Source organism: Malus domestica, chromosome 06 (assembly GCF_042453785.1).
Source record: "Malus domestica chromosome 06, GDT2T_hap1".
Taxonomy (NCBI): Eukaryota; Viridiplantae; Streptophyta; class Magnoliopsida; order Rosales; family Rosaceae; genus Malus; species Malus domestica.
The window spans coordinates 23,220,530-23,364,708 of NC_091666.1; the positions used below are offsets into that span (position 1 = coordinate 23,220,530).

Here is a 144,179-nt window from a genome sequence, read left to right on the forward strand (position 1 = left end):
TCTACAGCACCCGCCACACTGTAAGCATGCTGGAACTGACAAGTACGAAGCAATGGAAAGATGAGCCAGTCATGGACTACATTAACCGATGACGCACACTAAGTCTCGACTGCAAAGATAGACTTTCAGATACCTCCTCGATCGATATGTGTGTTCAAGGCATGCAGTGGGGATTACATTACATCTTTTAAGGCATCAAACCACGGACCTTTGATGAGTTAGCCACCCACGCCCATGACATGGAGTTGAGCATCGCCCATCATGGGAAGAAAGAACTGATCGACTTCAAGAACGACAAAGTTCTTGGGACAAAGGTGGAGAAGGCTGCGTGGAAATCCACCAAGGAAGCAATGACGGTCAACACAGCTTTCGTCAAAATCTCTACACGAGGCAAGACGATTCAAGCCAAAGCTTTTCGTGATCAAGAGATGCATAGACGTACTTTGAAGGAGCTTGAGGAGAAGACTTATCCATTCCCCGACTCTGATGTGGTTGCCATGTTAAAAGACTTGCTTGACAAAAAGGTGATCGACTTACCTGAGTGCAGACGGCCGGAAGAGATGAATCGTACTGACAGTCCAAGGTACTATAAATTCCACTGTTTCATAAGTCATCCGACAGAAAAGTGTTTCATGCTGAAAGATCTCATCATGAAGCTGGCTCAGAAAGGAATCATCGAGCTAGATCTTGACAATATAGTGAAGTCAAACTATACCACCATCACTTCTGGCTCTTCCGACTCAAAGTTTTCACCTCAACCGTTGGGGGCATGCTCCGAGTCAAGCGAAGTTGAAGGATGGATTCATGTCACTCCGAAGAAATTACACATGAAGCCTATATCTCCTCCACAAGTTCACCAACTGAAAAGGGGGCAAAGCAGCTTTTGTCAACCTCAAAAGCAACGGGAAATTGTTAAAAATGATGAAATTTCAACACAAAGATCATCTGTCCCCATCATGATGCGCGATTTCTTCCCCGAAGACTTCTTCAAACACTCAATCAAGACACCTTGTTATGAAGATTGCAAGGAATGCCTCTCTAAGATCGTTTGATAAATTCACAACGCTCCTTGTCTGCATGAGCATAAAAGGCGACAACCAAAAGCTCATTGCCTGCATGAGCCTAAACTGTACATGGCACCAAAGCTCCTTGCCTGCATGAGCCTAAACTGTACATGGCACCAAAGCTTCTCACTTGCATGAGTCTAAACTGTACATGGCACCAAAGCTCCTTGTTCGCACGAGCCTAAACTGCACGAACCAACGCTCCTGGTCCGCACGAGCATAAAAGGCGACACCAAAGCTCATTGTCCGCACGAGCACAAAAGGCGACAACCAAATGCTCCTTGCCTGCACGAGTTGAAACTGCAAATGGCACCAAGAAGCTCCTGGCCCGCAAGAGCATAAACTGCGTAAGGCAAAAAATATATATATATATGTATTTGAACTACGTTTTGACTTGATCTCTTTCTTAATAAGGGTACGTAGGCAGCTCGAGCATTCAATTTCGAGTTCAGTCACATCAAAAAAAAAATTGGGGTTTGATTAAAGTTTCATTGATGAAGGTCAATTTTATTAAAATTTTATTTTTCTTTAAAAAAAATTTGCAATTTTCTTTGTACAAAATTAAATTACAGTTTCTTCAAAAAAAAATTGAATACATATGTTATTATGTATTTACAAAAAAATAAAATAAAATAAAATTCAATAAAGTTCTGCCATCTGCTACATTGGTTTGGTACAATTTCAGAGAAAGAGAAAGACTAAAACTGTCTCTTCTTTTCCTTCAAGTTCTTCACCCTAAAGAACAAGGATGGCATCGAGAATCGTTTTGGAGAGGATGGATCAGATGGTGCCCACGACCCTGCCTTCTGTGACGCTCAGCAAGCCGGCGAACTCGCCAAAGCCCAACACCGTCACTCGCACGACCTCGTCTTCAGACCACCAGGTTTCATCCACGCCCTTCAGGGAACAAAATCTCTGACGAGATGAGCGTTGTCTCCACTTGCAGACACTGGAACACTTTGACTTGTCCTCCAGCAACTTTTCTATTACTCGGCTTTGGACCATCTTGAAATCTCCGGTGCATTACCTCCATGCCCCTCTCTCGGATTCTCTCCCACTTACTCACTGGCCACGCTGAGATCCAACCTCACAACACACTGCACCCGCAATATCTCCTTCTGCACCGTCATTATCTGCAAGGCGATCTCATGGGTTTTGCTCCTGCCTGGTTTCGGTGCTAGTTAACATCTACGGCAGAGAAAGCATAGGGATTGTAATTAACCATCTCATCATCCACATCGGTCTCATTCTTGAGCTCTTGGAAAATCAGTTCTGAAGTCATCAGAGGCCACTGCTGCTTTGTGTGTGAAAGCTCTGCTTTTCTTGTCCTCGCCCAATGTTGCATCTCCTGCGTCCGAGCCCGCTACTTCGGGTATCCACTAAGATAGGTACTTGGGGCTATCTCCAATCGTTGTAAATGAGCAATTTATATGCCTTATTTGGGAGCTGATTGCAATTCTGCATACTGGGATCGATTGTTGAAAGCCGTAATGTGAAAAAGCTGAAAAGTCACGGTGCTAGCGGAGATCATAGAGGTAGGGTCGCAACGGCAGAAAGAGATATTGGTGGCAATTTTGTTGCGGATGGAGTTGCAGATTCAGGATCGTCTGATGAAGATGGAGATCGTCAAGAACTGCTTCGCCGGGAGCGAAATGGTGGAGGTCCTCATCCAACCTTCGGACTGCCATCTTGGAGCCCAGACCACCACAGCTTCATAAACTTTATGGAAACCACGAACCTCACTCATTCGTCTGCATGGAAACCACCACAGCTTCATAAACTTCATAAACTTTATGGAAACCACGGCAGGGACAAATCAGTGCACCACCGTCAACGACCCGTCGATCACCACCATGGAAGTGAAGGACCCCATGAATGTTTCAGCACCCACCTTTCTTCTCTGCAAGCTTTTCTCTTCTGCCCATCAATTTCGCTTTTATACAGCGAGCGTAGTAAACAGCAACTGCAGTGCAACAACACCTCTTCGCCACAACGGCCTCTAGACCAACTTCACCCATAACGGCAGCTTCATGGTGCAAGCGGTGGTGCTGTAGTGCATCATCTGAGCACCCTCTCCATTGTGCAATACCTAAGCCCAGCGAGGAACCCAGCTCCTAAGCGTTGGCACCGTCTATCCATATCTTCTCCATCTCTTGCCTACTACAACTCCCCGCCCGTCTTTTCCTCCGCAAGGCAGCAAAAAAATGTAGTGGATGTGCAATGGCGGCGGTGCAAGGCAACAAGAATGCAGTGGCGGTGCAATAGTTGTGTAGTGGCAGTGGCAAACAGCAACGGCGAAGAACTTCAATAACCGCCGTTAAACGACTAGCCGGTCATGAAGCCTTGACTGTAGCTCTTCGTCTATGGCAAACAGCAATGGTGAAGAACTTCGATAACCGCCGTTAAACGACTAGCCGGTCATGAAGCCTCGACTATAGCTCTCCGTTCGTGGCAAACAGCAATGGCAAAGAACTTCAATAACCGCCGTCAAACGATTAGCCGGTTATGAAGCCTCGACTGCAGCTCTCCGTCCGTCTTCGTCCTTCCCTGCAAATTCCTCACCCATCATCAAAATTTATACAAAAAATAATAATAAAAAATGGGATAGTGGAGCAAAGTGGTGCTGGCACCACGTGAAAAAAAAAGGGTGCATCTGGCACCGAAAGCAGATGGAAAAGAAAAAAAAATTAAAAAAAAAAAAATATATATATATATATATATAGGAGAAAGTGGATTCTTGGTGGCTAGCACCATGCAAAAAAAAAGGGAAAGGGTTTTGGAATGGTGGATCAGTCCACGTGAAAAATAATAATAATAATAATAATAATAATTAAAAAAATGTATGTATACAGAAAAAAAAAAACAAATGCATTAAGAGAAATAAAGTCCATTTTATTTATTTTTTCTGGAAATTTTACATAAATTTGCATTATACATACCTAAAAAAAAAAAAAAAAAACAAACAAATAGGAGGGAACCTTCGCGATGGTTGCTCGTGTGAAACCTCACCACTCGACGGAGCTCCAGGAAGAAGAGGTGTCGGAGGTTGACTGTTTGAAGCCTCACCACTCGGCGAAGCTCTAGGAAGAAAAAGCACCGGAGGTTGACTGTTTGGAGCCTTAACACTCGGTAAAACTCTAGAGAACGAAGGCAATAGGTGCCTCTGGAGTAAAGCCACAAACATCTGATGGTCACTCTGAATCCGACCTTCGGATTCTTGTAGCTGGTCGAGCTTTCTCTTCATGCTCGTCGAGTAACTATTGGCAAGCATGTGCAACTCTTTGTTTTCATGCTTAAGCCCTCTAATCTCTTGCGTAAGACTCGCCACCTCAGCCATCAGTGACTCGACTTGACGGGTTCGAGCAAATAGGCGTTAGGCCATATTAGACACAGAACCTGCACGCTGCACACTAAGAGCCAGAGAATCCTTAACAGCTAACTCATCAGACCGTTTGGAAAGCAGTCTGTTATCTTTGGGAGTGACAAGGTTCTGGGCCACCACCGCAGCGGTCATATCATTATTCATCACCGAATCCCCAACGGTAAGAGGACCAGTAGAGGATATGAAAGATGGGCGCCATATGTTGTCTGGAGAAGGCATAGCTACATCTTCACCAAGGTTCAAGTCAAAACGATGGTCGGAAGGGCCAGACATTTTCAAAGGTGTTGAAGAAAGAAGAGGTCGGACAAGTCAAGATCGTAGAAGTGCAAGAAGGGAGTTTCTACAGGCAGAAATTCAAGTGTGCTTTGAAACGTGCTACGTGCCTCTATAAAAATCAGCACTCGACGGGATTTCAGATATCGAAGAGGTGAGCTCAAAAATCGAAGAGGCCAATTCAAGAATCTAAGAGGCACTAGCTTTCTCAAAAGCTGGGCTTGCTCAGAAACCATGGGCCAATCTTCTTTTCCAGATTTGTCCGTACTTGTCACATGCAACCTTTGCACTCGACGGAGCTCAAAACTTGAAGAGGTGAGCTCAAAACTCGAAGAGGCAAGATCAGAAATCGGAGAGGCATCTGCTTTTCCAGAAGTGTCAGCATCTATCACATGCACACTCAGCTTTGCGGAAATCACGGGCAGTTTGTCGAAGCGTCGATTCCAGATATCGAAGAGGCACTTGCTTTTCCAAACGTGTCAGCGCCTGTCACATGCACACTCAGCCTTGCGAAAATTACGGGTAATCTGTCGAAGATTTCTGTTGAAGTAGAAAGCACGTGAAGTTTACTGTTAAATCATCCAACGGTTGCCGATAAGAGTAAAGGAATAGCGTCGCTACTGGCTGTTGAAAAAAAGTCCTATATATGTCGACCTTCATCCTCCATAGCAAGGCAGACCTGCAAAAATGCCCAACCATTCCTCATCTCCAAGAGTGCACTCGCAGCAGAGCCTCTTGAAATACTCAGTTTTCTTCCTCTTCGGGAATACCTCTGCAAACAAATGACACCAAAAGCGAAAATATCTCATATCATCAGGGTAGAAAGCAAGAGTATCTCATATCATGCAATCTCCCTGTCCTTTTCTTTTTCCTTGTTCTTACCTGCAAAGACAAGGATAAAGAAAGCAATATGTCGGAACCTCCACTCAAACTCCCAGTCAGGAACCGACTGCTTAGAACCCTTCCCTGATTGCTTACCTAGCACTGCTCTTGAAACATCCATTGTTTCAACATCTTATGCTTCCAGAGAAGATACCACATCTGCCCGAAGAACATATAAGGCAAGGGAAAATGATACATTGAAACATGTAGAGACAAGCACAACAAAGCACGTGCCGATTCATCCGCTACTTCTTCAAAATCAAAGGTATCTCATATCATCAGGATTGCGATCACTCTAGGTAGTGGACTCGTTTTGACCCTCAAATTCTTGGGTCAACCGGCTAGGCGTTGTGGGCTGCACGTGCCGATTCACCACCCTTGAATCAAATCTTTAAAGATCAAGTCACCAACTGGAAGAATAGCCCATCAATCTTGAAGATCATACCGTGTTCGAGTCAACCTTCAAGAATTAAGCCTCAACGGCCCTTGAGGTAATCACAAGTCCGATTCAAGATCAAGTGTCTACCATCCTTGAATCAAATCCAGTTCGAGAATAAGCTGTAGAAAGTCAACAATCGGAGGAAGCCAAAAGGTCTTCTAACCCAGTTCAAGAATAGGCTGTGGAAAGTCAACAATTGGAGGAAACCAGAAAATCCTCCAACCCAGTTCAAGAATAAGCTGTGGAAAGTAAACAATTGGAGGAATCCAAAAAATCCTCCAACCCAGTTCAAGATCAAAGTTATGGAAAGACAACAAGCGCAACAAAATACGCGCCGATTCATCCATGACCAAAGCCAAAGATCATCTACCACCTGAAGCTCCTTATGGTCCAATTTCAACCTTCAAGATCAAGCCTCGACGGCCCTTGAAGAAATTTCAAACAAAGTTCAAGAACAAGCCTCAACGGCCCTTGAAGAAACTTTCAGCCCAATTCAAGATCAAGCCTCAACGGCCCTTGAAGAAATCTCAAGCCCAATTCAAGATCAAGCCTCAATGGCCCTTGGATCGACATCTACATTAAGGGACTTCAAAACGCATCTCCTACACGTGATAAGCACATGTATACGACGCGCCTTGAAGTGGGGGCATTTGTAGACATCAAAATTTCGGTAAAATAAATGTTGACCAATAGTTACAATTTCAATGTTCACGTGTCATATAAATTTTACACGTAGCGTGTGACTAAACGAAAAATCAAAATAAATCAGAAAAGTCATCAAGCAAGACATGTGTCAACACCTGGCATAAACGATTTATTTCATCTGAATAATATATTCAAAATTAAGCTTTGGAAAATTCTATAAATAGAAGCCATTTCATTCATTTTGGGGGGGGGGGACCAATTCATAACCAATTCACCTCACACCAAAACCTTGAAGCTTTGAAACTCCAAAGCTCCCAAGCAAATCTCGAAGGATCAAGAAAGCTCTCTTCGTTCTTTGTCAACCCAACCTTCAAGATCAAGCCCCAATGGCCCTTTGAAGGAACTTCCACAAATTCAAGATCAAGCCCTGACGGCCCTTAAAGAAAGTGTTCATCATTCATCATTAGTTCATCCTAAGATCAAGCCCTAACGGCCCTTTGGATCAACAACATCAATAAATCCACATATCCAACCATTCTTCAAGATAAAGCCCAAAAGCCCTTGAAGATCCATTCATCAATTGTTCATCAAGATCAAGCCCCAAAGGCCCTTGAAGATCCGTTCATCAACAGTTCTTCAAGATCAAGCCCAAAAGCCTTGAAGATCCGTTCATCCATCAACCTTTAAGATCAACCTCAAAGGCCCTTGAAGAAACTTCCCTCAACCTTCAAGATTAAGCCCCAACGGCCCTTGAAGAAAACTTTCAACCGTTCATCCAAGATCAAGCCTCGACAGCCCTTGGATAAATCGCACATCCACAAATCAACACCTTACGGAGATCGAATCAAAGGATCAATTTTCAGAGAGATTGTAACCCCAAAATCATCAATACAAAATATTATTTTGTACACGTGTTCTTGTTTCGTTTGTTTCAGGAATTTCCGTGTTTACACATACACCCTACATTTTCTATACACCCCACATTTCTCAAATCTTATAACACTCAATTTTAATTTTCAAGGACTGAATCTAACCATTTGAATGTTTAGTTTACTGAAAGATTTCAAATCATCTAAAGTGGTAAGGCCAAGAGTTGTGGAGCAACGTATGCAGGGTATCCCTGTACTAAATTTCGACTAATTACAGGAATACCATTTGATGATGTTCTTGACCGGAGCAAGTTGTCAATACAAATTCCACCCAAGACAAAGCCCGAAATCAAGACAATACTGAAAACAATGAACGAGATCATATACATTTAGGAAAACCCAACAACAACAGGCGTTGCTGTTAGCTTATAGTAATAGTTATTTCCAAACAAGCAGTACAAGCAAACCAAATCCCTATTAAACATGAGAAAATAACAACTGAACAAAGTATCTATCCATCCATCCATCCGACATCCATGAATGACGACGGCGGAGCTTATTCCAAGACAGACATGACATATGAACACAATGTCGAAACTCAAGGAAATAAAGAATAGACATGACATACGAATGAGCTTAAAAATCATGCAACAGCTACATGCAATGCAATCTTCCCAATTCTTCAACAATTCAAGATGATGATATTGTCTCGTGGGAAGGGTTTCATTTTATATCCGCACTAGGCACTCAAAGTACATGTGTTGACCTTCCACTCCACAATATCTACATGACACGTTAAAAGCATGCAACCTATCATGCCCGCAAGAGTTATTATACTAACCACAAAAAGAACAAACCTCATGTATGGGCAAAGTCCACGAGGGTGGCGACCCTTACAGCAGACTAGACAAACATTATAATCATGGCGCATTTCTCAATCCCACAAAAAAATGCAATTGTACTTGTAGACGAAAGTCAGAGAGTCTTCAACGGCCTTTTTTTCTTCTTCAAGTTGGAGTTGACTTAGAGTGTCTTTAACAGCCCTTGTTTTTTCTTTTTCTTTTTCTTCTTCTTCTTCTTCTTTATGTCGAGATCGACTCAGAGAGTCTTCAAGCCTTTTCTTCTCAATCAACATGTTTGTAATTTCATTGGTTAGAGTTTTGTTCAACAATGGAGGGTGGAAAAGGTTTTGATACTTAAGAAGATAAATAATACGCTAAAAGTGATTTGGGGTGTATTTAGATTTTTTTTAACCTAATAAGGTCAAAATTGTCATTGTATAGTGGGGTAAATAAGTCATTTAATATTAAATTTTAATATGGAGTGCATTCAACATTTTATAGGGTGCTAATATAAAAAGCCTTTTGTTTTGTTTTGTTTTGTTTTTTTTTTTTTTTTTGAACAATGTTCTATTTGTTGTGAAATCGACAGTGGGTGCAGTGGAATAAATGAAACAAAACACAAAATTTACGAGGTTCCTCTACAGTCAGTGTGACTGGAGTACGTCCTCAAGGCAGCAGTGGTGCTTTCATTATAATCTGAAATAATAAAAGTACAAAGGTAACTCTCTCTATTATTTCCTCTCCTCTTCCTCTCTTTTCTCTCTTCCTCTTCCTTCCTCTCTTTTCTTTCTTTCTTTTCCTTCTTTCTTTTCCTTCCTTTCTCTCCCGTGACCCTCCTCACTTCATCTCCTCTTCTTCCTTTATATAAACAAAAGAAAGCACTATTCACTTTACAAATTTTCCACAAATGAATAGTGAAAATACTGTGCATAAATAGTAACAAACTATTTATGTGGGCCATCCACATATTATTCATAACACTCCCCCTTGGATGGCCATAAGTCTTTGATTAACTCTTTAAAATCTTGATCTGTTTTTGAATGCTCCCCCTAATGAGTATCTCCCCCTGATTTCAAATCATTTAGGCTGATCGTTGATCATTTTGCTTCAGTCTCTTAGTAAGAAGAGTTGTCAAAAGAGGTGTTTTAGTAAGAAGAGTTGTCAAAAGAGGTGTTTTACTTGTTGTTAACTTTCCACAAGCTTTTTCTTGAACTGGACTGGAGGGCCTTCTGCTAGACTTGCTTCAAAAGTCTGAATTTACTTCTTTTATCTGGAGGGGAATTTGATTCAAGGGTGGTGGACAGTTGATCTTGAATCGGACTTGTGATTTCTTCAAGGACCTTCGAGGCTTGATCTTGAATGAAGTTGTATCATGAAGAGCTTCGCGTGGCAAGTGATGGCTTTGTCAGGGATAAATCAGCACGTGTTTGTTGTGCTTGTCTCCACATGCTTCAATGTATCATTTTCACTTGCCTTACTTGCTCCCATTGCTTAAGTAGTATTTTCTCTGCTTTTCCCCCATGCATGTGTGGCATCTTCTCCTGCAGTATTTACCCTTTGATGTAGGAGTGGAATGCAACCCTTGCATTTGGATGGTTCATCACTTCTTGGTGACTGGAGACCCAGCTCCAACAACAGTTGAAGATGACTACTCGAGAGCTAGGTAAGCAATCAGGAAAGGTTCCAGGCAGTCGGTTCCTTACTGGGAGTTTAAGTAGAGGTTCTGACATATTGCTTTCTTTATCCTTGTCTTTGCAAGTAAGAACAAAGACAAAGGAAATGACAGGAAGATTGCATGATATGAGATACTCTCGCTCTCATCCCTGAAGATATGAGATAATCTTGATCTAGTGTGACTTGTTTTGAAGAGGTATTCTCGGAGAGGAAGAAAACTGAGTATTTCGAGATGCTTTGTTGAAATGCATTCTTGGAGATGAAAAAGAGTTAGATAATTTTGCAGGTCTGCCTTGTTATGAAGAACGAAGGTCGACATATATAGAGATTTCCCAATAGCAAGTGGTGGTGTTGTGCTTTTACTCTTGTCAGCAACTGTGGTATAAATAGAACAGTAAGATTTACGCATCTTCAACTTTGTCAGAGATCTTTGAAAAAGTTGCACGCGATATCCGAAAAAGCTGAGATTGCATCTGAAAAATGCCAACAAACTTTATTAAAAAAAATCTGGCTTTTGAAATTAGGAGAGCGGTGCCTCTTCGATCTCTGAATGAGTGGCTCAGTTGCCTCTTCTTTTATAGAGACATCAATTGTGTTCAAGAGTATGCTCTGAAAGTTGCTGCATGTAGAAATTTCCCCCTTCTTACACTTCTGAAATTTTATTTGACCTCTTTTTTTCCTTCATCATTTCTGAAAATGACTTGCCCATCTAACATTTGCTTAAATTTGAGTCTTATGAGTGATACATACGAGCAGCGTCAGGATAACATATGGCGCCCGTCCTTCTTATCTTTCAATGGTCCTCTTACGGTTGGGAACTCTGTGATGAAGAATAACATAACCGCTACTGTGGTAGCTAGGAATCTTCTTACTCCAAAGGATAACAGAATCCTTTCAAAACGGTCTGATGAGTCGGTCGTTCAAGACTCATTGGCTCTCAGTGTTCAGTGTACTGGCCCTGTTTCTAATATGGGCCAACGCATACTTTCTCAAACTCGCCAAGTTGAATCATTGATGGCTAAGGTGGCAAGTCTTAAACAAGAGATCAAAGGGCTCAAGCACGAGAATAGAAAGTTACACGTGCTTGCAAATAATTACTCGACGAGCATGAAAAGAAAGCTCAACCAACTACAGAAATCTGAAAGTCGGATTCAAAGTGATCACCAAAGGTTCGTTGCTAGATTCTGAAAGCAACTGATAGCTTCCCCTTCTGGTGTTTTGCCAAGTACTGGGGTGCCACATGATCAATCTCCAGTGCCTCCCCCTTCTGGGGTACTTCTGAGTACTGAGGCTTCACATGAGCAACCTTTGTGAAGGCTTTATCCTGTTTGTTTGTTTTAACTCATGTGTATGTACATATCTGTAATTTCTTGGATATATTTATAGATAAGCTTTATTTCATTCAATGTATTGTGCCAAATACAATAAAGCATATACTTCACTAAGATGTGGTACTTATGAACCAAATATTAATTTATCTTTACCCTCACAAAGATAAATGTTTATTCTTAGCGTCTACATCATTTGAGTATTCAACTCATAATCTTCAATCCATATGGTTCTTTTAATATCATAAACATCATGGATAAGATTCATGTTGGTAGATTGTTCGATCTGCAGTTCGAGACAATATTTCTCTCAACACTTTATAATCTTTCTTGACTCTTCAGGAGTTCCAATTTAATATCATCAACTCTTCAGGAGCTTTAATTTAAAGTCATTGACTCTTGCAAGAGATTTTAATATGTTGCAACAATATCATAATGATAGTACTCACTAAGGCAATTTATACCATCCATTGGTATTGAGTACATAATTTATGCTTTACCCTTCGGGGGCTTACTTTAAGCAATTTGAATCCTTCAAAGATTTTCTACACTTCATGACACATTTTCCTTTGGAATTTATACAGAGCAATTTGCTCCCATGTATACTTGAGGGATTTACTTATGGAGATATAATGTGGGCGACTTACATCCCTTCGTATATAATTCTCCACTCATATGAACTTGTTTACAAGAATATAATTTCAGGTTTCAATATCTTGTGTCATATCATGTGAGTGTATTTCACTGTATTATAAATGCCCAATGTAACCTCCTTGGTTTAACATCTTTAGGCTATTTATATTATATTCAAATATATAGGTCCATTTTTCCACGTTCTTACAAAATTGTAATGGAATTGCCTTTCTCTATTTTTGGCCAATAATTTGTTGACAAAAAAGAACAAGACTCAATATCAACACAGCTCATTGATGAATTTAGTAGCTACTTTTAAAAACCAAAATTACCATTGGTTATCATCAATCCGTGATCCCATATTCTCATGTACATGCGCATGCATAAAAACTTTTCATTTCTTTTGGATATCCATTGCCTGTTCAAGGGCATTACACTATCTCTTCCAAGATAGTCATAAATTAAAGAATGCGGATCATAACCTCTTCTTGAGTCATTTAGAACCTATACGTCAATCATGTTTCATGCATGAGACATCAATATTCCCATGTTTGCGAATTGTCTTTTCTGGGACGTGTATTTATGTGGTGACTGTCATGCTTCTGGCATGTAATAGTTATGCTTCGAGAATGCAATAGTTCAGTAGTGCCATATTCTTCTTCTTTCAAATAACTAAACCTTTTGAGTCTAAAAGTCTGCCACGCTTCAGGCGTGCAATAGATAAATCATTTACTGTTCCATTATTTTGTCCAACAGGGACATCAATTCTTGTAGGCACATTTGCAGCAAGTATATATGATTTCATCACTTTCGTTGCATCATTCAATTATTCCTATTTCATTTTCTCATTGATTGCTTCGTGAATCAAAATAAGACAAATTCTCTTCGTACTTCTGGAACGGTCTTTTCTTATCATTCTTATGGAATGATATTTTCTCATCGTTCTTCTGGAACAATGTTATTTTCTCCCTCTAATGGCAGGAAAACTGTCTTATCAAAATCAAGTCCGCAAACCACGCGGTAAACATATCCCCAGTCAAGGATTCCAAATATTGAATGATAGATGGTGTTCAACATCAATGCCTAATCTGCGATGATGCCTCATTTCAGTACGTTGTGGCAGTCTTACAGGCACATAGACAACACAGCCAAAAACCCGTAAAAGTATAATGCTTGGTTGGTTCCCAAACACAAGTTGTGCTGAGAAGTATTGATGGTTGGTAACATGTCTCAACCGAATTAATAATGCATCATGTAAAGTTTACATGTCCCCATGTAGAAAACTGGCAATTTTGTTTTCATGAGCAGAGCGCAGGAAATCAATTTCATCTGCTTAATAAAGGCTTCTGCTAAACCATTTTGAGTATGGACATAAGGAACTTCTGGTCCTTATTTAATAGTCTGTAAACTAAGGCTCTTATGGCTTTTATTACAATTAAGTTAAGCCACTGCGGCACTTCAAACTTACGGTACTCATCTAGGAACTTCATGTCCTGATCTTCAGGATCAAGAGACTTCATACCTAATCTTTTTGCATGATGGAACTTCAGGTCCAATCATTTTTATATGATGAGGATCAATAAACTGCAGGTCCTAATCTGATCAATGAACTTTAGGTCCTATATATACTCATTGTAACAAAAGTTAAGTACAATAAATAACGTAAAGCAATAGGTGGTAATTCCAACCATAATGAATAAATTGCATTTAAATAAATAAAGTTTATGACAAGGGCTTTAATTCAGCACCACCAAAACTTAAAGCAATAGGCGGTAAAACCGTTCATGGTAAATAAATTGCTTTAAATAAATAGAACTTGTGACATAGGCTTTAAACCAACACCATACACATAAATAAATACATATTTTTGTTTCTTATTCATTCACATGGTGCCGTGCACCATCCAATGATCTTTGTTCTTTTCTCCTTTTGTGTCAACATCATGAACCAAAAATCCACCTTTCCAATTTTTTTTTTTTTTTCTTTTCAGAATGGTGCAACACACCATTCCAAAATCCTTTTGTTTTCTTTAAATAGTCCAACCGACATACCATCCATTTGCTCCCTTTTTCAATTTATATATATATATATATATTTCTTTCTTTCCAACTACCCAAAATATAACACTTTTCTTTGTCTGTCACTTATAAGAAGATTAAACCGTTAGATTTTACTCAACATTTAGTATGATATGGATAAGAAGATACCAAACAAATTTCGTGAAGAAACAGTTTCGAGCTTAGCTTCTAAAAATGAAGGTTTGGTACTCATAAGATGGCTGTCCAGTTTTCTGTGGAAATGGAAGCTGAGTTGAAGTTTCAGTCATCTGCGACGATCAAACCGTTAACAAACAACTTTCAAGAAGAAAGTATTTCAATCGGATGTCAGGAAGTTGGAGTTTAGAGGCTATTTACATGTCTACCAGATTTTCTGCGGATTTGAGTCTGTAGTATTATGTCTAAGATCTGGAATGATTTAACCGTTGGATGGTTCTGTAGTTTTGGTATGTTATGGGAGAGAGGATAAGGAACAACGTTTATGAAGGAATGGTTTCTGTATGAGCACTAGAAGTTGAGGTTTCAAAGCTCATATGACTGTCGGATTTTCTGCCAATAATAATGATAATAGTTATATAACCACATGTATATGTACTTTAAGAAAATTAGTCATTTAGAGGTATGAGAATGAAATGAAAAGATTTTCTTATCTGTGAGATTCCAGTCGATAAAGGTGAGAAGTAGGTAGTGCTTCACCAGATTTATGGCGTTGCGCTTTCCACCGACATGAGAACTTCTCGTGTTGATAACGTGTTATGAAATCAACGGTGGGTGCAGTGGAATAAATGAAACAAAACACAAAATTTACGAGGTTCCTCTACAGTCAGTGTGACTGGAGTACGTCCACGGGGCAGCAGTGGTGCTTTCATTATAATCTGAAATAATAAGAGTACAAAGATAACTCTCTCTATTATCTCCTCTCATCTTCCTCTCTTTTCTCTCTTCCTCTTCCTTCCTCTCTTTTCTTTCTTTCTTTTCCTTCCTTTGTCTCCCGTGAACCTCCTCACTTCATCTCCTCTTCTTCCTTTATATAAACAAAATAAAGCACTATTCACTTTACAAATTTTCCACAAATGAATAGTGAAAATACTGTGCATAAATAGTAACAAACTATTTATGTGGGCCATCCACATATTATTCATAACACTATTTTGTTTTATGTATCTATGTATTTATTTGGAGTTCACCAATAATTGAGAACTCAAATTTCAAATTAGAGATCGGAATATAAATGAAATCAGTAATTATATAGTTGATCACATTATGATTCCTTTTTTTCCCTTTCTAATTCTTGGATTCCTCTATTACGAGTAAATATTCAAAAGGAATTTATTGTGACTCGTATTATTTTCTGAAGGCTTAAATGTCAAAATGATTCATGTGTTATAGTTATATAGCCAATTCAGTCCCAGTGTTTTCGATTTGACTAATTTAGTCCTTGTATTTGTCTTTTTTAGCCAATTAAGAACATTTCATTCAATCTCTTTTAAAAAATTCGTAAGAAAAAATATACGAGATATAATTACCCTTTCTCTTTACATAAAAATGCAAATAAATGAGAAATAACACATATAAGAGATAAAACTTCCGATCTAAAAAATGTTTAAGGTTGTGACCAATGTTTTAAAAGGCGAAAGCGTGAGCGAGGCGTTACATGAATAGCCCCGTCTAGACGAAAGCCTTGAGGCATGAGTCAAAGCCTCATGAGACCTAAAATTATATATTATATAAAATATAATACTTTGCAAAAACTTTTAACTAAAAAGTGAATAGAAAGGAGGATGGTTAGGTAATAATTATCAGTAAAGTAGGATAAGAAATGTCAGGAAAGTGGGGTCATAAAGAGTATAGAAAAACGAAAAGTGAAGATAAAAGAAGATGGCGAGCGTAATAAATATCAGCAAAGTGAGTAATAAGAAGTTTAGAAAAATGAAAAGTCAGGTAAAAACCCTAGCTGTCTTCATCTTCTTCACTGGGCGAACTCTGTAATTCAAAGAATTCCATATTTCTGAACATAAAAATAAAAAAGTGACGCCTCAGGTGCGCCTCATTGGGTGAATCCGTAATTGGACAAGCAGGCCGAGAAGTCGATGTTCACCATGACATTGCATGGCCTAATGCTCCCATGCACGTTCATCTGCATCTTCTTGTTATATGGAGGGTACTGTTCGTGGATGAAAGCAATTGGTTCCATTCCAATGTTGTGTGGCCGTGCTGCCTCGCACCTTGATTTGTGGTCAAATCAAAATAATTAAGTCAGACATCAATAAGTACAAACAGATGTGACTTTGTATGTCCTAGCGTCACAATGACAAGTTTTAGGTTGACAACGCACCTCTTTTTCCTTTTTTTGCACACCATTTTCGTTCATAAATAAACATGGTTGTACTTGAAGAGAAAATGTGTATGCAGAAATAATTTTCCAAAAGATTTAGGTCTGAACATATTTGTAAAAAAATTATTCAATTTCAAGATCGTTTAGTTATTCATATGCATAAAACAAATGGACATTTCATCATAAGGATTCTACTTGTTACCAAAATCTTTGATTAGTTTAACACGTATGAATGACTAAACGATCTCTAAAATTGCATGATTTTTGTAGATATGATATTTAATTGATAATAAAGAGAATAAATAGTTCCGATTATGATGTACGGACAGTAAATGTTCGTTAATCATAACTAGGAGGACAAGTAAGTCCCCTCATGAGGAGGAGACAAGCATTATCCAAAGATTTATGTATGTGCAAAATTGAATATGAACCTTTTGTTTTTGTGAAACGTTTTGGAAGGGGTGAAAAATACTTTCAAACGTCATCACTTGTAGTTTAAGGGTAAAACGGGTTAGATTTAGACGTTAACATTTAGGATTTGTTTTATAACGACGATGAAGAAAGACTGTAGTTTTAAATCTCAACACACCGATCGTCACAATCAACAGAGAATCAAGCTAGACCCATGCTAATTAAAGACGCTCCTTATGGTTATAAGTATGAGAAATAGGTTAAAATGATCAGAAACCTTATCACAATTGGTAAATTGATCAAATCATATCAACGACGTAGTTATCAAATAATGGTAGATTTAGCAATCAAATATTAAAAAACGAGTTTAAATTTGTTGCACTCATTTTGTGTGTTCTCTGTGGCTTCTATCATTAATTGGCACATATTAATAAACTTAACTCTTCTTAACTTTGTTGTCATAAACTTAACACATATCAATCAATTATAGAGGTCACACACAAGATTAAATTTGCAGAAGGTTTAATCTCACTAAAAACTGATCAATTTTGACATTTGAAATATGATATTTTGGTCAATTTATCAACAAAAGTATTGTTTTGCATAGTTGAAAATATGAGTTTACCCCTTGAAATTCAATTTTCATTAACTAAAACCCCCAATTGTAAAATTTTCTAATAAAAACCCAATGACTAGGCTCCAACTAAGCAATATCCATAATTAAGTATGACTTGGCAAAATTGGTATTTTTGGATGTCTAAATTACCCATAATATTATTGACTTTGGGTTTATTACTTATTATCTACATTTATTTTATATTATTTCATTCAATTAAACGTTTTGAAATGTTTATGCAGATGTGGAAAAGAAAATTTTGAGTGTCATGATTTCAATGCATATTAATAACAAAAATTACATGACATTAGAGTTTTGTTTCCTTATATAGTTGTTTTCACATTTATGTAAAAATGAGCATTTTTTTCCTTTTCAAATAATTGTAACAAGTAAATTAGCACTTTTTCACAAATATACAAATGTTATTTTATTCAAAATTACCAATATTTTACATATATATAATAACAATATAAGTTCCAAGTAAAATAATACATGCAAAATAATTTACCTACGTAATAAATAAATAAATATTGTTTGATTCAAAAGTTATTTAAGCTATTTGCATACACATATATATAATAATATCAAAACGTGCCTAACATATGTAATAATACATGCAAAATAATTTACCTACAAAATAAATGAATGTTGATTGATTGCAAACAACACAAAATAATAACAAATGTGCCTAGTATATGTAATAATACATGCAAAATAATTTACCTACAAAATAAAAGGATGTTTTTAGCCAATTGATTCAAAATTAATTAATTACTTATATTCTACTTAAAAATATAGGTAATTTATTTCACACAGATATAATAATAACAAAATGTGTCTAATGTATACATGCAAAATAATTTACCTACAATGATTGTCAAACAAATATAAGAAATGGAACAGATGATGGTGAGACAAGTATAAAATGGATACTTTTGTAATTTACCTATTGAATAAATGAATGTTGATTGATTGCAAACAACACATAATAATAACAAATGTGCCTAGTATATGTAATAATACATGCAAAATTATTTACCTACAAAATCAAAGGATGTTTTTAGCCAATTGATTCAAAGTTAATTAATTACCTTCATTCTACTTAAAAATATAGGTTATTTATTTCACACAGATATAATAACAACAAAATGTGCCTAACGTATACATGCAAAATAATTTACCTACAATGACTGTCAAACAAATAAAAGAAATGGAACAGATGATGGTAAGACAAGTATAAAGTAGATACTTTTGTACTAATAAAGCATTTATTTGCTATAATTATGGTGGTGTTGTAGACCTATTTAATTGAGCGATCTAAGGTTTAGAGAGAGAGAGGGGGAGGCCGGCCACTTTAGAGAGAAGAGAGATTGATTTAATTGTGATGTGTGTTTGATTCACCCCATTGTGTCTTTATTTATAGTAGTTGGAAGGGTAAATACCTTTCCCTTTATGATTACAACATTTAATAGGTAATCTAATCCTAATGGGAATATATAATACTTTCCCATATTCTCTAGGATTTACACAATCACATTCCTATTCTAAATAGAACTGCAACACTCCCCCTTGAGTGTGTAAATACTCAACAAACCATCGCATCATATCTTCAGCAGAGAAGGTAAAATAGTTGATGAAGTCATCGGCACAACGAGTCATCGCGAGTCTCAAATTTAATTTGAAGTATGCATTTGTAAAAACTCACAAAACCTCACTATGGTAAAACCCAAGGAATGGGGAAAACCCATAAACTAAGGAGAAAAGTAAGAAAATATGCATAATGTCTAAAACAATCGTTACACTGGACGAATGTAGTGAACTCAACGGAGTATGATCATCCCAGAATGGGTGCCTCGTTAAAATCTAGTTAGGTAGCAAAAACCCAGTGGGAAAAATGCTCCTAATCGTAGGGAAAAAGAGTACATTAAGATCATGTGAGTATGCTTCTAGATACTCCCCCTGAGTTAGACATAACTTCTTAAATAAGAGAACTACAAGCGATTTAATTTTGATAATTTACGCATACCGATTCCTTGGACGAGCTTCTGAAATGTAGACTTGGGCAATGACTTGGTGAAAAGATCGGCCAGGTTGTCTTGGGAACGGATTTGCTTGACTTCAATGTTCCGATGCTGCTGCAGCTGGTGTGAGTAAAAGAACTTTGGCGCTATGTGCTTGGTGTTGTCTCCCTTGATGTATCCCTTCTTTAACTGCTCGATACATGCTGCATTGTCTTCAAAGATCGTCGTAGGAAGGTCAACGACTGATGTAAGACCACTAGTGCTTCGAATGTGTACCATCACTTCTCTCAGCCAAAAGCATTCACACGATGCTTCATGTAGAGCGAGAATCTCAGCATGGTTAGACGAAGTCGCAACTAGCGTTTGCTTGGTAGACCTCCAAGAAATAGCGGTGTTTCCAACGGTAAATACATAACCCATTTAAGAACATGCTCTATGTAGGTCAGACAGATATCCAGCATCTGCGTAACTGATGCAAAAATTAACTTAACACACAAATTTAACCCTCTTTTGATAACTGTAGTATAAGTATAAGTATGGATCGTTTTGGACCAGGGATTATGAAGGCTTGCTAATAACCTCTAAACTGACTCAAACACATAAAACTAAACTTAAAAATACTTAACAAGACTCACAAGACTCAAAGCAAACTTAAAATACTCAAAACAGCTTAAAACAACTAAATAAACTTAAACTAGACACTAGGAATGACTTTGGACGAAAATTGACTTTTACTTGAATCAAAACATTTAAAAACACAAATTAAAACAGATTCTAACTAATTAGACACACTAAAGTAAAGGGGGATTGAGTTTTGGACGAAGTTGAAACAAACAAACAAGTATGAAAAACTAGACAGATTGTAAAACAAATATGAGAAATAAGATGATGGATGGGATAGCTAGAGGCTTTTTCTCCACACATGACATGTATGCAAATAACTTGATTTCCAGTTACTACTTCATTGAATTATGAATGACAATGCTCCAAATTAACCGTGACATCACTAGTTAACTCTCAGATTTTCCTTGTTTTATTGGATTGGATGACATCATTCGACAACCCAAAACATTCTTCTAAAGTTCCCTACATAACATCATAATAGAGATACAATCAAAGATCATTACGTTTAATGAAAATCATAAGTATTGACAAAGCACTTGCAACTATGACATCATGTCACTCATGCTAGGAATTGAACTTAACACGATCGTTTATAAGCGACCTTCACTACATGTGAATATAAGTTTGTAACGATTATGTGAAACTTCCTTATATTCTAGCAACGGATTTATGCATGCCAATTAAGTGTCGACCCTTAATTAACAAATACAAATAAGTTATCAATCAAATAGTTAAGCCAATTGCATTCACGATTCAAGAGTTCATAACTGGAATTTATCAAATTATATTGCACACATAATCATGGCTTTGAAATCACTCATAGCCAAGAGGGGTTTAGCCACTCATATTTACAACAAAACGAAAGGAAATGAATTTAAACATTAGAAACAAAAGAAAGAAAACACCTAAACGCTCCAACGATCCAAGTTGGACAGCAAGCACGTCCAAGCACTTTCCTTCCCTTCCTTTGCTACAGCACAAGGTGTTGGTGAATGTTTGAAGGTTTGTTTGTATGGAGGAATGGATGTGTTTGGATGAAGGTTGTGTTGAAATGGGAGTGAATGATCTAACCAAGTATGAACTCCATTTATGTTACACACACTTCCTTTTATAGAGGAAGTGCATGGCAATGGAGGGGAACATGGAGTGGTGTAGCAATTGAGTGCAATGATTCAATTTAATGATGCATGAATCTGAAATGATGGAGGGAACAAGGAATGGTGTAGCAATTGAGTGCAATGATTCAATGTAATGATGCATGAAATCTAAAATGATGGAGGGAACAAGGAATGGTGTAGCAATTGAGTGCAATGGAGGGAACAAGGAATGGTGTAGCAATTGAGTGCAATGATTCAATGTAATGATGCATGAATCTGAAATGATGGAGGGAACAAGGAATGGTGTAGCAATTGAGTGCAATGATTCACTGTAATGATGGAGGGAACAAGGAATGGTGTAGCAATTGAGTGCAATGATTCACTGTAATGATGCATGAAATCTAAAATGATGGAGGGAACAAGGAATGGTGTAGCAATTGAGTGCAATGATTCAATGTAATGATGCATGAAATCTGAAATAAAGAAGGGGACAAGGGTGATTATGCATGGCATGGGTGGAAAGGTGAGTAAGTGGTGAATCAATGAGTGCAAGGAGGTGAAAGGATATTGTGCACATGGTAGACAAAGGAAAAGAAGTGGAATGATGCAACAAATGAGTCAATGGAGGGAATATGGATGATGATGCACGGCATAGGAATCCAAAGGGAGTGCAATGGTGGTGCACGGCAATGATGGAAAGGTGAACGGTGGAGTGACACCCCTTTGTGGCTGAGCTCTTTATCATTTTTACATTAATTCTTCTTTCTCTTTAACACATTCTTAGCCTCTTTAGTCTTCAATTTCGTCCATCCACCTTGCTCCATGCATGTGCTATTCATTTCAAGCCCAAAACTGCTCCAAAATGCACCAAAATGCATTTTATTGCTTTATAAGGCCTATGGACCTACAAACACACGAAAATAGCTTAAAATACATAATTAACTAAGAAATAACAACATAAATGCATGACAACAAGCTAACTCATTCGCATAAATATGCTCCTATCAAATTTGCCCATACTTAGCTTTTGCTAGTCCTCGAGCAAAACAAAACAAACGAAACAAACAAAACACAACCTAGATCTTCCAACATTTGCCTCAGGGATTTTTAATGAAACATGACATGTTAAAAATCATCATTCCCACAGATTTTGGTCATCTTTACACTTGAGCACATAATTAATCACAGTCACCACTTGCTAGTTCACAATTAACCAATTAAAACAATGTTTTGAATGTAGTAACATGCCTTACAGAATTTGCTCAATTTCTTACAAGATACTCTCTATTTTCACACACATTTTCTGATTACACACCCTACACTAGTATATGTGAGAAGATTGATGTAAACACGAAAGACTAGGACTCACATATGTTATAACAAAGAATGCAATTTTCTGGAGTTATTAAGCATGTTTAGATATGATCTCATGAATGGAATGCTACTACTTAGATGCGAAAACCAGTGACATCATATGCTCATACCAATTTCGAACTCCACAAATTGAAACACACAACACTCAAGATTGAAGTCAAGGGTTGTAACAGGGCTTGGGGGTAATGGCTAATAAAGAAAGGATAGGAATAACAAACGTTCTTAAAGCGATAGCAGCAAAGCAATGAAATAGACACTTGGAATTCACTTTAGAATGCAGAATCAACTTTTAAATACAAAGGGAAGATTCATGCAACACTTAGGGCTCTTTTTCATACTCTTTTCAATTCTTTTTTTCTTTTCACTCTTTCTTTTTTCTTTTCTACCCGTGCCTTATTAAGGACTTTGGCACATACACACACACAAGAATCACTTCCCCCACACTTGCTTTCTGCAATACATTGATAAAAAAGGAGTTCATTTTAAGTCATGCTTTACTATGCTTCAAGAATAAGGGTATGGATGGTCCTAAAACTAGGCTAGGTAAGGATAGTGTGGGTTAACAAAGAACATAGGCTTAATAAGGGAACGGGGTTAAATTTAAACACAAAATGAAAAAGGGGCACGGCAATTTGGCTTTGGTGGTCACTACACAACTTCATCTTGAATATGTGTTATGCAAATCAATATCATGCTTTGAATGAAATAGGCATGAGTTCTAGCATTTGGAACTAAATGATGAAACGCCTTCTAAGTAGCAACCAAGCAAAGAATAATGAGATCATGCAACGACTTTAGAAAACAATGGTGCACAGATTATTAACTCTCCAAATAAACGTTTAGGCTCAAGTTTCACAAGGTTGTAGCGTTCATTTGAGTTCCTTCCTTCAAGCATGTTACAAAAACTGATTTTTCATTTATGATTGCATGTGAATTCATAAATTATAACCACAACCAAGCATACACCAAAGAGTAAATCAAATTTTCATCCATGTTTATAACTCTCTTTAACAATCATGTAATTAAAAACCAAATCCTCATCATTGTGTTGGAAGGTACCCTAAGACACAAATAAACACACAAAAACAACTCTTTTTGGGTTTTTCAAAACAATTTTTTAAATTTTTATGAGAATTTCGGATTTTTATGTCAAAACACACTAAAACGCTCCAAAACAGCTTAAAAACAGCAAGGAACAACATTAGAAGTAATGGGTGATAAACTCCTACAAATTTCATGCAAAACAACTTGGTTACCCCCCCCACACCTAAATCAAACATTGTCCTCAATGTTTTAAGCATAAACTCACACAAAAACAAGCAAACAAACAAACAACGAATAAACATGACAAGTATGGTAAAGTAAAAACCAGACAGAGAAGAGTTTAAGAACGTAAATCTGGTTTTGTAGATACATGATCTTGGCGACTTTCCACAGCTTTGATCTCGAACTGGTTTGGAATTCTAAGCGAGGAATATCAAAGTTCCTTAGTTTCAAATCAGACTCCTTCTGCTGGGTTGATTTGATTGTGCAGTCTGCATTCTTCTCTGCTTGTTTCTTCTACACGGCAGGCAGGCACGAGGTAGAGGTAATGGTCTGTTTCTTTTTTCAATCTTTCCAAGTGCCCACCATTTGCTTTCTTTCTCCTTGTCCCTAGCTGAAGATGAATTAGCACATTGTCTCCACATGCTTCGAGGTATCATTTTCACTTCCCTTATCTGTTCCCCAGGCAAATGCGGTAGACGAAGAGGAAGCATAAGATGTTGAAGATGAGTACTCGAGAGCAAGGCTAGGTAAGCAATCAGGAAGGGGTTCCAAGCAGTCGGTTCCAGATCAGAAGATTGATACCAAGTGCTGGCTGATTGCTCTCTTTCTCCTTGTCCCGCAGATGAAAACAACGACAAGGAGAAGGACAGGGAGAAAGCATGATATGAGATACTCTTGCTTTCAACCTTCATGATATGAAATACTTTGCTTTGGATGAGTTGTTTGCAGAAGTACCCCAAGGAATAAGGAACATTGAGTGACTCGAGAGGCTTCGTTGGGAAGGCATTCTAGGAGATGAAGAAAGGTTATGTATGTCTACCTTGCAATGGAGGGTGAAGGTTGACATTTATAGGAATTAATAATCGGTACCATTCTTTCACTCTTGTCGGCAACCGTTGGGTGATTTAACAGTAAACTTCACGTGCCTTCTACTTCACAAGAAATCTTCGACAGATTGCTCGTTATTTCTGCAAGGCTGAGTGTGCATGTGACAGGTGCTGACACGTCTGGAAAAGCATATGCCTCTTCAATATCTGGAATCGGTGCTTCGACAAACTACCCGTGATTTCCGCAAAGCTGAGTATGCATGTGACAGGTGCTGACACGTCTGGAAAAGCAAGTGCCTTTTCGATATCTGGAATCAGCGCTTCGACAAGCTGCCCGTGATTTTCGCAAAGCTGAGTGTGCATGTGACAGATGTTGACACGTCTGGAAAAGCAGATGCCTCTCCGATTTCTGAGCTTGCCTCTTCGAATTCTGAGCTCACTTCTTCGAGTTTTGAGCTCAGTCGAGTGCAGAGGTTGCATGTGACAAGTGCGGACAAATCTAGAAAAGAATATTGGCCCGTGGTTTCTAAGTAAGCCCAGTTTTTGAAAAAGCTAGCACCTCTTCGATTTTTGAATTGGCCTCTTCGATTTCTGAGCTCACCTCTTCGATTTCTGAAATCTCGTCAAATGCTGGTTTTTATAGAGGCGCGCAATACGTTTCAAAGCACACTTGAATTTCTACCTGTAGAAACTCCCTTCTTGCACTTCTACGATCTTAACTTGTCTGACCTCTTCTTTCTTCAACACCTTTGAAAATGTCTGGCCACTCCGACCGTCGTTTTGACTTGAACCTTGGTGAAGAGGCAGCCATGCCTTCTCCAGACAACATATGGCGCCCATCCTTCATATCCTCTACTGGTCCTCTTACCGTTGGGGATTCGGTGATGAAGAATGATATGACCGCTGCGGTGGTGGCCCGGAACCTTGTCACTCCAAAAGATAACAGACTGCTTTCCAAACGGTCTAATGAGTTGGCTTTTAAGGATTCTCTGGCTCTCAGTGTGCAGTGTGTAGGTTCTGTGTCTAATATGGCCCAACGTTTATTTGCTCGAACCCGTCAAGTTGAATCATTGGCGGCTGAAGTGATGAGTCTCAAACAGGAGATTAGAAGGCTCAAGCATGAGAATAAACAGTTGCACAGGCTTGCACACAACTATGCTACAAACATGAAGAGGAAGATTGACCAGATGCAGGAATCTGATGATCAGATTTTACTTGATCATCAGAGATTTATAGGTTTGTTCCAACAGCATTTGCCTTCGTCTTCTAGGGCTGTATCGCGTAGTGAAGCTCCAAATGATCAACCTCTGATGCCTCCTCTTTCTGTGGCTTCGCCAACTGCTGAGCCTCTGCCGACTATTGAGACTTCTCCTAAGCAGCCTTTGTGAAGGCTCCTTCTTGTATTTTCTGCTTAATGTTCCTCTTTTTTTCATGAAAATGAATGTAAAAATACCTTGCATAACTATCAATGTCTCAAAAATAAACCCACACCCAAAAATAATTAAATAAGCAACAAATAAAAATGACAATCATGGCGAAATAAAATGCAGAAAAGGGAAGGTTTTTAGAAACGCAAAACTGATTGTGGAGCGATTCAAAAATCTTCCTCATTTGAATACATGGGTTGCCTCCCAAGAAGCGTTTGCTTTAACGTCTTGCAGCCGGACAAAACTTCCTTCTAAGCTTGGATAGGGCCCATAGCATGGAATTGATCCTTGAATGGAAGGTGATACTTGACGTGATCCGGCAATGGTTTAAATTCTAGTGTAGGTGCCTGAATCATCAAAATCAACAAGTTAGTATAAAATAAAATCGAAGTTGGAAAAGATGGCTTACTTGCTTGCTCCGATACAAACTTAATTACGAACACCACATCTTTGAAGGTTGCAGGGATATGGGACTTGGCCAGATTTAGTGTTTTGAGAGTTATGACTTGTCCCATGTCATAAAATCCAACTTCTTTGGGAATTTTCGTCTCAAGTGTATCTTCTTTGATGAATTCTAGACATTCCCCATCCACTTCTTGCTCTTGATTCTTTGGAAAGGTTTCGAATATGCCTTTCTCACCTCTTCTTCCTTGGATTGCATGATCCTGCAAGGAATAAGGACATTTGGTGAAACTAGGTCAGGATGAATTGAATTTAGGCTTACCTTGGTTGTAGTGGACGGCATAGAAGGCATATGAGGCTGCGGCAAGGGTGGTTCTTCCCTTGTCGTGGCCTTGTTATTCTCCTCTTCTTCGAGCAGCAGCTGTTCATCCATGTTTTGGCTTGGTTTGGACGTCTTGGGTTCACCTTCAACCTCCATATCACTTCCCAAAGTGATAGCATCATGGTTTTCAAAATCTTCCTTCAAATTTTCAATAGTTGAGTTGGAGAGTTCACTTTGCCCTTGAATTTTTTCCGTGAACTCCATAATCTCTCCAAGTTGATTTTTCAATTCGCTCATCTCCTTAGCTTGATTGAGCATTGTTTCATTTTGATTTTGTTGCCCCTGCACCAAAGAGGTTAGTAATTGGAAAATTTGATCACTATCCGTGGGCATACTTGAATTTGATTGGAATTGTTGTAGGGGAAGCTGTGGTGGCTGCATAGGTGTTAAATAAAACTCCTCAGATTGCTGCCAATATCCATCTTACTAAGCCTCATTGGCTTGATTTTGTGAGCCCTGCACCAAAGAATTTATTTCATCAAAAATTCGATCATAATCTATTGATGAACCTGAGTTTGATTGAGCATATTGTATATGAGGTTGTGATGGCTGCATAGGTCTTGAATAGAACTCCTTTTCTTGCTGCCAATATCCATCTTGTTGGAATTGTTGAGGTTCTATGTAATCTGAATAATCTCTCCAATCCGAATTGTAAGCATTGGAAAACATATTGTCCCATGATTGGCCATGGCCTTGATAACCCCAAGCATCTTCATTCGTAGTGAATTGAGAATATTGCTGAGTTGGATATCCTTGCCTATAAGACACACCACATGTAGGGACACTTTGTATTGTGGTCCTTTCGGCATATTGTGACAATTGAGAAGTAAGTTCCGCCAATTAAGCTTGAATGGTAGCAAAATCCATGTCTTGCTTCTTTAGTACCTGAAATCAACAAAACTAAATCAACTATCAAAAGTAAAAATAAAAGACACAAACAGAAACAAAGTCAGTAACTAAAAACAAAAGACACGAAAATAAACAAAAAGAAATAACAAGGGATTAGCAAAGTTGCTAATCCCCGGCAACGGCGCAAAAAACTTGGTGCGAAAATTAACTTAACACACAAATTTAACCCTTTTTTTACAACTGTAGTATAAGTATAAGTAGGGATCGTTCTGGACCGGGGATTATGAAGGCTTGCTAATAACCTCTAAACTGACTCAAACACATAAAACTAAACTTAAAAATACTTAACAAGACTCACAAGAATCAAAGCAAACTTAAAATACTCAAAACAGCTTAAAATAACTAAATAAACTTAAACTAGACACTAGGAATGACTTTGGACGAAAATTGACTTTTACTTGAATCAAAACATTTAAAAACACAAATTAAAACAGATTCTAACTAATTAGACACACTAAAGTAAAGGGGGATTGAGTTTTGGACGAAGTTGAAACAAACAAACAAGTATGAAAAACTAGACAGATTGTAAAACAAATTTGAGAAATAAGATGATGGATGGGATAGCTAGAGGCTTTTTCTCCACACATGACATGTATGCAAATAACTCGATTTCCAGTTACTACTTCATTGAATTATGAATGACAATGCTCCAAATTAACCGTGACATCACTAGTTAACTCTCAGATTTTCCTTGTTTTATTGGATTGGATGACATCATTCGACAACCCAAAACATTCTTCTAAAGTTCCCTACATGACATCATAATAGAGATACAATCAAAGATCATTACGTTTAATGAAAATCATAAGCATTGACAAAGCACTTGCAACTATGACATCATGTCACTCATGCTAGGAATTGAACTTAACGCGATCGTTTATAAGCGACCTTCACTACATGTGAATATAAGTTTGTAACGATTATGTAAAACTTCCTTATATTCTAGCAACGGATTTATGCATGCCAATTAAGTGTCGACCCTTAATTAACAAATACAAATAAGTTATCAATCAAATAGTTAAGCCAATTGCATTCAGGATTCAAGAGTTCATAACTGGAGTTTATCAAATTATATTGCACACATAATCATGGCTTTGAAATCACCCATATCCAAGAGGAGTTTAGCCACTCATATTTACAACAAAACGAAAGGAAATGAATTTAAACATTAGAAACAAAAGAAAGAAAACACCTAAACGCTCCAACGATCCAAGTTGGACAACAAGCACGTCCAAGCATTTTCCTTCCCTTCCTTTGCTACGGCACAAGGTGTTGGTGAGTGTTTGAAGGTTTGTTTGTATGGATGAATGGATGTGTTTGGATGAAGGTTGTGTTGAAATGGGAGTGACTGATCTAACCAAGTATGAACTCCATTTATGTTACACACACTTCCTTTTATAGAGGAAATGCATGGCAATGGAGGGGAACATGAGTGGTGTAGCAATTGAGTGCAATGATTCAATTTAATGATGCATGAATCTGAAATGATGGAGGGAACAAGGAATTGTGTAGCAATTGAGTGCAATGATTCAATGTAATGATGCATGAAATCTGAAATGATTGAGGGAACAAGGAATGGTGTAGCAATTGAGTGCAATGATTCAATGTAATGATGCATGAATTTGAAATGATGGAGGGAACAAGGAATGGTGTAGCAATTGAGTGCAATGATTCACTGTAATGATGCATGAAATCTGAAATGATGGAGGGAACAAGGAATGGTGTAGCAATTGAGTGCAATGATTCAATGTAATGATGCATGAAATCTGAAATAATGAAGGGGACAAGGGTGATTATGCATGGCATGGGTGGAAAAGTGAGTAAGTGGTGAATCAATGAGTGCAAGGAGGTAAAAGGATATTGTGCACATGGTAGACAAAGGAAAGGAAGTGGAATGATGCAACAAATGAGTCAATGGAAGGAACATGGATGATGATGCATGGCATAGGAATCCAAAAGGAGTGCAATGGTGGTGCACGACAATGATGGAAAGCTGAACGGTGGAGTGACACCCCTTTGTGGCTGAGCTCTTTGTCATTTTTACATTAATTCTTCTTTCTCTTTAACACATTCCTAGCCTCTTTAGTCTTCAATTTCATCCATCCACCTTGCTCCATGTATGTGTTATTCATTCCAAGCCCAAAACTGCTCCAAAATGCATTTTATTGCTTTATAAGGCCTATGGACCTACAAACACACGAAAATAGCTTAAAATACATAACTAACTAAGAAATAACAATATAAATGCATGACAACAAGATAACTCAGTCGCATAAATATGCTTCTATCAGTAACCAACAAGGCGAAAATCAATCCTAGATCCATAGGGAGTGGCAACACTAGGAGATTTGTGGGTATAGAACAAGCCCAAATCTGTAGTACCCTTGAGGTAGCGGAAAATGTCTTTGACACCATTCCAGTGCCTGCGTGTAGGCGCATTGCTGTATCTAGCCAATAGATTCACAGCGAATGAGATGTCGGGTCTAGTGCACTGAGCCAAGTACAATAAAGCACCAATTGCACTTAGGTAAGGAACTTCGGGTTCCAAAATCTCTTCCTCATCCTCCTTTGGACGGAAGGGATCTCGCTTAGCATCTAGAGTCCGAACGATCATGGGTGTGCTCGAAGGCTTAGCTTTATCCTCATTAAAGCAACGTAACACCTTTTGGGTGTAGTTCGATTGATGTACTAAGATTTCATCTGAACAATGCTCGATCTCCAGGCCGAGGCAATATCGATTTTTCCCAAGATCCTTCATCTCAAATTCTGATTTCTAGTGTGCAGCAATTTCCTCAAGCTCTTCGGGAGTACTAATGAGGTTCATGTCATCGACATAGACTGCAACAATTGCAAATCCGGAATGTGACTTCTTTATGAACACGCATGGGCATAGTTCATTGTTCACATAGACTTGTCAAATATTCACTTAAACGGTTATACCACATCCGCCCAGATTGTTTCAATCCGTAGAGTGACCTCCTCAACCTAATTGAGAGAGTGTTCCATGGTCTAGAACTATTTGAGCCAGTCAATGGATGTCCTTCTAGAACTTTCATGTATATTTCCGTATCTAGATCCCCATAGAGATACGCGGTTACCACGTCCATAAGCTGCATATTCAGTTTTTCAGAAACTACCAAACTAATAAGGTAGCGAAACGTTATAACGTCCATTACGGGGGAATATGTCTCCTCGTAATCAATTTCAGGGCGTTGAGAGAAACCTTGCGCTACGAGGCGTGCTTTGTATCGCACTATTTCATGCTTCTCATTACGCTTCCTCACGAAAACCCACTTATAGCCAACATGCTTCACGCGTGGTGGTGTAGGGACGACAGGTCCAAACACTTTACGTTTCGCGAGCGAATCAAGTTTAACCTAGATTGCTTGTTTCCAGTTTGACCAATCGGCTCTACGTCAGCATTCATCGACAGAATGTGGTTCAATGTCATCGCTAAGCATGATGTCAGTAGCTACTGAGTACGAGAATGAGTCGTCGACCATCATCTCATTCCTATTCCAAACCTCATCCAATATTGTGTAATGGACCAAAATCTCACGATTCTCGGGAGGCCGGCATGTTTCATCTGAAGCATCACCGTAATCTAGAATAACCTCATGCATTGGAACGGATGAGTCAACGATGGTCGGATTCAAACTAGGGTCACTAGTTTGTGCCATTTTCCTCTTCCGGGGTTGTGAATCCTTTGAACCAAGGGGTCTACCACGCTTCAGGGTCGGAGCAGATGATTGGCTAGCCACCAATGTACCATGCCGTGTGGAGGGTGAGGCCTCCCCACCTTCAGGGACGGCTCAGCCTTCCCAGACGGGCTGTTCATGTACACGGGGTACATCTATCCTTGCAGATGTGTTTGCAGCGGGTATATGTGATCTTGTCACCTTTGCTAGATCATTAAAAGCATCTGGTATGCTTTGAGCAATGTCTGAAGATCTATAATTCGTCGCACCTCAGTTTCAGACTGAGCAGTGCGGGGATCTAAATGAGACATAGTGGGAGCATACCACGACAATTCGCGGCGTTCTACAGGAACGTTAGCATGCTTATCTCCCCCTAACGACGGGAAGACTGTCTCATCAAAGTGACAATCCGTAAAACGTGCGGTAAAGAGATCTCATGTCAAGGGTTCTAAGTATCGAACAATTGATGGCGAGTCATAACCGACATAGATTCCCATTTTTCTCTGAGGACCCATTTTGGTACGTAGCGGTGACGCTATTGGCACATAAATGGCGCACCTAAACACCCGTAAATGCGAGACGTCAAGCTCGTATCCAGTGACCAATTGTAACGGTGAATGTGGTTGGGTAGCGATGGGCCTCAGGCAGACCAACATAACTGCGTGCAATATTGCACAGCCCCAGGCAAATACAGGCAGTTTGGTTCTCATAACCAAAAGCCGAGCTATCAATTGAAGGTGCATTATGAAAGCTTCTGCCAGGCTGTTTTGGGTGTGAACATGGGGCACGGGATGTTTTACATTAATCCCTACTGACATGCAATAATCGTCAAAAGTCTGTGACGTAAACTCTCCAGCATTATCCAGTCGAATCGACTTAATCGGATAATCAGGGTGGTGACCCCTTAGCTTAATGATTTGAGCTAGGAGTTTAGCAAACGCGGCATTGCGTGTGGACAACAAGCAAACATGTGACCATCTTGTCGATGCATCAACCAACACCATAAAGTATCTAAATGGTCCACAGGTTGGTTGGATAGGTCCACAAATGTCCCCTTGAATCCTTTGAAAAAATTTAGGAGGGTCTTGATTAATCTTTGTATGGGAGGGTTGAGTATTCAACTTCTCTAAAGAACACGCTATGCATGGCGGGACTCCAACGTGTGGATGTAACTTATGCCCGTGTGAAGATTTGAGGATACAGCACATCATGTCACGTCCAGGATGTCCCAAACGGTCATGCCAAAGCAACATAGTGTCCTGGAACTCAGGCATAGAGCCAGCCACACTGTGGGCCTCTATGCTGTGAATGGTTGTGATGTACAACCCACTTGGCAAACGTTCCAACTTCTTGTGAATATGCTTCTAGCCATATTCGTATGAAGTGATACAAAGAAATTCAGAACCATGATCTTCAGTGGTTTCAAGATGATATTTATTATCTCGAATATCTCTAAAACTCAGCAACGTTCTTCCGGAACGTGGAGAATAGAGTGCCTCCTTAATGGTCAAGATTGTACCATTAGACAACATGATACGTGTCTTTCCGTATCCTTCAATCAGGTTGGATGAACCTGAGAGAGTTGTCAAATGAGCTTTCTTGGGTATGAAGTTAGTAAAATAGTGTCGTTCACGCAAAATGGTGTGCGTAGTTGCACTATCTGCCAGACAACTAACTTCCCCACTAAACATACCTAGAAATAAATTGATAGAATTGGTCACATGCATAAATATAAGTCCATTCATTCAATTAAGCAATTCGAGAAAATAATATCCATTCCAATAACAATCCATAATTCAAAACAAACCAAAACCAAACAAAAGATTCCAAATACATAGAAAATTTGTTCAAAATTAAACCATAAACCTAGCAAAATAGGGGCTAATGCCCTAAAACATGTCTAATTTAGTCTTCCATAGGTGATGATGCCTCCTGGAAGTCTAATATCTCCATTAATGTGGTTGCATCGTCCGAATGATCCACATGTGCAAAGTTAGACTCACGACGGGAATGATACTTGGCAATAGCCTCAGGGGAAACTGGGCATACGCGTGACCAATGATCATTTGATCCACAGCGATAGCACATATCCAGTTCAGTAGAAGCAGCCTGAATGGGAGCTTTGCCCTTGTTCTTGAAGTTTGGGACCTTAAGTGCGAGTGGTGGACGTTGCTGGGTCGCAATTCTTCCCTTAAGTGTGGCACTCTGTTGACCTTGGGCCCGTGGTTGGGCTTGCCGCCCATTTCCACGGCCACGACGATTCTTTCGTCATTTATGGCTGCTAAAATTGGTCGCATAAGCTTCAGGCACAGCGTTTGAGCCAGTGGGTCGAGCTTGATGATTCCTCATCAAAAGCTGGTTCTGCTTTTCAGTAAGAAGTAAAATAGAGATCAAATCCAAAAACTTGGTGAATTTATGTGCCCTATATTGTTCCTGCAGGACAATATTGGTGGCATGGAAAGTCGAATAGGTCTTCTCCAGGAGATCTGATTCGGTTAGTTCCACTTTGCAGAATTTCAACACAGAACGGATTCTAAAAACTTCAGAGTTGTATTCATTCACGGACTTAAAATCTTGGAAGAGAAGATGCTGCCAGTCGTGTCTTGCTTCAGGCAAGTATATGTCTTTCTGGTGATCGAAACAGTCAGCCAAAGTAAGCCAGAGGGTGCGTGGGTCTTCCTCAGCGAGATACTCAGTCTGCAATGCATCATGGATGTGTCTTCGAATGAAGATCATTGCAGTAGCCTTCTGAGCTTCGTCGACAGGTTTGTCGGCACTAGGTGTCTCAATGGTAACTCTAATACCCTTTGCAGTGAGATGGAGCTTCACGTCTTGAACCCACTTTAGATAGTTTCTTCTAGAGACTTTGAAAGCGGAGAAATCGAGCTTGTTCAAGTTTGACATGTCCCTAAAACAGAGGGGAAAACGTGATTAGTCATATGGTAAGCCATAGACATATATCGTAGAACATACAGGTTCTATAGACATGTATTAGTTTAATTTATGCATGAAAACTTCAGGTTTCATGTGGTATGTTTTGAATGAAAACTTCAGGTTTCAAAGGCACTAATTTTGAAACTACAGGTTCAAATTAGTTTTATGAACGATTAGTTCATAATGAGAGGTTCCTGCAAGAAACACAGAATGCAATATACTAACTAAGTGTAGTGGATTTGAGTTGGCTTGGGGAACTCAAGTGTGAGAGCTTCGGTACTACGAAAGTATGTGACGGTTCAAAGTATAAAAATAAATTATTGAATCGTTAATGTCCAAAAGTGATCTTCAGGTCAATAATTTTGGATTCATTATCAGATTAGTGGACTGCAGGTCACTTTTAATTAATTCAATAAATCGGGCCATGCAAGGTCGGTTGTAGAGGCAAATAATATTAACATACTGGTTAAATTATTTAAAATGCTAAAATAATAGCTTGTGGGTGGAAAAATGCCCCAAAATAATTTGGGCATGGGTGATGTGGGTAAGGGAAGGCACGGGGTGCCTTGAGTAAAAATGGCAGGGCCTAGGGTATGGCTGCAGGCCACGGGAGGGACAAAACCCCCAGCCGTAGCTGGTTTAGGTGTTTTGGTCCAAGGGGTCACGGGGGCAAGCCCAAGGCTTGCGGGTTGGTCACGCAGGGAGCCCAGCAAAGCTGGGGCCTTGATTTAGTGGCGCAAAAGGCCCAGCCCGAAGGCTGGCTTTGTGTGTCTTATGTGCATAAGGCACCCAGCCGAGAGCTAGCAGGTTTTTTATGTAGGCCGAGAAAGGCCATGGGCTGCAGGCTCAGCAAAGAAACCAAAATCAGGCCAAAGCCTATTTTCCTTTTGGGCACAAGGATGGTGCGATGCACCAAATCCCATTCCCCCTTTTTTTTTTTTTTAAATTCTCTTTAGGTTTTAGGAAAAACCTAATATGCTTGTAATTTAATTTTATACATTGACTCACAAATTCCACAGAACAATTTAATTGTGTGATGCATGAAACAAATATATATAGTGACAAATATATGAACATATACAATATATATATATATATATATATATATATATATCGGAAGGAAAATATAAACATAGGGGGTTCATGCATCATGGGGAATGTTTTCATGCTTCATGGGTCGTTTCAAATATCTTCCTTTATTTTAAGCGTACCTGAGCAGCAGAAAACGAATAAGCCTTTGAATGTGGTGGATGATAGCCTCCTCCTACGATGCTTCAGTTTCTCAGCTTTTGGCAAGAGCGTGCTGATAACGTGTTGTAGGCCTATTTAATTGAGCGATCTAAGGTTTAGAGAGAGATAGGGAGGCCGGCCATTATAGAGAGAATGGAGATTGATTTAATTGTGAGGTGTGTTTGATTCACCCCATTGTGCCTTTATTTATAGTAGTTGGAAGGGTAAATACATTTCCCTTTATGATTACAACATTTAATAGGTAATCTAATCCTAATAGGAATATATAATACTTTCCCATATTCTCTAGGATTTACACAATCACATTCCTATTCTAAATAGAACTGCAACAGGTGGTAATTAAATTCATCAACATAATTAGGGTGTTGTGGCACAATTGTAAATATTTTGAAAATAATAAGTATTTATTTGTTTACATGGCAATTTATTTCAAATTTGGATTTTATTTGAATGTTTAAAACGAGATGGGTTTTTGTCAAGAAAATTAGTGTTGCATGGGCTTATATCTAAAGAACCCTATTGTTTAGTATAAATAAACTAGAAGTGTTTTCTACTTCCTTATGATAGGAAGTACTTCCAGGTGAATACGAATTACAGGCAAGCAAGTCGGCGAGGCTTCCCATAGGTTTGTAATCAGAGAGAACAAACTTGATCCGCTTAGCGTACAAATAAGCAATGACAGGCAGAAGATACTCACACTTCTCTGACTCACTTTAGCCAAGTGCTCTATTCTCTTCCCAAACTCACGCTTCTCAGAGCTCACTTTCCTAAACCTTTTCACGGCACAAACCCTACCTCCCAACAACACCACCTTCACAGTCATCCCCAGCCTGCTCTCCCCTATCACACCCACCGAACTTCTCAGCACAATTCTCAGTGTTAGGTGGGCTACCTCTTCCCGGCACCCCAAACACTTCTTGTCGTGGCCGCAGTGGACAAGTGGCAGATCTTCCATGAAGCTGACGATGCAGTCTTCATAGTCAGCAAAAGAGCTGGCGTAGCTTTTGATTATGTCTTCATGTTTGGGGCTCTTATTTCTGGGTTTTGCTGTTAGTGTTAACATAGTTTTTTCAGAGAGGAAGTAAGGAAGTTTGAATGTGAAAAGTGTTTGTTTGGTGAGAGTACGGTTTTGTTTTTCTAGTTTAGGTGATTTTGATTATTTATTGTGACGTTTCTTGGGTATATCAATCCAGCTAGCTTGTAATTGCTTCGTTATTGGTCCGTTGGAGTACAGAAAAATCCAAATACGGAATCATATTTCCTTTCAAACTCTGGCTAGCGATTCAAACCATCGCGGTCTATTTTATGCCATTACCATTAAAAAAAAGAATGTTGCTATTCAGGACACAAAGTTTTGGACAAGATTGTTTGCCCTCCCCTGCCCTTCTATTTTGTGTGGTCACGGTTAAGTCACGTCAACATTTTATATTAATATTCATTTTTGTCTTATTATCTCTATAAAAAAAACAATATAAAATGTTGACGTGGCTTAACCGTGACCACACAAAACAGGAGGGCACGGGAGGGCATCGGAAGTGGGAGGGCAGACAATCCTTGTCCCAAAGTTTTACCGCTCACAGTGTGCAGTGTGTGGAGGGAACATTACTGGTTCTCAGAAAACCAGAGCACCCGCCGAGAAATTTCTGGATGGCTGTCAGTCAGCAAGAACCATGTTGTTACGTAATTTTTCCCCACAATCCAATTTCATAATTTTCATTTATCATTTTTTTTTCAAAGAGTAGGTATCATTAAATTTGAATTAAAATGTTTACATCAGATGCCAAAACATTAAACAACTATTCTGGCTCAAAACAATCTCATACATGTACACTCTTCACACGCGTAACAAAAGCTGCCACCTAATGCGCGGCCCCATTATAGGCACGAGAAGTGAAAAGAAATTTAACCGAATATAGTTGTTGCTTTAACTGTAGAATATCCCACACAATACCGTCAATGATGGTCTCATTTTGTAATGCACCATTCAATATATCCACCAAGTTTTTTGAATCAGATTCCACTTGGACCATTTCAAACCCCCTCTCCACACATGCCAACAACGCCTCCCTCATTGCCTCAGCCTCTGCCATTAAACTCGACTGGCACGGTACACTACCCACCCCTCTAGCAACTTTAAAAATCCCAGCAAAATCTCTTGCTACCCATCCAAAACCCCCATTTCCCGTTCGAGAACACCAGGCACCATCACAATTAACTTTGATCATCCCAAATGGTGGTTTAGACCAGCTACCCCCAACACCTCTAACTTGGAGATCATGTCGACATGCCTTTTGTCCTCCCTCCCCCGCAGCCAATTCAATATCACTCCAATGTTGTCTAAAAAGTTCCACCGCCTCCCTCGGATCCACTGCAATCTTATCAAAAACCACCCTATTTCCACACTTCCAAATTCGCCAAAGGCCACACACCACCCATCTTAAAAATCTCTCCTGCTCCATAAAATCACTAGATTTTTTTACAAAGCCATTTCCAACAATCCAAAAAATCCCTCCCCTCCACACGAGCAACATCCAGTTGAATGGGTGATCCAAACCAAAACATACGAGCAAAAGGACATTGAAAAAATAAATGTACCAGGGTTTTGAAAGCATCATCACAATGTGGGCATTTTGTCTCCAATTGAACACCACGCCGCAATAGATTCATACGAACTGCCAGAATATTTTTACATCCCTTCCATATGAAATGTTGCAACTTTGGGGGAACCTCTAATTGCCAAATAGCGAACCAGACCGGATCCTTCATCTAATCACTAGTAGATTGCCCCACTCCCTTACGACTAAGCTCACCATTTCAATTCATCTCCTGAGCCACTAAGTATCCCGTTTTGACTGTATATAGCCCATTCCTCGTGTAATGCCAAATAAGCTTATCACCACATCCAAACTTACTAAATGGCATACCCAGTATACTACCAGCTTCCTTCACATCAAAGCACCTTTCAATAACATTTTTTTCCACTTACCTCCAGGCGCAATTAGATCTTCTACCCTTCCTGGCATCTCATCATGCCGAGATATAGGGAGAAAAGTACGAGGAGTTGGTAGCCAAGGATCCTTCATAACTCTAATACTCCGCCCATCCCCCACCCTCCACCTAATGCCCAGTTTCAACACTTTCCTCCCCTGCACGATTCCTTTCCATCCCCATGAAGTACCTCGCCCTACCAGAGCGTCGATGAATGACGAAGTAGGAAAATACTTAGCACGTAGGACTCGAGCAAGATGGGAGTTCGGATTACAAATAAGACGCCAACCAACCTTTGCCAACATAGCTAAGTTAAAGGAGATGGTTTCCTTAAAACCAAGCCCACCAATTGACTTCCTTTTTGACACTTTGTTCCAGGCTAACCAATGCACCCCTTTCTTTGTCTTTTGGTCTCGCCACCAAAACCTCACAATTACCTGTTCAATCTCTTTTGCTAACTAAACATGCAATTGAAAGCATGACGGAGAGCCGAAGCCAAACTCTTAATTAATACCTCCTTCCCAGCCATCGATAAAAACTGTTCTGCCCACCCATTAATTCGTTCATCCAATTTGTTCCTGACTGCCTCAAAAACTCTCTTTTTAGACCCTCCAAAATCTGCTTGAATGCCTAGATATCTCCTAAACCCTTCCATATGCTTGATCCCCAAAAGCTTCGATATTTGGGTTTTTAAAGATTGTGGACAACCCGAACTAAAGTGGACCAAACTCTTCTCCAAATTGATAAACTGCCTCGAACCCTCCATATACCGCCGAAGCATATTATTATTACATTCCGCCTCAAGCCGTAGCTTGGCAAAATAGGACCGAATCATCCGCAAAGAAAACATGGGATAGAAAATCCGCATGTGGGTTCACCTTTATCCCCTGAAACCGTCCTAGTCTCTCCTTATTATGTATCAGCGATGAGAACCCCTCAGCACAAAGTAAGAATAAGAAGGGCGATAACAGGTCGCCTTGCCGAAGGCCCCTATGTGGTGTAATATAACTTGTGGTCTCCCCATTAACTACCACACTATAAGAGACAGTTTGCACACATGCCATCACCCATTGGAAAAATAAGTCATCAAATCCCAATTTAGGCAACATAGCATTAAGAAAAGACCATTCAACACAATCATAGGCTTTCGCCATGTCCAACTTCATGGCCATATAGTTAATACCTTCATCACTCCCGTGATTCATGGAATGAAGCAACTCATGAACCACCAAAATATTGTCCGATATTTGTCGCCCTACCACAAAAGCTCACTGATTGGGATTAATCACCTTTGAAGAACTTTCTTCAACCAATTCGTTAGCACCTTTGATATCACCTTATACACTACATTGCATAATAATAGGTCGATACTGGGACATCTTCGTTGGGGTATCCACCTTAGGAATTAGCACGATATTGGTATGGTTCAATTCCTTAAGCATCCGTTTCGACTGGAAAAAAATTTTAACCGTACCCATCACCACTCCACCAACCGTTTCCCAATGGTGCTGAACGAATCTCACAGTAAAACCATCCGGACCAAGTGATTTTGTGGGATGCATTTGATAAAGAGCTTGCTCAATTTCAACATCATGCACCAAAGCAATCAATAAACTATTATCTGTCTCTCCTACCTTACACGGCACAGAAGGAAGTATATCCTCAAAATAAATCTGTTGTTCCCTAGAGAAGAGATTCATAAAATATTGAACATCAATACTATGTATACGGCTCAAATCAGTGGCCAGGTACCATCCTCCTCCTCTATCCCCTGAATACAATTCTAACATCTTCATTTCATAGTATGAGAATGGAAGAAACGTGTATTCTTATCTCTTTCATTTAACCATTGCACTCTAGACTTTGTACGCCAATAAACTTCTTCCCTTCTGATTGCACTCTGTAATTCTGATTTCATCCCTTGAATCCGTTGACCATAAAAAACCGGTTGCTGATACGCCAACTGGAGTTCTTCCTTCAATCTACTTATTTCTTTTTTATCATTGCAACCCTATTTTTTTCTCCACAAAAGCAAACCCTTACGAACACACTTTAACTTAGAAACTAAGTTAAAAGCAACAGAGCCACCATGACCTCTCTCCCAACAAGTTTGGACCACCTCCTCACACTTCACCTCTTGATTCCAACACGGATCATACATAAATCTCTTCCTTCTCCGGTGTTGTTCCACTTCAGTCGAAAGAACAAGCATCACATGGTCAGACCCCTTAAGAACAACATGTTGCACCACTGCTTGCTGATAATACCATACCCACTCATTTATAGCAAGGGCATGATCAATTCGCTCCTGAAATAAACTTTCTTCTCGTCTGTTACGCTAGGTGTAGGGATAACCTTCAAATCCCAAATCTAGCAAACCAGAAGTCGTCACAAAATTCTGAAACCCCCTCATACTTGCAGCTGTACAGTAGTTCCCCCATTCCTTCTCAAAGTCCGATAATAAATTGTTAAAATCCCCCATCAACAGGCACGGTTCCGTATAGCTAGCAATGCGCTCGAATAAAACTGCCAACTGTTGAAACCTTTTTCTCTCATTAGTACTCACATATACCACAACGATCCTCCATTTTGCATTTTAGGACCACGTTATCAATCACCATCTCAATAAAGAAATCCCCATATTTGATTAAAACAACTTCCTTAGCATCTTTCCAAAACAAACACATTTGTCCAGCAATTCCCCTAGGCTCAATAGCATGCATACACTCCATATTAAGTCGTCGTTTCAAATACCGATACCTCCTACTATGGTTCTTTGTTTCAAGTAACGCCACAATCCCAGGGGAGTGGAGCTTGTTTTGCTCTAACAAATTGTCAACTGTCAGGTCTCCCCCGATCCCCTAACAGTTCCAACATATGATTTTCATAGCGAGCGCAGAGACCCCTCATAGGTAGTCTCCGCTAGGTCAATACATGATCTATGCATTTTAAATTGCCGACACTCCACCCCATCAGTCACCTCTAACTTATCATCAGTCTAACGACTTCGTTTCACACCCCTTTTCAAAACCGCCTCAATTATAGGCAAGAGATTAAAAAGATTGGAGTCTTGAGACAACCGCCCCCCATCTCCATCTGAGTCACTAACAATCCCTGCTCACCAGCATCTTCAGGAGAGTCTTGGTTCTTCACCAACACCAGAACATTCAAATCAATCAGGTAAGACGGATGCCACACTTCAATACTATCCGTAATACCCGTCTTCTCTTCAGGATGATTCACTAAAGCTATCATTCCTGCCTCCGGTCTCCCAGACCAATGAGGCCTGCGTCAAAAGCCCTTTCCCGTTCCACACGTTAACGCTCTATCTCATCGGCTTCCCTTACACGACGTTCAGATTATTCCATATCACCTACATTCGAGTTACATCGCCAATTCGAGGACGAAGCATGACCCCTTATTCCTCTATGCATAGTCTCCCCCTATGACCAACCAAAAAATTTCGCCCACCTAACTAGTTCCCCTGCAGATCATGTTCTGCATCAACTCCTTTGAAAGCAAATAATGCCTTCGTATCATCCTTCGACGCCTCCTCCCCCAGAATTTCTGACCTACAACATTTCATCACATGTCACATCTTACCACATATCAAACAATAATTGGGTAACCCTTCATAACGAAAGTCATTCCATAACTCTCAATCATCTGGAAACTCAATATTCGCTTCACGCATAAGAAATGACCAATACAGTCCCGACCATCATCTTTATCCACCTTGAGCACTTGGCCGATCAACCCACCAATCGTAGATGTCACCGCTTCCATCATACTCAGTGGAGGAACATTATGCAGTTGAACCCACATAGAGACTAGATGAAAGGGTTTACCCCATCGACCATGATGTGCCCCATCAACCACCAGCACCAAGTCATCTTGAAACAGCCAAGGTTTATCTGCTTCCAATACTCGGCACATATCTCTCCGACCAACAAACCGAGCCATGAATCGAGCCCCACCTAGGGCTCTAATAGACACCCCTTCCCTCCCTCTCCACAGACTAGTAAACTGATCAATAAACCCATTATCATTGACAACTTTGTTGGTAAACACTTCCGCCACAATACTATAATGCAACCCCAACAAAGCCCCTTCAACAGCCTTCTTTTCAATCTTTATTCCCCCTTTCTCCTTCTCCGTCAGAAAGAGACTCGTCCCAAACTTATGTGTCAAAGACTCCAAGTTTGTTATTCTAAACCTTGCTATTGTTGGAACTCGTACTGCTACTAATCCCAAACAGCTAACCTCAACCAATGCAAACCCTAATTTTGCCTCACCCACAAACTTCCACCACACTGAGAAAACCCGATCTCAGTCTTAACTTCAATGCTAATTGTATGCCCTCACGCCAGGACCCCACCACGAAAATTGGATCGAGAAAACCAAACCCTAGAGCCGTCACAGTTAAGAAACCAAACCCTAGCCTTACCGCCTACGCAAAACCCCCCTTATGAGTACTGACGGCAAAGATTTCTAACCTTACGAATTTCCATAGGTTTTTGTTGTTGGCTTTGTGCATGTTTGTGTCTCATATTTTTTTTATTTTTAAGAAACATGTAGTCAAGGTAACAGAGTAATTTGTGCATCTGAGGTAGTTACTTGAGTCTCAAATGGTGTTACATATATAATGCTTCAACTAAAATTATTTAAGTCTGTTTCATGTTTAGTGAACTTAGAGCATCTTCAATCATCCTATGAGTCTGTATTTTATAGCAAAATTTTAACTAAATTTATCAAAAAGTTATTTTAGCAGCTTTCTAAAAATGTCATACTCCAACCATTATTCTTTAAAAACAACATACTAAACGCATTTTACACTCCTTTTTATATGGGAATTGTTATTAGCACTCCAAAAATCTTATTTGCCACTCCAAACTTTCTATAATTAGAAAGAAAAATACACTTATGAGGAGTGTAGAATGAATTTTTTTGAGTGTTAATAACAGTTCCCTTTTATATATACAAAAGCAAAAATAATTCTGTATCAAATAGACCTTACAATTGAAAAAAAAAATATGGATGTGAAATGAAAGGGAAAATACAGTTTTTGAGTGTCGAAAACAAGACTGCAAGGTAATATTCATGAGAAATTAGATATGTTATTTAAGCCCAAAATGTCTTCATCAAAGGGACAAGACCACCCAAAATTTGTAGAGTTGGGTTCAAGACAAAGCTGCCAAAAACTAGAGAATCATTGAGTTTCAAATGGCCCATATCTTGCATAAATTCTTAAGGGGGCAGTTTGATCCAAGTCCAAAATATTCAGTTGTTTTTTAATTGGGTGTAATTTTATTTGATTTTCTATTAGACCTATTTTTCCCCTTGAAAATAAACTTTTTTTTTATATATAAATTCTTTAAATTTGAATTTTTAAATTTTGAATCTTCAAATACCTTTATCTACCCGTTTTCTAATTAAAAACATTTTAAAATCACATTATTGTTGTAGACTATTTTATCTGACAAGGTTAAAGGGGGCCAGCGGCAAGGATAGAGAGATTGAGGGAGATGTGCTTGTAGAATTATAGGGAAATGTATGTGTTATCCCTCATACATAGTACCTTTATTTATACTAGTAAAGGATAGAAGAAATTCATTCATCCCCAAGGAATACAAGTTGTAATAGGAAATGATAACTAGAATCAAATCTAATCTAGGATTTACACAATCACATATAAACTAGGAAAGTTTACAACACTCCCCCTTGAGTGTGTAAATACTCAAGGTAGATTCAGCATCATGCAGAAGTTGAGAAAGTCGACTTGTCGACCCTAACTCCAAGGAACAACGCTTATTCTCAATAAGGTAGGAACTTGCATAAGTAAGTGAGTATCACTAAAAAAAAAAACCTAAGGCTAAGGCAAAAACTCGAGTAAGGACAAAATCCATAGTCTAAGGAAAAATGTTTGAGGAATGCAAAACCAAAAGAAACGTCTCTGGGATGTCATTAGGGATATGACCAACCCATGGTGGGTGCCTCGTTAAAACCTAGTTAGGTAGCAAAAACACAATGGGAAAAATGCTCTTAATCGTAGGGAAAAAGAGTACATTAAGATCAAGCAAGTATCTTCAAGATACTCACCCTAACTTTGACACAATTCCAAAGACAAATAGCAATGTTACAACTCAGAAAGTTTACACATACCAATTCCATGAACAAGCTTCTGAAACGTCGTCTTCGACAGTAATTTGGTGAAGAGGTCGGCCAGATTGTCTTGTGAATGGATTTACGTGACTTCAATCTTCTGATGCTCTTGTTGTTGATGTGAAAAGAAGAACTTCGGCGCAATGTGCTTGGTGTTGTCTCCTTTGATATAACCCTTATTGAGTTGTTCGATGCATGTTGTGTTGTCTTCAAATATCCTCGCAGGGACATCTATAACAGGGTAAAGATCGCAGGAGGTTCGAATATGGTCCACTACTACTCTCAACCAAAAGCATTCCCGAGTTGCTTCATGTAAAGCGAGAATTTCAGCATGGTTAGACGAAGTGGCAACTAAGGTCTATTTAGTTGACCTCCAAGAGATTGCGGTGCCTCCAACGGTAAAGACATAACTCGTTTGAGAACGCGCATGTGCGAATTAGACAAGTATCTTGCATCGGCATAACCAACAAAGCGAGAATCAACTCGAGAAGCAAAAAGTGCGACATCACTTGAGGATCCATAGGGATAAAACAAGCCCAAATCCGTAGTACCCTTAAGGTAACGAAAGATGTTTTTCACACCAATCCAATGTCTGCGTGTAGGTGCATTACTGTATCTTGCCAAAACATTAACAACGAATGAGATGTCGGGTATAGTGCATTGAGCTAAGTACAATAAAGCACCTATTACACTTAGATAAGGAACTTCAGGTTCCAAAATCTCTTCATCATCCTCATTTGAACAGAAGGGATCTCATTTCGCACCTAGCTATTGAACGACCATAGGAGTACTCGAAGGCTTCGCTTTATCCTCATTAAAGCGGCGCAACACCTTTTGGGTGTAGTTCGATTGATGTACTAGGATTCCATCCGAACAATGCTCTATCTCGAGACCGAGACAGTATCGAGTCTTACCTATATCTTTCATCTCAAATTCTGACTTCAGGTGCACGGCAATTCTCGCGAGCTCTTCAGGAGTTCCTCTAAGATTCATGTCATCGACATATACTCCAACAATCGCAAATCCAGAATGTGACTTCTTAATGAACACACAAGGGCATAGTTCTTTGTTCACACATCCTTGACTAGTGAAATACTCACTCAGACGGTTATACCACATTCTTCCGGATTGTTTCAAACCGTAGAGTGAACGCCTCAGAGGAATTGAAAGCGTGTTCCGGGGTTTGGAAATATTTGAACCAGTCAATGTAAGTCATTCGATAACTTTCATGTAAATTTTCGTATCAAGATCCTTATAAAGATATGCGGTTACTACGTCCATCAGCTGCATACTCGGTTTTTCGGAAACTACCAAACTGATAAGGTAGCAAAAAGTAATCACATCTATAACAGGTGAATAAGTTTCATCATAGTCAATCCTGGGGCGTTGTGAGAAGCCTTATGCAACAAGATGAGCTTTGTAACGCACAATTTTGTTCTTCTCATTACGCTTCCGAACGAAAACCCATTTGTAGCCAACGGGCTTCACATGTGGAGGAGTATGAGCTACAGGCACAAACACCTTACATTTCGCAAGCGAATCGAGTTCGACTTGGATTGCTTGTTTCTAGTTGTTGGAAATGTGCCCTAAAGCCAATCATATGATGATAGTTTACGGACGTTTCACATGTTAAACTAATCTAGTTTAATATAAAGGGCAAAGATTATTGTTTAAAGTCGTCTCATATAAATGTTATATGCTTAAACGATAAGGGAATATGTAATTGGGAGAATGTGATCTAAAGAAGTTAGATTCATGAGACCATTCTCTTTTGTATACATATCCTAAACGTTCCTGATCATAAGATTGCCAACTAGGCATTGACAGTCTGTTAAGATTAGTACGTGTTATGTCTTCTCTTAAGGAGAGTGACTGGTCTTGAGTCATTAGTGTGACCGACACCAAGACAAGCATGTAGGTGCTCAATAAAGAATGAGTCCATTGAACATGATCAACGAGGAGTTCTTATACTCATGTCACATGAGAACTCATGGTTGTAGTCCTTTGACCTGAGGCATCATAGTTGTCTTGTGGTTAGGTCTTTGATCTTTGACTATGTCAAAGTCACTCCATCAAAGGGTGTCCACGACATAGTTGGGGTTAAGCCACTTAGCCACAGAGGCAAATGAATGCGCAACAAGGGATCTTCATCCTTCAAATCGTTTGAGGGAGAATACTCTATGATATGATTAAGAATCTTTGGCCAGAGTATGAATGAGATTTAGGAAGTCGTTCCAAATTAGATTCAAGGTAATCATATAAGTAAGAGAATCACATTGGATAGTAGACCTGAATAAACTATCTAACCTCACAATGTGGTCAAGAGTATTATATTAGAGAAATATCGTATTGCATTGTAATCCTAAACTAAATAGGTTCTCCACCTCTTCTGATTAGCTTGGGTAGCCATGACATACTGCTAGGTCTCACTCATGGTTTGTGGAAGCCCTAAAGGTGAGTAATCACTAAAGGGAGAATTGAAAGTAAGTTTCAATTCACAATCGATTTGAAGAGTTCTAATCGCCCACTGCCTCGCTAAAATGAACCTAATGGATCGTACACCGAGTAAGGTAGAGATTGAAGAAACAATGGAGATGAGTAATGATTATTTATGGCTAGGATTAATTAATATGTTAATTAATCAAATGAATATGTTCGTTATAGACCTCGGGTTAGTTTTGGGTCACAAGGCCCAATCGGATTTGAATGTCAAGCCCATTAACTCAAGTTGTATGACAACTTGAAAACACAAAGGGCTTGAAAGCCCAATGAACCCTTAATGGCCAGCCATATAGAGAGGGATAGTGAACTTGCCTTAATTGCAAGTTTGCCACTCCATTGTGAGGTGGTATAAAGGCAACTTTATAGCCATTTCATCCTTAGGGTTTTCTAAGGGAAGAAAAGAGAACACAAAGCACTCTCTTCTCTAATGAAGGCCGGCCACCCTAGAGGAACTTAGCTAGCAATCTTCCTTCCTTTAGGTCACTCATCTCTTTATCAATGCTCTCCTTGGTGTAGAGACTTAGAGGTTCTCTATTTTGGGAACTTGGAGAATCCATTCTATTATCTCTTGGGTGATTAACATTTGCTTATGCTAAGAGGAATCAACAAAGGTATAATATTTCTCAACTCACTTTGTTCTTGAGTTGAGTCTTGGTTCACCACACTCACTAGGCCTTAAATTTCATGGATAAAGTTTTATTTTTGAGTGCATACAAGCATGATTCTGACTTTAATTGTTAATTGCATGTTGTAGATGTTGCTTAGATGTTGCTCAAATAAACTTGTTTTCACAAATATTTCCTTCACCAGTTTGACCAATCAGTTATACGTCGACATTCATCAATGGAACGCGTTTCAATGCCATCGCTCAACATGATCTCAGTGGTTACTGCATATGCTAATGCATTGTCAACAATCATCTCATTTCTACGCCACACATCATCTAAGCTAGCATAATAGACCGAAATCTCATGATTCTTATGAGGGGGATTTGTCTCTTCAAAGACGCTTCCATAATCTAGAATTTCCTCATGAGTTTGATAGAATGAGTAAGCGATAGTCGGATTCAAAGTAGGCTCTTCGAAACCTTGTGTTGTGGAATTCCTCTTCCTGGGATGTGAATCCTTTGAATTAAAGGGTCTACCATGCTTTTGTGTAGGGGCAGATGATTGGCTAGCTGCTAATGTACGTGGATCACCAAGATTGGCGCCCTGGGCCTCCAGGAGGGAAGTCTGTCGTACATTTGGTACATCCATCTTTGTAGGCATATTCGCAGCTGGAATATGTGATATTGTCACGGGCGCTAGATTAGTAAAAGCATCTGGCATACTCTGAAGTATGCTCTGAATATCTAATATGTACTGAACTTCAGTTTCAGACTGAGCGGTGTGGGGATCTAAATGAGGCAAAGTGGAAGTCATCCACGATAATTTACGTCATTCTTCAGGAACGTTGACATTCTTATCTCCCCCTAATGACGGGAAGACTGTTTCATAGAAGTGACAATCCACGAAACAAGTGATAAACAAATTGCCTGTCAAAGGTTCTATGTAATGAATAATCGAAGGAGAATCATATCCAACATAGATTCTCATCCTTCGCTAAGGCCTCATTTTTGTACCTAATAGCAGCGAGATCGGCACATATACCACACAACCAAAAATGCGCATATGCGATATGTCGAGTTCGTATCTGGTAACCAACTAAATGGCACTGAATGGTTATGTCGCAATAGGCCTCAAGTGGACCAACTTGGATATTGCATGGCCCCAAGCAGCTATCGGGAGCTTGGTACGTATGACCAACGATTAAGCAATCATTTGAAAGCGCTTAATGAAAGCCTATGCCAGGCTATTCTGGGTGTGAACATGGGGTATGAAATGTTCAACTTCAACCCCAACCGATATGCAATAGTCATCAAAAGTTTTAGATGTGAATTTTCCAGCATTATCCAATCAAATAGATTTGATCGGATAATCAGAGTGGTGTGCCTTGAGCTTGATAATCTGAGCCAACAATTTGGAGAATGCAGTGTTCCTTGTGGACAACAAGCACATGTGTGACCAACATGTGGAAGCGTCAACCAAAACCATAAAGTATCTAAATGGTTCGCATGGAGGGTGAATCGGTCCACAAATGTCCCCCTGAATCTGTTGTAGAAAAATTGGAAGATTTGAACGAATCTTCTCATAAGAAGGCTTAGTAATAAGCTTTCCCAAGGAACATGTTTAACATGCGATTCCTTGGATCGAACCTAAACTTTAGGTTAGTGGATGTCTATGTGATGATTTAAGGATTCTGCTCATCGCTATTCGTTCAGGATGTCCCAAACAATCATGCCAAAGTGTAATTTCGTGAGTGGTCCCAGTAGTAGGGCCGGCCACATAGTGGCATTCTATAGGGGCGTATGGTTGTAGTATACAAACCACTTGGGATACGCTCCATCTTCTTTAGAATACGCTTCTGGCCATCTTCGTAGGAAGTTATGCACAGAAATTCAACTCTATTTTCTACGTGGGTTTCAGCGTGATAATTGTTATCTCTAATGTCCTTGAAATTTAACAACGTTCTTCTAGAACGTGGAGAATAAAATGCCTTAGCAATGGTCAAGATTGTACCATTAGACAACATTATACCTGCCTTATCGTATCCTTCTATCAGGTCGGATGGGCCTGAGAGGGTTGTCAGAGGTGCATTCTTAGGTATGAAGTTAGTGAAATAGATGCGTTCATGCAATATGGTGTGCATGGTTGCACTATCTGCCAAACAACTAACTTCCCCACTAGTCATACCTAGAATGAAAAATTAATTTGAATCGATGACATGCATAAAAGTTCTAAAAACAAATAGCAATTCAAAATAATTTCATTTATTCAAGGATGATAATTAATTAAAACTTAAAATCCAAAAACAAATCACCAACAAATAATCCAAACATAAAGGAAAATTGTTCAAAAATCAACCAAAAACAAAGGGGGGGTTCGGCCACTAGGTGGAATTCGTCCCCATTGTGCAATTTTAACTAACTAAAATTGTTTATGTCTAAGATTATAATCTTCCATAGGGGTGGTATCCTATTAAAAGTTAGAAACCTTCATCTTTGTAGTCTTTGGTTCGTCCACTTGCACGAAGTTTGATTCAACCTCCATTAGGGCTGCAAAAATATCGAGATAAAAACCGTTGTTTTGAAAGAACCTGATTACGTGATGATATGGATGAACTGGTTTGATTCATAAAATCTCCTCGTCAAATTCCTAAGCACAGCGGTAGGAGCGTGCTGATAACGTATTGTAGCCTATTTTATCTGACAATGTTAAGGGAGCCGGCGGCAAAGATAGAGAGATTGAAAGAGATGTGTTTGTAGAATTGTAGGAGAATGTGTGTGTTATCCCTCCTACTTAGTGCCTTTATTTATAGTAGTAAATGAGAGAAGAAATTTCTTCATCCCCAAGAATACAAGTTGTAATAGGAAAGGATAACTAGAATCAAATCTAATCTAGGATTTACACAATCACATATAAACTAGGAAAGGTTACAACAATTATTACAAATCTTATAAGTTTATCAAAAATTAAAAGAAACATTGTCAGAGGTAGATAAAATATAAGGAAAGGGATCCTCTTCGGATCCCTTCCTCCTAATCCACCAATCCGGGGATCCGGGCAATTGAAATTTGATCCAACGGCTAAAGTTATTATAACTTTTAAAGTGGACCCCTGTTTGTAGCCGTTGGATCAAATTTCAACGGCTCAGATCCCCAGACTTGATGGATTAGGAGGAAGGGATCCAGAAAGGATCCCTAATGAGTCGATATTATACTATATATTTTACCCTAAGCTTAGTAATAATTTATTGGTTATTATGTGTGAATTTTGATACTTTGAATTATATTTTTAATGTAGGACATTCGATTTCCTCCGAAGCAGTGATCAAACGGATAAATTTTGGAGTGATTCTAATTGGAGGTTGTTCATGAGCCTTTCAAGATGATTGTATCAAAATTCTAGATTTTTCTACCAAGCCGTTTGATTGTGGCAATAAAATAAAGGCCCAACACGTAACTTTCCTAGATTGACGTTTATGGACGTTTTGGGTATTTTGGAGGTCAACATGACATATTTTAAGGAACATTCCTTCTGAGGATTTGTAGGGGACGTCTCTAGCTTTCATAAGAGACATTTGGAGACCAAATCGGAGTTGATTTTTTTTTTTTAATGAAATGATAGCGTTAGTAAGTTAAATGTTAGATTAGCCACTGATGGGGTTCAAACCCACGTCGTCATGCAAGGGCACAACACCTTTCCACCACTGTGTTTAAGGGCCACTTGCAATCAGAGTTGATTTGGTCGGTCAAAAGATTGATTTTTTGAGAAGTTCGAATTTTAATTTAAATAGGAAACCTTTTATTTTCTGTTTTATTATCTTATTATGTTTCCTAGTTTTGTTCTAAGACCTTTTAGGGTTTTATTTTGTAGTAGTATAAATTAGGCTTGACAATTCCTGCCACGACACAACACGAAATTAACAGGTGTTCGAGTTGACACGATAACGAATTGAGTTGTTATCGGGTAACCCGATAAGCACCTGTTAAGATAACGAATTGGTTCAGGTATACACATGGGTAACACGATACACGATAAGCAAAATATTAATGTTATAATTTTATAACCCTAAAAAAATACTATAATAATTATATATATTAATTTAACAATTTTATACTCCTAAAAACTATAATAATTTTATCTATATATATATATATATTAAATTAAATATTAAAAATTGGTGACCATTAAATCGGCTTAATATTTAACGATCCAACCGTCAAACTTGTTTGTATATCCTTTGAGATCGCATCAGCAAAAAATCGCAAAAAAAAAATATTCAGAAATTAAGTAATGGGACAAAACTTTTCGACGGTTATCAATGAAAAACCACGATTTAACTGTTATTTTAACTCCGATTTTGATGAAATTTTACAGCTACACTCCTTGACCCTATATGAATACAATTCGATATTCAATTTAAAATATTTACACTAGTGGATACCACAAAATCTTAAGTTAGACTTAATGAAAGTATGAATAAACTCTTAAGTGTTAGTGAATCTATCATTTTGATGGGATACGCATTCTACGAAACTAATTTCAACTATCCAACCGTCAAACTTGTTTATATATGCTTCAATATCGCATACGCCAAAAATTGCAATAAACAAATATTCAGAGATCAAGTAACAGGATAAAACTTTTCAATGGTTATCAACGAAAAATCACGATTTAACGGTTATTTTAACTCTGATTTTGATGATTTTTTACAGCTACACTCCTTGATACATATGAATACAATGAATGAACTTAATTTTCAATTTAAAATATTTACACTAGTGGATACCACAAAATCTTATGTTATACTTAATGAAATTATAAATAAACTCTTAAGTGTTAGTAAATCTATCGTTTTGATGGGATACGCATTCTACAAAACTAATTTCAACGATCTAACCGTCAAACTTATTTGTATATGCTTCGAGATCGCATACGCTAAAAATCGCAAAAACAAAACATTCAGAGATCAAGTAACGAGACAAAACTTTTCGACGGTTATCAACGAAAAATCATGATTTAACGGTTATTTTAACTCTGATTTTGATAATTTTTTACAGCTACACTCCTTGACCCTATATGAATACAATGAATGAATTCGATCTTCAATTTAAAATATTTACACTAGTGGATACCACAAAATATTATGTTATACTTAATGAAATTATAAATAAACTCTAAGTGTTAGTGAATCTATCGTTTTGATGGGATACGCATTCTACGAAACTAATTTCAACGATCCAACCGTCAAACTTGTTTGTATATGTACATGCTCCCCTCCCTATAGCACGAGGCCTTTTGGGAACTCACAAACTTCGGATTCCATCGGAACTCCAAAGTTAAGAGAGTTTGGGCGAGAGCAATCTTAGGATGGGTGACCCACTGGAAAGTTGCTCGTGAGTTCCCAGAAACAAAACCGTGAGGGAATGGTAAGCCCAAAGTGGACAATATCGTGCTACGACGGAGCCGAGACTGGGATGTGACAAAAGGAGCCTAGCAACCCTGATACGCCGAAACCTCTTATTTTGGGCCTTAGGCTAACTACGACTAGTCAAGAATTTCATAATGATAGAAAAGTTTTTTTTTTTATGGACAATGTTGTATATATTAAGAAATAAGCGAAATAAAGATATCTTATTTACAAGTAAAAAACTATTAAATTATAGTATTATATGGCAATAGAGTTTCACAATGCAGATATTTCATAAAATGATAAAAGATTTTTGGTAAACCTTGTATTCGTGTCGTGTTTCTTGTGTTCGTGTCATTTTGTAACATACCCAATATCTTAATGGGTTGTGTCATGTATCACCCGTTATGAATGGGTAATATGACCCCATCCGAATTTGACCCAATAATATCAACGAGTAATATGACCCGACCCGTTTCCCATTAAAGAAAATATATTTTAAATCAATAAATAATCAAATGAAATACGTAACATTAAATTAGTATCTACATACCACATAAGTGAGATCAAAGAATCCAATGGTAAGGATTTAATCTCACATAAATGAGATTAAATCCTACGGCTATTGTTGTAGTAAGGTTTTTTAATAATTTTTTAACTAATGAAGAAGTGTGAGAATATAAAAAATATATATACAAATTAATGCTCGTAATAACAAGATCTGCAACTTTTGTGAAGAGGACAACTCCGTAAGTCGCCACCATAATCCCATAAACCATAAATTTAAATTTAACTGTTGACTGTCGTTTACATTTACGTTCCATTCTTCTTACCAAACTTCATTTTTTTTCAGATTTTCTTTTTTGAAAACATGACCTTTTAGCAGATGAAGAAAGATAAATGGTTAAAATAGTTTATGTGCGTTCAGATTTTTACGGTTAGTAAAAATAGTGCTCGGAGTTTATAAGTCTCTAGAAACTATATAACATTGACTCATATTTCAATTAATCGTAAACATCGGAACGTGATATCAAAGATTCGAGCCGGTCATTTTTCTATATCTGCTAAAAGATTATGTTTCCAAAAAAAAAAAAAAAAAACAATCCGAAAAACGAAATTCGGTGAGAAAAGTAGTGTAAACCACAATCAAGATTAAATATAAATATAGGGTTTAAAGATGGTGCCAAATTTCGGAGTTGATCCATTCACTAAAGTTGTAAAACTTGTCAATAAGAGTGATTGTAGATTTTTTTTTTTTTCACACTTCTACATTAATTATCATGAATTTTTATTAATTTTGTACTCAAACAAAAATATTATTCATGAGGGTTTGGAGGTTTTAAAAATCTAAACAACGATGTGCAGAAAATGCAATCATAAGCGTTATATATTCTTTTCACATTTTTCACACTTGTACATTAAATAATATGAATTTTTATTAAGTTAGATGCTTCATTAGTATGAATTTTTCCCACTTGTACGTTAATGGGTAATCCGATAACAATTCAACTAGTTAATATGTTGATCTAAAATCTGTTATTTTTATATCGTTTTGAGTAGAGTCAATAGACCATATAAGAAATTATCAAATCTAATTTTTGAGATGGCCAACAAAGTGTAGAAAATACATAAACTGAGCCCACGTATCAATTTGTCTCCTGCTTCAAAGTCACAATCCACAATCCTGGTCAACATAAACCTGTTTATAAAATAAAATAATAAATAATAAATAATAATAAAAACAACTTGTTTTTCCCTTCTAAACACGTCCTGAGTGACGTCATTTTTTATTTTCTTCCAGCGCCCGGCACCTGTATTTACTAACATACCCCCTTTTTTCTCCTATGTTAATGTTATTATATAACTAACAGATTTTTTAGGATATTTCTTTGTTTTCATACGCATAGAATACTTCTTAGCTCTAATTTTGACCGTTAGAAATCTATATTTATAGGAAACTTTAACGAAAAGCTTTTGGTACTGTTCACTTTAACGAAAAATCACATTTTTACATTAAAAAGTCAATCCGGTACTATTCACTTTACCCTTTATTTTGTCCTTATCGTTAAAACTCAAAGTTTTCAAGTCATTTTCATTAGTTTTCCTATATTTCTATAATTTAGTTAAGCATGAAAACAACTCAAATTGGATTTATGCGTTTCTTCTATAGTTTGGTGCTTGAGGATTTTTTCGTTAACATTAACAGTTTAACACCCATAAAAGTCTTTGAAATTGTTCTATTAGGAGCACTGTTCTAAAAATCCTCGCCTATGGGTTAGGTGGTTGGTCATTGTTCTTATTAATGCTTAGGCGTTTGAAAATCAAGAAAGAATGTCTAGTCCTCCTTAGGCGTCCTCCTAGCCTGACTAAACGTCTGTCTGGCCCGCCTAGGCACCTATCTAGGTACTCTCACTTAATAAGAAATCAATAACTTTTATTTTGCATTTTATTTTTGTTCAATAAATTGTAAGAGACTTGTTGAATACTTGGATTAACACTCATTATATGATTGTCCTCCATATTTTCAATATGTTATAATACTTTAATTTATATGTCATTTTATTTTGCAATTTATATATCTCAATACAATTATGTATTTTTGAAGTATAAATCGACATTTATGTATATAATATAATATAAATTTACTTAAATCCAAATGGTCCACCTAAGCCCCACCTAACAGCCTAGGCGCTAGGTCCCAGCTCACCATCCGACCAACGCCTTATGTCTTTAGGAACCTTGATTAGGAGTAGGTGCGGATTAGTTTGGTTTATACCTCAAGATACAAATTGAACTAAATATAAAGTCAATGTTTGTATTGGTTTTAAGGCCTTAAACTAGTAACATAATTCATTTAAATCAATGTATTAGAAACCGATCTGCGGCGGTTATTGTTTGTCATAAACGATAAGCAATTCTATTTCTCGATCGCACATTAGAAACTTCAACAAAATGAACACTAATTGAGAAAACTTCCCATTATTGGAGTTAGGTTTTTCAATTTTGGCATTGAATAGTTGATATCAATGTGTAAGATGAATTATTATAGTAAGCCAACAAGAAAAAAAGAAAACTAATGAAAAGGGTTTGAAAACTTTGAGTTTTAACGATAAAGACAAAATAAAGGGTAAAGTGAATAGTACCAGGTTTAACTTTTTAGTGTAAAAATGTGATTTTTCGTTAAAATGAACAGTACCGTGGGCTTTTTATTAAAACTCCCTAAGAAAAACTCTAAGGTCCCTTCAGGGGCACCCGATAAAATTGGACAATACATAGAAGAATAAGATAAACTCTAAGTGCCAAAAAAAATATAGGCAATTTAGTTCCATTGAAGCAGTTTATCAAACCGAACTAATTACAATTTATTTCTTAATACATACAATATCATATACATTAAGGTCTAGTTTGCCAGTTCGGATTGTACTGACTATTTAGTCGGATAGGATAAATAGTCATTAAAGTGTACTGACTAAATTAGCAGGCATTTGGTACATTATCAGACTTTTGATTGTATTATTTATACTATATTTAGTATTGTACCAGATAAGAAGACTTCAAACTATTATTATTTTTAAGAGAAAAGTTGATGATTAATAAAAAAAATAAAAAAATAAGGGGAAAAAACAAAATTTTGACTAGTCCTTGTTTGTTTATTGAATTTTTCTCATATTTATACATGTTAAAAACCACATAAATACATAATAAGGTATAACATCACCTTGAAAACCACACAAATACATAATAAGGTACAACATCACATTGAATTCCATTGAAAGAATGACATAGCAAGCTATATAACTAAATCGAATAAGGTACAACATCACATTTGACACCTAACGAAGGTACAACAAAGATGACTATATGCACATATAACCATTCCATCTTTGGCGAGTAGACATGGTTATCATGTCATGTTTATCGTGTTCGTATTGTTTTCGTGACATACCTGATATCTTAACGGATCGTGTCATGTCAAACCTGTTAAAATGAATTGTCACATCCCGGCCCAGGCCCCCACCATATCTCGGGTTCGACTCCACCGTAACATGATATTGTCCTCTTTGGATCCTGACCACGCCCTCACTGTTTTTTTTTAGGAATTCACACGAGAACTTCCCAGTGGGTCACCCATCATGGGATTGTTCTCGCGTGAACTCGCTTAACTTTGGAGTTCCGATGGAACCCGAAACCAGTGAACTCCCAAAAGGCCTCATGCTAGGTAGAGATGGGAATATACATATAAGGCTTACAAGATCCACTCCCCTGGGCGATGTGGGATGTTACAATCCACCCCTCTTAGGGGCCCGACGTCCTCGTCGGCACACTTCCGACGAGGGATTGGCTCTGATACCAAATTGTCACATCTTGGCCCAGGCCCCCACCACATCCGGGCTCGACTCCACCGTAGCACGATATTGTTCGCTTTAGGCCTCGACCACGCCCTCACGGTTTTGTTTTTGGGAACTCACACGAGAACTTCCCAGTGGGTCATCCATCATGGGATTGCTCTCGAGCGAACTAGCTTAACTTCAGAGTTCCGATGGAACCCGAAGCTAATAAGTTCCCAAAATGTCTCGTACTAGGTAGAGATGGGAATATACATATAAGGCTTACAAGATCAACTTCCCTGGACGATGTGGGATGTTACATGAATGGGTAATATGACACATCCTAAACTCCAACAACATAAAGGAAAGGGTCCGTGTAGCTGCTGCGCCCGCCCCTTTGGGTAGCAGGTTCGACATCTACTAGAAAAGAGATAATTTGCATCAGAAAACCACTCCTTTGCTAGGTTGCATGTGGAATGGTAGTAAGCAGACCTTTTTGGATATATAATCCAAGTCGATAGTGGAGTTACAGGAATAACCATCTAATGGAAAACTACTTTCACGTTCAGTTTAGAGAGCACTTTCTTCGTTGAGAATTTCTCGTCCCCCTTTGTGTAAATTCCCCTACAACAAATTAAAAACTTGCGGGGCTCTATCTATTTCCCTCTCTCAAGCCCCGAAGAAAACCCCCTCCCTTCCGAACTCCATATCTTTTTTTACTCTATATATCTTTTCCTAAGAGTATGGTATGGATTACTTCAGTGTCATGGCGTTTGGTACTCGAACATTAACTCGAGCTATTTTCTCTACCCCTTTTTACCCTCAAAAATCAAGAGCATCCCGCGTCCTTGAAATGATAACCATCTTTCAGCTAACCTAGACTCCTCCATACCTCGAGATCACCAAGAGATAGTACAGGAATATTCATTGTTGTCCATCGACTACTACTTTCAGCTTGATCCTAGGCCCTGACTCACCTTCTGTGGATGAACCTTGCAAAGGAACCCTTAGGTTCTCGGGGCATTGGATACTGACCAATGTTTGCGTTACTTAAGCCGACATTCTCGTTTCTGCGGCGGAACACTCCCCTACAGAGGCATTTCTACACCGTATAGCTTCGGCAGTGCAAGAGTGCTCGATAAGTGAGTTATTACACACACTTTCAAGGGTGGTTGCTTCTAGGAGTACCTCTTGGCTGTCTCTGCACCCTTTCCTCCTTTATCACTGAGCGGTCATTTAGGGGCCCTGGCTGGTGATCTGGGTTGTTTCCCTCTCGACAATGATCTGAGCTATTTCACTATTGAGAGAACAAATAAAAAAATACAAAGGATTTCACTTGCTTATTTTAGTGAATAAACCTCTTTTTTTTTTTAGTTGGTTTATTTTTCCACCAATATTGTATCAATGTTGTGTCGTATAGAAATATAAATATTAGATATAGTGAAATCCAACACAAGTCTTTTTTTTTTTCCTCTTATTTTTTCTTATAATTCTAATTGATTGAATCTGGAATTGTTAGTTTATATTTATAAATTCTTTTTTTCTTCTGTATTGTTTTCTCAACATTATATTGACAATAGTACGAGAACACATAAATCGCATAAACGACACAAACAAATCACCGGAGTAACACAAAATCTATTACCTAACCCGGTTAACTCGCTACAAACAAAATTTGGAACTAAACTAAAATCAATGTCCAATGACGCGTCCTCATGCGTGTTCACAGGAAAGACACGAGTACAGACGTGGAAGGATCGGTTTGCACATCTTTGATGGTTTTTGATCAATCACCCTGCAATATATTAAGCTTATCGATGGTTAATCTGCATATTATGGAAGACCACGAGCCCATATATCACAAGTCAACCTAGTCGATGAACCCAAACTTACCGGCAACCCCCTCCCTCCAATCACGTGGCCGGTGGCCCCATTGCCCGTTGCCCGCCTTTCGCTCCTTTCCCTCTCTCAAATAGTCAATCCTCTATCAAATAGTCAACAATTTTCAAAATCCCAACTGCCCCACCTGCCCGAAATACTACAACCTTCAGGTATATATATCCACCAACCGCTCGTTTTCTTCCATTCACACAATATTTGAAAAATGGCCAAGCTCCTCCTCACCGTCGCCGCCCTCTTCTTCCTCTTCGCCCTCTCCCACGCCCGCACGTCGTCCGACCTACCCGCCAACGAAATCAGCGGCCGCGATCCAGCCGGCGCCAAGTTTCCCGAATCCAGGCCCAAGCCCAGACAGCCCACCACCACCATCCTCTTGCCTAGCGAGAAACCCGTCGACGATCCCGCAACCCTTCCCGAATGGCGCGAGATCACCACCTCGAAGCTTCCGGAATCTGACGGCGCCACCATCTTAGCCAACGAAGAGTCGACCGAGTTCCAGCACAGCGAAACCGTCCCGTTGACCGTCATCAGCTTCCGCCCCGTCAACCGCCACTTCCCCAGGCGCCCCTTCCCGTTGTCTTTCCGTCACGGGCACCGCTGCCGCCACGCCCACCGCCCCATGTCCCCGCGCTTTCACGGAGGCGAGGGCGATGCCGTTTCGTACGGTAACGATATGCTTGTGGCGTCCAGCGACGACATGGGGTTCAATCCGGCGTTTCGAGGCGGAGCGCGCCAGATCCCCGCTAGGTGGGTCAATATCCGTCACGGTGGGCCGAGGTTCCCGTTCAGGCATGAGGAAGACATGGAATTGGAGAGGCCTCATCACCATCACCACCGCCGCCACCACCATGAACACGACCACGACCACGACCGCCGCGAAGAATTCGAAGGAACGGAGAAGCAGCCGAGAGAGCACAAGCATGATCATGAGCATCATGGGGGCGGTTTGATGAGGAGGGTCCGCAAGTTTTTGAACCACTTTTGAGCTTTGAAGGCATTGATTGATTCCCACATATCGATCTCTCTCTTTTTTGCTTACTACCAGTTTCTGTAAATAACTTTGCATCCATGAGAGATGTAGGATCGTATTTGTGTTCGTATAATCGTATGGATGTATGTATTTGTATTGAGTATGAGTGGATTGTGTTTATGTATTTGCACTTGATAAATTTGAATTTTGTTTTAAGATTATTGGTTCGTTTTGCAAATCTCAATTATTGAACTGATTAAAATCAAATGCTAATGACTTCTCAATCGTTTGAGATTTGTAAATCATCATTTCATTCATTTTCCCAAATATAAGAAATAGTATTTTTGGATAGTGAAAAATAACAAACAAACAAACAAAAATTACAGAGCTGAATTCTTGGGCTTAGGGGAACAGAGAGGAAGAGTTCACATTTAACTTTTTAGTAGTTGGTACATGAAGCTGTTTGTTGGGCACTCAGTTCCGAGCACTGCAAAGGGCTGACCAGATGAGCAGCCCCGCTGACGTCCGAGCACTTCCATGGCGGCATTCTTGATCCCGTCATGCCGTGGAGGTTGATGTTGGAGAGGCAGATTCCGGTGAAAGGGGAGTTCTTCACGCCCAGGATTAGACCGGCCTGCTGAACCTGCACGCCCCAGATGTCCTTGAATGTGATGCCCTTCACGACTGGGAGAGCGTTTGGGTTGTATTTTTCATCCGGGTGGTCTCCAACATCTCCTGCAATCTTTATTCCCTTCCGCGCTTTTTCCAAGTACACGTCTGACACGGTGATGTTTCGTATGAACCCTCCACGACCAATGTTTGTTTTGATGTGGATGCCAACTCCCATATTGTGAAGGTTTATGTGTTCGGCCAGGACATTCTCCACTCCACCAGAGGTTTCGCTTCCGACTGCAATTCCAGAAAATGGGGATGATCCTGTAATCCGGCGGATAGTAATGTCAGAACTTGGGCGACCGTAAGCTATCCCGTACTCATCCCATCCACTCTTTACAGCCACGAGATCATCTCCAGTGGATATGTAGGAGTCCTCTATGCAGACATTAGAGCTTGAATCTGCACAAACGAATACAAAGAGAATACAAAGATATATATCATGAACATAAAGGCTTCGCACTCCATTTAGAGGAAAATACACAATTTGTGATTTCTTCAACTAATCCTGACTTTATCTATACAATTTTGTAAATAATTCCAATCGAGAAATGGCGTGCTCAGCGAACAAGATGTGGCTTATTTAGAAAATTTAAAGATAATTCCAATCTAGCAGCAGGTATCTTTCTTTCTCAGTGAACAGGATGTGGCCTATTTAGAAAATTCCCATCTACCTGGATCTACTCCATCGGTGTTGGGAGAGTCAGATGGAGCCAATATTGTGACATACCGGACAACAACGTTGCTGCAGAGAAGAAAGAATGTATCAGTCTTAAATTACAGCTCAATAGTTCTACAATATTCCTTGCAGAAGGTGCATGCTCAACCCAATTGCCTCCGGATAGAATAGAATAATGTTTATTAATTTTTTTTTTTCATTTAACTTTTCTGTATCCAACGTGAAATCGTACAATAGATCAATTTGATCTACCAAAGTAGATTCCCCATAGGCCGATTAGGTGTCCAGTCGAACACAACCCCTAGTACATGTATAATAATAGCTTCAAGAGTATATACACAAAACAGATTAAGATGATATATATCAGTTTTAGGCAAGTAGATTTGATCTAATTTCAGCTTATAATTTCAATATATTGGAAAAGTCATGCAAAATTCATGAAGCATTTAACAGTAATGCATACAAAAATTCCTACCTAATCCTAATTAGATAGCATTCAACTTCAGGTTGAACTGGTTATACAATATACCAAGTTACCAACCGTCTACACGAATATATGTTCGCTTCAGCTACCAACAGAAGGCTTGGAATCTATTAGTGAAGTGAGTTAAGCATTAGAACGTTAAGATGGTAAGTGGCAACTATCCTTTGTCCTATCCCTCAATTAACATTTCTGATTGATTTGGACAATGCGAATGGACCCGTCAAATCCCCTTCTTTCTTGCAAACTTATAACTTGATTCCAAGTTTCTTCAGACCAATTCCATTTCTAAAAGATATCCTTTTATTATCACCCATAGGGAAAAAGTCCTTAATTAATTAAATATTCTTAATTCATGCAAATGCGTATCTGAAATAAAAACAAACGTATAAAAAAGGGAGAGTTTGGCTGTTACCTGCAATACACAGGGTGAATGTTCCAAAAGGGAGAGTTCTGGAAAATCACATTGGAAATGATAATGTTTTTCGAGTTCATGAACTCAATGAGATTTGGTCTAGTATACTGAAGAGTTCTTTGCCTCCACATGTTCCACCATACATCCCCTTGGCCATCAATGGTTCCGTTCTCACCTGAAAGGGAACACTTTATTAGATATAAGGTATCTATACAACAAAAAACAGAAGCTATGCCAACTTATATACCTTGATAACCACATCAAAACTCGTTGAAACGTACCAGTGATAACCACATCATGAACTCCATCTCCATGGATAAAGCTTATATACCTTCCTCCAGGGAGCTCCCTCCCTCTTCCATAAGATGGCAAAGGAGCAATCAGCGGCCAATTCCTAGTGTCCTGAAGCATTAACACATGAAGAGAGTTAGAAGGAGCAGAACATCACATGAAACAATGGCAATCAAATATATCAACATTCACAAAAAGTGTTTAATTTTATCACGGAAAAAGGAGGATTTTTTTTTTCTGATTATACAAGGATATAAAAGTGAAAATACAAAGTGAACCATGCTGCCGGAATCAGGATTTGCAATTTTGCAGCATTAATATTTAGAACCATGCTGCTGGAATCAGCGAAAATACAAAAGTGAAAATTTTGAAAATGATGTATTGATGATTTACCTCACAAAATGCAGAAACAGTAGTGGAAATTGATCTCATTTGGAAAAACTTTCAGTATGAGAGTTAAAATTAGGGAGTGCACTTCTAATCTCAATAAGGACAACAAACGAAACTTATGATTTGTTTGATGTGTCATCATTTAAAATTGTAAATTTACAAAGACCAAATTTTCTATCTGTAAAGAAGGAGAATAAAGATAAAGATGCTAATGAGAAAAGCAACCACTAGATTTACTGCTAGCACAATTACACCATTATGTTAAAGCATTTGAACATGCCAGTTTACTCGAAGTCCAAGTTAAAAAAGGAACTGACCGAGCAAGTGTAGCGCACTTTGTCCCAGTGATTAGGGTGGCACATTCTTTTCCCACATTAAACAAGAAACCATACCAAACTCCAGGACAGGTTTCCCTTTCATGACTGTTAAAATATTAAGGGGCCAACTACATTTTCCACCCTTCAAGTTTGAGGTGATTTTCAAAATGGGTAATACAATCAATCAGTAAGAAGGCACAAACTGATACAATTTCAACATCTTGGGGTGCAATATGAGAAAATAAAAACTTTAAGGCCAATTTTAAAAATAACCCCAAACCTAGAGGGTGTAAAATGTAGTTGACTCAAAATTAAACTTAGCAATTTAATGGTGATTTGGCTTATGGCTTATGGCTTTAAACATAGCATACACTGTTTAATTAATAGAAGACATAACTTTAGAGGAATGGCTTCAATAATAACATAACAACAAACCTAGTTTTGTGTTTTTCTAAATAAAAAATAGTATCCTAATCCAAGCCATTCTTATCTGTGTAGGATCAGCAATATACTAATCTATATATTGGGGTAGATTCAAAGACGACAAAAACCAGTGGCAAACCCATCCAGCTGTCCAGCAATCTGATTTCATCAATCCTATAAATGTTATGCACATGCAGACATGCTGCTATAGACCCACCCACCTTGTCTTCCTACTTTAATCCTGGTTCCACCACAAAGCCTCAAGGACTCCATACACATGCATTCTTGCTAAGCCACACAAACCCTAAATCACCAAGAAACACAAAGTAGCATCTTGCAAAACCTGAAATAACCCGCTTATTTGCGGGACCCCACACTCTCGAGAATGACTTACATGGGACGTGTTCATTGCCACCATAGCGTCTCGTTACAATAAAACAATGTCATGGGTAAATTTCTCAATAATGTGGCATTGAATTACTGGATCAGGATGCCACATGACAATGAACCCATCCCATGTAAGTTTCAGCGCTCTCCAATTGGGTGGGATTCATTCCAATAAAACAATGTCATGAGTAAGTTTCTCAATAAATGGTAATGGTGTTGCATTATTGGATCACGACGCCATGTGGTAGTAAACTTGCTTAATGTAAGTTAAAGCCCACCCTCTCGCGTTGAGTGGGACCCGTGTGAGCGCGAGTGAGAATAAAATACAGGGTTTCATGTTTTCTTGATAAACTGACTGAGAATGACCCCGTCGGTCACCCCTACCAAGTTTATCTCCTCATCACATTAACTCTTTCGGTAAAAATAGACATCCCACTAAAACTTAAGCATAAAAAAAATGTAGACCAAAACTAAAATTGGGTCCTAAAATTAATCACTACCATAGTAAAAATATCAAATTACAGAACAAAATTCAGATGAACTTACTGAATTGGTGATAAACAAGCACGCTGGATTTTTACCTGGGTGGCTCTGATGACAGCACCTTTAGCCAAATAAAGAGTCATGTGGCTAGTGAGGTTGAAGCTCTCTGTTAAGTAGACCCCAGGAGGTATGTAAAGAAGCGTACCACCTCTCCTCTTCAAATGCTGAATCCGATAAATCGCCTCCCGGAACGCCTTGGTGTTCAGCGTAACGCCGTCGCCGACGCCACCAAAATCCACTATCGAAATCTTGTCGTTCCGGTACCTCATGGGCACTATCCCGGAGCAAGTCACCGGGTCCGATGCCGAGAGCGAGAAGTAGCTGAGGCAGATGAGGAGTGAAAGGGAAAGCCAGAGAGAACCCATTTCTCGTAGTTTCGAGCAACTACGAGGGCAATTGCGGGATTGAGATAAACTCCAACGGGAAGGTTCCAACAGTCGAATTTTTGGTCTAGATGCGAAATGGGGTTTGCATTAATTAACCGAAAGCAAGAAGCTTGCGGTTGAAGATCTTACTGGGGAGTGGTTGTGGGTTTTGGGAAGCTGATCTAACGGCTGAGAAGAGCCGTGAGGGTGGTGGGAATTCGGAATCGGAGGGTTCTGGAGCGGTGCTTTTTGTCTGCAAGTGATTGTCTCCAACGGGCAAAAAGGGAGGAGGGAGCTTGTGCGTAGAGGAACGTTGGGGAGCTCAACGCTTTAAGAACCTGACTCGGTGGTTGATAATATTCGTACCAAGTACTTATTATTTATTTTTCTTTTTTCTTTTTTCCCTTTTATTTTTATTTTTTAATATTCTAGTTTAATACCTCAAAAAATGTAATTACAAAATAACTTCTTTCACTAACGTTTATATTCGAATTTTTTCACTTCTTCGAATAATACATGTTGTTTTTTTTCACACAAAAAATAAAATTTTAGCTAGAAATTAATAAAGAAAAATAAAAAATATAGTTTCAAAGACATTAAATTTGGAGAAGTTAATTAGTCCTTTTGAACATGTCCATTGAGAAGAAAAAAAGAAAGGCAACCAGAAGTAATCCGATGACGTACATCTACACACTCTTTGTGTATAAAATGACACGTGTCATTTGAAATGTATTGAAAAAATAAAAAGGTAAAAAATTAGCTCAAAGATTACTAGCATTTCTCAATTTTAACTGAAGTGAAAATCGAAAACAAATTTTAATTCCAAAATAAAAATAGGAGCGGACTTTTGGGCTAGAAAATTTGGACGTTTCGGCCCATAAAGCCCAAACTGGGGTCACACCAGATCCAATTCAGGGGACCGCGTGCTTCCTTCGTTCCCGCCAAATATCCCCTTTAACCTTTTTACCCGCCAAAATATTCCCTTCCCTAGTCCCAGTTTTTTGCCCTACCGCCATTTCGGTTACCCCTCTCTCTCTCTGTTTTCTCGCCGCCATCCTTCACTTGGCTCTCTCCAAGGTATGTGAAGCTTTCATGTGATTTCAATTTTGTTTTTACTTCCACTTCCTGTTTGGTTGCCGAGAAAATGCTAGGAAAATTTAGTTTCTGTTATCCTATATTTTACTTCTCGAGTTCGACCAACATCTTTGTGATACTTACTGTCAATTTTGTTTCTTTATTATCCTGGGTTTTGAAATTTGAGCCTTTTTTTCATTCTTGTTGAAATGTTAGTTTTGTTTAATATCATTGTTGGGTTTTTAGGGGGAATTAGGGAATCGATTATTTAACCTACTTGTATTTTAATTTTAATTTCTCTGAATTTTGAGAAATCTTCCAGAGAACCTAGAAATGGAGAAATTTCAACTGATCCAATTATCTGCAATCAGCGAAATATGATGGCGTATTGGATTATCGTTAAAATTATGTAATTTTGTTGACTTTGTGGAAAAGCTCAATAAGTGACGCTTAATTTCTGATTTTTGTCAATTTTGCGTGCAGATTTATGCTGTTTGGTTGTGATACTAAAATGTTATGAACTTGTACAATTTGTCAGTGCTAGTAGGTTAGGGTTTAGTAGTTACATGCTTAAATCTCTATGAATTTTGGAAAATTGACAATGTTGATCGGACATGGAATGCAGGTAATCTGCTCAAACATGACCGGAGAGCAAGTATCTAAAGGAAGCGATGACATGATGATCGACGAATATGAACAGAAACAAGGGAGTGTTGTTCCTGAAGGATTTAACTCCCATTATCTCAAAGTTTACTATGGTAAACCCTATTTTAGTTATATTCTATTTACATGTGATTTGGTTAGCTACGCAATTTATTGAAGAAAGTTGAGGTTCCATCATAAAACAATTGGCAATATGGGGAGTAGCCCAACCTCTTATAAGCCCTTGCAAGGTTTCTCCTTTTACCGACGTGGGACTCTTTTACCTTTACATCCTCACATTTATGACCACTGTAGAAACTTATGATTCTGTAGATTTCAAAACATGAGCAGATCACCACTTCAGCTTGTTGAATTAGTTTGATTGATGGTTATAATTTTAAGTCACTTACGACTTTCCAAGTTATAACTTAGAATTAGATATTAGCATCTGATTTATTTAATGTGTAAGTAATCTTCCCCTCAAAGAAAGTGTTATTTGTGGCAGGAAAACTCTTTCCATATGCAGATATTTTTAAATGGATGTCCTATGGAAATGGTAAGCCATGGATCTTAATCAACCAGGTCCCTGACCTACGCACTGAAAGTTGTCCCTACTGTGAATACGTAATCTGATTGCTTATTTGCAGATGGGAAGCATCCCGCGTGTGACCAGTCCTACTTTAGCCGGAGAGAGTTCTCTTTCACACTGGACAATGATGTCTATCTGCGGTTCCAATCCTTCAACTCTGCGTCTGAGCTTGAAAGTTCTGTCAAAGAAAAGTGTCCGGTCAAAATAGATGTTGGACCTGTGTATAGTGTTGATGTAAGTTTTCTTGTTTCTAAACCAAATATGATTTTGTGGCTTAAACTTTTGCTGTGTATATGCTCTAATGCCGCTCTTCCCGCCCAACTATTTCATAATGCCAGTATTGACTCGATTATTAATTGAATCATGCAAATCGAAAAAAAATGTTATTCAACAATGCACAAGTATAGATCAGAGACAGAATCTCAATCCATGGTTTCTTTAATTTTACCTATGATTGGGTGTGTGATAACCTTTTATCACCATATCTCTCATTTCAGTTCTAATCTTTCTTATTTGCAGCCTTCGAAGAGGCACGCATATGCTCAGAGTGGCGATAATGTTTTCACCCCAGTGGAGAGGGAGCTGATCTTTGATATAGTAAGCTAATCACACACTTAAATTTTGAATTGTCAATAACACAATCAAACTGAAATTTTTACTACTGTTGTACGACATGTTTGACTGGGTTTTCTCCAACAGGATATGTCTGACTACGATGATGTGAGGTACTGCTGTTCAGGAGCTGATGTTTGCTTGGAGTGCTGGCCACTTATGACAATTGCTATCAAAGTGATTGATACAGCCCTTAGAGGTAGGAACTTTGTTAATTGTCATATGATGTATGTGTGATTACTGGTTACAAGTTACAACCTTGCCTTTTCAAATTTCTAAATCTATTTCTACAGATGACTTTGGTTTCAGTCACATTCTCTGGGTATATAGTGGTAGACGTGGCGTTCATTGCTGGGTTTGTGATGGGAAAGCAAGAAGGTAATTCTCTGAACAGCTGTAATCTATACTTCCATTTCTTAGGTTCTTAAGACATGTCATGAAACTCCAATTATGAGCATTTTTCTGCAGGCTGACAAATGAACAGAGGGCAGCTATTGCTGATTATTTTCGTGTCTATAAGGTGGTGCACTGTTTAACGTACATTCGGGTTTTGAGATATCATATACGGTATACATTTTTGTGAAAGATTTTGATTCTATATTTTGTTCAGGGCAATGAAAACAGTCAGAAAAAGGTTTCTTTTACTGGTCATGCTCTCCATCCATTCCTTTCGTAAGTTGTCGCATGTATGATTGACTTTCTAATACTGGACAATTTGTTGCATCCACTAACACCTATTCATTCCTGCAGGAGAGCTTATACTGGAGTTCTTACAGAGTTCTTTAAGAAATTGCTTTTGAGTCAAAAGATATTTTCAACCGAGGAAAGATATGAAAAGATCTTAGATATGATTCCCGATCCTGATCAATGTATACGATGTTTCTTTTCATGTCCTATGCATCTTTATGCCCTATCCTGGAATGATGGACAAGTTATTAGTATTTTATTTATCCTTGCAGCTATTACTTCTGAGCTTCGTGGAAGGTGGCAAGAGAAGAGACAAACCTCCAGCTCAAAAGAAGACATTAATGTTGTTAGATGGGAGCAGCTAAAAACTATGCTGCAATCTGGAAAACCCAAGGTACAAAGTAGCAGATGTTTGTGAGTTTAAGTCCTATAGTACATTGTCCTGTGGCAATAATTCTTTGTGATAGGATTTTGATGTTTTAGATTGTAGTTTAACCTCTTCTGTACTTAATTTCTCTTGATATCATTTATTATTTAAGGTGCAAGGATTGCGTAGGTGCGTTGAAGAGATTGTGTTCTCTTTTACCTACCCTAGGCTGGACATGGAGGTTTGAACATCTTCACTTTCTTTTACTGTCTCCTTTTATCCAATACTAGTGAGTAGTTTCTAGTATACATCCTCCTCTGATTCATTTACACTTTGGAAGTGTGGATATCGTGTGGCGAGTATAAACTAACTACTTCAGAATTATATGCTGAAAGATTCTCTCTTGCAATGTATCTGTTTATGGCAGGTTTCAAAACACATGAACCATTTGCTAAAGGCACCATTCTGTGTACACCCAAAAACAGGTTAGTCCCTGGGGCACTCTTTCCTTTCTTGGGTGGTACCGGATATGATTACTATGCATCTGGATGTTCTTAATGATGCTTTTTTTATTATTTTGTTTCAGGTCGTGTTTGTGTTCCAATTGATCCAAATCATTGTGAGGACTTTGATCCTACTGCAGTACCAACCCTTTCCACTGTAAGTATCTACTACACGTACCGTTTCGTTCTTCTCTGCATACATATTTACTTGTGGGTCTGTTATTTTTGTCCAACTTTCCATAAAGTCAAGATGTAACATAGTATATTTGAAATAATAGTATAATTTCAAACACCTGCATTTCTAGATGGTTGTACATTTTCAAAACCTCTTTAAACAATTTTCCCCTCATAATATGTTCAATTGATACCACTTCTACCGTTTTATGAATGCATACACTTCTAAGTGCATCTGTTGTTTGTATTATCACTCATGTATCTTTACACCTGTAATCCAGCTACAGTCATCATACGGACATGTTGCAACCTAGTTGCCTAGCACCACGTGCATATAACATTGTTGGTCTAATCATTTGGGCAACACCCTCCTTGCTCTTTCAATCTTCACGAATGATTGATCCAGATATTGAAAAATAGCCTATTTTATGGTATTGGGAAACATGAGTTCTAGTTCAATTTTAATCTTATTGAGCAACGAATTTTTGTCTATCTAACGTTTCTTACTCATCAAATTCTGATTTCTATTTGATTGCATGATTCATTAGCCAGCTGCCTTCTTTATGCGTACTTGTACGGCTATCTAGTTGTTGTGCAACATTCTTCATCTGAAACTAGAAGATTCCAAGCATCCATAAAGATGGTCGTACATGCCTTTTATTTTGTAGAATGCTATATGAGCTGCTTTTCTATCGCTCTGCAATTCATTGTCCTTTAGTTTTTGGGTTCTTACATGATTATTTTGAATTCAGCTTTTAGAACAACTCAACATTGGAGGCTTGAGAGCAGAAGGTGATAATGGTGCGTCAAGTAACACCGCTTATCTTTCATTTTATTGAACATCGAATCTGATTGAGCATGGGGGTTTATACCTCGCGGAAACATTGTGCTGTTGGGTGATTGTATATTGTATCATGTATGATTAGTGAGCAGGAAAATGTTCGCTTCAGGTGAACCTGCTCTAAATGAGAAAATGTTTTCTATTATTTATCACAGAATGGGACAGAACGGCACTCGGACAATCAATCAGGTTTTTCAGATCATCGTTTCTGCAGCCTCTGCTAAAATCTTGCAAGGTACATAACATTTTATTATAATTCTTCTTCTATTGAAAAACTGACCTATAAACCAGAATCACCTTCTCATGCTGCAGTTCTCTTTACTTACTTGAGAATTAGTCTTAAACCGTATTTTCTGTCAAGCGAAACAGGAGTTAACCCCGTTTCTTTATTTGAATGAACTACTTCTGTAGAGTAGAATACAGTATTCAACTACGTCGTAAAGTTATAACGCAATTATTTTTTCAGCCTTAGTTCTTATGTATGTGTACATGTTTTTTTTCATTCATGAATGTTGCAGGAGGAGATGGAAAGCTCCTACACTGCCAGACTGCAGCAGTCCAATAACTCCTTTAATTGGTAAAACTGTTTGCTATTCATGTTATGATGTCCAGCTTTTATGGATCTAGTTGATGCTGGAATTATATTTTCGTTCGACAATTAGGATTTCAACAAAGAACCGACATCTATTTGTAGATAGCATTTACTAATACTAGCGTTTGAGCACTACTCGGTGTCAATTTCGTGTTTATAAGCCGTCAATAACATTTCATTTCAGTCGACATAGATATTGGCGTTATCTATACGACATCCTTTCTTTGTTAAACGATAGACCTGGATCAAGACCCAACATTTATGACATGATGATCAACCATTTCAACCACCTGTTGTATAATTTTGAATTAAACAACCAGTATTGGTACTTGAATTGGTAAAATGGATTAAGACAGTGCACAGAAGTGGTGTGTTGTCTCGTTCTTGAAAGGACGATGAGTGAAGAGACATCATGTTCACATGGTTTCTCATCTCCGCAAAGTGCAGGAATTAGAGATAAGGCTTTGCTCCTTCTTCACCTACGTGGCTCACATCACCATCCATCATCTCTTATGAGAACTTTGACCATTCGTAAATTCTATGACAATTTGGAATTTTGCTATGATGCTTACAATTTACAAGTGCTGAGCAATATCATTATTTATCAATTTATATATGACCATCATACGGTGATAATGCTCAATACTTGTAAGTACTGTAGGCACTTCAACAATTTGAGTAGTCTAATAAATTGTGCAAGAAACTTTGAAGATCCTAATATTTTGATGGGTCCAAAATTTGAGTATTTTGTTTCAAAAAATTACTTGGCTTCTTTCAAGGGAAGTCCCCATGTCAATTACTATTTGACATGTGTATAGAATTTTAGAGTTATAATTGTATACTTGTCAAACTGTAATTTTGAAACCAAAAAGAGCCAAACAACAATCCTTTTGTTAATGCACGGAGAGTTACACTCGTAGGAAATGAGAGTTAAAGTTCATTAAGGAATTAACTTGGCTCCTTAATGAATAAGGAGGAGTTCCTCTTCAATTAAATATGTAGCCAATTCATGGAACTTCATACTTATGATCGAAACTTTTCATATTATAAATCACTATATAAAGATCATCTCTGCAAAAAAAAAAAAGGGGGGTGTTAAATATGAGTGTTTAGTAATCTAACTATATAAAAACATATGGACAGATTCGGTAAATAAATTATGAACATTCTATCTATTTGTTACAATTAATTGACCAAACAACCTTAGTTTTAATTGATTTTTTGTAGAGATGATCTTTACACAGTGGTTTATGATATAAACAGTTTTGATCATAAATACAAAGTTGAGTTAGTCACCAAGTGAATTGAGGAAAAATTCCTCCTCAATCCTAAGGAGCCAAGCTTTTCTCATTCATTAATCACCTTATTGATAGATAAACAACCATAATTACAACTCAAGGTCCCTCGGACATTTTATAAGACTGAAAAGTGCCTCAATAAAAAAGACAAGGCACAAATACATGAGAAAATTTTGGGTGTTATGGAGCATCATTTATACCCCCGTTTCTTTATCTCTCATCCCGACTCTCTAAGACACTCGGTGACATAACAAAACCTCTCCAAATATAGCCCCAAAAAAGAGAAAGAGATCCTCACCAGATCATTTCCGTCAAATCTACCAAGTCCGGAAATTCGGACCGTTGAAATTTGATCCAACAATTACAGTTATTATAATTTTTAAAGAGGCCCTTGTTTTTAGCCTTATTTTTAGTCGTTTGATCAAATTTGAACTGTCTGGATCCCCGAACTTGATGAATTTAGTGGAAGAGATCCGAATTCTACGAAAAAGAACCGAAACATAATACATAAAAAACATAGTGATAAGCTCGGTTGGTTCGGTATGGGATATCAAACCAAAATCTTTGTTCCGATTCCCAAACCAAAGTTTTCGAGAATCCCAATTCCAAGACCGATCTCAAACCAAATTTTGAGAAATCCCGAAATAGCTTCGGGATTGCGGGACAAATTGGAAATCCCGAAATAATTTTGGGCTCATGTGTCCAAACAATCGTAACAACATAGAAACTTTGTTTACAGCTAAACAGTGTAGCTAAAGTAGCAAATACACACATGAATTCAGAGAAAGTCTCGGCAAAGCATTCTGCTATTACAACATTCATCGAAAAATAAAGAAAACTATCCTCCCCCAGAATCTCCAAGGCAAGAAACCAAACTCATTGGCCTAAATTCTCTCATGCCTATAAAGAAAGAGAAATTGAAAACCCCAAATTTCAAACGAAATTGAAAACCACCAAATCCAAAACCCTAGAATTCAAATGCCCAAATTAAAAACGAATGGAAGCCACAAACAGACTTTACCACATCAAGATTACCAGATGAAGACAAGAATATTACCTTAGTGAAGAGAGAAGCAGAAGGAAGCAGAGGTGGCTGTATTGATTATCGAATGCAGAAGAAGTTGTCAAGTGCAAAAAGAAATGGAAGACTGGAGTCTGGATGTAGTGTGAAGGTAAGGGGGAGAAAGTGAAAGAGTGGAGGTCGAGAGAGATTTGTGGGTCTGAACTGAAAGGAGTACAGGAGTAAGGAGGGAAGGAAGTGAAGGTGAGGTGAGGTCAGAGAGTGAAGGTGAAGGTGAAGGTGAGGTTGGGTTTCATTTTTAATGAACGGCTGAGATTAATTCTCAACCAATCCAACGGCTTATAATATCTAAAACTACATATATTTTAACTTCGGTTCGATTTGGTTTTACCAAAAAAATCAGATTGTGAGACCAAATCTCATACTGAAAAGGTCGGGATTGGTACCAAAAATTTTAGGATTTTCGATGTGGGATTTTTTTTATTCGGTTTCAGGATTTTTTCGGTACGGTTCGAGATTTTCGGTATTTTTTTCTTCTCCTGAGCTCTAGTTTAAAACAAGAAAAACAGTTCTCCAAAAAAAAAAAAAAAAAACACCAACATATTAAGATAGCTCATCTTATTATAAATTACAATTTACACTTAAAAACTCCAAGTACTAAAGCTACACAAAAACAAGAAACGCAAGTACTACCACTTATATACCTAAATTTGCAAAAATTAATCTAAAAACCAAGGTTTCCCAGATCAAATCCTCTTTCTAATTAGCAAGAACTTCCCAAATCAACTCAGGATCAAATGAAGGCATTCCTGCAAGTGAACACCCTTCAAATTCCGACTCTTCTCCCATTCCCAACTCCGCCATCCCCATTTGAAACTCTGTTGAAACAGACGGCGGTGAGTTCTTCTCACTCCTCCAAACCCCGTCCTCAGACTCGGTCGGCGTCGGGGTTAATGACGCCATTTCGTGGCCAAAACCGTCGCCAAAGACCAAAGGAGACGACGAGGACGACGGAGAGGATTCCACCTTCACAACCTTCCCATTCTCACTGAAACTCCCATCACCGCCACCAACTGAAGAACTGCTCTTCTTCACATTCTTCTTGGCTCTGTCCCTCTTCACCTTCTGACAAATCGCTTGGATTTTCGCATCCACGGAGTTTTTCACGGCGTTCAGTCTAGAACCGTCGCCGAAACCCAACTTGCTCGGGTCCTTAAGATTTGGGAAGTTCAACCTCGCGTACTCACCGCGGAGCTTATAGGCCGCCCTGTCGTACGCATAGGCGGCGGCTTCCGCAGTGTCGTAGGTGCCGAGCCAGACCCTCATTCTGTTCTGAGGGAGTCTGATCTCGGCTACCCATTTGCCCCAATGCCTCTGCCGTACTCCCCTATAGAGCTTCTTCTTGTATGGAGCCATGTAAGTGGTTGAAGAACAAGCCGAGCTCTGCAATGGGTTCGTCGCAAAAGAGCGCGAAACCGTGGCGTTTGCGTTTGCTCGGCTTTCATCGCAGAACTTCTGGAGAAGGTCTCTCTGGCGGAGGTAAACTGATGAGCCCAGCGGCTCGGATACAGAACTGCCGCTGCTGGTGGTTGTTACGGCGGTGGTGAGTGTTTGTGGGCAGTGAGAAAAAATCGAGTCCAGGGTGTTTGTGGAGCTTGTTAGTATGATACTTGAGAGAGAAGATCGGATGTCAATGGCGTCTGTGAACCCAAAAGCAAGATTGTTTTCTTGCATTGTGTCCATGATTTTCTGGGGAAAAAAAAAAAAAAAATTGAAACAGACTGTTCGGAAATATTATGTGTGTAGGAAAACAGGGTACCAAAAAGAAGTCCCTTTTCCTAAAAATTCAGAACAAAAACTGAAAATTTTCAGATGGGAAAACAAAGAAAATGAAGGAGAAGAAGTGAGTGATGATCCGAGAAAAAAATATATGGATCGGAAAATATCAAAGATCAGAGCTCAAGTTAAAACTTAAAAGAAAGGGGGAAGCTTTTTGGTCTCTGAAGTTTTGGAGCAAGATTTGTGGAATTACTATGCTGAAAGGTTGGATGGTGTTGCTATTTATAGCTGCAGCTTATTGGTTGGATTTTTAACATCTACCTCTGTCCACGATCCAAAATTCTACATGGTTACTCTCAACCCAACTTTTAATATGGCTATATTGCCCTTTTGTGTGGAAAATGAGCCAAATTTGTGTTTAGATTTTTTATTTATTTTCTTTCTTTAACTTATGGTTTAATTCGTTTGTTGAAGAATAAGAGCTTTTTTGTTCATTTCATTACTTTCATTTCCTTTTACAATCACAAAATTACGTAACGACTGTTGATTTTTAATTGTCTCGTTCTTAACAACTTAAGCTTCTGAGATTTAGCAATAATCTAATACTGTATCGGTTATCGTGAAGTTGAAAATTTGCAAGTGACTGAGGGTATTAACTTGATCCTCATTAGTTAAAGCTTATGCAGTCTCAAATTTCTGTTTGAGTATGTTTAGCTTGAAATTCAGTTGGCTCAACCCTTAACATATTAAACTTTTGGGATTCAACAATTGTTAAAAATTATATTAAAAAATTGTTAACACGAAATATGAACTTGTCAGCTTACTCGTGAAGAAGCGTGTTAACTTAATTTACATCATTATAGTATAACCCTCACATGGATGAGTCATTACATCATAACCAATTATCATTGAGTTTTAGTTGCAATGAAATTGCTTAGGAAGGAATGAAAATTGAAAAGACAAATGGAAGGCTCTCAAACACACAAAGTGCAAAATAATTATGGAAATGAAGAAGGGATAAAGGGTGACATTGTAATTGCATGAAGGATCTAGAAACCCCAAAAGGTGTAATTCAACTGTATATGCAAGCAAATTCAATTGTTGAGAACTTTAACGAAAAGATACCAATACAGTTCATTTTAACGAAAAATCATATATTTATACTAAAAAATTAATCATGATACTATTTACTTTACCCTTTATTTTGTTCTTATCATTAAAACTCAAAATTTTCAATTTTTTTTATTAGTTTTCATTTCATTGTTTGTGAATGTAAATCAATCGTGTAAGATTTTTGGTTTCACTCACTCACTCCATGTGGTCGGCGGTCCCCTCTTTCTGTTCGATCAAAAGCTACTTTGTCGATTTATCATACTGAGAGAAGAGTCAGCTCTTCTGTTAAAGTCCATACCTTCAATAACTCTTCTTTGCCACGCGTCTTCCCTCTTCTCCCTTCCAGTCCAACTGCACAGAGATTTTGCCTTTTCATATAAAGTTCAATCATATCTGTGAATATTCGCAGCTTGATCGGCTAGCCATGATTTGTAAAGCATCTTACATTAAGCAATTATTAGGGTTTGTAGTTTGACCCCATTTCCTTCAAACTAGCATGTGTGCCGAGAAGGACTTACTGAGTTGCGGAGTAAGGATTTTAATTTAGAAGATGCTCAAAAGTCTCAATATAAAACGCTCTCTTAATCTTACAAATTTATTATTTTGTGTAGTAAGCAAATGTCCAATGTTGTGTGGGTCTATTATGGAATCGTCCTCATCTTCCTCTTCTTTAGATCTAAACCCCAAGTCTCTCTGACTTTATTTCTCCCTCCCTCATTCTCAAAGCTCACAAGCAACGGATTGCTTGAACTTCATAAGAGTCACCAACCTTAAATCAAACACGATGAAATAAATTAAAAAATGACAGACTCGGATTGGGATCATGTGCCTATGAAAAAACCTTGAAATCATAAATATAATACTAAACTTTTCTACGCGAGAAAAGATGTCAGATTGAACCTTATGAGACCATCGTGGTCCCTTCATAACTCTGCCGACAGACTTACCTACACTTTGAAATACCTACTACAATATTACGGACCGTTGATACCACGTTTCTATATGTGAGAAAGTTTGATCAATTTTCTAAGCTTTCTAACATTAAGTATTACAGTTTGGAGTTTGATCCATCGATCATCACATCAAACAAATAGTTGTACATGTATGTGGAGATACCACGTGATATCACTTGACGTTTTGGATTAATAGTACGATTAGGTCAAGTAGGGAAGTTTGATCTGATTTCTAAGCTTCTGACATTAGCAATAATAAGGGTTTGGAATTTGATCCATTCATTTCAAACAAGTTGTGCATGTGGGGAAGTCTCTCGTGCAAGTGTGCCAAATTCCTTGGCTACTAGGGAATATATTTATATATTAGTTTTATGAATAATCACGTCAAAATTATTATTAATTGTTAATGTATGTGAAATTTATAATAAAGTTTTCATGTGTCAAATATTTATATTATTAGCACACACGTGAGCCAATGTCCTTAGAATTTTCCGTAGAAAATATCCAAATATATACGATCCGCGTTATCTATTTTTATTAGATATTGAATAATAATGGGTTATAATAATAAGCAGTAAGGTCTATTTCATTACATTTTTGACATGATAAGCTCAACCAGTCTTCTTCTATCCTTACTTTTTCCTTCTCACAAGATTAGTTTAATCTACCCTGATGTGGATTCCTAACTGCATATTCTCTGTACATGAAGTGCAGGTTTTGTGCTCTGTGAAAAATTATACTTATCCTAATTTGGGAAAGGTATGTTTGCAAAGAGCTTCTCAATAGTACCCAAAGAATTCCACTGGGATAGGAAAGATTTCAATGTGCCCAGAATATAGACACATATGTCATATGTTATTGTACAAATGGAGCAACACTTGAAAGAAATTTTTTATCTCCACTTGTACAATAACATATAACGTACCGTCCCGTATTTCAGACACATAGAAAAATTTGTCTCTGGAATAGAATGTAAGATTGCTACAGAATTTTCTTATGAATGTCGCATCAATATTCAATGGTATTTATATATTATGATCATTAGGGCATGTAATAAATACGAAAATAAAGTACCATGAGATTGAGAACTTGAATAATGGTTGAACCTTTTTATTTTAATTGCCAACCATTGATACTATCAGTGTCTTAATCAACAAAATTATGTTCAAATTTTATTGGTTCTTAAAAATTGTAATACCATTTGAGATTTTCTTAAAACACAGTAAAAGATTGAAGAACTTGAGTGGTAATTTCTGAATTGACAGATAAAATAAGGGGTAAAAAATAAAGGCTTTGTAGTCAAAATAGTCTCTGAGATTGACATAACTTCTTACTTTGGTTTTGAGATTTAAAATAGATAGAACTGGTCCATGAGTGTATCATATCAATCATTTTGGTCATCATGTGAAAAATCTCTATTAAAGTAAGAAAAATGACAAAAATACCTATAATTTTGTCAAATCATTTTGAGCCCATTGTTTATTAAATTAAGAGTATTTTTGTCATTTTGTTCCTTATTTATCAGAGATTTTTTATAGAATGATCAAAATGATTGATTATGAATAAACTCAAGGATCACTTATATTGATATCAAATCGAAGTGAAGAGTTATGTCAATTTCAAAGATCATTTTGGCTAAAAAGTAAAAAATAAATGTTGGAAGGTAGCCATAAATTGTAGAGGGAAACTTGTGGTGCAATTGAAAGTCTACAGAATCCACTCAGAGATTGGGTGATCTTGTAAGTAAACCTAACATTTCCATATACCTTTTCAGTTACTTGTATTCTCAATCAACCCTAATGGAATCTATATGTGACATTGCAAATTGAATTGATTTTGCATTTGAATTATAAGTTGTTTCACAAATTTGTACAAACTTTTTTATTTGAGTAGCCCATAGGAGTTAGGAACTGCAACATGGAAGAAGATAACTCATTTGCTTCTCTCCATGTCATGCCCATAGCAAATAAAAGGGAAAGAAAAGTTGGTCATGTGTCTTTTAATTGACTTAATGACCACAAGTACATATTACAATGGGTTTCCTTAGCAATGAATTTCACTTTCAAAATATGTGTGGTTATAATCTTTTGCCGTATAAGGTTTACAACAAGTTTCAAATGCATAAACGGATGATAATCACTTAATAGCTCAATTTTTTCATTAAAACTGAGACAGAAAACAGACAAGTGCTAACATAATCGAAATCATTTGGTTTAGTGACAACTAGTTTTTCCTTCTATAAAACATACAAAGTTTTGATTTTATAACCGACAATTCTAAATTAAAAATGACAAGAATTGTAAGATACAAAGGAGAAATAATGCATGCTAGCTAGTGATCGAGAAAGGCATCACGTGTAAGCATACAATATCACTAATACAAACAAAGCCAAAACTAAAATATGAGTCATCTTCTTCACCAATAATTAACCACTGATTGAATGATTTCTTAGACCAATTTTCTTCCAAACTTCCGAAGGGACATCTTTGGAATAATAAGAAAAGGTTGGCATATCATCACCTCATAACGGGACCAACCATAGTATGGTGGCATTGAAGACGTAAAGGTGTTCTTGAAAAGGTGATGGGGGGTTGTCCTTTTGAAGGACAAAGCTCGTGAAACGACAACACCTCCCATCTTCTTCATCGGCCCCCAAGAAAATAAAAAGTTTGTGTATTTGCATGTGAACGAAAACCTAACCGATCCTCACAAATCAAATCCCAAATAGTACTACTTGTAATTCTACCACGACTCCACCTCCACCCCAAAAACGTTTACCTAGTTTTTTGGGTTATTAACCAAAAGAAGTTGTGGTTCATGTGGGGAAAACCTAACATGCATAACTCGTTGTATTGTAGGGGTTGAATTTTGTCATCACAATTAATTGAGTTTTCATTTTTCATTCTTCCCTTCCATTCTAATGTCATTAACTCATTAAGGTGTTCTCCATTCTTAGAGGAAAAAAATGCATTATCACGACAAGGTATGATCACAACAAGTTACGATCACACAATCACGCCATCTCTAATTGTCTGGCCATAATAGTGCAGGATTTTTTTCATCTTCAATGGTGCGGGGCTATATTTTGTTCCTCTCACTATTTTATTATTTTAGCATATTTTAGTGTTTAGGTTTCGTTTTTATTTTCAATTTAAAAACTTAAACTAATTACCAAACAAGATTTTAATTTTTTAATTTAAAAAAAAATCAAAATCATCATAAGAAAATAAAAAAAATAAAATAATTATCAAATAGTTTCTGAAGTAAATTTTGTCGACTGAGTTTTGACCTGGCTCAACAGAGGGGGGCATCTGAACGTGATTCAATGCCAACACCAAGGGCAATTGTACGACTTGAAGGTCAAAAAGTTATATTTTGGCAGTATGCGGACTGGGTCGCAAAGCAATCTGGCGACGCCGACTATATCACAACTGTCTCCTGAGGCCGACACGTCCCACCGACGGCCTCACAATTCACCGGTCGACTGCTTTATTTCTCCACCGGCAAAAAATAAAAATAAATAAAGACTCGGTCTCGTGAATCATAAGCGAATCAACCACCACCACGACGCCGTTTCCTTCCCCGCCAATTCACGTACTTGCGTCAAAACTTTTATATTTGAGGTCATCGTGACGTCACATTAGGATTTTTTTTGGTTGGAATTTATTATTTATTTGTTGAATTTTGTTGGAGTTTACATGAGGATGATTTAATTAGGACTAGGAAGAGAAATTTTGGTATCACTGATCCACATATTTTTGACACACTTATTATGACGAGTTTAATAATCGATTCTAAAACTTCTTACTTACGAGTAGATAAAAATATCACGATGATATTTAAAACTTAGGTATAATATTATTTAGTAAATACCTATGTTCTAAAAAATATATTGATACTAAAAAAAAAAAAAAAATACTTGGCCTAAGGGCCTAGATGCTATGCGGCTGGCAACTACTCTAGAAAGAGCGCCTAAACTTGCTTAGGTGCTCAGCTAGTCCATCTAAGTGTCCGCCTAGATCCACCTAGGCACCTACTTAGGTCATTCCTCTTACTTCGACAAAATATAGATAATTTTATTTTGCATTTTATTTTTTTAATAAATAGTAAAAGACTTGTTAAATATTTTGATAAACACTCATTATACTCTTGTTCCCCAATTGTAGATACCGCTATTATTTTCAGGTTTTTATTTTAGGGATGTGAGATCAACACACCTTTTTTTACTTCTCTCATACCTTTTTAATTTTCGACCGTTGGATCAGATGAATTGAAGAAGATCAAAGAACATAAATTAATAAAGGGTATGTGAGAAGTAAAAAGGGATGTGCTATCCACACATTCCTTATTTTATTTAAATCCTTATACTTGTGGACCCTTCTACATAAAAGTCTCCTGTCTAGTGAGCCTCCCACATGCGCTTGACCCTCTTGGGGCCGTGAGCCTGTGGCGATTTGAAGAAGATAACACTGACAATTGACTTGGTCACAAGCCTTAGTACAAAGTGGGGCCACGTTTTCCTGATAGCAGTCCCAGTGGGCCCAGTCTGTCTGCTAAAACTAGTAATGGGCAAACAGTACCTTCAAATACATACACACATGATTATGCTTTGTATGATTGAATCTGTTTCTTTGGGTTTCAAGTTTCAATTGATGGAATACGGTTCTCTTCCTTTCTTTTTTCATTATCTTCCATCTTTTTCTCTCAAATTTTGTTATTTTGTCTTTCTCTTACTATAAAAAATTAATATAAGATGCTGACGTAGCTTAACTATGACCGTTCAAATAGGAATGGAGGAAAGAGGAAGGAAAAGATGAGGGAGAGAGTCCTACTCCCAGATTGATATACACATTCTCTTTAGCGTAAAGTTTAAAGTGCAGCAGCTGACCTAATATTTTCTGTCTGAATACGATGGAAGACTTATAGATATAATAACCTTAAGGGAAGGGATCCTCATTTTTTTAAAATAGGGATTAGTTATGGAGTCTACATCACATCGAACTTTAACGATCCGAACCATCTATTTTTCAAGTTACACCTCATAGATCATCCTTGCAAAATATTAGCCAAATCGGAAATATTTAAGACATTTAATTGAGTTTAAAAAAAATAAATACTTTGTTATATAAGAAACAATGAAATTTTATTTTGATAAATAAATAATCAAATGGTTTTGGATTGAATTGAATTTTTGCAAAAATGATCAATGAATCGAGACTTACAAAATAGACGGTTCGGATCGTTAAAGTTTGATGTGGAGTTGGTCTCACACCTAATCCTCATCTTTTGAAAAAAATGAGAATCCCTTTGCATAAAGAGTGTATACATATATAATATGCCAATATGCGGAGAAGATAATGTAGTGTTATCTTAAAAGCTACAAACACCTTTGGCATCAATGGCATGCATGGGCCCTAAACTACTCCAAATCTTACAGACCAACGTATTTCAGAGATAAATGATCACATGTTATGGCCAGTGCAAATAAAAATAGCTCTTCAACTTCTGCACTGCTTCACTGTTAACACACACTTTGGTTGGCTTCTTTCACTTTCTTTGATTCCTTGAATTATACTAGTAACCATTGTGTTAGCAACAGTTCCTCGTGCTAAATCGTTGATGTTTTATATGATTCACTTACCATAACGATTGACAATCATTTAGGTGCTCAACCATTGATATGTTGTTTGATCCACATGTCGGTTGACACTCATCTATGCGCATGTAAACAATTGTTGTTAGCAGGATAATTAGGTGCCATGCACTCAACTGTTGATGCATTGTACATAAAACCACCTTAATTGCATTAAAAACTAACAGTCATCCACATATGCGTGTACGTGATTGTCATTAGCATTATAATCCGTCATTGCTAGCTTGCTAACTTCATCCAGATGAAAGAAAATTAAATGAGTCAAAGATCTTTGAGTTAGACCATATCTGGTATAGTGAGAATGAACCAATGTCTAATCAGGTTTCCAAATTTCTTGCAATGAGCTGGCTTGGATTGTTTGATTTGCTAATCATGAAATTATTTACATTATTATTTGCAATTTTAATTCTATGATTGTATGTGGTGGACCTGGTCGGTTTGACAGATGCTATTACTCCATTGTTTTATTCTGATAATATCTAGAGCCCACGCCCAACCTCCCAGAAAAGGAAGAACGACAATGAACATTTAAGTGTGCTTGCAATCAGACCTATCTGGAGGCTGGAGCTGTGGACTTTTATCCTTTTAGGGCTTCTGTTTTAGCGTTTAATTAAATCAACAGTTCTAATCATATCAAACCCCTCAAATTAGGGGAATTAAGTTGACTGAGATATTTATATATATAAAGAAAGACCAAGTCATCTTCTTTGAGAGCATTAACAGGAAGCCAGCTGGATTCAACCTTCAACCATATTAATATTACAGACCAAAGTCAAACCTCCACCACATAGAGACCAAGTCAAAAGCTAACTAGGGTTTAGCAGTGTTTAAGCTAGGGTTGGGACGTGGCCCACGTTTGTGGTGTTGGAACCCCTTGTTTGTTCCACATCAGCTAGGGGAAGGAAAGCAAAGCAATTTAAATAGAATTACTCCATTTTAACTATACCGAAGTTTTCTGCGATAAAATCCCATACCTAAAGATTGTGCATGTGGTTAAGTGGGGACAGTATCGGTGTTGTTGGAATGGGCCCTCAGCCCCTTGACCTGAAAAATTCCACATGGTATCAGAGCAAGGTTGTCCACGTGTGAAGCCCAACGGCCATACGCGCTCCACGTCACCCAATTGTTGTCCACGTGTAGACTTGAAAATCCGCCACATGTGCGGAGGCGTGGCTGCTCATTGTCATTCATACGCCACGACGATTTTGAAGTAAACAATCAGCCAAGGTTGTCAACGTTCGGGCAAGTTGAGCAACCTGAGCAACAAGGGCATCAAATTCTGCCCGGTAACACGTTCACCCCTACGGACATCGCTGCCAGGGTTCCTATCATAACTTCCATCATTAGCCGTTGAGAATAGGGCGTATTCTTGCTTTGATACCACTTGACATGGTGACAAAGAAAGATTATTCAACGATCTTAAATAACAAGAAAATTTCAAACTAACATCTTATTTACAATGCCTCTTAGCCTTATACAAATAGGATTAAAATTAAACAAATAACAAAGTACCAAAAACACCTCTAAAACTTAAAACCATAATAAATAAATAAAATGAATTTTGGCTATAAAGTCCATACATCATGGAAACTTGATGAGTTTGATGCACATCGCCGTTCTCTTTCAAACAATGAGTAATCACTAGAAGAAAAAAGCTCATCTATCACGGTGAAAGCCCGTGATAAATTGCAATCCACCACGGACACTATGCCCGTTAGTATTCTGGATGTGATAAAAAGTCTCAGGTTCTACCACGGGCAATGCCCGTTGTCAAATGCAATATAACCACGGATTGTACCCGTTGTAGATTGAGATCTAACACCACGTGCTATGGCCGTTGTCAATTACTAATTGACCACAGCTAGTGCTCGTTATAAATTATTTTCTAGAATTAAAAAAAAATAAAACTATTTAACAAATATATATATATATATATTTAGTACAGAATAACCAACAAAATTGCATATTTACTACAATATAATAACTATCTAAAAAATACTTGATAATATTATAACAGAATTTAAAAATACTTGAGTTTCCAAATAAATACATAAACAACGGAAATCATAAAGTACTATCCATGTAGTTCCTAATGAATACATAAACAACAGAATTCATAAAGTACTATCCATGTAGTGCCAAAGTACCATTTTCTAGTCTAAGTACGAACTAAAATTACTCTCCAACTCCGACGTACTTAGATGACCAAGCAATTGTATTAGATATAGCATCCTCCAGGACACGAAATTCACTTGTAGGGCGGTACAAAGATATATTCTCCACTCTGACAATAGTTACCCAAAATTTCCAACAATAAGAACCAAGCACCATGTGATGAACTTTCGCCTCAGGATTTGTTAATTCTATTTCTCCAGTTGCAGACATCGAGACAAGTTAAACAAAATCAAATTCATACCTGGGGAGATAATTTGGAAACCTAGTAACTAGAATTGGGAACCTGTTTTACACCATTCTTAGTTCTTTGGAGATCTATACTGCCTCCCTGAGATCTATAAAGCCCCAAAATCTGACCCACAAGCCGTGCATTTTGTAACTACCTCATCAGGGACCTAATAACAGCAGTAACGAAATAAGAAAGAAGGCCAAATAGGTGTTGACAACAAATTTCAATGAGTTCGCAAAATGAATGATAGAGTTCAATAGAGATTATGCATTGAATGAATACGTTTGATATTCATGCACTTTTGCACAGAGAAATCAGCTGGCGTTACTTCACAACAAAACACTACCCCTCATGTAAGTACACTACTCATGCCTATTTGATCAATGTGAAATACAGGCCTGAGTCTAAAAGTTCAGGCACATAAGTCAATCTCTGTAGTTTACTACCCTGCTCAAAATGAACACATATATAACTGAAACACGAAATGATTAATCCAGCCCACCTCCAGTAATTTTCACATAGAACCAAAGCATCATATACATCTCAAAACAAGTATCAATGTTTATACATCTTAGTAATTTCCAACCTGTACAGTTGCAGCAGTCACTGTATCCAAAAGGGTGTTGGCAGTGTTACTATTTGACTGCAATCTAATACGCCTTGGCTCAATATCAACAGAGCTCTTTGACCAAAAGGCGAAGGTAGATGAGTTGGTTTTCTGCATGAGAAGAAAAATAAACATACAAATTACTTTTACCTTAATACATAAATTAAAAGTTCCTTAACGAACTTGATGCTAAAGTAAAAGGAACTTACATCACATCTTGTAACGGTGTCGAGGGGATATGAGAGAAAAGATCGTTTGGATACATGTCTGGAGATTGTGAAATGGGCTATATACACAATATGAGAAAGATGCATATTTGAATCATGCCATGCTCAACAAAGTCAATATAGAGTTGAACCGTTGAGGGGTTTCAGTAAACAGGTTGAAAGCGTCTTTCTATGTTTCATTATTCTTACATGTGTGGAACAAAATGTTACTAGAGAAATCCTTCTTCTTAACAGAAATCCCAGGCAGAAAGGCAAAAGCCAAGGGAGAAATTAATACCAGCATCCACAGAATCTAATGTACCTTGCCTATAAAACCTGTTGAACCACCCAGTCTTGCGACTCCAACAGCGACATTAACAGGAGCACCACCAGGAGCTTTCTTAAAAACAGGTGCTTCAGCAAGTGAAGCTCCACCAACGGTGGGCACAAAGTCAATTAGCATTTCCCCAAAGCAAACAACCAGGGACTTGTCATCTTGTGACCCTCTTTTTTATGGGAGGATGCATCTTTAGAATCTTCATGCAAAACCAATTTTTTGTCTGGAGCTGCAGTCACATCATTTAAGCAGTATTAATCAAATTGCCAAGAAGTTCAACAAGCTATATCTACGCCTCAATGTTGCATATGCAATAGTCCGCCATGGACATACGTTTAACGTTAATTAATACGAAAACTTTCTCATCGTCTATGCAATTAATTAAGCTAAAAAACACACAATTGCTCCAACTGGGACTATGTTAGAATCAATTCACCTTCTTTTATCCAATTTTGGTACTAAAACTAAAACTACAGATTAATTGATTCAGAAACTCGAAACTGCATGTTAAGTAAACAAAAATTGTTCATCTTTACAAAGCATATGTTATCCGACTAATCCTTTATTGTTTTAATCGTGATTTTTCAAGCAGATAACAGATCAATTACCAAACACACGTGCAGTGTAAATCGTAACACACAGTGAATCCATACGAAGCAAGAAATTATATTTCGAATACAAAAGATTCCTAATCACATACTAGAAAGCATATACAGCCATAACATGAATTTTTCACTTGAAAGAAGTTAATTTTTAAGAGAGATTCACAAGTGGGTAAACTTTGTACCAGAGATTTGATCAAACATGTAAAGAAAAAGATTGATTGCTGCGAAAGATAGATAAAAATTACAGAAACCCAATGCAAAGAAATGCCCGAGAATTCAGAAATCATCAATATTTTCTGCAAATCAATGATATTTCAGCTAAAAAATGTAACTCGAAGAACCCAGATGTGAAACCGCCCAATGTAATACTAATGGATTGAAATCCCAAAATTTAATCAGGACGTACGTATATGATCAGAAGCATCGTATACAATCAAAATATGGAAGGAAGATTTAACGAACCTGGGGCGAGATTATTAGCCATTGCAGGAATGGAATTATCACCTCCGTAAGCATAAACATCATCGCCATACCCGCATCGGGACCCGCATCATACCGCTTCCCATATGGATCCGAACCCAAATCGGATCGGCTTCGATTGTATCCCCCATACCTATCATCTAAATAGGAGCCGTCGGAGCGACCGCCGTGATCAAATTTCAGAGAATTCTCGTATGGATTTTCATATCCAGAACACATACATGAGCATATTGGAACAAGCTTTGGGATTTTTACCTTACAGAAGAAGCCGTGGACTTGGGTGCGCAGTCGATGGAAGGGAGGACGAGTTCGCGAGGAAATTGCCAGGTTTGCAATTAGAGATGGTTTTGTTTCTGATTCCGACAAGGTGGAATTGGGCTCGGGTATGCAAAAGTGGAGGCGTTTAGAAATTTCTGAAGAGGAAAGGCAGAGAAGCTGCGAGAGAGAAAGGAAAATGAGGAGGGAAAGCTAACGCGCTCTCTTTGAAAATAGGGAGTTAGAGATTTTGGGCGCTATGCCAAAAGTTTGGCGGCGCTCCAAATTTTAATCTCCCGCCTTCTCCAAATGTTTTCAATTATGAAGAAAAAAATTAAAAACATCCACCACGGGCCAATGGCGTGGTGAATTCATAAAAAAGGATGTGGTAGTTTGAAGTAACCACTACGAGCATATCTGGTGATAATTATGATATTCCATCATGAATATAAATGTTCGTTGTAGATTATTCGTTTTTAACAACGGGCCAAAATTTGACCGTAGTGGATTAATGTTATCTACCACAAGTTAAACTTGACCGTGGTAATTAAATAATTTTCACCACGAGTTATATATGCCCGTGATAGAATTGATGTGGTAGATGAACTGTTTTGTTCTAGTGAATGAGTCAAAATCGAACATTGGGGCCCAAGTCTAGAAAGCTTTATTATTATTGTCCAATTTGCACTTTTCGTGTTGATCTTCAATTCATTATGTTATTTGATCTACATAAAAAATTAGTGTTAAGATGATGAAAGCTAATCTTTAGGTTTAAGTCTTTCATGTTAGTGATGATGGCAAGTGGGTTAAATCCAATAAAATTCTAAGTAAAAAATTCGATTCCATTTTAATGTAACAACAAAAAAAAAAAAAAAAAAAAAAAACAGGTTGCTGGGGTTCAGGGTTCCACCCTTCATATTAAAAGTTGAACAATAGATGAACAGGCATCAACTCCATATGAGTTTGAGGTCGCTGACGCCTTTTTTACAGCAACCATCATTTGGTGCCCATCCAAGATCGCCCTGATAAATTAGATCTCGGGGGACGAGAAAAAAAATGTTGTGAACTCCCCTAAACCCAAAAGAATGGAGAAAATTAAGTAATGAGAGGGCGACTTTCGTGTGGTAGTAATTGAGATCCATCCAATTTTCAAAGGAGTCGTTCCTGGTCTAGCAGTTGAGCAGGGACTTCTCTCTCTCTCTCTCTCTCAAAACCTAGCATAATCCAGAAGAAATGGTGAGACAAAAGTTCCTCACGTTGAGGGTGAGCTGGAAAGCTAGGGGATCATATCTTTCAGTTCGTCACGTTACGGCGCTTGCATGGTCTCCTATCGCAAAAAAATTGATGCAATTTTGGAATAGTTAGCAACTTGCATGCAAAGTCTAGTATATGAATTAATAATTAATTTGTAAAGAGAAACGAGATGAGTTAGTAGCATTACTCTACGTAAAATTAAAAAATATATATATATAATAAAAATGAGGAACTCAGCCACCACCTTACGACTAGCAGCTTTATTAAATCTCATTATTTTAGAATTTCATAGTAATCTTAAAACTTCAACATCTCTCTTACCATCCTTCATCCTCTTTTTCTATTTCCTCTTCTCTACATGTATTTCTCTTTTATTACTAACATAAGTAAAAAAATAATTCTAGTCATATCAAATTGGACAAGGATTGTCTGCCCTTCCACTTCCCGTGCCCTCCCGTGCCTTCCTGTTTGTGTGGTCACGGTTAAGTCACGTCAACATTTTATATTACTATTCATTTTTATCTTATTATCTCTATAAAAAACAATATAAAATTTTAACGTGACTTAACCGTGACCACACAAAACAGGAGAGCCCGGAAAGTAAGAGGACAGACAATCCTTGTCCTATCAAATTATACCGCATTGATGTGACAAGTGATTATCATGACCACATCAATTAGTGTTTTTCCAACTACCATAATCAATTAATGGTTTTACTCATCTCATTGAATATTAAAGTTTCCTCATCGAACAGATCACATATCACGTGATATGATATAAAATATTTAATTAGTATAGCATTATTCCAAGTAAAATTGAGAAAAAAAAAAAAACGAAATGGTTATCAAAATAGTTTTCGCAGATAACCCATCATCTGGACTAGGTTACAGCCCAGTTCGGCCCACACCCGATTATCTTTTACATTATCCGCTGAAGCCACTTGGAGTCCGGTCCATTTGCTTCTTCACTCTCGGTCTCTGAGTCTCACTATTTTCTGGTCTCCTCTCTGCGTACCTTCGTTGACATCCAGCTTTCACGGTTCAAACTTTAAACCCCATTTTTTTTTCTCAAAGAAAAGTATCTTCCTCTTTGATGCAACCTTAAACATTTGCTAAGCAGCACAGTTTGTGCAGCCATTGATTCAACCAAGCTTATGCAAGACAAGCACAGAGAATCTCCATATTCTTCTTCTTCTTGGTAAGCAATCTGAACCTTTCTTCTATGCCCTTCACACAAGTTTTCGTTTCTGGGTTTTCTTTTTCTTTCTATATAAGAAAGCTTAATGATTTCATTTATTGGTTTTTAATGGAAAAATAGGGTCCGGTTGTAGTGTAAAGAAGTGGGTTTGTCCCAGATCATGGAGAAGAATTTTGTTCTGTTGGTTGGGATTTTATTGTTGCAGATTGTAGTTCATTGCTCTGGTGCTGATTCGAAGGTAAGGAATGAGAAAACTGATTTGAATTGGCTTTTTGTTTTATAAAATCCCATAAATTGCAATCATGGGATGAAAATTAATCACTGGTTTTCTGCTGCTGTTTGGATTCGGATGTAGTTATGATCCTCGTTAGATTATTTTGGCGGAAAAGGTAACTAGAATTTAGTTTGGTTGGCGATGATCATTTGAGCTTTACACATAACAAGTGATGGTATTCTCTAATGTGTGTATGGTTTAAAATCATGTACTTTGGTTCTATGTTTTGTTCCTCGTTGACCTGAAAAGTTTCAGTCGCCATTTCTCATGAGCAGCGACTTAGTGGACGCAAGTTTTTTGAGTCTTCCCTCACATCTATACATCGATTTCAACTGCAAAAATTACGGAGTGCGGCAGTCTTTCCTTCATGGATCTCTGTTTGTTCCTCTGTCATGGACCCATAGATCAACTGATTTATCTTCCCTCATGTAATTTTCTGTGTGCATTTTTGCCTCCATTTGATGAATGTTGGAGCCAAAAATCTGTGCATGAAACTGGATCTGAGCTGGTATACTCAAGTTTCTAGATGGATCATTACTCCTCAAGTTCTTAGATGGATGCAATGATTGTGGAACTTCCTGGGAGTGTAGAATGATTAGTTTTCATCCAAAGCATGTGGTATTAATCATGGCATTAGTCAATGGGTGCTCAGCGGGCTCCCTTGTTTTTTTAAAACGGAAATTGCAATTTGGACCAGTGATTTTATATTTTTGGAGTTATAAACTGGACCAAATGAAACTCACTTTTTATTTTTGGAATGATTTTAATTGCTTTTAAGCGTGTATTTATTGGTTAGAGGTTTTGAATGTAGGTAGAATCTGGTGTGAAAACTGATTTGGGTCAGAAAAGTTTGTTAGCATCGACTAATTCAAATGGTTCCAATGATAACACTGTTGGGTCTAATTTGGTTTTGAATGCTAACGATGTTCAAAAATTGAAGAAAGACGGAGACCAGGTGGTTGGATCAAAGGAGGGTGATGCGGATAAGAAGAGCAATCCAAGTAAGGAAGTGGGTGTGAAAGAATCTGATACTGTGGCAAAGAGTGGTGGAGGATCGAGTGAGGGATCCAAAATAGAGGGTGAGGACAAGAAACAGAAGCCGAGTGATGGGTTGGAATCAAAGGAAGTGCCTAAGGAGGTGGATAATGGAGGAAATGCAATCTCTGTGAACCCCATGAGGAAGGAGGGGACTCGGAGTGAGGAATGTGGTCTATCTAATATGTGCACTGATAAGGGCAACCAGCTGGTTGCGTGTTTGAGAGTTCCCGGAAATGGTATGTTTTACATTTTGTATTCATGACAGTTCTATGCATATTTGTTGTTTATACTATCCATCCTGGGTGTTTTCCTGATTTCTTGGACTAATGGATTGTTCTCATTCAAACTGAATTATTAGTCTGGTTAAGAATTCGGTATGCAATAAGTCGGTATGCAATAAGTCTTCAGATATTAGAGTCTGTTCTTTATATTTTTTTCAGATCATTTTTCATTTAGCATACTAAAATATGGTTTTTTTAATTTTATTTTTTAAAGTTAAGTTTGTTATGTTTTTCATTGATCATACGTGACATATTGTGGGTTATCATTTTTCAGATTCTCCCCATCTTTCACTTTTAATTAAGAACAAGGCCAAAGGCCCTCTCTTGGTTACCATTGTAGCTCCTGGTTTTGTGAGACTGGACAAAACAAAAATTCAACTTGAAGAGAAAGAAAACGGAAAGGTAAGTGTAAAGACGCTATAGAGTTGTTCAATCACAAAAGATATTTTTGTTTGATGATTTCTTAATTGAAGCTAATAAATTTATATTGTGATGCAAATACTTCATAACGTCCTGTTTTACTTTAGACTATAATGTCTAATACTGTTGTAAAAAATTGTGCGATTGCTTTTGCAAAATAGTTCAAAGGGGATCCCTAGGGCTATAAGAGAATCAATTTCTTGTTTCCTTTAAGAAAAATGCAACCTAATGTTAATATTCATCAGCACATAATGCCCGGTTGGTAATGCTTCCTTGCTTGAAGGACTTCATAGAATATTCAGCTTGTCCTTGTATTCCAATTGGCTAATGAGAGTTTTCCTCCAGGACACTTGGTTCCTTTGATCATAGTGTGTCATAAGTTCTTAAACTTTCCAGATGCATACTGCTACCATGAATTGGCTGAATCTTTACACCTATGTCCCACGTGGGTAGTAAGTCTATCCAAAAAGTACCTTGTAGTAAAGAAAACCGATGCAATATTAGTATTGCGGATGCACCAATTAGGCAATAGTCTAATAAGAATCCCAGTACACAATAGATTGGTTGATTCTAAAGCCTATCTCTTACATTGATAGCAAGAGTTTACAGGAAGCTAGATCAAATGCTCTTACTCATAGTGGTGTGGTGGCCATGGGTTCAACTAATGGCCTTGCCAAGTTGGCTTGAACACATACCAGTGGCAATATGTAACTCATTTTCGTTTTGGCATTGAGAAGATCTAGGCGTGTTTTCTAGAGATGTAAAGTGTAATGCTTGTCACCATGTAAAAAGTGGATTTTGATCTGATATAATTTGGGTTCTGCAGGTTTTGGTTTCAATTGGAAGGGGAGGAGCTGGCGGTTCAATTGTGCTAAAAGCAGGAAATGGTCAATGCAACCTTGATTTGAAGGACCTGGTCACACACAGTTCCAGGAAGGAGCCTGAGAATTCTTCAAACTCTGCCTACACAAACTTCCTAAAACAAAAACCTATGATTGCAGTTGTGTTCTTTGCTGCAGTAATGATATTGGCATCAGCTTGGATGTGCATCAGCTTTAGGAATAGGCGGTTCTCTGGCAATGGGTTGAAATATCAGAAGCTAGATGAGGACCTGCCAATTTCCAATGAGGAAAAACCGGTGTTGCAGGTTAACGATGGATGGGATAATAACTGGGACGATAATTGGGATGATGAGGAGGCACCCCACACACCCTCAATGCCGATTACTCCTAGTCTCTCTGGCAAAGGCCTCGCCTCACGACGATTGAACAAGGAAGCGTGGAAAGATTAGTCAGTTAGGTTAAGAAAGAGATTATAGATGCATGTTTCTATTTTGTTAATCTGTCTGTTTATCAGTCACAGATAATTATCTGATTTTCCATTTCCCAAGCAGATGTAAAAACAGGAAAAAAGATTTCCCACTTATTTACATGAGGCTATTAGCCGACTTGTACACCAAGGCTTTTTGGGTGTCTTTAGTGAACTTTTGCTCCCGTTCTACTTTCTAGGGCAGATGTGGTTTAAATCCTGCTGGCTAGGGTACGTCTGCTCTCTTGCACCTAAGTTCGAATTTTCTTTTCCTAAAACTAAAGTAGTTTTATATATTGCTTTGGCTCGTCTCTGGCCTCACTCTCACAATCCTGATCATGGGACACCCCTATCGAAGATTTACTCGTGGATTATATGCCTTCCTAACTATTAGTGGATTTTGGTATCTCCTAGTCCTTGAACGCAACTTTGTTCTGTTTTTGTTTTATCGTTTTAGTAATTAACCTTGTTATGAACTGCTCATCTTATTTTGGACTTGAAGGGGACTGCTGGGTTAATCTTTGACCTCTTGTTCAACCTCAGACTTTGTTGGGTTGAGCATGGCAATTCCCTTATGTTGTCTCAATAGGCAGCCCAATAAGGTGAAGAAATAAATATGTGGACTACAAAAGAAATACTTGCAATAAGGTGCCAATTTTCTTCTTCACATTGCAGTTTGTGTTGTAGCCTTGTTGGTATGCAAGATGGAAATTGTTTGCTTCTCCTTTATTTTCCTTCATATTTATATATTAAGAACACTAATTTTCTTTTACTTTCCAATCAAATTGTAGGTACATTTTTTTTTCTTTTTACAAACGATATCAAATTCTAGGTTTATCATTCTTACATGTCCGTTTGGTATTACCTTTTTTTTTCACAAAAGAAAAAAAAACTAGTTCATTTTAAAATTAAGCAATAAAAAGTATTTGGTAAAACTAAATATTTTGTTTATGTTAAAAGCAATGACCTCTACACAATAATTTTTAAAAGCAGCTTGTAAGTTGTTTTTAAAAGCTAATTTCATAAAAAGCAAAGTTAAGCCTTTTATGGATATTTTCGATTTCTGTACTACCCTCATCAGTTTTTAGAAATCACATTTTTTATCATTCTAAATACATTTCACACCTTGGAGACACAAAGTGAGGGTCACCACCTACCATTACAACAACTAACCTTACATCAGCATCGCTATTACCACCACCATCGTTGTCACCATTGCCGCTACCGCAATTGTCATTGTTGCTGCCACAACCACCACATCCACTGGCACAACAACCTCTACTACTAGTATTGCCACCACCATAATTGTCGTCACCGCCGCCACCACTTCCACTACAACCATAAACGCCACCATTGTCACCACAACAACGATCGCGACTACCGCCGGTTGTCGCCGCCTTACCACCATTGCTACCTATGCACCCTAACCACAACCATATCCACACCACTTTTGTTGCCATCACCACTGTTACCCCCACCACCACCGGCAACATCGTCGTCACCATCACTGTCCTTTCACCATCGCTAACCTCACTACCACCATCGTTGCCACTGTCGACGCTGCCACCACCACTACAATCGATACTACCAACATTGATATTTTTACATCGCAACCATTACACCCTACTACTAACACCACTATCATACCCCCACCATTGATGCTACCATCACCACCATTACCGTCGCCATCGTTGTGTCGCCACCATCCGCACTACCATATCCAGTTTTTATCACTTTTTACAATTATATTAGTTATATTAAAATTCACCAAGTGCTGTTACACTACTTTTCATACTCGCAACACTTTTTAAAATACAGTTGATCAAACTCTCAACTGCTTTATTTTACAGCTGATTTTTGTTAAAGCACATCATAAACAGTTTTCTAAAAAGGTATAGCAAACTCAAACTAGCCCTAAGTCATTGAGATTGGCTCAAATAGTGTTGATGGTTGGAAAATGAGGTAGGATCAGACTAGCTCAAGCAATCGGCTTTCTTCTATTGTAAAAGAAAACGACGACTAGTATTGACATAAATGCACATCTAAAACAAGAACCTAACAGAGGTAACTCTAAACACTAAACCCTTCAAATCATTCAATTCGAAGACTGAAAATTAAAATGAGGGTGTCTAGATAGCACCACCCTAGTTAAAAATGAATCAATACAATTCGAAATACCATAGTTCTTTTTGCTTGCAAAGGACAAAACTATTTTATCTTCGAAAATAAAATTTTGAACTCAAGAACAAAAAAACAGTTACATTACCTTAACCAACCGATAATAAATCACATGTGCACATTTTTTATCCAACGATGTCAACCCAAATATTGCTTGTGAATTAGTTGAATTCAAATCTTCTGCACCCATTTGTATATGTGGCTTTTCTGTGGCTCGCTTGAAATCTTGACACTTGTCTGCTAACTGAACAAAAACCTAACAAAGTTAACTCCAAATAAAAAGATTATCCAAAATAAAAACTCTAAATAACAGAAAAAAAATAACAAAATTAAAAAAAAAAAAAAAAAAAAAAAACCCAACGTATTGGGTACTCTTCAATTAATTATTCTCCCTTCCCACCACCTCCTCCCCCACGGACCACTACCTCTTTCCCACTCCGACCTAGGACCCCGGATCTAATAAACTTCCACCAGATCGAACCTATCGAATTGAACCCAATTGAAACAAAAACAGATTGTCCACAAAAATCAACAAAAAATATATTTGATTGTTCATAGTTTACGAGCAGAATACCCTATAATTCGCAATCATAAGAAGTTTTTTCGGTCGAATTTCGTATGAAGAGGAAAGAAAACGAAGAGCCGTGCTTGGTATTATTATTTATTTAAAAGAGCACATAATCAAATTGAAGAGTTAATGTCTTTAAGTAAAGTTAAGTGATTGTTCATGTGTCAAAAAGTTAGACAAGTCATTAAAAAAAGTTATACACAAAACAAGTGCATAAGACTAACTCGAATTAGTTAACTCCTTGTATGATTCTTGGGACAAGAGTAGTTGATAGAGATTTAATCAAAACTATATCCTTTCCATGTGTGTCTCATGGGAAAATCTAATGCCCTCTTTTGTCCTCCATTCCTAAATTAAAAATTTTAAATTAGTAAAAAAAACTCATGTTATACATATTTTCACATCATGTTTTGATTATTTTTTTATAATAAAAGTTTAAGAAGGGGAGGGTACCGCATCTAGAATAAGGGCATATGACAATCTTCTTTAGCGAAACTCCAACCTGAGTTTTACGTCTAATAAAGAGAACGATTTTTATCAATTTAACATTTATTTTTTGTTATACAAGACAAAATATGTTACTTAGTATTACAATTTAATAGTACTTCTCTTCATTTGTAAGTAAAAAATTTTAAGTTCGATTTTTTGCAAAGATAAATTTGAACCGCATTCTAACTTGTTGTAAGGCTTGATCCAAAAATATTGTAAAAAAAAAAAAAAGGCAAAAAATACGTAGTCCCTGGAATCACGCTCCCCTCCTGTCTTCTATTCCTCTTAATTGTCGTATCTCACAACCTCTACTTCTACGATGTCGTATTCAACAACGGTATTTAGGGGCATGTGAGGCCTAGCGTCATCGTCACCACGTGTCACATTATCACTGGACCACCTTGACGGAGCACGTGCAGTGGCTTCGCTTCTCGTTAGGTTGCGACTCTCACAGCACGTGGGGGGACCTACGGGAACTTGTCAGAGGGCACGAGCCCTCACATGACAAAGAGACACGTTTCAAACTTTCCGGAGTTAGCGGCCGGAGAATCAACGTTGGATGTGACCGTGGGAGGTAATTGACGGCTGAGATATGCGAACAAATGACAGTGTTATTGTATTCTCGTCTTTACCTTGTCTACTAGTAGGGTTTTAGAGGTAATTGGTGGTCGAGTATTTTATTTCACGGTTGGAGTCCGCCGACGACCTATTTGAGTTTTGACTGCACATTATTTGCAGCTTTTTTCATGCCTGATAATATATTTCATGATTTTGGTTTTTTTTTCAAGATTTTTTATTTTTTTTATTTTTGCGACATTGTTTAATTCTAAATAAGCAAATTTGCAAGCTAAATGAGTAATGCTACACTTATTTCCTATTTGTACTATCATTTATATCATATTTCTAATAAAAATAGGACCCCCAACACATTTCAATCTCATCTTTATTAGAAAGATGATACAACTATGTGGTAAAAATAACATTTTTTAACCAAATTAGTAAATAAACATGTTAATTAACACTTAAGTAATATCCAATCGTCACTTAGTAGTTAGTACTACTGTCTAGGGGTATTCTTCTTCATTTGTAAGGGAGAGATCTTAGGTTTGATTATCGCTAAAGGCGAAGTTGAACCACATTATTATGGTAAGCCCATTGTACTTAGCTCATTTTCCCACCCCCTTAGTATAGATATTATTGTTTGTTCAAAAAAAAACAAAAAAACAAAAAAAAATAAATCCAATCTCAACATCCACATCATTTGATTTATAAAATTTAACTTAAAATTTTAATCTTTTTAGCATTACCCGTACCCAAAATAGTATTCTAACAATTCGGTCCAGTTCAACCAAAAAAAAAAAAAAATATATATATATATATATATATAAATTAACCCAAAATCAAAATAGAATTCTTTTTAATTATACTTTGCACTCCCCATTAAATTATAACTCCTTGTAATTTTCAATCAGATACTTGGCAGGCAGTTGGAGAAGAAAATACATTACTTATTACATGCAAAGACGTAAAAAGGCAAGTTGCCGATACAAAGTTACAGAAAATATGGGGGATATTGGGCCCATGAAATCCACTGCAGTTTAGTGGGGACGTAGGCGTTCGGATTCGAATGTCGGCTTTTGATGTTCACTTAACAAAAAAAACAAGAAAACAAGTAGGAAAATGTATTTTATAGTAACAAAGTGGAACCTCTATTAGGTAAAATCTGAATCCCAGTGGCCTTATAGGACTTTCATTTACTAATAAGAGAGCCCATGTTTAAATTTAGAGTGGTATGTGCACTATTTTGGTTGTTATTTTGTTCATCGATGAGATGAAGCGGATTTGAATTTGAGATTTATTTTCAACATTAAGAAGAGAAATATCATTTTGAGTAAGTACAATTTTCTACAAGAGTGCAATACTAGCTAGTGTTATCGTCACAATAGCATGTGCAGTCCTATTTGTTGTTCATGCTTTCTTCCCTTTAGAACTATGATATATGATGTTCTAACTTCTATATACCTCAGTGATGGAAAACAATCATGCATAGGCATCCTAGTAGCATTTATCTCGATATCGCTCTAGTTAAAAAAAAAAGTTAGGTGATATTATTATGATATGTTAACAGGGGTATAATTTTTATTACAAATGATATTTTATGTTAATCTATACCAAAGACGCTACTGGGTTGAAGAAAGAAACACTAACTACTAGAGCAATCCACCACTGTGGCAAGGGCGGCTCTGAGATTTCAGGGACTTGTCCGAAAATTAAAACGGGGCTCTTTCATGTACAAGTGTTTTTAATTGGTGTATATTATGAGAATGAAACTTAGTATGAAAGTTAGCTTTGTAACACAATATCGTCTATTAAACAGTAGATATAGAAGAATTTAAACGAAGGTATATGTCTAAGAAATGAAGTTTTTAATCAAGAAAACAGAAAGTATATAAAAAAATAACAGTTAATATTTTTCAAAACAGAAAAATAACTTGAATATTTTTCAAATTTATACTTAATTCAGTTATGCACATATAATATATATATTTTTATTTTGAAATATATACAACTGATTTTTTTATAAATATATATAATTAAAAGTTGGGGGCCCTTGGAGATGGGGCCCTGTCCCTCCTAATTTCTCTCTCATTCTCTCCCATTCTTTCTAAACAGTTATGATTAAGTCTCATCAGCATCTTATATTGATTCTTTTATAGAAAGATCGAGACAAAAAATGAAAGTGTGAGAGGAGGGGAGGGAAGGGTGGAGATTAGGAGGGGAGAGAATCCTACCCCTTTGGCACTCGGAGGAGGATTCTCTCCCTTCCCTCCTATTAAACAGATACGATTAAATCACGTCAACATCTTGTATTGATTTTTTTATAAAGACAAAATGACAAAGAGTAAAGTGTGAGAAGAGAGAAAGAGAGGGAAGGGGACTAGGAGGAGAGAAGTGGATATCACTTGGCACTCCCCCAAAGCCACCACTTGCATGTTAAGGGATATGATTATGATTTGAAAGAGGTCGATATCATCATCATATATTCATATATAACTCTTACATTATCTAGCATTAGTTTTGACAAGGTGAAAAGGACATGCATGTGAGAATAAGATCGAGTATGAACGGCTGGAAGCCTGGAAGCAGAAAGTCCTTTTTCTTATTCCTTACTCTATTGGCTGGCTCACGGGACTACTTGATCAGTGGAACCACTCTATTTGATTACTTGTTATTCATTAAGCCCGTCTTTTATGCATACTAGAATTGTTTAGCCCAGGAGGGTGAAAAGGACATGCATGTGAGAATAAGATCGAGTATGAACGGCTGGAAGTCTGGAACCATATCAGTTTATCCTCGCAGAAAAGGGTAGTGATGACATTGGATTGCATTAATTTGGTTTTTCTTATTGTCGTGGGGTTGAAAACATATAGAAATGGTTAAAGTACGTTCAGACTTTTGTTTTTTAAATATATCGATGAGACTTAAGACTCGAAAACACATTACATAATTTTACTCGATAACAATTTTACGTAGTACTAGCACAAGATGGCGGTCATTAAAAACCATTTTGCCCCCCGACCCCAAGTTAGTGTCAATGACTCTTATTAGGGGTTGACATCACAATAGCGACATCTTAGATATAGAATCATCTTTGTTTTTTAATAAACGATAATATCTACACTAAAATGGTGGGAGAGTAAGCTTAACCATACAATAATGTGATTCAATTTCACTCTTGGCGAGAATCAAGTTAGTTAACTAATTAAGAAATGTCGTGTGGTAACAAATGGTGCTTTAGTGTTTAATTAACCAATGTTTTTAATCACTTGATCTGCTAGTAAAGTATATTTCTCATTTAATATACGATTTTTAGTAGATGAACGATAATCATACTCTGTTGATAGATTACCGTGAATAAGTAAATACTTCATCATCAGAAGAGATTTAGAAGCTTAATTATCCATATGGGATGACATTTGGATGGACGACATTCACTAAATATTAATTAGAATACATCACGACACAAAGGTAGAGTAGATCAATCAATAGAATTTGAAAAGCAAGCAAATAATCAATCATATTTAGTTAGATAAAGCAGACATGCATGCATTATGCCATCAAGAGCGCCAATGATTTACAAAGAAAGTATATATTGGAGGCATCATCGGCCCCCAAAATAATGGTTTTCAAAACTGGTCCAGATTATTTGAAATACAAATCATGTAAAAGTCCTATCAAACTCATCTGTCAAGTATTGTGGGGGTAGAGGGACAGGTCAAAAACCCTAGCTCCGTGATTAGCTCGCTGCTCGCAATAACCTTCACTCGCTATGGCAGACAAGAATACGCCTAGATTTGCGCCGCTTAGTGCATGTACTCCTATACAACTGTCATACAATAATTTAATTAATCATACTTCTTTTAGTTTAATTTGTCTACCCCTAATTGAGCATATTTGGTCGTTTTCTTTGGTCAACAGCATAGTGGTTTCAATTTCAATTGGAGAAGTAGGCGGCTCTCGTTATAAAAGGAATAGTACTTGGCTATTCAAAAGATAAGATAAGTAGGAGCTATTACTTAAAACTCTTTGTTTCTGATTCGTAGAACTTTGTGTTTATGTTTATAACTATTTATATTATAAATCACGCTATAAAGATTGTCTATGCAAACAAAATATACAATTAGAACTAAGATCGTTTACATCGAATAAAAAAATGCCATGTGTTTCTTGTTTTTTAATGCCCATGAAAAATTAATAGCATGTCCTTTTTTTTTTAAACAAACGATAGTATCTAAACTAAGGGGTGGGGGAGTAGGCTAAGCCTTACACTAGGTTAACCATAATAATGTGGTTCAAGTTCACCTTTGGCGAGAATCAAACCTAAGACTTCTCATTTACAAGTGAATAAGAATAACACTAGACCATAGTGCTAAGTGGCAGCATGTCCATTATTTTTTTAAACACTAAAACATGTGTTAAAATATCATTGGACAAAATCAAAAGGTGACTACTCACTAGTGAGTACCCAAGTATTATCTATACGGTATACTATTAATTGAGGTTTTATTTATTTATTATTTTTAGAAAATTAGTTTCCGGTCCCTAATTTTTAATGTACATTGACTAAGACCTTATCAATTTTAGATTTTGATCAAAGTCCCTAGCATTAATATATTAATTGACACACCCCGATCGAGGTCAAAGCATGCTGGCCGTCACGTGAGAGTGACGTAGCCATGTGTACAGTGCGGAAGCAATAAAGATAGTAAACATAAGAATAATTAAAAAAAAACCACATTTCTAGAGTGCACTACTAACAAGAAGTGATAGGAGTTAGTTACAACCGTAAACACTCCTAATCAGAGCATAATAAGTCTAGGTGTAGTCCAGTAGGACAAGTACTAGTTACACAGTACCAGGAATGTCCTACTATTAATCAAATAGGTCAGAACAGCCAACAATCCCGAGCCACCAACATCAAACTTACTTAGAATCTAGAGGGGCGCAAAACAGAAAACGTGAGTGGGCAAAAACAAATGTTTTACAAAATCATTTTATTTATCAATATACTAGCCCCTCGCTGTAAAACATGTATAATTTTTCCCAGAATCAGAATATAAGCATATACATAATTAGATATGAAATATATCAACTCAATTCATGCTTCACATAATCATATTCATATGTATGCCATGCCAAAATATAACAAAGTAAACTATCCAGGTAAGAATGATTTCATAGAAATATGATATGTTAGCCGGAACCCCTGAGGTGGTCTGTACGGCTGAATTCATAGCTCAAAAGTCAATCTAACCGGAGTCACTACAATGACCTATACGGCAATATACTGCACATAAGTCGGAACCCCTAAAAAGGTCTGTACGACAAGATTGGGTGAAATATAATTATGCTCAACTCTATTCTCTCATAATAGCTGGGCGATAAATCGCTAGTCACCTACGAGTCAGAACCATGAATAAGGTCTGTACGATAAGACTGTGCACTTAAGTTGGATCCAATATGAGCATATAGTGCAGGAGGTGACGTAAATAAATAGGCATGTACCTCATATCTCTGGCTAAATCACAATCACCCTAGGTGCGGTTTTATGAGCTCAACATTATTCAATCACATATCACATCATCGATGATTCATATAACCAAACTAACTTACCTACACTTACCTGTGCCTCCATAACACCACATTTATATATATATATATATATATATATATATACACATGTAACAATGAAATGCATATTCAGAATATAAAAGTAATTGGCATATTATTTCAAAGCATACTTTACTAACAATGCATTTCTGGGAAATATATCAAGTATATAGATATATACTGAAAACAAAAGCCCATTCATTGGTATGTCGAAGGGTCGTAACCCCCGAGTCGCCTGTGGATATGCTCGTCCTCGGGATAGGCCTCACCTATATGCGAATTAACTATAAAAACGTTATTTTAAAGCACATATACAAAACTAGCTAATAACTTCTCATACATTGCTCAATTTGGGTATATGAATATACCATAGTGATCTACACAACCTCATGAACATTGTGATATTTTTAGAAAATTTTTTCTATGGCTCACGCGCCGAAGAGGGCACGGCCTCACGTGCGGCCCACGCGCATCTTCTTCGACCTACAGATGCCGGAACTGTGTCACTGGCGCTGGATTCTGGGCAGACCTGCAACTGCCCATTTCTCACCCGTTTTTGCACCATTTTTCACGTATTTTATACCAAAATGAAGCTCTTAACTTGTAGAACACAATCATACTAATTTAAAGTTCTAAAAGTCACGGAATCTCACTGGACAATTCCAAGAAAACCGGCCAAACTTCGTCCACACGATCCCGACGTCCAAAACCTTCAAACGAAGCACTCCGAGCTTCCTTGGAACCTCACTAAGCTTCCTACAAGCTTCAAATTCCCAAAAACATCCGTAATTACGTGTGCATGAACAGTGCACAAGTCGGGGGTTATGAAAAACTAGGGTTTTCGAAGGTATCCTTACCTAAAATGGGTACCAATCGACTCGTCTGGGCTTCACGAACACAATGGTACCATTTTCTTCCTCGATCAGTGAGGTTTGAGAGGTCCTTGGTGTTTGTCCGTACAAGAAGAAGGAGAGAGAGAGTCCGAGAGATAGAGAGAGAACACGGGAGGGAAGAGAGAGATAAAGTAATGTGGATATGTGTGTGTGGTCCAATCTACACACCAATCACAACTAACCATGGTTTAGTTCTCATTGGCCCAAAAAACTTAGGAAAATAATTATATTGGTCCACTTCTAAAACCATGTCGCATACGACTCATCTCAACGCCCAAAGGCATTCTAGTCTTTTCACATCTTCGATAAAAGTATTTCGGAACGGGCTATGACAATCTCCCCACCTTATAAAATTTTGTCCTCGAAATTATACATAACAAATACCTCCACTAATAATCATAAAACAAGCGTGGATACATCTCTTTCATCCAATCCTCTGTCTCCCAAGTAGCTTTTTCCACTAAATGATTTCTCCATAAAACTTTCACCAAGCGTATGGTCTTGTTCCTTAGTTCCTTATCCTTCCAATCCAACAGAGTCACTGGCTCCTCATCATAAGTCAAGTCCGAATTGATTTCCAAGGGTTGAGGGGGAATCGCATGTGAAGGATCTGAAACATAATGTCGAAGCATCGAAACATGAAATACATTGTGTACCTTGGACAACTCTGGAGGTAACTCAAGCCTGTAAGCAACCTTACCGACTCGCTCGGTGATCAAATATGGTCCAATGTACCTAGGACTCAACTTTCCTATCTTTTCAAATCGTACAACACTTTTCCAAGGTGATAACTTCAGAAATACCCAATCACCTACATCGTACTTCCGATCAGTGGCATGCTTGTCTGCAAAACTCTTTTGTCGATCTTGGGCCGCTTTCAGGTTATACTTAATTACTTGAACATTTTGAGTAGTCACATCCACAATCTCAGGGCCCATTAAAATTCTTTCGCCAACCTCTGACCAACATAGAGGCGTACGACAAGATTTCCCATAAATGCCTCAAATGGTGTCATACCAATGCTCGAATGATAACTGTTGTTGTAAGCGAACTCCATCAAATCCAAACAATCATGCCAACTATCTCCAAACTGCAGCACAGAAGATCTCAACATATCCTTTAATGTCTGAATAGTCCTTTCAGATTGTCCATCTGGCTGAGGATGATATGCCGTACTATAAAGCAATCTCGTACCAAGAGCTTCCTGGAATGCTATCCAGAACTTGGAAGTAAATCTGGGATCCCAATCCGAGATAATATTAACTGGCACACCATGATACTTCACAATTTGTGATATAAATAACTTAGCTAATCGGCTTAACGAATACTTCTCCCTCACTGGAATAAAATGCGCTGACTTCGTAAGCTGATCAACTACCACCCAAATGCCGTCATAACCATTCTGTGTACGAGGAAGCTTGTACACAAAATCCATAGTAATATTTTCCCATTTCCACTGTGGAACGAGAAGTGGCTGCATCAACCCAAACAACTTCTTTCTTTCAGCTTTAACCTGTTGGCAAATGGCACACCTACTCACATATTCGGCAATTTCTCTTTTCATGCCTGGCCAATAATAAAATGGTCTAATGGTATGATACATTTTAGTACTTCCTGGATGCATCACATATGCCGAAATATGTGCTTCATCCAAAATTTCTTTCTTTAATTCTACATTATTCGGCGTGTACCTCATACTTTCTTGCATAAGCATGCCATCAGTTTCTCGAATCTCGAAATCTTTCTTTTTGCCTTGGTTTCTTGCTTGAATTATTTCCTGAGTCTCATTATCAATCATCTAAGCCTCAAGTACACGATCAATTAAAACTGGCCTAACCTAGAAATTAGCAAGCAAGGCTTCTCCTTGATCTTCCACTCCTAGCTCCACTCTAGTGGACCTCAAATCTGCTAGAAGAGGAACATGACAATCATAAATGGCATTAAGTCTGGTTGGAGTCTTTCTACTCAGTGTATCCGCCACTGCATTTGCATGACCATGATGATACTCAATCGTGCAATCATAGTCACTAAGAAACTCAATCCACCTCCGCTGCCAAAGATTAAGGTCTCTCTGAGTAAACAGATACTTAAGACTCTTATGATCTGTAAAGATCTTACATTTCTCACCATAAAGATAATGTCTCCAAATCTTCAAAGCAAAGATGATAGCTGCTAATTCCAAATCATGTGTAGGGTAATTCTTCTCATGAGGTTTCAACTGTCTCGAAGCATAAGCAATTACTCTACCATGTTGCATCAATACGCAACCCAAACCATTTAAAGAAGCATCACTATAAACCTCATAATTACCGCTATCATTAAGAAATGCTAGAACATGTGCATGAGTGAGGTAGTGCTTCAGCTGTTGGAAACTTTGCTCACATTTATTATCCCACTCAAACTTAACATCCTTTCGAGTCAACCTCATCAATGGCAGAGCAATCACTGAAAAATCCTTTATGAACCGTCTATAGTAGCCTGCTAGGCCAAGAAAACTCCGTACCTTGTTGACGGTTCGAGGTTGCTCCCAATTCTCCACAGCTGCTACTTTCTGAGAATCCACTTGAATGCCTTGAGTAGAAATGACATGTCCCAAAAATGTCACTTGATTTAACCAGAATTCACATTTGCTAAACTTAGCATATAGTTGGTGTTCCCTCAAACTGCTCAACATCAACTTCAGATGTCTAGCATGCTTAGCCTTAGACTTAGAGTATACCAGAATATCGTCAATGAAGACAATAACAAACCTGTCCAAATATGGCTAGAATAAATCCATAAAAGCTGCTGGTGCATTAGTTAACCTGAATGACATCACTAGAAACTCATAATGACCATATCGAGTCCTGAATGCGGTTTTAGGGACATCTTCATTCTTAATCTTCAACTGATAGTATCTTGACCTCAAGTCAATCTTAGAAAATACACAGGCACCTCTGAGTTGATCAAATAAATCATCTATATGAGGCAATGGATAATGGTTCTTAATGGTTACCCGATTCAATTGCCTGTAATCAATGCACAACCTCAAAGTTTCGTCTTTCTTCCTTACAAATAAGACTGGGGCTTCCTAAGGTAAAGTACTCAGTTGAATAAAACCTTTATCCACTAACTCTTGTAACTGTACTTTTAATTCCCTTAACTCAGCAGGAGCCATTCTATAAGGAGTTAAGGATATGGGATTCGTACTTGGAAGCAAATCAATAACAAACTCCACCTCTCTATCTGGCGGCAATCCAGGAAAATCCTTAGGGAAAACATCTGAAAAATATCTGACCACACGAACATCCTCCACACTACTAGGGGCATCATTATTCAACACCACATGAGCCAAATATCCCTGACAACCTTTCGACAACAATCTCTTTGCTTTCATGGCTGAAATAATACCATGCCTCACCCCACTAGGCTCTCCTACAAATGTAACTTCAGGTAATCCAGGACAATGAAATGTGACTGTCTTCCTATAACAATCTATCTTGGAACGATTATAGTGCAAACAATCAGTGCCCAAAATAACATCAAAATCCATAATATCCAACGGCATAAGATTAGCTGGCATAATAATACCCTCTACTATCATTGGACATCCTGGATATACCCGATCCACAAAATAGCTATCCCCTTTAGGCATAGAAAATTCTAAATTATATCCTAGAGGTATAGGATGAGGTTGTGTCACTTGAGCAAATGTATGAGAAATAACAGAATGTGTAGCACTACAATCAATCAACACTCTAGCAAAATGACCAAGAATATTTAACGTACCCATGATTAAATCTGGATTATTCTGGGCATCTTGCAGTGACATGTTATAGATACGCCCCTGATTCTGCTGTCGTCCACCGTGACCTCTGTTGGCATGAATACCACGTCTCTGTCTCTGTTGACCCGTCTGCCTCGAAGTTTCTGCACTACTAGCATCAATCTCTTCCTGCTGGGGCTGTCCCCCTTGGTACCACTTAGATTCACCGGCTGAATGTGGTTGATAAGACAGATCCTTCCTGATACTGAGGGTACCCACTTTGATAGTGAGGATCCTGAAAATACTGCTGCTGTCCTGAGGTGTAGGGAACGGCGTCGCCCTGATAGTGGTAGGTACCTCATCGTCTAGTCTGAGTATAACCACCAGATCCTAAAGCGTGCCGGGTAGGTGCAGGTGGTGGGAATGAAGGCTGCTAGGGTCTCTGCTGACTCTGAGGGCATTGAGCAGCCCTATGACCCATATGTCCACTAGTAAAACATCCATTATTGCCTCTCCAACACTCCCCAAAATGCCGATTATTACATCTGAGGCATAAGGGAGCACCAGATCCACCTAAACCACAAAAATCTCTCTGTCTCTGAAACCTTGGACCTCCAGTGAATCTACCACCTCTCCTCTGCATATTAGTAATAAATCCTCTGCTAGAAGAGCTGGAACTACCACCACTTCTCTTAAAGTTCTGTGTCTTGCGGGATCCCTGAAATGCTTGCCCTTTTCCTTTGTCATCTCGTTTCTGGCCCTCATTCTTTCCTTTCTCATCTTCACTTTCACTAGGTATGTTCTCTTAGGCCTCAATCCTCAGTAGAATCTTATAGAACTCCTGGTAGGAGGCACAATGAGTCGATGTCGTTATGGAACGCCATTTCTTCTTAGCACCCAAACTGAAACGGCGAAGCATCTCTACCAGATTAGCAACAACCTCCGGATCATATCTCGACAGATCAGTAAACATCCTGTAATACTCATTAGCAGACATCTTTCCTTGCCTCAGATGAGTAAACTCTTGTTTATTAAGATCAATATATGCAGGAGGAATGAACCTTTTCCGAAACCACTCCTTAAACACTCCCCAGTCCACAATCTCTTCTGGGGTCATCTCGTAAGACTCTTATCTCCACCAGGATGTAGGTTGTTCTCCCAAAAACTAGGTAGTCGTCTCGACCCACCTATCAGGAGGAAGATTCCCCTGACTCTGCATAACCTGAAAGGTCTTCTCCACATGATTCAACCATTTTTCCGCCCCTTCATGACCTTCATTACCCATGAATTGAGTTAACTTCAGATTATGGACTCTCTTAAGAGATATCCTCTGGGAAGTACAGAATGCTGTCTGAATGGCAAAAACTATAGCTTCCACTAATTGAGCAATATCAGGGAAACTAGATTCAGCTGGTTGACGGGGCTTTCTATGAGGCGGCATAGTTCTGACATAAGACATCACAAGGATTAGAACATTTAAGAATTACACATGACTGTTAAACGTAAGCTCTGATACCAAACTGACACACCCCGATCGAGGTCAAGGCATGCTGGCTATTATGTGAGAGTGACGTAGCCATGTGCACAGTGCGAAAGCGATAAAGATAGCAAACATACGAATAATTAAAAAAAACCACATTTCTAGAGTGGACTACTAACAGGAAGTGATAGGAGTTAGTTACAATCGTAAACACTTCCAATAAGAGCATAATAAGTCTAGGTGCAGTCCAGTAGGACAAGTACTAGTTACACAGTACCAGGAATGTCCTACTATTAATCAAATAGGTCAGAACAGTCGACAATCTCGAGCCACCAACATCAAGCTTACTTAGAACCTGGAGGGGCGTAAAACAGAAAACGTGAGTGGGTAAAAACAAATGTTTTACAAAATCATTTCATTTATTAATATACTAGCCCCTCACTGTAAAACATGTATAATTTTTCCCAGAATCAGAATATAAGCATATACATAATTAGATATGAAATATATCAACTCAATTCATGCTTCACATAATCATATTCATATGTATGCCATGCCAAAATATAGCAAAGTAAACAATCCAGGTAAGAATGATTTCATAGAAATATGATATGTTAGCCGGAACCTCTGAGGTGGTCTGTACGGCTGAATTTATAGCTCAAAAGTCAATCTAGCCGGAGTCACTACAATGACCTATACGGCAATATACTGCACATAAGTCGAAACCCCTAAAAAGGTCTGTACAACAAGATTGGGTGAAATATAATTATGCTCAACTCTATTATCTCATAATAGCCGGGCGATAAATCGCTAGTCACCTACGAGTCGGAACCATGAATAAGGTCTGTACGACAAGACCGTGCACTTAAGTTGGATCCAATATAAGCATATAGTGTGGGAGGTGACGTAAATAAACAGGCCTGTACCTCATATCTCTGGCTAAATCACAATCACCCTAGGTGCGGTTTTATGAACTCAACATTATTCAATCACATATCACATCATCGATGATTCACATAACCAAACATAACTTACCTACACTTACTTGTGCCTCCACAGCACCACATTTATATATATATATATGCAACCATGAAATGCATATTCAGAATATAAAAGCAATTGGCATATTATTTCAAAGCATACTTTACTAACAATGCATTTCTGGGAAATATATCAAGTATATAGATATATACTGAAAACAAAAGCTCACTCACTGGTATGTCAAAGGGTCGTAACCCCTGAGTCGCCCGTGGATACGTTCGTCCTCTGGATAAGCCTCACCTATATGCGAATTAACTATAAAAATGTTATTTTAAAGCACATATACAAAAGTAGCTAATAACTTCTCATACATTGCTCAATTTGGGTATATGAATGTACCATAGTGATCTACATAACCTCACGAACATTGTGATATTTTTAGAAAAAGTTTTCTATAGCTCACGCGCTAGGGAGGAGACGGCCTCACGCGCGGCCCACGCGCATCATCTTCAACCTACAGACCCTGGAACTGTGTCACCGGCGTCGGATTCTGGGCAGACCTGCAGCTGCCCATTTCTCACTCGTTTTTGCACCATTTTTCACATATTTTATAACAAAATGAAGCTCTTAACTTGTAGAACACAATCATACTAATTTAAAGTTCTAAAAGTCACAAAATCTCACCGGAGAATTCCAAGAAAACCGGCCAAACTTCGTCCACACGATCTCGACATCCAAAACCTTCAAACGAAGCACATAATTTTTATAAAAAAAAAATTACTAATTGATTTAGAGTTTTAATACTCACACCCTTATTAAACTCCTAATTAATTTTCAATTCAAACATTTCCCAAATATAAAAATAAAATTAGAATAAGTTTGTACATATTAAATTTTTATAAAAAATTTCAATTTTTTTAATCTTATATGTATCCATTCTTAAATATGCCAATTTGTTAAAAATGTACCCCCTTTTAATTTAAAAAGTACCCATTTTTATATAAAATTTCATTCAATCTTTTCTCTAATTCATTTTTTAAACTTATATGGGTACATTCTATTTCGTTGATATGAGAATGTTTCCATGTCAAGTTTAATAAAATAAATTTAATAATATTATTAAGCCTAATATCTTTTTTTTTTGTGCTTTTGAAAAATGTACCCATGCTTTGGTACACTAATGTTTTGGTTAGTTTTGATGAACGTACCCACGTATATATATACACACACACACACACAATATATATTAGAAAATATAATTCATCTTTAATATTTTTAATCCCATAAATTATGGGTTTTATTTAAAATCTCATTAATATAAATAACTACAAACTTTATTTTTAATTTAAAAATATATTAACCTACATAGAAATACATTATTACATTAATATTAGGGAATCCGATCAAAAATTAAAAACCACCAAGGTTTAATTAAAGAACATTGGTAGTTAAGGACCGCATCCAAAGTGTCCTTTTATTTTTTTATCAATTGGTCAGTTGTGACTATGCAAATACTACCCGACTGCGCTAGGGTTTATAGGAACTGAATATTTTGTAGCCACCCCTTGAGTTCCCGAACTGCGAAGGGATAAGGGTCGCCCCACGCCATTAAAGCTTTTCATCTTCTAACCTTCTCAGCGTTTGGAATATGCTGCATGCACATACATTTATCATATATAATCTACATCGGACCATGTGTCCCAAACAAGGGCAATGACTCCAATTCCCCACGTGTGATGAGGGACCAAATTCACACTCTTCTCTCAAATATCTTTTATTTGATTTTCTTTATTTTTGCAGTTGGGTCTCAAAACTCAAAAGTGTGCAAAATTGTTATGATACAAAATTACAAATGAAGGCCAAGCCCTATATATGCATGCACTTTTTTCCCCTTGTTTTGAAGCTTACTATATGTTCCCACACATATATAGCACGCGTTGAAGGGCAAAGCTTCTGCATCCTCTTCCATGCGGATTAGTTGCTAGGGTTAAGGTAGGGACACACCTAGTTGATTTTTTATTATCTCTACATCCATACTTATAGGGTCTTTTCGACCCTTCTTGCATCAAAAGCAAGATATTGGTGTATTGCGGGTATAAAGTGCATTCGCATGTGTAGTTGAAACTTCAATTATTTTCATTTTGGATTCTTGAGTAACGTTGCATGTATTTATACTTATCATGACTGTATCGTTGATCGTTGTCCAAAAAAAGAGAAACAATCGTATCATTTTGTAAATGTACGGACTCATGCTCAATGACTTGTATATCTCTAAACACCGTATTTGAGAGAGATCATCGTGATGAGGTCACCAATATGATTGTAAATATAATATAAGCCTTATGATTTATTTTGTTCCTAGTTTTAATTATTATCTTATATGATTTATTTTTCTTGTGTAACTAATATGCTTTTATGTTTTAACAAGCCTTATGAAATAATCTTGTTTGAGTTAATATTTAAACTTTGGACCTAAAAAACCAAAGGAAGGAGACTTGCCCGAGGCCTAGCACCAGGCCCATCCATCCATCCATCTTAGGACAATATGTCGGCTCCTCATTAATGCAAAGGCTAAGCACTTACAAGGGAAGTGACAACCGCTGAAAATCAACCTAATCTAAACCCAAAAGCACTTTCTGAATGGCAGAACATGTAAAAAAGATGATGACTCACTAAGTGCTTTTGGGCAAAGCTTGCAACAGCCAAGATAAAATGCCTATAAAAGGGAAGATAGGACCCCAGAGACAAGGAGATTCAACCAATCAAACAAACAAGCATACAAACTCTGCTCTTAAGCCAATTTGTACCTTCCAAACCCTTTTTAGCAATAGTTCCCTTAGAAAGTCATCTTTTGTCCGATGTAAAAGCTTTGCTACCTTCTCCAGATGCTGTAGTATTGATTCCCTAATGTAAACTTGTTTACCACTTATCCCTTTTAACATACAAACCTCTGTAATCACAAAGAGAAGAAACTGCAAGACGTTCACCCTTGCTCGACAAGGTGAAATCTTGCCCGACTCTCTTTGTTTTATCTTTCAATTAGTAGATCTGGTATTATGATGTACTCTCCAATATATATTCAAGTCATTTCCAGTTATTTGATGATCAAGGGTTCCATTGACACTCACATTTGGTTCATTTAGTAGTTTTACTGCTATAAAAGATTGAACGGGAACTAGACCGATGACTTAGTCAGATTTGGACTTCTAACCTTTAAAGCATACAAGATAATAAAAGTCTTTGATCTCAAGGCACATAAAAGAACTTAATGTAGACTTAACGCATTTACAACAATCATTTGATAACAAGAAGTTAGAATAACTTAGGGCACAAGTAATCGACTTAAACACACTTGTTCTACCTCTGCCATACTGAGATGACAGTGGCACGCCTAAACACTTAGTTAGTTTTGATTGCAAGCCTTAAGGCCTACACCTAAGGCCCTACAAAGACACATTTCAGAGCTAATTTTGTCATCCTCTTGCATCATCTAAACAAGCAGGAACCCGACAACCAACCGAAGTGCCAACTCCTCAGGGAACTGTGTGCTCGAGCCAGGGGCCTTCTCCAGGGAAATTCCTACCCAAACATAGTTTTGGCATGCTCAGTGGGACCACAAGTCTTGTATGCCTAGATGACGAAGGAAAGAGCAAACCTTTAGGTGGAAACAGAACAAAAACCACCCCAGTATATGCCAAAAATCAAACATGACGAATTTCCCCGAAGATCTACAAGGACCTGTCTTGACGGAAAGCCCGACTCCTTCAGAGAAATTAGGAGCAAATGTCATAAATGAAGACCTACATGCTACCATGGTCGTTGTATTAAGAAGCATGGAGAAAATCTCTCTAGAAACTAGATAGGAAGTAAGTAGACTCTGTTCCCTAACAAGGAATTTGCAAAGAAGGCTAGATCTGGAGTACTTTACCCCAGAAAATAATCGTACTAGAGAGATGATGAGAGAAGCTAGTCCTGTGATAGAGCTAGTTATTCCTCTGTTTCCTTTACTAGAGGAAAAAAGGAATAAAGAAAAAATAAGGAAGGATCCGGAGTTAGTAAGCCAGTATTGGAAGAAATTCTGGAAGTGGAGTTGCCCGACCCCCTATTTTCACTAAACAGTAGGGGCAGAGCGGGCAAGAAAGGATGAAGTATGAGATGCCTCAGTTGATCGGGGAATCTAGCTGGAAAGGAAAACCTACCAAGGTAGACAAGCCTCCTCTTTATAGGCCACCACTCTTGGCCAGTAAAGGAGGAGAGGCCCAATGGAGGAAGCCCGAAGTAAGAAGGGAGATTAACTCGGGTAACGATCGTAACCCGAAGTGGGGACTTTCGCATACCCCACCTAATACAACGGCTAATCAGCACCTCAGAGATGAGTTGACTGAGTTAAGAATGATGGTGGTGAGAAATGCTTAGCCACAAGCTCGCCCACTATTTAGGGTTACCTATCAGAAGCCCTACGACCCTTACCCGGAGTTCGTTGATTAGTAGAATCCCTTTCCTCTTAACTTCAAGATGCCCGCATTCCTAACATTCAACAGGGAAGATAACAATGTGTCCTCCATGGACCATATCTTCAAATTCTCCAACCATTGTGTGGCATTTAAAGATAATCCTAACTATAAGTTAATGTTGTTTGGGAATTCATTGACTGGGTTAGTGTGGATAGGGGTGGGTTCAAAAAATCGAAAACCGAAAACCAAACCGGACCGAGGCCGAAAAAAACCGAACCGAAAAAAAATCGAACCGAAACTGTCAAACCGAACCGAACCGAATCTGGTCAGTTCGGTTTCGGTTTTTGAGGTTCGAAAACCGAACCGAACCGAACCGAACCGATATATATATTTTTAATTATTTTTTTCAATATTATAAATAGTTTAGTCATACAATCATAACAAAACAAAACCTGTTGCCAAGTTGGTTTCAGGGAAAATTTTCAAGTTGCAGCGCAAGGGTTCGAACCCTCATGCCTCCAACATTTTAGAAAAGTTTTTTAATTTTTTTGAGAAATCAACAAAACCCTTTAAGTTAACCCTAGCCACTAGCAGCCACACCTTTTATTCATTCCCCTTTTCTCTCTCTCGTTCCTTTCCCTGCCTCCAGTGTAACCCTAACCCAGTAACCTTCTCGCGCAGCCGAGCCTCATCTCTGTCTTTCTCAAACTCTCTGTCTCTCTTGGTCTTGAATCCCAGGCGACCCGCGACGGCATGACCCTTCTCACTCTCAATCTCTCACACCTCGCCCTCGCCGTGAGCTTCTTCTTGCCGTTTCGAGCCCCAAAAATCAAACGCCGTGGCAAACAGGCGCTGAAAAATGGATGGGGGGAGTTCCGGCGCTGCTTCCGACGCTGCAATCGAAACCCTATGAACCAGAGGATGGTGCTTCGGCGACCTCGAACAAGTGAAGGCGATGATCCTGATCCACTCCGCCTTGTCCGATGACACGCGTACTGTGGTGGATTCGGTGGAGTTGGAGCTCACCAACATGAACCTCAAATCCATCTCCTCCAGGTCCTTGCCCGACCCGCATACCCTCCGAAAGTCCTCTCACCTCCTCGGCCCCAAAGTCCTCCAGGTATTGACTCCTCACAAGTTTTTCTTTCTGTATGTTTACATATTCTTTTTTCTGTGTGTGTCGAACTGGTGGTTAAACATGAGATTTTTTATAAAGTACATACTTATATCTGGTGGTTGGACTATGTGGTATTCAATTTTGTTCTGGATTCTCAAGGAAGGTAGACCTGTTTAGTAGCATACTGCTTTTATGTGACATATAGCTAAGATTTGTGCTGAAGCAATGTTGGTAAATCAGAAAAAGCTTTTGCAGTATGGTGCTAAATTTTTACTTTTACAGACAGTAATGATGATTTAATAAGGAAATTTTAGCACTTGCAAAGGAACATAGTGATAGTATAAGCATGAGCAACTCTTGTTGAAGTTTTCTGGTTTAAGAGACCAAGAAACGCTTTTAAATTCTGAAATCCTAGTCATTAACATTATGTAAATTAGTTAAAGTTTTCGTATTGAATTTGAATGCCATTTCCCTACTTGCCCCTGTTTTGGGATCAGAACTCACTTGTTCCAGGCTTGTACCGGTGATAGTCACTGGCACTGCATCAAAAGACAGGTATAGATTAGAAGCTATTAAGTTAAACTACGCTTTTTGTTTGATTTAGTTTGCACGGTAGGGCTGAGAATTTCTTCTTGTAGGGTACCAAACATCAAGTTCAATATGGCTAAGGTGTTGCAGTCGATTATTCCGATAGTTGATCAGTCGGTAAGTAATAGAGATCTTTTCATTTGATAGTCCTTACGCAAAGGAGCATAATTTTCAACATACAATACTGAAATCGAGTTAAAGCACTGAAAGCACTTATGCGTAACACGCTTTGCACAGGTGGTGGAGAAAACTATTCGTCCTTGTTTGCTTGAGCTTAGTGAGGACTCACACCTCAGTACAACATAAACCTGATGTTTATGCCCAAACAAATATCTATGACGAGCATCAGCGGTCACAATGGGCATGGTGTGTGTGTGTTGTGTTGTGTTGAATAACCAAAAAAGGATGACTCTGAAGTGACTTTGAATGTAAACTTTCATATTTTCAATTTTTTTTAAAAAATTTTTGGAGGAAGAAAAAAAAAAAAAACCGAAAAAAAACCGAAACCGAACCGAAAAAAAACCGAAAAAATTTGAACCGAACCGAACCGAACCGAAATTTCGGTTTTGGGAAAAAACCGAACCGTTGAGAATCGAACCCAGCCCTAAGTGTGGATGCAAATTTCTTCCTCCTTGATCTTGGACAATTTTGCACCTACAAAACAATTAACTCCTTAGGTTAAGGCCAAGAGCCTCACGCGCCCACGATGAATGGGGGGCTTTGGCCGAAGAACCTCCGATGCCAAAGTTAGAATTTAGAGAGAAAGAGTGTTTAGAGAATTTTGGGATTTTTGCCATAGTGTTGGAATGAATATTTGGTGAAAATAAGAGCCTATTTATAGGGCTAGGTTGGTTCACTTTAAAGAGGAATGTGGCCGGCAACTTAGTACGGTTTTTAGGTTTTGTTTTGGTTTAATTAGGCAATTAATTGGCTAATTAAACATAAAAGGAAATGTTTTGGTGGTTATGGAATTTATTGGCTAATAAAAAGGAAGAAATGGTGAAAAAGGTAGAAAAAAGTGATGGATTAGGTTTTGAAATGGGGATAGCCGGCCCTCTAGTGACTATTAGGTTTGAATGGGTGTTTCAATTTGATAATTAAGGGATTGATTAGGTAATTAATCCCTTAATTAGTCAATTTTTAGGAAATTTGAAAGGAATATATTATTTAGCTAATTGATTAGCTAAATAATGGAATATAAAACATACTAAATAAATTAGGTTTTGGGAATTACCTTATAGAAAGGATTTGATGAAATAGGCCTTAAATTGTTACCTATTTTGGGCACTTTTGACTTGGTTGAAAGATGATTGCCCACTGCTCGTGCGTAGGAATCCCGGTATGCCTCAAGGGTATTTTTGTCCTCTTTTGTCCAAAAAACCACGTGGCGCCTAGTGAATATTTTTAGCTCCACAAATGCCCCCACACCTGTTGGGCTGCTCGCAGAAAAGGGCAGCAGGTGTAGAGATCTTCTTGCTTTAGGAAACTTAGGACTGCTTCCTATTTTGATGTAGATTCTCTCCTTAATAGGAAATTAGATCCTTCTAGGAAAGGGAAATAAATTTCTCTCAAAGCCTATTTAAGTCCACCTTAAGTGGGTTATTAAATCAACTTTGGAGAGCGATTTATTCTACCCTACAAGAAAGAGATAGCTTAGAGGATATTTGTTCCCCCTCCTCTAGCAATCTTCTACATCTTGCCCATGCAAAGGATCGTCTTTCGTTGCTTTCTTCGTCTTCTTCGTGCCGTACTGAGGTAAGAAAAAATTAATTTTCCTTGTCTTCTTCTTGGATGGTGCTACCGCGGGGCAGCCGTCGGGGTGGTGCGGCACATCGGCTGGTATGGGCCAGGAGTCGGCTCGGCATGGGCCGATGAGGTATTAGGGGTGGGTTCAAAAAACCGAAAATTGAAAAAAACCGAATTGAAACCGAAAAAACCGAACCGAACGAAAAAATTGAACCGAATTGAAAAAATTGAACCGAACCAAATTCTTTTGGTTCGGTTTGGTTTTAGTGATCTAGAAACCGAACCAAACCGAACCGAACCGAATTAATTAAATTAATTTTTTTATTTAATTATTTGTTTTGGGTATTATTTTCTAAACCCAATTTGTAAGTTAAAATGTGCTAAACCCAATGTGTTGCCAAACTTTAAGCTCAAAATATTAAAAAAAGGCCTATAAAAACTCTAAACCCTAACCTATTATTTCTCCCTCATATAAGATTCCGAAACCAAACATCCTCTTGAAGTACCTACATCTATCTCCATAGCACTGTCTACTTCTGCCCTAGATTTCTTTTCCAAATCTACTCTCATATAACATGTAACAGAATCCATAAACATTTATTTCGGGTAGATTACTTGGGTAATTTGTGATGGAAAAGAATCCAACACACACTAAATTTAAAATTTCAATGTTTTTCAATTTTTGAAAAAAAAAAACAAAAAACCGAAACCGAACCGGAAAAAACCGAATCGAAAAAAAACCGAACCGAACCGAAATTTCGGTTTGGTTTCGGTTTTGGCAAAAAATCAAACCGATTTAAACCGAACCCACCCATATGAGGTATTGTGGCAGGGACCACTGCTTTAAGCTGCTTGAGTTGGCTAGAACCAAGGGCAGTTTGTGTGGCTGTGGCCGCGGATTGTGGCGCAGTGCTAGGCGCGTCATATGGCTCATGTCCTTTTAGGCTTTTGGACATGACGCTAGCTAGGCCGGTGATTAAGAGAAATGAAGAGGTTGCGGGCCTCATGAGCTGCTGGAATGTTGGGTTGAACTCCCCTGCTGGGTACCACAAATGGCGTTGCCTACTTTAGCTCTTTTCGTCGAGAAACGTGGGCTGTTCCCAAAAGATGAGGTGAATAGGATCAAGGCAGATGCATTGGCTCGTCCAACCACTGTTGTGGATCTTGCTGCAAGTGAAGGTGGGAAAAGGGATCTTCCCTGCTTGCTTAAGAGATACCGGCTGAGAAAAAACCAAAAAACTTCTTTCGAGTTTGTGATTGACTTGACTGCAAGTGAAGGGGTTCGCCGACTGCTTCTAGGCTTGTGATTGACTTGACTTTTTCCAAGGGGATGAAACATGAGGCTGCTAGATCTGAGCATGTGGCGCCTGTCATGTCAAGAATGGCTAGTACAATTGCTGATAGGATTGTTCAACATAAAGGTCCTGTTATGCCCCTGGTGCCGAATTTTGTACCAAGATGTCTGTTGGGAGCTAAGTCCGGTTCACTTTTAGAGAAGCTTGCTATTATGAAGAGCGATAAGGTGGACTCTGCTGCTAAAGTGGCGCCAAGGCCCATTCCTTATGCTGCTAAGATTGATTCGCCTGCTGGGAATGAGGAGATTGCTCGCGTAGGCAGCTGTGAGAAATCCACTAAGGTTGCTTCTAGGGAGGCTGTTGAGATCTATGTGCTTTTGAAACCAGCTCTGCTTGAAAACATGGACACTTGTGCCAAGTTTGTTGATGGTGTCAGAAAGGTTGTTTGCCCAAGCTCGTTTGCGAATCATATGACCCAATATAGAAGGACTGCTCTGCTTGCTATGATGCAGATATAGCAAGGCTGCTAAGGAGATGGCAAATACTATGGCAGATTCTGAGCTCATTGCTTTGAAGGGGTCTAATATTTTTGCCCCCACTTCGTTGCAGCTTGAGACCTCTCGCCAAGAGATCATCGACTTGAAAACTAGGCTTGACTCGATCTAAGTTAAGCATGAAAGTGCAGAAAAGGCGATCGAATGTCACATACCTTAGATTCAAGATTTTAAGCACGTCGTTTCTGAGCTTCGTTCTGCTGCAAAAGATGAAGAGTTGATTACTGCTTATAACCAAGTGATCCACTTTAAGAGAATCATCGATAGGCTTGAACCCCAAGCATTGGAACTTCAAGGCGTACTGAAGATCAACGAAAGTCTAAAGAAGGAAGTGGATGAGCTGCAGAGTATCCATGTTGATCTGATTGAGGAGGATGAGCAGTTGAAAGGTGACAGGGCTGGGCTCGGGGTTTCGAGACCTTCTCTATTTCTCCGAAAGACTTACTTGATTTTACTTTTGAGGCTTCCATTAGTGAAATAGTTGGAGAAGTTAGTGCCCAGGCTGGGGCAACCGGGGGTGAAGCACATGATGATACCGCTGCTAAGAGCGTCGCGGATGCTGAAGGTGTGACGACCGAGTAGTTGTGGGATGTCCAAGCTGCTATAGTCTTCTAGGTAGCCTTTAGGATTTTATTTTTTTTTCCTTGTAGCTCTTTTTTTGCTTGAACTGCTTCGACCTTTGCTAGTTGTTTATAAAAATGTTTTCCTTCGCTTTTCTTCATCTTCGCTTCTTTTGTTCATGCCCTAACCTATAGACTTGATAGACCAGTGGCAGGCATGCTACTTTTTTATAAGCAGACAAGCCCGCGTAGCCTATGCAGCCGTAGGTGTTGGTGTAGAACTTTGCAAAGTTGTTAGCCATAGGGTTGGCAGCCGGATGCCTTACTTACAGAAGCAGACAAGTCCGCGTAACCACTAGGCTGTTAACCTTGGCTTTCTTCAATTCCGTAGGTTGCGTAGCAAGTATCACAACACTTTAGGACTTGATGTAGGTTGTTCCGTGCTTGGCAGATTTGAAGCTTATCGACTACGTAGCATGTTGGCAATGGATAAAACTTCATAAATGCGTGCTAGCTTGTTTAACCTTTCACAAGAATGTGCGGTTGTATAAGTCTAACGCGGTTTTACTGCTCGAAGGGCAAACCATAAGCAGTCTTCCAGAATCCGTAGGCTACCTTAGTACACTCGGTAGCAGCTTTAGGGTTCCAGGGTAGCCGTTTATAGGGTGTACTGCATAATGTGCCCCCTCTGTCTCTGGGGTTCGGTTCCCCACGGATTAGGCCAAGAGACCCAAAATCCTTCAGTTAACTAAGCCTTGAAAAAGACCATTGTGGCTACTTATAGGAATCCAAGTGCAAGCCATCGTGCATCTAGTTATACTAGGGCAGCCAGGCTCATCCACATCTGGATATTCGGAGTGTAAAGTTTATCCTCCCGTCTTGGAGAGATGACCCATATGGGTGTCAGGGAATTGGTTTACCCTCTCGCACTGGAGAGCAATTATTTTACCCTCTCGCACTGGAGATCATGGTTGGTCCCTCGGGGGGCGCAATTCCTACGATAAGTCCCTGAGTAGGTCGCAGTCTTCTTTTGAAGTGTAGGAGTGATCAGTTGTTGTAAGCATGTAGCCGAGCCAAGTTGTGATTACTTCTGAATTCCTCATTAAAAAAAAACAAGTGAAACGAACGAGAACTTAGCTGTAAGGTAGGAACTGCATAACAACTGAATAATCTTCGGCTTGTCAGGTGGTGCCCGTCAAGCTTCTTGAGTCTTCGGGTTTTGTTGTAGCTGGGGAGGAGTTACTTCTGGTAGGCTACTATTCAAGTGATAGTCTGCTCACGCTTCTCCTCTGCCAGATCTAAACTTGTGGCCATCTCCTTACCGTTCGGTTGTTCGTCTTTTGGTGGTGCGATATGCCCATAAACATCCGAAGAGTTCGTTTAGCCATTTTTCTTTCTTGTTGGTGAGGGATTTCTTGAGGCAGTCGAGGATCGTCTTGTTGGATACTTCGGCCTGCCCATTACCTTTAGGATATCTCGGCGTGGACATGTGCTGCTAGATGCCATTTTCTTAAGGCACTTTTGTACTAACTCCTTAGCATCTTGGTGCATGGTAGGCCAATAGTAGCCTACATTAAGAGCCTTCTATGCTAAGGATTGGCTTCCAGAGTGGTTTCCACATACACCTTCGTGGATTTGATCTTAGAACTTTCAAGTTGTCGGGAGGCGCTAGGCAGCGGATATGTGATCCGGTGTGGGATATTTGGATGAGAATGCTATGACACTTAGGCTGTTGGCTCCATCTCTATGCTTGGCTTGTCAAGATATTCCACCGGAATAGAGCGTTTTGAGTTGGTGATCGAGTGCGGAGCCTAGGCCGGCTAGTACGTCTGCATAGGCGTTGTCTGCCCAGGGAACTTGAGTGAGAGTTTAAGTCTAAAATGCCTCAAGCTACTTGCGTACATTCTTTAGGTATTACATCATCGACATTCAAATGCCAGAAATCTCTATTGAGGGAGCAGGTGCAGCTAAAGTGTGCTCAGCTGCCTTCAGGGAGCCGTTGGGCCGCTCTGTTATGTTGTCAAGGCTAGGTGTGAAGGTGCGGTAGGGAGCCGTGGGGCTGGGGCCATGTTACATGTAGCAGGAAATGCTCAATTTCTGGTATTAGGCCACTCTAGAGCTGAATAATGGAGCAAATGTTGCCTAGGACTGTGTGATGCGTAGCAGGAGGTAGTGCTCAACTGCCGGTACATGTTGCTTTTATGTAGAATCTTCTGGGGCAACGAGGACAAAACTTTCTTTTGAATGTTCCTTCCAGTGTTCGTCTACCCTTGGCATGTCTTTTGCGCCTAGTTGTTGCGTTCGTCAGGATTCGGTGGAATAGTGCATCATAATGATGACTGCGTGCGTTTGAGGGTAAAACTTAAGCTTTTAGGTCATAACAACTATCGCCAAAGTTAGCTTTTGAATTTCTGATAACATCAATGAGAGCCTTTAAACTGTGGAATATAACTGATAACATTGAAGAGAGCTTTTAAACTGTGGAATACAGGTAGTCGGGCCCCCAACTCTTCTCGTATCATGGTAGAGATTATTTCTGCTTTAGATGCAACTATTCGTCTAGTCAAACTTTGAATCTCCTTCAGAGTAGTGGGGAACTTCATATTCAAGATTGCTTGGATTTTTCTTAAATGGGCATCAGCGAATTTCGTCCCAAAGTGCATGCTTCTCTGCCAGAGCGAAATAGTCTGCCAGAGTTAGATCTTCTTTCATTATCAGTTTTCCGAACAGAGGGTTTTGATTGATGGTGGAGCTGTGGTCAACGTACTGCCTTACAAGCAGATGAATAGAATGTGCAGAAGTGAGAAGGATTTCATCCCCACAGATCTTACAGTTTCCAATTTCTTGGGAGCCATTACTAGGACTCATAGGATACTGCCATTATACGTTTGGCTTGGGTTCTAAACAAATCATCCCATTTTTTGTTGTTGACAGTACTTCCACTTACAGAGCTTTACTGGGCAGAGATTGGATTCATCAAAGTTTCTCTGTGCTATCTACCTTACACTAACAAGTGGTTGTTTACCATGAAGAATGAGAAGCAGGACCTGGATTTTAGGAGATAATAGAGGCCGAATCACGGCTATTCCTCCCTACAGACAATATGGCAGAAGCTAATTTCCACAATCCTAGTGTTGGGAATGTTTAGGAACTGATAAGAACGGCCGCCCAACCAATGTGATAGCCTAGAAGCTTCTAGAGCAAAGGTTATATCTTACAAGGGAGGAATGGGATCGGCCCTATATCATCCCAACTCCCTAATATCAGTAATGTTAGAATAGAAAAGAAAGGACCAAATGGTTATAGTCAGATTCTTAATAAAAAGATTGTTGGTGTATGGAAAAAAAAGAAGGCAAGTGAGGGAGAGTTCAACTAGGGAAGAAAAGGAATGGGAAGAAGAAGCCTCCAGCAGCAGAATAGAAGATGAGTGTTTTGAGTTGGAAGCAGCCATACAGATGGCTGAGTGTATATATGATCTAGATGAGCTAGAGGATTTGCCTGAAAATCCAGAGTTGGTTGAATTTTTGTGTGCAGAACCTGACAAGTCACCCCCAGAAGTACAAGACCCCTTGGAGACCATTGATTTGGGAACTAAGGAGGATTCGAGGCCTATACAGATTAGTGGTTTGTTGGAAACCGAGGATTGGGCAAGGATTATCAGCATTTTGCACGAATTCAAGGACTGTTTTACTTGGGATTACACCGGAATGCCAGGTTTAGATCCAACTTTAGTAGAACATATTATGCCTATTAAGGAGGTATTTAAACTAGTCAAGAAAGCACCATGGAGGATGTCAAAAGAGATCAAAGAAATGGTCAAAGAAGAGATCGAGAGGCTGGTGAAGGCTGGATATATTAAGCCTGCCAAATATGTCGAGTGGTTGGCCAACATTGTACCTGTATTAAAAGCTTTAACTAAAGCAGTTTGATGTTATGTTGACTATAGAAACATTAATGGAGCCATGCCTAAAGATGAATATCCCATGCCCATGGCCAACTTATCCATAGATGCAGTTGCCAAACATAAAGTTCTATCTTTCATGGATGGGAATGTTGGTTACAATCAGATAAAAATGGCTAAAGAAGATATGCATAAGACAACTTTTAGGTGCCTGGGTCATGTTGGAGCATATGAGTACTTGGTAATGTCATTCGGGCTTAAAAATGCCGTGCAACCTATCAAAGAGCAATGAATGCCATTTTCATAACTTAAATCGGCCATAGCATGAAAGTATACATTGACGATATTGTGGTGAAGTCTAAAACTGAATAGCAGCACTTAGTAGACCTCAGGCAAGCCTTGACAAGAATGAGGATCCATAAGTTAAAAAAATGAATGCTAAGAAATGTGCTTTTTGGGTAAGATCGGGCAACTTTTTAGGATTTCTTGTTCACCAAAAGGGAGTTAAGGTCGACAAAAATAAGGCTTAAGCAATACTGGAAACACTTCATCCCACCAATAAAGTGCAATTACAAAGGCTACTAGGAAATATCAATTTCTTGAAAAGATTCATTGCTAACTTGGCGGGAAAGATTCAGTCGCTAACTCCTTTGTTAAGATTGAAAGACAAGGAAGAGTTTGAGTGGGGCCCATCCCATCAAGAGGCTTTTGACAGAATAAAAGCTTACTTGGCTTCTCCACCAGTGCTCATGCCTCCTAAAAAAGGGAAGCCTTTAAAGGTTTATATTTCCACCTTTGAAAAGTCAATGGGAAGCTTGTTGGCTCAAAATAATGAAGGTGGAAAGGAACATGCCATATACTACCTTAGGAGAATCCTTACTGAGGTAGAGACGAGATATACTCCAATAGAGCAGTTGTGTTTGGCTCTATACCTCACTGCCTGCAAGTTAAGACATTATATGTTACCTTGCCACATCCACATTATTGCCAAGACAGATGTGATCAAATACATGCTATCAAAACCAATGCTGACTGGGAGGATTGGAAAAGGGATTCCTAGCACTATCCAAGTTTAGTTTCCAATACATGCCTCAAAGAGCAATCAAGGGACAAGCAATCGCAGACTTCTTACCTGAGCATCAAGAGTCCCAAGAAGAAATTATCAATGTTCTAGGAACTCTGGAGGTGGCTAGCATATGGATCCCACCAAACAATTATCACTTAGCGACCATTCAGTTATTGAGTTATTGGGGCGCAAAAATATCAGTTGGCTACATCCCTAGAAAATCAAATATAATTGCCAATGAAATGGCGCAATTAGCTTCTAGAGTACCGATCCAAGAAAGGAACTTTGAAGGGAATATAGAAGTTCAGAAAAGAAATCTCCTTCCTATCTTTGAAAGGGGATTTAACCTAGATGTAATGACTGAAGAAATGTAGATGGAGGATTGGAAGACACCTATTATCCAATATTTAAACAATCCATCATTCCCCACAAGCAAGAAAAATGGATAACAAGCGACTGAGTATGTCATGTGGGACAAAACCATGTTGAGAAAAACTCCATATGGGCTCGTACTAAAGTGTTTAGGCCAAGAAGAATCCATAAGGGTAATGGCTGAGGTACATGAGGGAATTTGTGGTGCACATCAAGCTAGAAATAAAATGAGGTGGTTGCTAAGAAGATATGGCTATTTCTGGCCCGAGATGGAAAGGGACTGTAAAGCTTATGCCCAAGGATGTGAAGAATGCCAAAGATATGGACCTCTCCAACATGTGCCCTCGGTACACTTAAACCCGTGGTCAAGCCTTGGGCCTTTAGAGGATGGGCAATGGACTTCATCGGGTAAATTCACCCAGCCTCTAGCAAATGACACATGTTCATAATCGTAGTGAAATATTACTTCACCAAGTGGGTAGAAGCTTTAGCTGTGAAGACTATCACTTCAACTGCAGTTAAGAAATTCATTGAAACCAAGATTTTACACAGATTTGGGGTGCTCAAGACAATTGTCACAAACTGCGGGCCATATTTTATTTCAAAAGAAGTAGAGGAGTTTGCGAATAAGTTCAAAATAAAGATGGTTTAGTCCAGTCCTTACTACCCCCAGTCAAACGGCCAAGCAGAAGCCAGGAACAAGATCTTGGTAAACATTATTAAGAGAATGGTGGCCGAGAGTCCAGAAAAATGGCATGAGAAGTTGGGAGATACTTTGTGGGCTTACAGAACTTCCAAGAGGGCAGCAACTGGAACTACTCCTTATTCTCTAACTTTTGGGCAAGATGTTGTGCTCTCTATGGAGATTAATGTAAGTTATGTCAGAATTCAAAATCAATTTAGGCTAGTGAAGAGTACATTTAAGCTATGTGTCAAGGAGTTGAAGATCTTGATATAGCTCGAATTGAGGCTCTAAATAAAATTCAAGAGGGGAAGGAAGCTATTGCCCGAGCATACAATAAAAAGGTGAAGTTGAAGAATTAAAAAAAAAAAGTTAGTATAGAAGACAATTCTCCCTTTGGGAGCTCAAGTTAGAGGTTTTGGGAAGTGGAGCCTGACTTGGAAAGGTCCTTTCATTATTCACCAAGTATTGGACAAATGGGGATATTACTTGGCAGATTTGGAGGGAAGCTTATAGAAGCATCCAATTAATGCTAAATTCTTAAAGAAATATCACCCAACATTGTGGGATGTTAGAGATTGTTACATTGAAGAAGTGTAAGCATTACATGGAATCTAAAGGCAGTTTCGGCTCATCATATTTAAGTCTCAAGAAAAGAAGGCAAGCCAAAGTAATTTGAAGAAGTCATTTTCATTTCAGTATATGTTGAAGATTACATTAGATTTAGCTTAATAGTTTTACATCCTTCTAGGGCAGCTATCCTAGAATGTTGGGTCCACATTTCACCTGACTCCTCCTAAACAATGTCACTGTTAGCTAAATATGTGCTAGCATGTCCGGCTTCCATTTGTTGTCTTAAAGTTCTTTAAATATTTTGAGCCTTTATCCACAAGCCCGACCAAGTTACTTTGACCGACAAAGTCATGGCAGTTGATCCTAAAGAATACACCTATGATGGTAAAGTGATCAAGAAAGTAGAAGTTATGGGGAAGTCTGAGCTTGTGAATATCAGCATAAGTGGAATCTACCAGTGTGATTAAGGCTGCTCAGCTACTCCTCAATGTCATAGAAGTCCTGAAACAGAGGCTGGAATCAGTGCGCTTTTCTGGAGATATTATAAAAGCTGATTTCTCCTTAGGCATGTTGTTTCCAATAGCAATTAAGACTTGAGAAATCCATGAAGGTCTCAATGAGTGTACTCTTCATTCATCAAAGAAAAAAGAAGTTTGCAGGCCTGCTTGAGGGCGATAAAGGATGTTGAGCAAATAGTGCATGGTGGAAATCCCTTTACCAGTCTTGCTAGAAGATTGAGTACAAATAATCTTGGGTGCTATGGGGTGATTTCAAGAGAAAAGTGGGAAGAAAATTGGAATTAGAGGGGAAAAATTGAAAAGCAAGAGCATACAAGAAAAATTCTGGTGAGTTATAGAATTCAAAGGCTTAGAGAGATTTTGATATTTGGTTAAGAGATGAATTGGGATTATATAATGAACAGTTGATTAACGACAGAGATCGTGGGTTAGTGTAAAGGTCCAGTTTACAAACGATTGCATTAAATGGCACGAGTCTCGAGTATGGGCGTGTGATGATGGTTGTGAGGCGACTATTCAATCATTATTTACGCCTCAGTTTGGAGGTTTAACAACGATTGAAGGGGGTACTGCTTGGGTTAATATTTAAACTTTGGACCTAAAAGAAAGAAAGCCCATAAGAACTAAAGGAAGGAGTCTTGCCTGAGGCTCAGCACCAGGCCTATCCATCAATCCCAGGACAATATGTCGGCTCCTCATTAATGCAAAGGCTAAGCGCTTACAAGGGAAGTGACAATCGGTGGAAATCAACCTACTCTCAGCCCAAAAGCACTTTTTGAATGGCAGAACATGTAAAAAAGATGATGACTCACTAAGTGCTTTCGGGCAAAGCTTGTAATAGCCAAGATAAAATGCCTATAAAAGGGAGGACAGGGCCTAGAGACAAGGAGACTCAACCAATCAAACAAACAAGCATACAAACTCTGCTCTCAAGCCAGTTCGTACCTTCGAAACCCTTTTTAGCAATAATTCCCTTAGAAAGTCATCTTTTGTCAGTTGTAAAAGCTCTGCTACATTCTCCAGATGATGTAGTATCGATTCGCTCATGTAAACTTGTTTACCACTTATCCCTTTTAACATACAAACCTCAGTAATCACAAAGAGAAGAAACTGTAAGACGTTCACCCAAGGTGAAATCTTACCCGACCCTCTTTGTTTTATCTTTCAATTAGTAGATCTGGTATTATGATGTACTCAGGGGGAGGGGGTGGGCTTAGCCTCACAATGAACCATTCAATCTTTTTAACAAGCGATATTATCTACACTAAGGGGGAGGGGGTGGGCTTAGCCTCACAATGGGATAGCAGTAATGTGATTCAATCAATTATTTATTAAATATTATTTTCTCTATTTTTAAACACGTTCAAAACATCTTAAGAGGCGTGTAATGCTGGTTATAAAAAAGGTCTTTCGCACGCGGATAATAATGTGATTAAATTACCTTAAATTAGTTGTCAAATGATTGTTTTTTTTTTTAACAAACGATATTATCTACACTAAGGGGGTGGAGGTGGGTTTAGCCTCACAATATGCTAGCAATAAAGTGATTCAATCAGTTGTTTATTAAATAGGTGAGTAGTGATTTTGGTGTCACCAAGCTTCAACAAAAAAATTTGGACAAAAATGCCCCCAAGACAAAAACATTCAAAGGCATCCCAAAATAATGCATCAAATAGGCAAGGGCATTTTTGTCATTTTAACAATATTTTTTTAATAATATTTTTTTTTTGTGTTTTTTTCTAATTAGTACCTCACAATAGGTTAGCAATAATGTGATTCAATTTCTCTATTTTTAAACACATTCAAAACATCTTAAGAGGCATGTGATGCCGGTTATAAAAAAATCATTTGCACGCGGATAATAATGTGATTCAATCAATTGTTTATTAAATGGAGAAATTAGGTTCTCATCCTTCATTTTGCTACTCATTTGATTAAAACCTTATTCCTTTTCATTTTTTGATCAAGGTCCTTGGTATTAATAGCATCATTAATTATTTCAATAATAAAATATTTTTTATTTCTAAATATATTCACTTAATGTTAAAAATGTTACAATTAGTATATTTATATATATGGCTAAATTTTTTATCATATATTTTTATTTTTAGTTTGTACCCTTTTTCAATTTCCAACCCCTTTTTTAATTTGTACCAATTTTCTTTTCAGTTTTAATTTGTACCCATATATTATTTTTTTTTGTGCCCATATTTTATCAAGTTTTATTTGTATTTGTACCCATATTTTATTTATTTATTTGTACCCATTTTTAATTTTGCTAAATGTACCCATGCTAATTATATGTATGTAACATCCCACATCGCTTGGGGATGTGGATCCTGTAAGTATATTCTCATCTCTACCTAGCACGAGGCCTTTTGGGAGCTCACTGGCTTCGGGTTCTATCGGAACTCCGAAGTTAAGCGAGTTTACGCGAGAGCAATCCCATGATGGGTGACCTACTGGGAAGTTCTCGTGTGAGTTCCTAGAAACAAAACCGTGAGGGTGTGGTCGGGGCCCAAATCGGACAATATCATGCTACGATAGAGTCGAGCCCCGGATATGGTGGGGGCTCGGGCCGGGATATGACAATTTGGTATCAGAACCAATCCCTGGCCGGAAGTGTGCCGACGAGGATGTCGGGCCCCTAAGGAGGGTGGATTGGAACATCCCACATAGCTCAAGGGAGTGGATCATGTAAGTATATTCCTATCTCTACCTAGCACGAGGCCTTTTAGGAGCTCACTGGCTTCGGGTTCTATCGGAACTTCGAAGTTAAGCAAGTTCGCGCGAGAGCAATCCTATGATGGGTGATCCACTAGGAAGTTCTCGTGTGAGTTCCTAGAAAGAAAACCGTGAGGGCGTGGTCAGGGCCCAAAGAAGACAATATCGTGCTACGGCGAAGTCAAGCCATGGATGTGGTGGGGGTCTGGGCTGGGATGTGACAATGTACCATTCATGTAATTTTTTTCAAAATTTTAATCTTAAAATGTACTCATTTTTAAATATACCAATTTGTTATATGTAAAATGTACCCCTTTTTTATATAAAATATATTCAATTTTTTTCTAATCCATTTTTAAACTTATATGGGTACATTCTTTGTACTTTGATTTGAGAATGTATCCATGTTAAGTTTAATCGAAGAAATTTACTAATTTTATTAAGCCTAATATCTTCTTCTTCTTTTTTTTTTTTTTTTTTTTTGGTGATTTTGAAGAATGTACCCATGTTTTGATACAATAATTTGTTGGTTAATTTTTTATGAATGTACCCATGTTTACACACACACAATAGTATGTTTATATTTTAATATTTTTAAGCCCACAAATTATGATTTTTTATTTAAAATCTCATTAATATAAATAACTATAAATTTCAATTTTTAATTTAAAAAAAATATAGTAACGTACATAGAAATAAATTATCACATTAATTTCAGGGACTTAGATCAAAAATTGAAAACCAACAAGGTTTTAGTCAAAGAATATTCATAGCTAGGGACCGCATCCAAAGTCTCCCTTATTAAATACTATTTTCTCTATTTTTAAACACGTTCAAAACATCTTAAGAGGCGTGTAATGCAAGTTATAAAAAAAGTTTTTCGCATGTGGATAATAATGTGATTAAATTATATGACAAATGATTGTTTTTCTTTTTAACAAACAATATTATCTACACTAAGGGGGATGGGGTGGGTTTAGCCTCATAATTGGCTAGCAATAATGTGATTCAATCAATTGTTTATTAAATATTATTTTCTCTATTCTTAATGTAAATTTTATAGAGACCGATTTTATTATGTGAATTTAGCTGCTTTAATTGGTTTATGAGGAGTTTCTTCTAGCATGATCTAAGATTATTCAATTACTTCAAATATTTGACTTTCCTTTTGTCAATTTACGTATATAAATACATTTAAAACATGTAAGTCGTGCGTAACACGCTGTGATTCAAAATATGTCTTCTACACGCTCGTGAGCGCTTGCATGAAAGCTAGTTACTTTAAAAAAACATTAGTTTTGTTCTCTTTCATATAGAAAAAAAAAACTAGAAACCAGAAAAATAAACGATTGGAATGCGACATTTTAGCCAATACCTTTGGACGTATTATTAAACTTCCATTTTTCAAATAATTTGTTTGTATCAAACTGTACAAACTATAGCTAAAAGTTCACTATTCATAACATATTCACTGTTCATAACCTCTCGAAAATGAGACATACATCATTAAGTTGTTTAATGAAATTTAAATGACAAAAAAACAGTACTCAAAATATTAGAGGAGCATATGCTCTTACCTAATAAAGTACGTGCATTATTTAATGTATGGAGGTGGATATAAAGCTTGTGCATCCCTTCGATTTTATATGGAGGAGGATACAGATACAAGAACAAGCAACAAAAGATATGAATAAAACATAAATAGGAGTCGAATTCTACCAGATATAAACACAATCCAAACCACCCTTGCCTTTTGATGTAATGAGAGATTGAGGGAGGAGGCCCTTTTATCATTTCGTGATGTAGGGTTTTGTAATTCTGTGATTCTCAATCCAAACAAACCATGCAAGTAGATGAAATTCAGTGCCTACAACCAAATAATTATAAACAAAGCTCTTCGTGAGTATGGTGGCCCATGGCATATCTATATAACTTGAGAGTATCTATGGAAAATCTCAACCAACTCTTATAATTTAGTACGTCGGAAAATAATTAACTTCGTGATATTTGTATAGCTCATTGATAGAGTACATACCTCGTGCCAAGTTTGATTCTTGAACACACATGTAAGCTCGGCGACCACACGTGCTTAACGTCATCATTCAATTTGTATTGTCAAGGTAGGCTTGAAATGCACCATAAAGATGCATTGTAACATCCCACATCGCCTAGGGGAGTGATCCTTAAATGTATATTCACATCCCTACCTAGCATGAGGCCTTTTGGGAGTTCATTGGCTTCGGGTTCCGTAGGAATTCCGAAGTTAAGTGAGAAGGAGGCCAGAGCACTCCCAGGATGGGTGACCCACTGGGAAGTTGCTCGTGAGTTCCCAGAAACAAAACTGTGAGGGAATGGTAAGCCAAAAACGGACAATACCGTGCTACGGTGGTAGAGTGGGCTCGGGATGTGGTGGATCCCTGGCCGGAAGTGTGCCAACGAGGACGTCGGGCCCCTAAGGGGGGTGGATTGTAACATCTCACATCGCCCAAGGGAGTGATCCTTAAATGTATATTCACATCCCTACCTAACACGAGGCCTTTTGGGAGCTCACTGGCTTCGGGTTCCGTAGGAATTCCGAAGTTAGGCGAGAAGGAGGCCAGAACACTTCCAAGATGGGTGACCCACTGGGAAGTTGCTCGTGAGTTCCCAGAAACAAAACCGTGAGGGAATGGTAAGCCCAAAACGAACAATATCATGCTACGGTAGTAGAGCGGGCCCAGAATGTGGTGGACTCGGGCCGGGATGTGACATGCATACATACGAGGATGTGAAAGAGATATCACACATCGAAGTACCAAACATTACATGTCCTCAAATTCCTCCCTCTTATGCCCCAAAGAAAGGATTAATTAGAACCCATGCAGAACTTTTTTGCAGGATTATAATTGTGAACTGTGCTATATTTAGCCATTTCAATTAGAAATGACTTTAGTTGAAGTTGAATAAGTTTTTGTTTCATGGGTTTTCTAGCTATATATACCCTATGATGATATGAAGTGGCTATCTTTAGTAAGAGAAATTCATAGTTCCAATGAGCCATTGCTTTGTTCCTTTCACATTTTATGGTCTTTCTCTTGGTGTGAAAGTTCGGAATATTGCTTTTAGAGTGTCCCAAAGCCAAACAGGGTGTTGGCCCTCTTAGGTCTGCAAGGAATCAAAGATATCAAACATTATTGTCTACGTGCACATGTTATCCTCACAAAATTCCCTCAGCTATTCCTCAGATAATTCACTTAAGGTTTATGTACGTTTTCAAATTATGATTTCAATATACCATATAACAAAAGTAAGTAATCCACTAAGCTCAATCACTAGTGCTACAATCTAATGATATTCTTCTTTCCTTGTAATTATATGGTCTCATCATCATATTTGACTTGAATTATTGATAATAGGTTCGATATCTAATTGTGGTTGGTTTGTTTTTAATACACTAAGTCCTAATTCATTGTGTCACTTAGCTCAAATCTCTCGTATGTCAATACCGTTGCATAATCACTGATTTAATGGTTCAATTGATATAAACTGTTTGGCAGCACTCCATAAACTTGGTTGGTTATTGAGCAATACATTTATTTGAATTTGAATTCATGATAGGCTCCAAACCACTCCACTTACTCAATGTGAACTGTTAAGTGCCTAGAATTTGAAGTGTACAACTTGTACTTTTAAAAAAGAGAGCACCTAACGCACTTAAAATTCATAAGCTAACTAGGGACAGTCTTACTTTTTAGAGTACTGTTGCCCAAAACTTCATGACATCAAGGAAGCTTCCCGTTGGACTTTACAGGGCATTCAGAGGATTTGAAGGTTGGATCACATATCTATCTACCTCCTTTATTGGACACTAACCTTGAAAAAATAGCAAAAAAGATAGTGTTATTCACACAAACCTTTTTATCTCATACGCACTGGTATTAATTTTTATCTATTGATCTTTTTCAATTCATTCGATACGATAACTGAAAATTGAAAAAGCGTGTGAGAAGTAAAAATGAGTGTGGATAGCACCATCCAACAAAAAATATATGCTCAGTGAGTAATGAAATACCAACTTTATGACTCTCGGAAAAACATAAAATAAGTTGAAATGTATAGAAAACAAGTTCACTTTTCAGGCGAAAGATATGATGGTCAAAAACCCGATATACACAAGAGAAGGTAAGTCTGTAACTCACAAGACATAATATGCTGAATTGTTGTTCAGCTTAATAATTTCAATCTAACTATTTGTAAGTTCATCAAACAACAACTATAACGATAAAAAATAAGAAAAACTAATGAAAAGAGCTTGAAAACTTTGAGTTTTAATGATAAAGATAAAATAAAGGGTAAAGTGAATAGTACCATGATTGATTTTTTAGTGTAAAAATATGGTTTTTCGTTAAAGTGAACAGTACCGGGTACTTTTCGTTAAAGTTTCTTAAAAAATATTGGTCGAATTTAGTTAAAGTAGTCCTAGTCCAAGCCGAATCAAGTGATTATGATTCACACTCCAAACTTTTATAATGGTCAGTACCAAATATTTATATACTGCTGCATTTGGTTGCGAGGTTTACTGCGGCGAGGTGTTTTAGGTGGAGGTGTTGATTTCCGGGGAACTTAAAAAAATCACCGTTAGGTTGCCGTGGCCGTTACAAAACCGGCGCCAGCCGGTTATTGCGGAGGCTCTGCCTCTTTGTCCCATTGGACGTGTCTTTTTTCTTCCTTTATTTTTCTCAATTTTTAAAATTACTTTTAAAAAAGTAAAAGGAAAACATGCAAAAATAAATAAATAAATAAACCCTTTTCGGCTGAGACCGTTGATTGCGGTTGGGAATAAAGCGCGCCTGACATTGGACAATGTGACCTTCCTTTTTTGACCACTTCTTTTTTGTCTTTTCCATTTTTCTAATAAATTTATTTATTTTTATTTTGTAAGTGCGAAAATATATAGAAAAATACAACGACCAACATGGCCATCGTTTGGAGGACAAATTACAGGAAATGCCAAGTCGTTTTGACGCGTGTGTAAATTTAAGATGAATTTTACCGGGTCCTGTCGGTGGGCGTAAACAAAATGATTTATTTTTTCTTTGGGTAAATAAATAAATAAAACGAAATTTCCAGATAGGAGAAAATAAATAATTAAATGGTTGTGAGTGTTGTTTGTCGGGTTGTCGGGCATTCGAATCCTGGTTACAGGTCAATCTTCTTGGGTATCATGTTACACGGACCAGGTGGAACCATGCCGCCACCTTCCCTCTCCTTGATATACTTGCCATTTTACATTTCTACCCTTCTCGTGACTAGATAGGGATTGGAGAGGTCATTTGGTTCTCTAATTTTACAAATAGATTCATAGTTAAAAAGGCTTGAACTCATGTGGATGCAAGTCTTTCTCTACCTGATAACTTTACGCTTGAAATTGTTCTAGTATCTGTCACGCAAGAACGCATAATTAAATATCGACCATGTGTATGTGCATTACTAATTGTGGAGTATGTATGATGAAGGTATTTGGTTTAACCTAGTGAAAAAGGATCACTTGATTGCGTTATTGAAACCAGAAGTTAGGTGACAAGATTACAAATAGGAGTTGAGTTTTTTGTGTTGGCACATAACATTGGTTTAAGAGATGTACTAGCATCAGTCGCACATAAAAACGTAACTGAATGACAACCAAGGATTTGTGTGGGACTTATCGTGGAGCTTGCGTGACTCCATTGATTTGTAGGTGGTTTACCATGAATTGTACATAGATCAATATCTGACCTTTCGTGCAGAAATTCATCTCTCTTACTAATGGTAGCAACTCTACCATTTATCTTGACTATGTAGTAATTGGTGATTTGCCTTAATGGTTTAGCTTTTTGTTTTACAATTGGCATCCCTTCTTTTTTAAATAAGGAGGTTGTTTTGCTAAAGGGTTTTAGAATGTGTCGGAAAGGGTAATCTCGTAACTCAACACAGTATTAGGTTTCTTCTTGCTTGTTTCATAAAATCAAATCACAAAGTAATGCAGGCTTTTTTGCATGGAAATATTGCAAGAAATTAAATGCTAAAATGCAACCCTAATTAATGAAACCCTAAAATATTTCTTCAATCTCTCCAACCAGTCTGGGTCTCTCTCTGTCCATGCACGATATGCTCCTTCCGATCACATGGATTATTGAGATTTGACAGCAAACGACCTGCAGTCTCAATCACTTTCAAATTTCAGCATGCATGCATATGCTACCAAATTATTGGAACCAGGATCCTCTCCTGAGCAATTTCTTAGGGATCTCGCAATCTTGTCCGTTCATTGTATATCGTGCGGTCAGAAATCATTTAAAATTTAAATTTTAAAATTCAAATATGAATAGTACTTAACGAAAACTGACCGTACGATATAAAATGAACGGACAAGATTGCGAGATTCCTAGGATCCCTAGGGAATTGCTCATGAGAGGATCCTGGTTTAAATTATTGATCGATCAATTTACATGTAGATTTTCTGTCAGAAATATATTTATAAGATATCCCAATTTCTTCACCTCTAGAAAGTATTTGGTACATTCCTTCTCAATAATGGAAAAATTAATATTATGCACCTGCTCAAATTTAACAAAACTAATGATACTATTTGTACTATTGTTTCGGATAAATATAGATTTTGATTTGGTTTGAGCTATAAGCAGTTTCGGGTTGGTTTGGTTTTTTCCTCATCTTCGCATTTGAGCTTGAAACTAAACTAATTCACACTGCTTAGCTTGTTTCATTGGTTTTACCGTCACTTAGAAATGAAACTATAATCCAAATAGGATCGCGTAAACTGTTGAAAATTTACATATTGTGAAAGTACAACTCAAGATAAGGAAGGTTCTAAAAATTGTAAAAGAGGACTAGAGATCATGAATAGTTCTAAAATAACTTGATGAAATTTCATATTATTTTTTCATATGAAAATATGCATTACGATTCACATGAGATAATCAAAGTAACAAAACTTCGAGCTCACCCACCTGTTGTACGAGTTTGCTCTTTCTTGTTGTGGCAAGATAAAAAAGAATTACCTCTCTCAAAAAAGATCAATGTGGTGAGACAAAGCACAAATATCCGTCGGCAAGGAAAGTTGCAAAAATTGTTACCAGACTAGGGACAATGGAGATCTCCTCGTCCTTGGGCAAATCGGTGGAAAACAAGTTGTGGAAAGGGCTATAGTACCCGGACCGACCAACACACCAGATAAAACACCAGGGGCAAAATGGACATTTAAAAGTGGGGACATCCCGATGGACAGAAACTGAAACCTTTTTGAGTCTTTGACTCTTCGACTGCAGCTTCCCAAACCACTGTCTTGTTTTGGTAATTCCCAACCTCAGTGACCTGCCCAGAAGTCGTAATATATTTATTATTATTTTTTGAACAAAAGATATTATTTGCACTATTAAAGAAGATGTGGGTTTTGTTTTATAATGGGTTAGAAATAACATAGTTCAAATTCGTTTTTTTTTTAGAATCGAACTTAAAATCTCATATTTATAAGTGAAGAAGAATATCACCGTAGTACTAAGTGACTGATGTCGTAATTTAATTAAAATTAAATAAATATTTCCATTTTTTTGTTTTTTACATTTTTTTTTTCCAAATTTTATCTTCATTATATGCAGTAACTTTTTCCATTCCACACCTACAATAAATACACACCGGCCTTCCGAATAAAGGGCCGGGAACACCCACATGGCTCTGTTCTTTTCCCAACTATTTTCAGCCCCTCGAAAAGAGAAATAATCTGAAATTATTCAAAATTAATTAACCAAAAATAAAATAAAATTTGGGTCCATACTAATTTCTGGGCACTTGCACTTTTCCTTCCTCCCACAATATATAGAGGCCCATTGTGCTCCTTCCCATTCCCATTCCCTCCACCCTCTCCTCTTCCTTCTCCTTCTTCTCTCTCTGCTGGTTTAACAGAAATTTTAGCTGATAAACCACCGCACATTGCCTTTTCTTTTGTGTCTTACTGCTGATATGGAGAAATTTGTGAGGGTGGTTTCCATGGCTCCTCTGCTTCTGCTGCTCTGTTTTCCTTTTGCTTTGGCCGGCCATGACTACGGGCAGGCTCTTAGCAACAGCATTCTGTTCTTTGAAGCTCAGAGATCTGGGTTTCTTCCCCCCAACCAGAGAGTCACTTGGAGATCCAATTCTGGCTTGTATGATGGCAAGGCCAATGGGGTAAGTTCTAAATTCTAATCACTCTTCCAGTAAAAAAAAAAATTACTGGGTTTTGTTGTAAAATGTGCGGTTTGTTTACCCATTTCATCGTTTTGCGTATAGATTTCAATCTTTGAGTTGAAATCCCAACTGGGTTTTGTAGTTAAATTACCCCGTTCATGATTTTTCATAAAAACTCAAACTTCCAACTGGGTTATGGCAAAATGTTGCAGTCAAATTTACCCAGCTGATAATTTTTCATAAAATTTAACCTTTGGTCTGGAATTTGCAGGTGGATCTGGTGGGAGGGTACTATGATGCAGGTGACAATGTGAAGTTTGGGCTTCCCATGGCCTTCACAGTGACAATGATGTCCTGGAGTATAATCGAGTACGGCAGCCAAATGGCTGCAAGCGGCGAGCTCGGCCATGCCATGGATGCCGTCAAATGGGGCACTGACTACTTCATCAAAGCCCACCCTGAACCCAATGTCCTCTATGGCGAGGTACCTTCCTCCCCAAGTCCTCAACTTTTCCACTTTCCCTAACTAGAAAAATATAATTTTTAATTAGCTTTATTTTAGTAAAAAGATCATAACTTTTGAGTTTTTTTTTAAGAGAATTTGAACGAAAAGCTTTCGGTACTGTTTATTTTAACGAAAAAATATATTTTTATATTAAAAAATCAATCTTGGTACTATTTTTTTATTTTTTATTTTGTTTTTATTGTTAAAATTGAAAACTTTTAATTCATTTTCATTAATTTTTTTTTTAATGGTATATGGACCAATCCAAATGCCAAAATTATTTTTTTTCATTAATATATGATGTTTTTAGCTTTTGTGTTTAATGTGTTAATTTTGTGATTAGGTGGGAGATGGAAACACTGACCATTACTGTTGGCAAAGGCCGGAGGATATGACCACTAACCGCCAGGCTTACAAGATCAGCCCCAGCAATCCCGGGTCCGATCTTGCCGGAGAAACCGCCGCCGCCATGGCCGCTGCCTCCATTGTCTTCCGCCGCTCCAACCCCGCATACTCCCGCGAGCTCCTCAGCCACGCGTATCAGGTCCGTTCCACTATTATACTTGTACTTCCCCAAACTAAATAAATCATAATATCAGACTGAATTTAGTCAAGTTGATTAAGACACGTTTTTTGCACTGAAGTTTGAATCTTAGTAATCGTGTAGGATAAACACAACGTTATAGTGTATAATTAACCACTAGTGAGTTTTAATGTTTTTCCAAATAATTAACTAACTTGAATTTGGTCCCTTTGGTCTAAAAAGATTGTACTTTTCTGTGGTGGGACCACTAATCGCAATGCCGGTTCAAGCGGCGTACGTTAGGCATTTGCGGCATCGTGCCGCTGAGAAGTTGTAGGCAGATACTTTTCTTTTTTTTGGGTCAAGCACTAGGCAGAAGGCAGATACTTCGGGTCTGATGCTTTTGGCGCGGGACCGGCGTATGATGGCCAACTGTCGTGGTAGTTAGGCAGTTACGTTTCCGGCTTACTTTTTGTTAGTTGGGGACCAGTATTTAAAATGTCGATATTTTTATTATTTTTTGAATATTTTTATTTAAACATTAACCGTATCGAAAAAGTTTTAAACATCGGTTTCGAAGTTGCTACAGCCCAGTGTGACGTGCGATTTTTGTCGGTGCTGCACGGCCTTCCTTAGACATGCATAATTAGATTCCCTTAATACCCTCACTGTTTTATTATATTTACTAAAGTTGCCACTGATCTTACGCTCGTTTACTTTTCAGCTGTTTGATTTTGCGGACAAGTACAGGGGCAAATATGACAGCAGCATCACCGTGGCCCAAAAGTACTACCAATCCGTCAGTGGCTACAATGTACGTTATTGGGCCCTTATTGGGCTTTTATCATTTCAGGCCCAAGAACAGCCCATTAAGCTACTTCCATTTCATATCTAATTTTGGTTGGGTGTTGAAAATTATTATTTGTTGTTGCGCAGGATGAGTTGCTGTGGGCTGCTGCTTGGTTGTTCCAGGCAAGTAACAACCAGTACTACTTGGACTACCTCGGAAACAATGGTGATTCCATGGGAGGAACCGGTTGGAGCATGACCGAGTTCGGTTGGGATGTCAAGTATCCCGGTGTCCAAACCCTTGTCGCCAAGGTACTACTCTTCGATATTGCAGAGACTGCATGTCACTAAACCAATCGGATGTTGATATCTATGTGTTTTTTTACAAATGAATTGTAAATTGCATTTATAGTGGGGAGACAACTAATTGGTTTGTGTTTTCTTGGTTGGCAGTTTTTAATGCAAGGCAAAGCAGGTAGTCATACAGCAGTGTTTCAGAAGTACCAACAGAAGGCTGAGTACTTCATGTGTTCATGCGTTGGTAAGGGGAGCCAAAACGCACAGAAGACTCCCGGTGGCCTAATTTACCGCCAGAGGTGGAATAATATGCAGTTTGTCACCAGTGCCTCCTTCTTGGCCACCGTCTACTCCGACTATCTCACATCTTCCAGGAGTACAATTCAGTGTGCTTCTGGCAATGTGGCACCCAACGAGCTCCTATCATTCGCCAAATCTCAGGTAATTCATCCAAAAACATGCTCGTATTGAATCATCCAACACATTGTTTTTTTTTTTTTTTTTTTTTTTTTTTTTTTTTTTTGTAAAACCATGTAATTTGATGCTATGTTTTTGTCAAAATTCTCAGGTGGATTACATTCTTGGAGACAACCCGAGAGCCACTAGTTACATGGTTGGCTACGGAAACAACTACCCTCAACAAGTCCACCATAGGGCTTCCTCAATTGTTTCCTACAAGAAGGACTCATCATTTGTGAGCTGCAGGGGAGGCTATGCCACTTGGTTCAGCCGGAAAGCTAGTGACCCCAATCTGCTTACGGGCGCTATTGTCGGTGGACCTGATGCCTATGACAACTTTGCTGATCAGAGAGACAACTATGAGCAGACAGAACCTGCTACCTACAACAATGCTCCCCTTCTCGGTATATTGGCACGCCTAAATGCTGGCCATGGCGGGTATAACCAGCTCCTACCAGGTACATATACTGACTGTATTCGATGTTTCTAAGGCTTATCGATTTTATTTTTTTTTTGTCTTTGTAATGGTAATTGATGTACTGAATATTCATACAGTGGTTACCACTCAACCAAAAGCAGCTCCACTGCCTGAAGTTGCTCCAGCTTCTCCAGGTATTATATGACTTCTCTGAGGAAACTTTGTTTACATTCGCAGCCTCTTTTATGTTAACATGAATTGTCGGAAAGTGATCTGAAATGAGTTGCTTTTTCTGTAGCTCCATCTTCGAGCCCAATTGCCATATCGCAGAGGAAAACAACTTCTTGGATTTCCAAGGGAGTGACTTACTACAGATATTCCGCCATTGTGACCAACAAGTCTGCCAAGGAACTCACAAACCTCAAACTTTCCGTCTCCAAACTTTACGGTCCTATTTGGGGCGTAACAAAGTACGGCAATTCCTATGGTTTCCCATCATGGATCAACTCTTTACCGGCAGGAAAGAGCATGGAGTTTGTCTACATCCATTCTGCTTCTCCAGCAAATGTCTTGGTCTCAAGCTACTCATTAGCATAAGAAAGGAAAAAAGCTCCATGAAACAAAGGAGAGAGGTTCACACAGTTTCTGGGATCGGAATGTAAGAATTGTGCAGCTATACGAATGCAGACCAGAAGAAACAAGTCCTTTTTATTCCTTTGCAAATACTACTTATGATTGGGATCTGCATAGGCTTTTTAGAAGAAGTTTAGGTGAAAATAAGTATGGAGATTGGGGAAGAAAGGAGTGACGAGACGGGTTTAAAATGTGTGCTCATCCTCTTTCACCTCGACTTTCAGTAGGGTTATTATTACAGATAGGTTTCGAGAGAGAGTTACAGTTAAAACGTGAGTGAGAGTTTGAGGGGGTTGAGAAAAAATGACTTCTCTCAACTGGTTTCAAGAAGTCTTGTTTCTTTGTACTTCAAAGCAGCTTTGGATGTCCTTTTGCTTTTTTTTTTACCTTTTTGTGTTGTGAATGTTGTAAGCTTTGCAACATTGTTTGAGTGGAATATAGTTTGTGCAAATTACATTGGGTCTATCTACCAACTCAGCAACCCCATTTCAGACAACGTTGAGTAAATACTGATCGGAACAGGCATCGAAGATCAGCAAAAGGCGTGTCCCAACGTCGGTGCCATACTCATATCTGATGCTTGGCACTGACATTGTTGCTCTGAACTTTGTATGACTTGATCTTAAACTTCTGCAGCCGACATAATTTAGTACTTACAACCCCCCTATCATTTTACCCCACGTCCCTCGAGTCTAGTGGTACTCCAAAAACAATGTAGGATAGAAATGGGCAGCGCAGTGACATGAAGTGAGATAAATACTCTCTTCGCCGGTTACAGCGAAAGGGATATGGGTGATGACTGAATTTAGCAGACAAAGCATCAAACATACTAGGGTTACAACTGATGTATGTTTGGAATAAAATTATGTATTGGGCCTATCTTAAGGCCCAACCTGCTAGGCTTTTAACGAATAGCTTAATGGGTATTTAAGCTTAGGAAAAGGAACAGTGTGCAGGCCCATCTTTCAAAAGTGCTTTATGACGTAACATCGTGGGCGGCTAAAAAACTCTCTTTCACACTGAACGGAAGTAAATTAGTGGGTTTTGCTGAAGAAAGATGCTTTCTGATGACGGTGTGGTAGTTTCAGGAGGATAAAAGCTTGAACTGGAAGACGAAAAAACTTCCTCTAACAACAGTAATAATCTGAAAAGGAAAGGCTTCAACTTGAAGGAAAGTTTGTTCTATAAAAGGCAATAAAAAGATAGAAAAAAAAAAAGAACACTCAACTCAACATACAAAAAGGCATTAAAGTTCTGCAAATCTACTTTTTAACAATTTCTTTTGGGGTGTGCTATCTACACACCCCAAATTACTTCTCACACACCCCTTGTTAATTTATATCCGTTGATCTTCTTCAATTTATCTGATCTGACGGTCGAAAATTAGAAGGGTGTGTGAGAAGTAAAATTGGGTGTGTGGATATCACACCCCTTTCTTTTTGTAGAAACATCTTTTCCATTGTACTTAACTTTTTTTAACAAATTCCTTCTGATGCATTACATGTAGTTCGATTTCCTGTATTGAAACTTCCTTTCAAAGCACTTCCTCCACTAAGCAAGAACTTGCCCTAATAGTCGAATAGGTTAATTTAAACTTTGCCCAAAAATTTGTATTTTTTTTATTGGTATGCCTAGTGGATTGCGAGTTGGT

The 144,179-nt window shown here is 38.2% G+C and overlaps 7 protein-coding genes and 1 long non-coding RNA gene across 12 annotated transcripts; 3 read left to right on the forward strand and 5 right to left on the reverse strand.

The window, feature by feature from the left end:
• Positions 1-37,521: 37,521 nt before the first annotated feature.
• On the reverse strand, positions 37,522-39,305 carry LOC139196883 (uncharacterized). Its single transcript, XM_070823232.1, has 2 exons — positions 39,165-39,305; positions 37,522-38,112 (listed from the first exon to the last, which is right to left on the reverse strand). The coding sequence occupies exons 1-2, from the start codon at positions 39,303-39,305 to the stop codon at positions 37,522-37,524; spliced, it is 732 nt and encodes a 243-aa protein (XP_070679333.1).
• A 21,505-nt stretch (positions 39,306-60,810) lies between these two features.
• Positions 60,811-66,122, reverse strand: LOC103404723 (probable polygalacturonase). The gene is made up of 5 exons (XM_029103700.2): positions 65,160-66,122; positions 63,052-63,172; positions 62,771-62,945; positions 61,870-61,940; positions 60,811-61,597 (listed from the first exon to the last, which is right to left on the reverse strand). The coding sequence occupies exons 1-5, from the start codon at positions 65,484-65,486 to the stop codon at positions 60,963-60,965; spliced, it is 1,329 nt and encodes a 442-aa protein (XP_028959533.2). The 5' UTR covers positions 65,487-66,122; the 3' UTR covers positions 60,811-60,962.
• A 311-nt stretch (positions 66,123-66,433) lies between these two features.
• On the forward strand, positions 66,434-71,702 carry LOC103404366 (uncharacterized). Its single transcript, XM_029103701.2, has 17 exons — positions 66,434-66,563; positions 67,186-67,318; positions 67,708-67,758; positions 67,850-68,025; positions 68,311-68,388; positions 68,491-68,602; positions 68,697-68,781; positions 68,872-68,923; positions 69,014-69,075; positions 69,154-69,272; positions 69,363-69,484; positions 69,630-69,698; positions 69,885-69,942; positions 70,044-70,117; positions 70,887-70,935; positions 71,131-71,210; positions 71,494-71,702. The coding sequence occupies exons 2-17, from the start codon at positions 67,201-67,203 to the stop codon at positions 71,554-71,556; spliced, it is 1,368 nt and encodes a 455-aa protein (XP_028959534.2). The 5' UTR covers positions 66,434-66,563; positions 67,186-67,200; the 3' UTR covers positions 71,557-71,702.
• A 736-nt stretch (positions 71,703-72,438) lies between these two features.
• LOC139197055 (uncharacterized) lies at positions 72,439-74,289 on the reverse strand. Its single transcript, XR_011582045.1, has 2 exons — positions 73,923-74,289; positions 72,439-72,638 (listed from the first exon to the last, which is right to left on the reverse strand). It is a non-coding gene; the product is annotated as an uncharacterized lncRNA (long non-coding RNA).
• Positions 74,290-74,489: 200 nt separating this feature from the next.
• Positions 74,490-75,915, reverse strand: LOC114825322 (ethylene-responsive transcription factor ERF061). Its single transcript, XM_029103702.2, has one exon. It carries the CDS (start codon positions 75,627-75,629, stop codon positions 74,646-74,648), a length of 984 nt encoding a protein of 327 aa, XP_028959535.2. The 5' UTR covers positions 75,630-75,915; the 3' UTR covers positions 74,490-74,645.
• Positions 75,916-85,369: 9,454 nt separating this feature from the next.
• LOC139196705 (protein FREE1-like) lies at positions 85,370-88,519 on the reverse strand. 2 transcript variants are annotated; one of them, XM_070823052.1, is made up of 4 exons: positions 88,006-88,519; positions 86,924-87,167; positions 86,375-86,506; positions 85,370-85,954 (listed from the first exon to the last, which is right to left on the reverse strand). In XM_070823052.1, exons 2-4 carry the CDS (start codon positions 87,062-87,064, stop codon positions 85,895-85,897), a joined length of 333 nt encoding a protein of 110 aa, XP_070679153.1. In that variant the 5' UTR covers positions 87,065-87,167; positions 88,006-88,519; the 3' UTR covers positions 85,370-85,894. The 2 variants fall into 2 exon arrangements, with proteins under 2 accessions (XP_070679153.1, XP_070679154.1); XM_070823053.1 differs by having other exon boundaries at positions 86,605-87,167; positions 88,006-88,516.
• A 1,955-nt stretch (positions 88,520-90,474) lies between these two features.
• LOC103428275 (uncharacterized) lies at positions 90,475-94,201 on the forward strand. 4 transcript variants are annotated; one of them, XM_029103704.2, is made up of 6 exons: positions 90,476-90,570; positions 90,666-90,729; positions 90,850-90,967; positions 91,815-92,277; positions 92,597-92,724; positions 93,569-94,201. In XM_029103704.2, the coding sequence occupies exons 3-6, from the start codon at positions 90,890-90,892 to the stop codon at positions 94,031-94,033; spliced, it is 1,134 nt and encodes a 377-aa protein (XP_028959537.2). In that variant the 5' UTR covers positions 90,476-90,570; positions 90,666-90,729; positions 90,850-90,889; the 3' UTR covers positions 94,034-94,201. The 4 variants fall into 4 exon arrangements, with proteins under 4 accessions (XP_028959536.2, XP_028959538.2, XP_028959537.2 ...); XM_070823574.1 differs by having other exon boundaries at positions 90,478-90,570; positions 91,944-92,277; XM_029103703.2 differs by having other exon boundaries at positions 90,475-90,729.
• A 44,196-nt stretch (positions 94,202-138,397) lies between these two features.
• On the forward strand, positions 138,398-142,982 carry LOC103437614 (endoglucanase 6-like). Its single transcript, XM_008376096.4, has 9 exons — positions 138,398-138,904; positions 139,176-139,388; positions 139,753-139,953; positions 140,657-140,746; positions 140,869-141,033; positions 141,175-141,459; positions 141,587-141,935; positions 142,033-142,089; positions 142,194-142,982. Exons 1-9 carry the CDS (start codon positions 138,701-138,703, stop codon positions 142,490-142,492), a joined length of 1,863 nt encoding a protein of 620 aa, XP_008374318.3. The 5' UTR covers positions 138,398-138,700; the 3' UTR covers positions 142,493-142,982.
• Positions 142,983-144,179: the final 1,197 nt, after the last annotated feature.

Coding starts and splice junctions, on each gene's coding strand:
- LOC103428275 (XM_029103703.2), top strand. CDS start 90,890: ATGGAGAAGAATTTTGTTCTGTTGGTTGGGATTTTATTGTTGCAGATT. Junction 90,968..91,814: donor GCTCTGGTGCTGATTCGAAG/GTAAGGAATGAG, acceptor TTTTGAATGTAG/GTAGAATCTGGTGTGAAAAC. Junction 92,725..93,568: donor AAGAGAAAGAAAACGGAAAG/GTAAGTGTAAAG, acceptor TGGGTTCTGCAG/GTTTTGGTTTCAATTGGAAG.
- LOC103404723 (XM_029103700.2), bottom strand. CDS start 65,486: ATGGGTTCTCTCTGGCTTTCCCTTTCACTCCTCATCTGCCTCAGCTAC. Junction 62,946..63,051: donor TCATGATGTGGTTATCACTG/GTACGTTTCAAC, acceptor GTTCCCTTTCAG/GTGAGAACGGAACCATTGAT. Junction 61,941..62,770: donor ATTCACCCTGTGTATTGCAG/GTAACAGCCAAA, acceptor TCTTCTCTGCAG/CAACGTTGTTGTCCGGTATG.
- LOC139196883 (XM_070823232.1), bottom strand. CDS start 39,305: ATGGAAGGGTTTAGGAGATATCTAGGCATTCAAGCAGATTTTGGAGGG. Junction 38,113..39,164: donor TATCGATGGCTGGGAAGGAG/GTATTAATTAAG, acceptor TTTATGGAGCAG/GAGAGATTTTTAAGATGGGT.
- LOC114825322 (XM_029103702.2), bottom strand. CDS start 75,629: ATGGACACAATGCAAGAAAACAATCTTGCTTTTGGGTTCACAGACGCC.
- LOC103404366 (XM_029103701.2), top strand. CDS start 67,201: ATGACCGGAGAGCAAGTATCTAAAGGAAGCGATGACATGATGATCGAC. Junction 67,319..67,707: donor TTATCTCAAAGTTTACTATG/GTAAACCCTATT, acceptor TATTTGTGGCAG/GAAAACTCTTTCCATATGCA. Junction 68,026..68,310: donor GACCTGTGTATAGTGTTGAT/GTAAGTTTTCTT, acceptor TCTTATTTGCAG/CCTTCGAAGAGGCACGCATA.
- LOC139196705 (XM_070823052.1), bottom strand. CDS start 87,064: ATGCTAATTGACTTTGTGCCCACCGTTGGTGGAGCTTCACTTGCTGAA. Junction 86,507..86,923: donor CAACAGGTTTTATAGGCAAG/GTACATTAGATT, acceptor CTTCTCATGCAG/AAAACCAACTCATCTACCTT. Junction 85,955..86,374: donor TGACTGCTGCAACTGTACAG/GTTGGAAATTAC, acceptor TGCTGTTATTAG/GTCCCTGATGAGGTAGTTAC.
- LOC103437614 (XM_008376096.4), top strand. CDS start 138,701: ATGGAGAAATTTGTGAGGGTGGTTTCCATGGCTCCTCTGCTTCTGCTG. Junction 141,460..141,586: donor TATCATTCGCCAAATCTCAG/GTAATTCATCCA, acceptor CAAAATTCTCAG/GTGGATTACATTCTTGGAGA. Junction 141,936..142,032: donor GTATAACCAGCTCCTACCAG/GTACATATACTG, acceptor ATATTCATACAG/TGGTTACCACTCAACCAAAA.